Source organism: Cydia fagiglandana, chromosome 20, assembly GCF_963556715.1.
Source record: "Cydia fagiglandana chromosome 20, ilCydFagi1.1, whole genome shotgun sequence".
NCBI classification, from domain to species: Eukaryota; Metazoa; Arthropoda; class Insecta; order Lepidoptera; family Tortricidae; genus Cydia; species Cydia fagiglandana.
In genome coordinates this window covers 775,669-910,773 of record NC_085951.1, presented here as the reverse complement: position 1 = coordinate 910,773, position 135,105 = coordinate 775,669, and the positions used below count along the sequence as shown (strand labels likewise).

The window sequence follows — 135,105 nt, the reverse complement described above, 5'->3', positions numbered from 1 at the left end:
GACCGAAATAGCCAAAAACGTAACCCTACATTCATTTTACTGAAACTTAGTGTTGAAAAAGAGTCTTGTTTTAATAGTCGATGAGCTGTCGGCTACTTACCTATATTATAAACGCTTACAACTCTTACGCTACGTCTTACGTAGGCGAAGAACGCGCGAACGCGGCGCGGCGCGGCGCGGCGAAATAAATCCTTTGATGCCCATAGAAGTGTCCTACGTAAGCGATCTCGTTGCGAACGCGGTGCGGCGCGATTTGCACGCGAATGTCAGGCGGCGCGGCGCGGCGCGGCGCGGCGGCGGCCGCTTTCGCCGCGCCGCGCCGCGCCGCGTTCGCGCGTTGTTCGCCTACGTAAGACGTAGCGTTAGACATGACGTCTCCATATAACATGTTAACAAAATGTGGTTATAGTATACATATATGTTCCACACGTAATGTGTTATACTCCGACAATAGAATATCAATAACATTTATTGCTAAATTGCGTAATAAAACAACAGCTACCTACTGGTGTTACCAATATTTAAAATACTTCCTTATCTAAAACGATCATACTTTTTATGACAGCACCATAGATCGCAACAATGCATCGCTGATCAACGATAGAGCATTGAATAATAGCGGTAATGGCTGCATTTCACGGGTTAACCCTTTTGTCACGGTCGGTGCGCCGGCGCAAGTCGCGCAGTCTAAATATTACCCAGTGCAATGACTGGTCAAGAATTCATGGAATTTATGCTGAATGTTTAACGGTTTCTACCTACATTAATTTCAGCACTAAATGAACACAAAACGAGAAAACAAAAATCTCAAAAGTGCCATTTGTAAGTACATGGCATTGAAGAGGGTTTTTTTGTTTTTTTTTTTAATGTAAATATGACGTTTACTCATAGTGCCATACTATAGCTGCCAAGTTGCTGCTGAGTTAGCTTAAAGGATGACTTACGCTAGAACAGCCCGGACCCGTACCACGAACATCCACGCGAGCTTTCTACAAAAATGGAAACTGAAGTGTCGGATGCCTCTTCCTGGACTCCCGGGCATGGACCTTTCTAATATACTCGTAAATCATCCCTAAGACCGGGCTCATGCAGACGGAGTATGTCAATGAAGTTAAAATTTGATAAAATGACTTGAAATGATGTCTGTCTAAAGGTAAAATGACTGTCCACCGATGTAGTGTAAGTATGACCCCCTCTGCCGAAAACGTTGCACAATTGTGTAAACTTTTATATGGACTAACATGGCTATTTGTACGTTACGTAGAAATACTTTAGAAATAACATTTGACGTCCCCTCCCCCGCAAAAATCGGCAGACTCTTTTGTACAGAAAATAACAGCCATGACGTCTCCCGTAACTAAATGCTAGGTATCTATATTGTCATACACGTGACATTTCGTAGCATGTGTCATCCTGATAGACTTTTTCTTTTCGTTTGGCGTTTGTTTTTGTGCTAAGTGTCGTGTGTAGTCAAGCTACTGGCTATAAAGTGTTGACTGCGCCACCGGTGCGTATTGTTTCGGTTGATGTTTCTGTTACTTGATTTTCGTCGGTTACCAATCGCGTAAATTGGGCTGCGTATCAAAACGTTATATTTTGTAAAAAAATAACTATTTTTTATGCAATCAATTAATCGAGTTTTTCAGAGGTTTTTGTTTGAATAATGCACGTTTGGCTCTAAATTTTCGTATAAATAGGACGATTTAGATCTATTATTTTTCTCTATTAAGTAGGTACTTAGAAGATTTTATCTAAAGGTACGGTACGTTTTAAAATTCCTACTATCATTACCTATCCCTACTAATTTTAAAATGCGAAAGTTAATCTGTATGTTACCTCTTCACGCTTGAACCGCTGAACCGATTTAGATGAAATTTGGTACAGATATAGATTGAGACCTTGTACAATCGCCATCAGATATATCGGAGCACCCGAGGTGCTCTAAGGCCTTGACGACAATAGAGTGCGTGTTCAGATATTTGTGAGCACCTTGGCCGCTCCGATATATCTGATGGCGACTGTGCATTGTAGATCTGTGATCAGTGATCACATAGCCGCTATCACACGACAACAATGACGCTAAGCACTTGGCACCCGCAAGTGTTACGACACCTACAACACAACAGCACGCACCGTGCGCACACGCAGCGCGCAGATGCGTCGACACGGGAAATTCCTCGTTTATCTCATTCATGGAAAGTTTTGGTAGATGTGTCAAAATTTATTTTTTATGATTTTTTAGATACAATGGGTGTATTCGGGTAATTCTGAATGTCGAAAACTGTCGGATAATTCCAAAAAGAGACTTTTATTATGATGGAATTCTGGGTGAATTTCATCTGAATATCGGAATTATCCGACATTCGGAATTACCCGAATACAATACAATAGTCAAAGATTCAATGCAATACATTTATGAAAGACAAATTGTGGCTGGTTAAGAGTCACACGTCCCCCCGCCAAAAACCCGCACCCATATAATCGCCGTTACGCTCTCATTTTAGAATGACATGCTTAAATTACACAAAACTGGGCATGGACATTTACGTAATTAATATGCCATAGGTATGTATTTGTATATTTATAACTTTTGTACATAAAACTGCTGCTGGCTCTAATTTCTTTGTATGTTTACAAGCTAGGCCGTAGGCTAGGTAGTTTGGGGTTAGGCCGATCTGTGTAAGACTATCCCCAAATATTTATTTTACATATATAAATTATTTTACATGTAAGCTAGTTATTAATTTATTTTAGTAATACCACTGTAATATAATATATCTTGTTTGTATGTAAATGATTTTTCCCAATTATCTTTGTCATTATAAGTAAGACCATTATAAGACTAGTGGCTCTGTGAGCTGTAGACCTCGCGAGCTGAGCTTAAAACTGAGTAAATGTATGGCTTCGTTGTTTAGAAGAATTTAGAGAATCTAATTTGACAATTAAAACCTTAACTATCGAACCTGCTTACAAAATTCGGGAATTGGTTTAGAAATGCGACCAGTAGAGTAGAACAGATGGACATACGAAACAATTTTTGGCTAACAGGCCAATTCAAACGTACACTGATATCAGAATGACGTCTAACTGATGTCATTTAGTTATCGTGCATTTCGCTGGTTCTTGTCCGTACATGTATTGGCGCAAGCGAGACGCACGATGACTACTAAATAACATGATAAAAATATCATTCCGATGTCAGTGTACGGTCGGTGCCCCAACTTAAGTATCCACGTCGCCATACTAATTGTATAGAAAAGTGGATAGAGTTAGACCAAGAAAAGTCTGCAGAGATTTTGACAGCACACGCAGTGCCAATGTAATGAAACATATCAATGTACGAAATGACATTGATATGTTACAGATTTCAATTGTTTGGTTGAGTTAAATGTAATGCCCGTGTTACAACAACGCTATATGCTACATTTAATTACTTTTTAAACAAAAAAAAAAAACAAAAAAGAAAACAAAAAAAAATTTTTTTTTGAAAATTAACTATGCCATTTAGTTCTTATAAACGTACTTAACTATACCCCGAAGTTAACGGAATTCAATAAAAACACGGTGTATAGTAAATTAAAGAAAAACAATACGAAATTTATGTGTAAAAAAATACAAAAAGTTATAATATCCCAGCATACAATTACTGGGGATCGAACCCAGACCCTCTGTGCAAACAGAAAAAGCGAACGTTTACAAACTGAGCCAAATAGTTCTTAAATGGGTTGACGAAATTTAGCTACTCCTTCTCAAATTAAAATTAGTTAAAATTAAATATCTAAATACCGCCTAAACCAGCGATAATTATTTCTGCATTTTTTGCTATTAACTCTGTAAACATGTTTCAAAAAGAAAATAGGCTTATGATATCGATACGACTATTTGTTTAGGCGCCAGGTATCACGACTCCGCCATTTTTAAAAAATTCCAAAAACCGGATTGACAAAAAAATTTTATTTAGTCATAAAATTCGGTCACAAAATTTCACGAGAATCGGTTAAGAATTGCGACCTGTAGAGGAGAACATCCGGACATACGAAAGCAAAATGCCCGAGTCAAAACGTAGACCTTCGCTTCGCTTCGGTCAATTATAAGAAGACATTAGAGAAGAGACCTCCTCATCGACTTCATCGCTTTGACAAAAATGCATATTATTATGTCATTAAATAAACACTCGAGCGTAATATTTATTATACATTTTATTACGCCATAAATTTCACACGACATGCTCTAAAACCGGTTTAATTAGGCCTAAATATAACAATCCTTCATTTTATCAAGTTAATAACGTGAGAACGAATCTACAATATGCTTAATCTATGCCTTGGGTAACAAAAACATCGAAATGACAAGCGATTTACAGCACTAGTGCAACAATAGACTTATTACTAGGGACGCCACAAATGTTCGCCAGCTATTCGGTAAATTAGGCCTATTCGGCCACTTTGCTGAATATTCGGCGGAATACCGAAAAAACATATACACCTATTTATGAAGAAATATAATACTAAAAAAATTAAAGTGTACCTACCTCAAACCATTACATTAATATTTCTATTTCTATTAAAGATATGAATATATTTTAAATAGTAAAATGTAATGGTTTGGGATATTTTTTTGGAGTATTTATTACTTACAAATGATTTTATTGTTATCATAAGTAGGTATATACACCACTAATAAGCAACAAAACATAAATGTTAGCAAACATTATCCTTTGAAGCCGACCACTTTTTCACAATAAATGAGACTCAAAATGTACCTATGGTCGAATATTCGGTATTCGGCCAAAAGCGTGGCCGAATATTCGGTATTCGGCCAAAGCCACTATTCGTGGCATCTCTATAGTTATTACGAGTCGGTGTAAAGTTAACAGTGGCGTGCCTAGGGTTTAGGAGTAAGGCAAGCCGAAAGATATGTTTTCGTAATAAATGTCCAATCTCACTCTTTGGACTCAAATGAATTTGCTAGCGTATCGCGGCGAGCTATCATAGCGCACAGCACAGGGCATACAGGTACTACCATAACTACTAGATAGAATTTTACAAACATATCAGAGGGCCTATCGCGTACACTGAAATTTGCAAATTACTTACATGCTTCTTTCTGTCACTCTAATTACGCCTTAATTGGAGTAAACCAACAATCCTTGTGTTTTGTAAACGGCCGTACAAAATGTTATTTTAATGCGACTGACTTATCTGAGAATACACAAGTCGGATGTTAGTTTTGGCGCGGAAATGATATATATATCCCGTTTTTCTACAAAGTTTAACGATTTTACCTTGATTTCGTCGAGTAATACGTGGACGCATCTCATACCGTCACAAGGAACAACTTCATCCATTGTCAACACTTATAAACGTCACAACAAACGAACAAATCCACATTCACTACTTAATTCAAATTCACTTAAATAAATTGACCTTTCGTTACTTTCGACTCGACTAAATAATAATACACTTGAAGTAAACGCGTGCCCGTGTGAACTTATGCAGCTAACTTCACACCAAAAGCTCGGCTTAAATCGCCTTATAAAATTGCTATACATACCAACAAATAGTTACATCGTTCTATGGCATTTGTAGGCTTAGACCGCCTAGAGCGGGACGAAAAAGCAAGCTCGCACTCGTCGGCTTGCAACCGCAACAAACCGACGAGTGCGAGCAGGATAGCTGAATTCTCAGCAGATATTCATCCTACGCCTGATTTCTTTCGCGCGGAAGAGGCGCCACGGCAAAATTTTGCAACACGCTGGCGCCGCGGTCCGCGCGCTGTAGCTTGAATTTAATAATACGGGTTCATTTGGCGCGCGGTTTAAAAATAATCTATATTGATTATTGATCTTATTACTACGTAATTTCGGTAAGGCAACTAAGGCAAGCCCGGCTTTTGGGCTTGTATGGAAGTACCGCCACTGAAAGTTAATGTAATAGTCTGGAGGAAATAAGGCCCATTTTCGCGTGCATGGGTTAGTGATGTATTGGGTAATGATGATGCTATTTAGTTTGACATTAGTGGCATTGTGTATGTGTATCATGTAAAATTTTAGGTTTTTTAATTTCTAAAAAAACAACGTGTTTTCCTTTTTTGTAAGGTAGGTACCAAGATTTTCTATGAACTCTCGACAAGTTTTTTTTTCTTATATCTTAATTCTATCTTAATTATGAAAAAAAACGTTAAAACATTTGTATTATTTTTTTTTGTAAATTTCTGGTAACATAAAAAAAAAGAAAAATCGACTTCATAATAGATAAATTAATCTTACATTTAATTTACCGGCCGGCATTTAATAAACATAGGTACTTACCAATATTCATTACGGAACTAGATAAGGAAGTTTCAAAACGCTAATGCAACGAAAGGTTATCTGGTAGAAATCTCCTGATAGGATAAGCCCTATTGTCTGATGTTTATAGCTGTATTGTTTTATATAATCTGCGTATTGTTAGCTATGTTTTTGCTGTTAAGGCGATATAGTAAAGCTTCTTACTCTATTATGTATACCTAATAGAGATCTCAGAGATCAAAGTAATCCAATCCAATGGAGTACTTATACCATACTACTATACTAGTATATAGATTTGTGGTTATTTGTACTGTTTATTGTAAGATCCGGATTATAAGGATTGGAACATTCTAAGCTTATTAATAATTTTTTGAAGTGAACATTCAATAGTTATATCTCAACGCACCTAAATTTATCCGTTGGCGAATAAAACGTAATTATCCTTTGGATTTGATAGACAAACGCAAGCATTTGTTAAAAAGAATAACAATGTGCACAGTAAAAAAACTTTGTCAACGTTTTTGGCGATCTTTTTTTTTAATAATAATTAATAAATATACTGTACATAACTTTAGTTAGTTAGTTATCATTTATATGAACTATTTTATCGCCTTAGCGCCACTTGCACCATCCGGGGCTAACCGGTTAAACCTGGAGTTACCATGGTTACCAGTACAATTTGATACTGGGTTAACGGTTTAACCCGTCACGTTTAACTTAATACGTTTAATTAATTCTTTATTTATACATTTTCCAGAATTTAGTACATTATTATGATTTTCAACCGGTTCGACATTTTTGGGATCATACGTACAATGTACATATGAACGTTATAGTTGGTCAAGCAAATCTTGTCAGTAGAAAAAGGCGCGAAATTCAAATTTTCTATGAGAAGATATCTCTTCGCGCCTACATTTTTCAAATTTGCCACCATTTTCTACCCTAAAGAACCACTAAAAATATTTAGCTCCTAAAAACCCCTAGCTGGTTTATTTCCCCCTAAATTTAGTGGTAAACCAGTAAGTTGGCATCCCTGAGTTGCGATTAGTCAATTTTATTGATTTGACATATACCTCTACGAACAATATGTTACACTGTCGTGCACTCGTGTTTAGTATAGCTCAATTCAATCATAAGCCACGGTAGATGATAACGATAAATATAATTTTAACTACATAATAGAATCAAAAGCCACTTAGAATATTTAAAAATTAAAGTAAAATGACCATTACCTATTAAGATATAGAGCACATTTACAAGTAATAACATAGTATGAATAGAAAGGAAAGGTTTTAATGGCAGTTCGAGGTCGGACGATCTTCCCTGTACACGATATTTATGTACTGCTTATGCTTACCGGTGCAAGTTTGCATTTATTTAGACCTCTATTTTGTATATTTATTAGACCCAATTGCACCATCCCACTAACCCGGGGTTAAGCGGTTAAACCGTTAAACTAGTGTCAAATTGTACTGGTAACCATGATAGCTCCAGGTTTAACTGGTTAACCCCGGGTTTGTAGAATGGTGCAAGTGGACCTTATTCAATTTTAATTTAGAATATATTATTTGTGTTTCACTCGGTAGCAAAGTGTAACTTTACTCTCGTATCTTAAAAGTATGGCAACGCTCAAGATTCCACTTTAAGGAATACTCGAATCGCTCGTAATTTTAAAGTCTTTCGCTTGCTCGAGTATCAATTGCTTGAGTACCTAATTAAACAACAACTTTGCCCCTTGTATATAAAACAAATAATGTTTCAAAGTAGAGTCGAATATCTATGTTTAAATTAAATTTTTTTTTAACCAATTTATAATATTTAATAAATATTAGTCACTGGTCACCGATGTCTGCATTTGGGTTTTGCGTAAACTATTTTTGTAATTCATATTTTTAACGTGAACGTTTTTATTTAATAAAATGCAGACATACTTACCTATTTTTAAAGAAATGCATAATATTAGTTACCTATAATATTACCTATCAACTAGATATTATTAAATATATTTATGCCTTGAAAAGTGTAAAACAATTTTAAACAAACATTACATAAATAACCTCCATAATACATATTTATGACGTTAAAATTTTGGGACCCTGGCGAATTATTATAAGTCACAAAACAAATTTAAGTTTCACATAACCTTAAAAACCTCAACATATCGCCAAACTAACAAAACACCATTAAACACTAAATCACTTTTCATAAAAAAACTCACCGTTCAAATCTCGTAGTCACTAACGTAAAATCGCGACCGAAATAGCGCGCGTGCGTACAGCGCACTCCGTACTCTGCGACTGCGGGGTCACGCGAACTTTGTGCATCAAATCGAAGGTTTTTTCTAAAGGTCACACGTTTGGTGCAGCCTTAGGGATCGTGTATTTTTTGATTTTTTTTTGTGAACATCTTATTTTGTATAGTACCTATCGTATGTGGTTTGAAAAAACTAGCGCGTACGTCAATTCTTGGGATTAGTTATCAAGCGGACCACAGGCTCCCATGAGCCGTGGCAAAAATGCCGGGATAGCGCGAGGAAGAAGAAGAGAGAGAGAGATCGTATGTGGATTGAAATTTGGATAAAACTTATATAATATAATGTTCGCCTTTAAAAAATGGTAACAATATAGAAAATAGTACACCCAATTTTTTTTTTACATAAGCATATCGAAGTTTTTTAGGATTCCATAAGAAATATTGTCTGTATGGTAGTAAGTAGATAAACAAATTAAAAGAAGATGTAACCACAAAAACTAAAGACAAAACAATGATTTATGATCCACCATGAAAGGCCATTCAGGCAGAAAAGAAACAGATTTAGTTGAACCTTCACCTTCACGGATCTAGGCTTAAGGTTTTTAGCCGATGAAAAAAGACACTTATGCGTTAAGACCATCATGGCATGACTTTAAATGCAACATCTTTAAGATTTTTTAAGCGCTTTGAATGCCAAGTATTTAGGAACCTTCATAATTATATTTACAGGGATTGGAATGATACCTATATGAACAAATGGACACAAATGTAAAGATTTATTTAGTGCATAATTTGTTTTCCTTCGTATTTTCTCGGAAAGGTACGTTTCCGTGATACTATGAAGGAAAACAATTATGCGCAAGTTACCTACCTACATATATGTATTATTTTTTCCGATCTATGTACATCTCGAAAGAGCGAAGCTCTTCCTTTTTGACTGTGTCCTGTGTCTAAGTGAAGTATTAGGTACGTACCTAATTACTTACTTAATTGTAAGTAAGTATTTGAATACGTATTCAATGAGTTCTTGCCCTATGATATGACGGACGGTGTCCCCAACCAAAAGTGTTACCACATTGACCTTAATAATTATAAGCTATAGTCACAACCAGCCTATCTATGACGGATGACTTTATCCACATGATAAAACAACCGTCACTTTTTAACACAGGGCGATTGAAAGTGCCGGACACTTTATCTTTATCACGCTGTCACGTGGGACAACAGCGACCATCATATCCGTATGGATATATATCCGTATGGCTGTATAGCCGGTTTATTATGGATGGTTTTATTTAATTTAATTTTCATTTATTCACCATAAAGTAATATATGTGCATTACATGGTATGTCGTTACAGGCAATCGAATACTTAAATTAAGTACAATACGTTACAATAAATAGAAATTAATATAAAAGCAAAAGTTATCAAAACTGCACAACGGGACTTAATCGCGTATTTAAGTTTTAAGATTTACCTCCGACGTTTCGAGGACGGCGTTGTCCCCGTGGTCTGAGTCTTCTCCGAGACCACGGGGACAACGCCGTCCTCGAAACGTCGGAGGTAAATCTTAAAACTTAAATACGCGATTAAGTCCCGTTGTGCAGTTTTGATAATGTTTAATAATCGTGAAAGTTTAAATCAGTGTAAAGCAATCAAGTTGTCAATCAAAATAATTATAAAATTTATCTTCAATAGCCTATTTAACATTATGCAAATTTATTCATGTCAATATTACAGTTTAAATATTCGGTCATAACACTTATCCACGTGATAAAATATTTGTCACTTTAGAACACCGTTTTATCATGCTGTCACGTAGGCAAGATCGACCATCATATCCGTACGGGACTCAATTATCCTTCTATGAACATGTGTAGCAAGTTTTGCTTTTCTATATTCCCCGTTGAGTTCTCGGTAAGTATCGTTAAGGTCCCAGTGACCCGCATCCTTGGCTGATAAGGTACGGTCGGCAGATAAGCGGCAACTTTCCACCGTTGCACAACATGTCGAGTATGTGCCACGCGTGTGGGTAATGGTAGCAGAACAAGCTTGCATGACTGTATAGTTATTATTTTAGGGAGACATTTGGGGGGTAAATGTAAGCTGAATTTATTATATTATTATTAAAGGTAAGAAAAGCAGACATCTCAACTGTCGAGTGTGTGGGTGCAGAGGGTCTACCGCGTGTTGCCTCCCTGTCACACTTACGTACGAATTTACAAGTGCGTCAGAGAGGCAACACGTCGAACGTGGTTCGCGGTACGCACTCAGAAGTGTCACATGTGCGTTGTCCACCCGAACTCTTCAAGGGATACCCATTAAAATAAATCATTCAAATTCAGTAATTATTTAGGTCTGTCAGGAGATCTAATTGGATGCTTTGTCTAGATATGTGTAGATGGGTGATTTTTAGTCGACAAATTAAATTTTAGATGAATAATGTTTACCATCTTATGACAGTTATGACATTGTTCGTCAAATCTATCAAACTAAACTAATGATAATCGTTTGTTCCTTTTGACATTTTTGTTTGTTAGAAAGAGATAAAATTTAACTGAGGTTTGTGGGGGTGCTGTTTTATGACAAAATATCATGTTTCGTTTTCGTATCTTTTCGCATCGCGTTGATGTCTTTTACTCTCTTGTGATCGTTTCCATAATTTAATTTAACATTTCATTTTTGAAATCACGGTTTTGGAATATCATATTTTACAAATTCATCTATTTTGACATAATAAATATATACAGTATGTAGAAATAACAATATTGGGAAAATTAATTAAAACGTGTATTGATTTTTCCGACCGTACCAAAAACCTAATCCAGACCGCACCATACCTGTTAATGTCGCATTCGCGAACCTTTCTCTAAATCGATCCAACTCCGCCTTAAGTTGTACACTTTAAGGTTCAAATTTGCTAATAACAGCTGTAAAAGTAAATTGGTAATATGACTTGATCAGTACATTTGCGAACCTTTCTCTAAAATAAGTCATTTGTGCCTTAACTTTTGTGGCTTAAGATCAAAATTGCTGTATACAACTGTAAAAGTAACTTGGTAATATGACTTGATGAATACATTCACAACGTTTAACCAAGGACTGAGGACTGGTATATTCTGATCTTTGTTGACCGAGCGAGCGCGAAGCGCGAGCGAAGCGTCTATCCTGGTCTATCCAGTTCAGCTTGGACAAAATGCTTTCTCATTTTAGAACCGGTCCTCGAGCTTTTGCTATGAATGTAAAGGATATCCTTGGGATATCCTATGGCATATATCCTGCAGCGATATCATGGTCGCGTTTTTATCACCTGTCATGTCATGCGTCGCTTTGGCACTTACATACTTGTTAGAACGTGACAGGCATGGTGACAAATGATAAAGAGCCGACCATCTTAGCCCTTCTTAGCAGAGCTGCGTTACAGTTGCGACGTTACTGCTGCGACATATCTGTCAATTTCCTTGATAAAATGAGTGACGAATTGAACGTCATAATCGCGACAGTAATGCGGCAGCGAACGTCACTAGTTAGGTATATCATGACAGATACAGCGCCCGCGTCAAGGCCTCAGTAGTAATATTTTATTTTATTTTATTGAAGAGAAAACTTCTTTAGCGGCGCGGTGCACTTTTTGCGATGGGGAAAAATGTTAAACTCGCGACAGCATAAGACGTAAGACGCTTCGTAAGACGGACACGTGACCTGGTCGAAAAACTGTTACAATGTCATTAAGTTTTCACTTCTGCCGGCACTCCCGGAGTGCAACCCGTTGTTTTTTTTTCAAACAAGTTTAACAGCATAACAGTAAATACCAAACCACTGCTAACTCACACAGAAAAGAAAAGAAAAAAAAACAATTATACAAATCATCACAAATTACAATATTAACATCTAAAATGTCGCAAGTGTCGCAACAGTAATGCGGCTGCAGTTGACCTCCGAACGTCACCTCAAGGGTCAAGTTATACAGGGTGGTTAGTAAACTAGTGTGAACGGATAGACAGTTCCTAGAAGAGTGTGCCGACTGGTATTTGTCGCTAGTAGCCTGCGGCGGTATTTATAGTTCGGATTACACTTATTGGGTAATTATTATAAGAAATATACCTACTTTTATATAAGCGTGTACTGTCTAATGGACTCATTAAGAAGGTTAAAAAAAGATGAACGGCGATGATGAATTTTGACGTCGATTTTTTTCAAATGATAATTGAGAACTTACTTTGTAAACATACTTCTTATTCACTTTGGTCTTCATATCCCTATAGCTATATTATTATCTATTTTATACTAAAATTATTCTGCTATGCAATACAATACAATACAAATATTCTTTATTGCACACCACAATAAAAGAAAACAATACAAAAGAAAACAGAAATACAAGCAGGGGTAAACAACTGGCGGTCTTATCGCTTAAAAGGGATCTTTGATTTGCTATGGTATGGTATGATCATGCAACAAAAAAATATTTTTTGTGTTTATAAAATTAGAGTTTTCGCGGTATTTTCCTGTCAATCCAATGCACATTACAGCCAATGATTTATTTGATGTTATTTTATGTCCTTGATTAAAATGTATAAATGCAATGCGTATAAAAACCCATATTTTGCATTAGCCCCATATATGGATCGACTATAGCAATAGTGACTAAATAAAGTAAATAATTATGTACCTATGGAGCAACTTCAGGCTAGGTCCACCTAGCTCGTAGTGGGGAGCCTATATACGGAAGCCCTAGAAAGGGTCGGTAGTGAGCGTGCCAGTCTCCTAATTGCGAGGACACGGGAAAACTACATAAGTGCTAAAACTTATTTGTGAAGTGTTATCATTCTTATGTAGATATACAGGGTAGCCAAAAAATAAGTGCATTTCTGTTGCCCGGGAGGTTTTGGGATTATACTGAACAACTTTTACTATGGGACCAACCCCGAAATCGCGAAATAAAATTAGGGTGTTTCATACATTTTGGCTGGTCCATTTTCTATGGGAGGGTTATTTTTTATAATCCCTAAACCTCCCTGGCAACGGGAGGTTAAGGAATTGTGACATGTTGTGAAAAGGGATGGGGAGTGCCGCATACCTACTTTGTGATTGTGACATCAGTTAATTTTATTGACCTTAATTAACTTAAAACAATATCGCTTAATTGGCATTGTGTAATCATAATAATATTATTTGGCCGAGTAACAATAGTAACTTTAACTTCAATTCCAAAGAAACTGATCTCCAAAATATCGCACGTTCGCAACTAAATCTGATACCGGTACAATTTTTAATTGATAGAAAACAAAGTGTAGGTAGTCACAACGAGTTGCAATATAAAAATCTTAAGTCGTCTAGTCAAACGAAATTAAACTCTATGACTATGTATAAAGGTGTATAATAGACGCATCAATTATTTGTGTTCTAGTGTACTATCGATAAAAATACAAAATTATAAAAGCAGTTCTGTCAAATGAAATTAGACTCTATAGTAATGTAAGAAAGGCTATAGTAGATGAATGAATAAATTGTGGGTCTGGTAGTAGATGTTACATAACGCACGATGTTCTAGTTCTCACGATACATCACTAGATCTAGTGATGGGATGAATTCTAATGTATTACGGGTTAGGTGAAAATTACTTATGAGGAATAATCTTGCTTGGTCTGGTCTATGCGCTATACATGGGACTTATGGCATGGTTTATTTTTTATTTGTTTATATTGGATATATCTGTATAAAAAACACAATTTAAATAAATTAATTCATGAATAACTTACACTTTCTGTGTAAAATTGTCCTATAATATTTATTTACTTCACAGCATTGCGTTAGCTCTATTATATGGTATGTTATAAAATTAATCATAAAATTATTAAATATTCTCAAAAAATATATTAAAGACACAAAAACGCAAACCAATTTTATTTAAAACTTGTACAGAAAAAATCTATAACATTTAGTTACATTAAAAAGTAAAAAAAAATATAAAAAGTGTGACTGTTTCCGCCCGGGATCGAACCGGGGGCCTTGTGCGTGTGAAGCACACGTGATAACCGCTACACTACGGAAACTTGAGAGATGAAAGCGAAATTACAGTTCAATTGCCTTTGAGATTATTTTGTACATCGTTATCTTATCGTCTATCGATAATGGCAAAGAGAATAGATCGTATAGAGGGCTATTGCTAAAGTAAATTTTGTAGTCACGGTACATTTACTGCCGTCTATCGAAACACGATTAAAACATAAGATAAATTGAAAATGTATAAATTAATGAAAATATGTTTACGGATAAATGATTTTTAATTTTTATTCTTCCATACTGACCCATGTTCTTTTACTGATATGTGTTAAAATTGTTAAATATCAAACGGTGTCGTCAACGCCATCTAGCCGAGAATAGGCCAAAGGTGTGTGCGCCATCTATTCGAGAATGACTTTATCTTGATTTCCGAGGCACGTTTTTTTCTTAGACTTTATTTATCTTTTACGGAGTTATATATATCTCTGAAAATGGCAATGAGAATTTGATAACGTGAAGTGAATTAGTATAAAAATAGTACCTAAATAGGCCAATATTTTCGATATTGTTTTCTATAAAATGAACGTCATGTATCTAATCTTGTAAACCTTGATAACTTGATAAGTTTCCTTCGGCACATCAGTAAGTTTGCATTTACCATTAAATACAGTTTACACAAAAATCGTTAAAAAACGTTTGGCAAGAATATTTAGGATCCTAGGTAGGGTTATGGGATTATAGGTCTAATACCTACTATACACAATATTATGAATTTAGTAAGGGATCGGGTCTGGGGCACTAACTATTTGTGTTAGTTTCAATTTAGTTATTTTATAATGTTAAATTTAGATCTGTTGAAATTTTAGTTATTTGTTTGTGTAACTATTTTGTGACTTGACAATTTGATTGAGCAAAGAAATAGAGTTTGATACTTGTTCATTATGATTAAATCATAAAAACCATTTAAGAAGGGACTCATTTAGTATATATAAACATGTCAAAAACTGTGAAAGTGGAAGATCTACCGGAAGACACTAATGCTCGGCTATTGCAATTATTCAAAGGTAAAACTCCCTAAGATACAATACAACGAGAATCGGCACTGATTGCATCTGTTGCTAATATTATTTTTATAATGTCAGAAATCTATCTTATTGCTATGAATTAATTTCAAACGTAAAATTAGACTTGCCGCACAAAATAAAATTAGATTTATAGATTTTGTAGCTCTTTAGGTATATCTTTTTTTAGTGGACAGTGAAATTGGACAGATGGAATACCACCCTTAGAAGCATTGGGTAGGCACAGTTGCCATCAGATTTATCGGAGCGGCCAAGGTGCTCACCAACATCTGAACACGCCTCTACTGCCAAGTGTTCAAATATTTTCGATGGCGATTGTAGTAACTATACCTCGTTTTTTTTAGCATTAGAAAAAAGGTAAACAATCTTGATGTGTCTTTTAATTGAAAAACACATTTTAAAAATAATTTACGGCAAATATGTAATAATTATGGATCTAATACGATCATTTATATTCTTCTGCTTTCATAAGTAATAGTTATTGGTTTTTAAAAAGCGTTTTTCAATTAAAAGCCATGTCAAGATCGCTTACCTTCTTGCAAGTTCTTTCTAATGCTAAAAAAACGAACTATAGATAAAATGGTCCCTAGATTGCATAGTGTGTGTATTTAATTTCCAGGCAAACCTAACGGATTTCGTCGATTTGGAGAGGACGGAGTTGTGCTTCCGAAGAGTTATGAAGACCATGCTGATGCCGTCCGAGCCATGGAAGTCAGGCCTGATGACGTGTGGCTCGTCACATACCCGAGATCTGGTAAACATTTACCCCCTTATTCATAAGTTAAGGTTTTATTCCCGAACTTTTTTTACCCATAGGTACCTAAGTATTAAGTATATGTTTATTTTTACCCCCCTCACTAATTTTAGCAAGATGAATTCTGCCTGGGCACACCAAATTGTGAGCTTTTATTGCAAAGTTAAAAAAAAAAAGTTGAAAACAGACCTTATTGTGCCTTTCACTGACAAAATTGGCTTGCAATATTCCCATTCCCATAAAGTAATGCATGCCAATGATTCATTCCTATGTATAAATGCATAATCTATGCAATTCTAACATTCCTATTTCACTACAGCCATGAGAACGCTGCGTTCGGCGAATTAAGCGACAGCGTACCACGGGAAATAATTTATTAGATACAGATTTATGTGGTTGATAATATATATATTGCTTAATAACCTTAATTTGATTTTAAGCTTGTATCTTGGTTTTGATTAAAATAACTCAGCGCAGAGGTCAAAACCTAAATATGTACTACCAAACCCTACGTTAATAACTTGCCGTCCATTTTTTGTCAGGCGCATTTAGCATTTCAGTTAAGTTTTTGGCCTGTACTTAGTGAGCTATAGAGTCAAGCATTGGTTTAATCAATACACACTTTCGTTGTAAATATTATTATATTAATACATACTTTCCTGCAGGCACAACGATGACCTGCGAGATATTGTGGCTGATGATGAATAATCTGGATTACGAAAAGGCAGCAAAAACACACATGTTTCACCGACGTCATTTTCTGGAGTAAGTCCAATATAAGTCTATTGTTTATTGTTTATTGTCATTTATTGCATACATGTACATTGATGCATAGAAATACATGATGTTAAATACAATGTTAGGAAGCGTACATGTTACCCTGTGAGGGTGTTACAATATGATTGTAGCTGTCTTACATTTACTTAAACACTTAATTTTTACTTAATTCTCTAATATCTTAATTTAATTACATTTATAATAGTTTATTCGAATAAAATACATTTATGTCCTTACATCGAAAAAAGTAGGTTTAGTCGTATCCAATGTCGCTTATCAACTGTCTTATAGTCGCTTATTAAAGAATCCTAGCTAGACGTAAGGCTGCCTTTCCATTGAGGCAGAGATGAGAGGAGACGTGCGGTCAATCAACCAATCCTCCTCTTCAAATACTCAATTAGTAGGTACTCAATACTCAATATCTTTATTGCGAATAAGGAATAGTCCATGCAGTAGTGGATACACAGTATCAAACCAATTAAAACTTCTAAAAAAAGTGATTTTAAAACATGTCAAAAATATAGAAAATAAATAGCACATCATATTTACAATCGATGATGTCATTTCGATTAGAATAATAATTAAAATAATTATACAAAGATTAATCAATGATCCTCAGCGTAAAGCCAAGCTATATAACTAGGAGGCTTTAACCCTGCCGCACTCTTGTTTATATTGTTACAGATTTTTCACGTTTCTCCATGAGCAAACTCAAGACTTGGACACATATCCATCTCTCCACGACTTTCCCATAGGTTACCGTCTCGCTGCCTCTGCCCCCTCCCCCCGACTAGTCGTCACCCACCTCCCCCTATCTCTCCTTCCACCCAAGGTCCTGGATGTGGCGAGGGTAATGTTCGTGGCCCGGGACCCGAGGGATGTGGCTGTGTCATGGTATCATTTGCTGAGGATGTACAAGTGTTTCGATTTCGTGGGGGATTTTAAGGAGTTCTGGAAACTTTTTATGGAAGATTCGAGTAAGTTTATGCTTGGATTATTAATTTACCGAACTTTTTATTTTTCTACGATCGATAGATATAGGTAATCTGGCAAGCCAGCTTTATCAGTAGAAGAAGGCGGCAAGATAAGAATGCAATGCAGGCGCGAAGGATTAACCTACTTCTAGATACCGTAATCCTATCTTTTGAATGAATTTTTGAGTATTTTTATGGAGACCATAGAAATAGCGTAAGTTAAATGACAGGTCTGTGGATTTAACACAAGTTCTAGATTTTCTATTTTATTTCCAGTTTTGTTCACACCATTCTTCCCGAGATTAAAGGAGACTTGGGAGCTGCGCAACCATCCGAAAATGCTGTTTTTGTTTTACGAAGACATGATAAAGGTAATACGACGAACTATATTATTATAACCCTATGCATTAAAGTAAACCCTTTTGTCGATTTTTCATTTAGCCCAGAATATCAATTATAAAATCACAAGTTACCTGTTTTACTGATTGGCTGTTCTTTGATCAATGTGCTAGCTATAAATAATCGAACCGATGATAGCCGTTATGAGTGATGATCGAGTTCTAAAACTGTAACTTTATAAAATCTTTAAGTATGGAAAAACATCAAGCTAAGAGAAACAGATTATTAAGCACCTCTCTTTCTTCAGGACAAACCCGGCACCTTAAAGAAGATATCCTCTTTCTGCGGCAAGCAGTACTCTCAAGAGCAGCTCCTGGCACTTGCTGATCATCTGTCTATAGACGTGTTCAGGCAAAACCAGTCGGTTCAGTCTGTGCTGGAAACCATTCCAGGGATGAAGAATGAAGGCGGAGAGGGGTTCATTAGGAAAGGTAGGGTTTGGTGTTCATCAGGAAATACATTTACGTGGAGGGCGTAAATAAGGTGTGAATTGACAGAGATTTAGGGTACATCGCCAATTATTAGCCAGTTTTCAATTACTGGCCACCTATACTAAAATGAATTCTGTGTATAGGTGAATAGAACTCATTTTTGTAAAGCCCCCTCCAGACTATGCGCGTGAATCGCGGGCGAAGCCGCGAACGCAAGTGTGGCGTCGATTTCGCAGATTGTTCACGCCTTCGCGCCTTGTTCTCCGTTTTTTGTCGGTATTTCGGCCCGCGTCAAAGGAGACGCGAAGCGCGAACTTGCAAGACTCCACATTACACAATATTTTGGCTCCTCTGTGGCAAGATAAATATGAATTATATTATGATTATATTATATAAAGCAGCTATATTTTACGGTTTTACAATAAAACAAAATGGAAAAACAGCTAAATCACGTATGATGCCATAGATAACTAACAGTTAAACTCGATCAGCTGATGCTTTTCCGCCATATTGCCGCGAACCAAACTGCGAAATCGCCGTGAAGTGTGCGAGTGTGGAGTCTTACGTCAACTTCGCCATATGTTCGCTCCGCGACGTCGCGCCGCGATTCACGCACATAGTCTGGAGGGGGCTTAAGAGGCGGCCAGTTATTGAACGAGTGGGTTGTGGATAAATTTCAGTTACTGACCATTTTCCTTATACTGAAAATGAGTTTTATTTATCTGTAAATAGAATTCATTTTTGGAATAGGTGGCCAGTAATTGAAAACTGGCTAATAATTGGATTTTCGTACCTTATATACTAAAATGAACTTTGTTCACCTATAAATAGAAATCAAATTAAGTGGCCAGTAATTGGGGGGTGGCTAGTAATTGGCGATGTACCCTATATAGCATGGCATAGACTGTGCAAGGGTTACTTTTAAACATCCAAATTTTATGAAATTATGACGTTCAAATAACACTTTCACTGTCTGGGTTATCTTATCAAAATCGCTGTACGGCCACACAACATAGCAGATCCACCCAATGCACACGGTCCCTGGACTTGTATATAAATTACCTATATCAAACAAAACTTAATCTTAAATCCGTAACAGACTACCGCGCCACACGACCTTGGTGCGGTACGATAGTCTGTTACGGCTGTTTTCAAAGTTTTTTGTAAGATCCCCAATTTTTTAAAGGTAAATCAGGTGGTTGGCGAGATTACTTCGACGAAGAAATGCGGCTGCAGGCTGAAACGTGGATCCAGAGCAATCTAGCTGGAACGGACATAACTTTTGCGTTCTAATTTATTTTATTTTAAACCCATCTTATTATTATGAAATTAACGATGGTAGACTAATGAAAGTATTATAATCTATTTTCATTTAATTATGTTTCACTTGATTTAGTTGCTTCATGTTGCGTTGAATGGAACGCAAACATTCAAGAAGTGTATTTTTCTTCTCAAAATGTTATAAAATAAAAATAGCATTTAGCATTTTACCTAAGATTATAATATGAAAATAAAGAATGTTAACAAATTTATTATCAAGAATAAGTATTGTACAGAAATTGGGGCTTTTATTTTACCTATCCATTCCATACCTCCAAGAGCCAAAAGAAGACTAAAAAAAATTTATCACCTATTTTATTAATTCGCTGATAATAAACTTGAAAGAAGAGTAATTAAAATAAAATAAAAAGTGTTTTTTGACACAAAAAATAATCGCAAGCTAAAAACGCGGGCTAAAACAGAGACTGTGTTTTAGTCGGAAAAATACACCTTCTGTCAAACCGGCAAAACAAAACGCAGCTTGGCCGTCATCTTTCTTTCCTCTTGACATTTTGTTCAAGAAGAACGTATACCATTTCGGCTTAACACGTTTCGTGTCTTTACGACTTAAAAGTAAGTGTTTTTATCAAAATAATTGTGAATATAATAATTATAGTGAGTGTTCTAATGGTGGAAATTGTTATTTGTAGAAATATATTGAAATTGCGTTGGATGAATTAGGATTGTTCATGTGTGCGGCAAGTGAATCATGTACTTGGTGAACCAAATCCACGTTTTATTTGTTTAATATCAGTTCACATATATTTATTTAATTTAATTATGTTTATTTAAACGCAACTTTCACGGAATTACACATAGAAAATTCAATATTGACATAACCTCCAAATTTCTCATCTCATTTTTTATTCAGTACCTACATGGTCCGTTGAAGAAAATGTGGAAGTTACCTTACTTACAATTTCAAACAAGAAACCTAAGAAGGAAATACCTACCACTTCGTTAGACAGATATTCGTCTTTAAGTTTTGTCTTTACTAGTGCAGCAATTATTCAGGTTTCTAATTTAGTTTATAACATCTTGGTAGACAGTTTAATGAGTGTAGTAATACTAGTAATCCGTAATATAGTTTCCTTTATAATGGTAGCCCGTGTTTTACCCGTGAGAGAAACACCACATGGTATTGTTTGATATTGGCAGGATTCTTGCATGTGCTTATTTTCTCTATTAAAATTATGATAGTTATTTAGTTTTTGGCAACGTTTCATATACCATGACAAAGGAAATAATTTTACTTTGTACATTGTACATTACATTGCTAAAATATTTGTTCTCAAAGTATATTTACATAATGCACCACCCTAAACTCTTGATAGACTTTTTACAACCAATTTCTCTTTTTAGAACAACATTTATGGCAAGAAATAGATGCTTAACCTAATAAATCCCATGGTCCTATGTCCTAACCGTAGCGATAAATACTTCAATGTAATTTAAACCATTTTAAATTGCAACAAAATTGTATTTTTTGTTATATTTGATTTTATAACAAAAGATATTCAATCATATTTCCTTCACTATTAATTTCAAATTCAACTGGCATTTTTTTGTATGGTGTTTCTGGGCAGGATAAAATAACCTGTAAAGATTCTTTTTGCACCTAGAGCTACAGTTGTAAACCAATGCTTATTATCTTCATGTATAACTTCCAGAATGCGTTACGTGGCCGCGTATTTACTCGCCGAGCTGGGCGGCAAGGCCAACCCGGCAGCGTCGGACCTGGAGAAGATCCTGAGCTCCGTAGGCATTGAGGCTGACGCCGAGAAGCTGAAGAAGGTCATCGCCGAGCTCGCTGGCAAGAGCATCGAGGAGCTGATCGCTGCTGGTGAGTTTATATTTGCTAGTGATGTGTTGTGGTTGTTATAACTGGCAGTACTGGCTCTACTATCTACAATATTGTAACAAGTTGGCTTAGTTCAATAATTAACAGCTCTGTAATAAATGCCAAAAAACTTATATTTACCTAGCTCTCTTCACTAACATACAAGGAAACGGAGGCTCTGCTAGTAAAATTAGTTTAACAAGTATTTTAGTTATTATTAGAAGCTTGCACTACATACCCAAATTATTTTGTATTTCTCCTTTTATATATTATGTAGCTAAAGGCATGGCACAATATGGTAAACTGGTCTTCCGCGATACAGGCCTGGCCTAGTGCGGAGACCTCTGCAATTTCTGTATATGCACTGCTATGCGCATTACTATTAATACCTACTATACCTAGTAACTGTCATCATTATCATAACTTATGAGCTTTGCTCTTGTCGGTAGAGTAATCGCCAACCATTTCTTTCTTGTGCCACTCCTTTAAATTCCTCATACGAAAAGACAGAGAAGGGAGACCTAGAATTACTTATCTCGGCCAAATAAAAAATAATGTGTCATGAGGAAATTAAAAGACTAGCAACCAACATTAAAGACTCAGATTTTGTCATTATAAGCAGTTTCTACTGTATTTAATGGATTATAATGCGTATAAAGAACTTAAAATACATCCTGACATTTTGGACCCCTTGCAGTATTTTTAGTTTATGGGTGCTCTTCAAAAAAAGCAAAAGCAAGCCAGATTGGTGGATTGCTTGACCATTGTCAACTAGAATGCTGTCTCAATATGATGATCGAATCCTATACCATCTTTCGACTGAAGAATTTTGATGTTCACACCGTTACTGAAGTTGCTGTTTCCTCCCTGCATCTGGACCCCTTTTCTTCTCCAATACTTAAGCTTCTCTTATGTGTCAGGCCGCGAGAAGCTGTCGTCGATGCCGTCGGGCGCCGCCGCGCCGGCCGCCGCCGCCGCCGCCGCCGCGCCTGCGGCCGCCGCAGCCGAGAAGAAGGGTGAGTTTTACCATTTTGATTGTTATTAAACGTTAATTTGGTCATGTTTTTCTGGTAGTTTAAACTCTGGACTCTGGTTTATGAACTACACACAGCGTGCTCTCAATGCACTAACATTAAAAAATGTATGAGTCCATGTTTGGATTGAACTGTACCAAAAATTTAAGTATACATACATTCATTTGTCTGGTCTGTTATTATATTATGATTATCTAGCTATTAAAATAAACAAATTAAATAGTACCATGCAAGTCCTGGTTAATGAGATGGGACTTATTTTTTTAGAGGGCTATCTGAATCAATACAACAAAATTAATGTGTTGCTTAAACACTGTAAAACAAAATATATTTATCCTAAAATGTAAACCTACCAAATTAAATCTGAGTTCACTAATCTAGAATATGACTAGTTAAATTCATTCCAGCCAGATTCAAGATTATTTTTTAAAATTTCATAAAATGCCAAGATATGACTATAAAAATTAACTAAATGATGATTTCAACCTAACACCATCTTTCGACTGAAGAACATTGCTGTTATTCTCAAACTGATGCCACTACTCTACTACTATTTGTCTACAAGTCTTGTATCCCTCTCTAACCTATGTGTTTCACCTTGCAGAAGAGAAGGAGACCAAGAAGGAGGAATCCGAATCAGAAGATGAGGACATGGGCTTCGGTCTCTTTGACTAAATGCATTTTGCAGGTGAGCTGAAGTTTTTTTTTCGTTTTATTTTATTTTGACATATAGCCTAGAAAACCTAGACGAGTAACATCTAAAATTTGGATCTGAAATATCCAATAACCCTAAGAATTGGCACCAGCATTGGTTTTTACATCCGACCTTGCCACCCCAGGTTAAAATGTGCCCGTGTTGTGGTTAGGGGCATGGCACACTACGCCCGATTCGTACGTCGCTCTTCGGAGGTACGTGCGTATCGGACGCAGTGTGCCATGCCCCTTAGTTGTTTCTTCATGATGTTTGCATACAGATAGCACCGGAAAGCGACTAGCAAGCAAGTTCTGAGAAATTAATTTTTATCATCAAGCTCAACCCTGGTTCGGAACCCAGAACCTACATACTTAACCGTGTTATATCTTTGAAATAATTTATAAAAAATAGACATCTTAGGTCTTAAATTTCCTTTGTCAAACAGACATGTGAACTTAAAAACTCTTGATCTTTTAAAAATATTCTTAATTGCTCTATATTTATGGACCATAATTGTCAGACCACAATTATCGAGACTTGTATATTATAGAAAATGTAAAAAACGTTTTATTGATAAGAGGTTAAGGTTGTTTTTTGTTTGTTTGCAGATGCGGCACGCGCGGTCGTTATTCCAAGTATGGTGTAAGCGTAACTTGACTGCGAGTATGTTTCTATGAAATATATCTTGCAAAACACCTCTTTCTTTTATTTTGAACTTTTCCGTGTTACCTGTATTAGCGTTGAAAATGTCGGAAAAAATCAAATGATTAAGCCATAAGCCGCGCGTGGCGCTGTCGCCACCTAGCGGCCATATCTGTGCTGATCGTAACACACGCGTTTTGTTAGTGTGAGAGTCTTCTGTACCTAGTACTATTATTTATTCTGTGGCGGGGTAGTCTGTTACGGCTAAAACAAAGATTGATCAGTAAATAACTTCATTTATTTATAAAATATCACAGCACACATAATAATTGCAAAAAATAGTACAAAAAGGGGGCAAATGCTAACTTTCCAAACAACCTAAATTAATATGAAAGCTTTCGAAAGTTACTAGGATTTAGACCAAGAAAATTCTGCAGCGAATTTGATAGCCCACGTAGTGCAAGTTTTATTTTAAACGTCAGATTTCTATAAAATTATGACGTATAAAATAACACTTGCACTGCGTGCGTTCAAATTTCTATAAAATTATGACGTATAAATAACATTTGCACTGCGTGGCTATCAAAATCGCTGCAGTCTTTTTTTGGTCTAACTAGTATGTAGTCGACGTCATAGATGTTTACTATTTCACCTTATTAGTGCAAAAGTGTAAACATATCTTTGACGTCCACTACCATTGCCCAGAAAAGGCGTAATATGTAGAACAATTTTGTACCTACTTAAGACCACCATACTATGTAACCATATTACTGCGAATAAACCATTTGTATTTGTATTTGCATACTGTTAACTGTCCATTGTACTAGAGTTGGACCAAATCCAACTCTGCATGGACTCTGCAAGCGATTGTGTTGCTCACAATCAGTACCATTTCGACGTCAAAAATTATTTAATAGTTATTTGTTTCACTCGGGGGCAAAGTTGTTGTTTAACCGCTCGTGCTAATATTGATACCCGAGCAAGCGAAAGATTCCAAAATTGAACCACGAGCTTAGCGAGTGGTTCGAAAAATGGAATCTTGAGCGTAGCGAGGGTTTCAAAGCACGAGGGTTAAACAAAATTTGCCCCCGAGTGAAACACAAAATTTTTCACCACACCAACCTGAAGCAAATATTAAATGTACAATATTAAACAAAATCAAACCTAATCAAATCCAAATGAATGTTATTAAATATTTATCATCCAAAATCATCATTTAAAAGTCATTTCTACCAGCAAACATAAGAAACCAACTCAAAATTTGCATTTGATTACTTTGTCTCACATGTGAATAAAATGCAACTTTGCTATCAGTTTTTGAAGTGCAAAGTAAGCCTTTCCGAGCTGGTGTGGTGAAAATAAAATTGCGTTTCTTCAAATTCAGGCTATTGCCGGCTGGTGTCACATTTTTGCGGACCAATAAGCCCGCTCCACACTCGCAAGAGAAATTCAACTTATTTAAATTCGAAGAAGCCTTACGATTAGTCGATTCGATACGACGTCGAAGACTAGTCGATGTCGAGTTTCTTGAAGGACCCCTCGATGCCCCCGAAGATGTCGCTGATGGTTTTAGGGCGGCCGGGGCGGAGCGCCTCTACAACTCTCCTTTTGTTCCTCTGCTCGAAGAAGTCTTTGTTTAGTCTCAGGCGCTCTTGTAGGTTCGCTGAAAGAGATGTCAAATATGCATAAAATTTTGATTGATAGTAACTAAAAAGAAACATTTTTAGGGTAACTTTCGTACACGAAAAGTTGGGGTGATTTGTTTTCGCTTCAACCCTAAATTAAGGGTGTCGCTGATAGGGCTTTAAAAATAAATGGAAGTCTGGGAAAGCCATTTTTTTTGCCCTGGCCAACCTTTACAGTGACGAAAGGAGCAACCACGGAAACCTACAATAAGCATGGCCCGACAGTGCTCTTGGCCAAATAAACTTACCACTAGCCTTCATCACAGATATATAATCCCCGCCCGCTTCCTCAGGCAGCCCCTCTACCGGGATATACTTCTCCAGGGTCCCGGAACCAGTCTGATGTACGAACAGCACGTCCATGAGGGTCTTCTTCATGAAGGGCTTGATGAGCATCAGGACTCGGTCCATGAAGACCGGAGCGTTCATGAAGTGGATCCCGGTCACGCGGACTAACATGGCTTCCTGGGGACAGGCAACATGTTTGGTGAACAGAGGGCCAACCGCGAAAACAGAAATTCGCAAATTGCCGGGATCTTTCTCTTTAAACGGTTCACAATGTCGCTGGCACAAGTGTGAACGAGATGAAAGAACGATGAGACACGCCAAATCCCGAAAAGTATGAAGGAAAATCAAATATATTTCCATTTTTAGGGTTCCGTACCCAAAGGGTAAAACGGGAACCTACTAAGACTGCTGTCCGTCCGTCTGTCACCAGGCTGTATCTCACGAACCGTGATAGCTAGACAGTTGAAATTTCCATTTCTGTTGCCGCTATAACAACAAATACTAAAAACAGAATAAAATAAAGATTTAAATGGGGCTCCCATACAACAAACGTGATTTTTGACCAAAGTTAAGCAACATCGGGAGTGGTCAGTACTTGGATGGGTGACCGTTTTTTTTTTGCTTATTATTTTTTTTTTTTGCATTGTGGTACGGAACCCTTCGTGCGCGAGTCCGACTCGCACTTGTTTGTACCAAACGACTATTCATAGTTACCAAAGATTGAAAAAAAAAATCGAGTGTATGCGTTATATTCATTCCCGCCTCAACAACCGAACTGGACTAAAGGAACTAAAAGACCAAACTAGTTCGTTTGACCGATTGACCGTACCTATGTTTTTGCTGCTAATTTGAAAAGTTGTGGAGCTACTCGTACATACCCACATAAGACATGCATACATAGATATACTTACCCATTTATAGACCATAATATTTGCATACCTGATATCGTACCTTTTGCATCTCTTAGTTATGCTTATTAAGTTATTACTTATTAAACATTTAGATAAGCGATGACTTACATAGCAGGTTATATTGTACCTATTTACATTGTTATGGAATATGAAATCTTACGCTTGCTCGGGGCTCAAATCTGCGCTCGCAGTAAAAATAAACTTTACCCACTGGCCACATGCCCTGCAAGAGTGTTAGTGAGTGCTCACCTGAAGATAATACATGAACTGCTGCACACTATACAGGTCCGGCTTGGCCAGGTCCTGCAGTCTGAAGGTCCTCATGACGAAGATCTGAAGCAGGATACGTGCCCTGCAAGAGTGCTAGTAAGTGCCCACCTGAAGATAATACATGAACTGCTGCACAGTATGCAGGTCCATCTTGGCCAGGTGCTGCAGACTGAAGGTCCTCATGTCGAAGACGATCTGCAGCCCGGGCCACGTGCCCTGCTCCGCTTGTGTCAGCTCTAACAACATCAGCGCCACTCTGAAACCGTGGAATACCTTCATAAGGTATTTTTTTATGATACACATATGATGGTAAGCAATTACCGTTACCAATGGACACCTGCAACACCAGAGGGGTTGCAAGTGTGTTGCCAGCCTTTAGGATGGGAGTGAGCTAAGGAGTAAGTTTTGTTGAAGGTTAAAGGTCTTATCGATCCGCAGGCTGCAGTTTAGCCGTGTGAGGCAAGAAGTTTCAGGACGAACGCACAGTCGAGTAGGTACTGCCAATCATCTGAGCGGTGTACTCGTAGATGGAAATGTCGCATAGAGCAAGGGATGTACCCACAATGCCCACAGTGGCAAGAATAAACGTATTTAAGCATCCGCTTTAACCCCACATGCTGGACAAAAAAAACCGCCTCTTTCGGTTCATTGTTTTGCTGTCGTGCATGAGCAAAACAAAAGAGCTACTTGCCAAGGAGTCAAGCCGAGTAATGTAGATTGAAACAAAAGACGATCGTGATAATAATGAGATATTTATGGTATTCAAGTGGGAATCATACCTAAGTCCATCGATGAAGACGTACTTCCTGGCATCTGGATCAATAATGCTGCAGTAGGTGATCGCCGAGCCGTCGTGAGCACGAGCTTTCAACGGCAACACCACGCTGGAATACAGACAGACCCATGAGAGGAAACTATTTCCGTCGATTCCCAGATAACTCTTAGAGCCACTTGCACCATTCGACTAACCCGGGGTTAACCCGCTAAACATTGAGTTACTATGGTTACCAATACAATTTGACGCTGGGTTAACGGTTTAACCGCTTAACCCCGGGTTAGTGGGGTGGTGCAAGTGGCCCTTACCCTACTTGCACCATCCCAATAACCAGGGGTTAACCCTTTAAACCGTTAACCCAGTGTCAAATTGTACTGATAACCATGGTAACTCCCATGTTTAACCGGTTAACCCCGGGTTAGAGGGATAGTGCAAGTGGCGCTAGGAATTAAGGATGGCTCTCGCTAGAACCGAACGAAGGCAAGAGGCGTCCGAGACTTCGTTTTCTATGACAGGAGACTGGTGATCACGTGCTTTCTATAGAAAACGAAGTGTCGGATGCCTCGGCCCGGACCCGTACCGTTCTAACGGGATTCATCCTTTATTCAATCAATCTTCCTTGTCGTGTCCGGCAATGGTGACTCCATCGCAGTTCTTATCCAGAATGTGAAATGCTCTTATGTGGCTCGCAAACCCAAACGTTGTTTTGATGATGCGGACACATCAGGGTCACACGGTGCGCAGTGGACACTTTTAATATAGATAACCTTAGAATAAGCAATTTTAGCATGTATTTGTATGTATTTATACGTGAAAAGCAATAGTATTCGCTTGTATATCATTATGCAATCCGGCCCAGGTATTCCTGCTGAATACAGCACAATTATGAGACTGTAACAGTAACAGATATTTTTGGACGCGGACTCTCTATTTATCTCTAGCTGGAAATATATTCCAGGGCGGCAGACACTTGTGGCGCGTTATTTCATACCATCATGTCATGGAATGTATGGGGCCCAATACATTCCACGACTCTTCTCACCCCGAACTTACGCGCCCTCAAATAACTTACGCGGCAGAAAGAGAGGCGAAGATCTTTTCGTTTACCAACAGGTCCTTGAACAAGTTCTCAAAGAGGGCCTTGAGAGTGAAGTGCAGGTCTAAGACCTGCTTGGAGACCTCGGCGCTGCGATGGCAGCAGTGGTATACGAGCACCAGTTCTAGGTCTGCGAAAGGGAAATGGCTTCAGGAACTGTTCTGTAGAGCTCTAAAGAATTGGTCTCGAATTGGTGTGGTGTCACGTAACTTACGAAAACAAATGGGTAGGTTAACTGTAGATGGACTGTTTGAGGGATGATACCACTAAGAAGGAAGTAAATTAGGGTGATGTAATTATAAGGATCGATGCTGGAGAGGAATAGTCGAGTCACAAACATCTTAACACGCCAATGTTCCAAAAATGGCTGGCTGGCCAGCTAGGCCCGCAGTTTTTGGCTACATCCTCAGGAGTGACTCCGGTCTTGACGTACGTATTCTTACCACTAGCGAAGGGATGTTGGTCTGTTGAAGGATCTGGTTTGTACCTGTAATGAGATCTCCTGGCAGGTGAGGCTGAGTGCCCAGCCAAGCCCGCAGCTGCGCTACATCCTCAGGAGTGACTCCCGTCTTCTTAGCGTACTCTTCCTCTATAGGAAGCTGCTTCACTACCACCGGCGAAGACATGTTGCTGCTAAGATCTGCTGCTGCTATTATCTGCTATCTGTTGAAATACTCGTAGTCAGGTTAGTTATTTCACTGTCAGGTTAGGTTTTTACTGTCCTCCGATTCTTTGTTCAATTTTTTAAACGTTTATCTACAGAGGCTAACTAATCCAAACTTTACTACTACCGTAAAATCAGGTAACTTTAGTCCACAACTCGGAGTAATTAACAATGGAGCCGCCATTAACAGGCGTTCCCCTCTGTCGAAAATAGGCGGCCAATGGTCAACCACATGTCAACCATATGTATGGACTGACGTTTATCTGACATGACGTACCTATACATTTGATGTGCCCCTCCCCCGCAAAAAACGGCAGACTATTTTGTACCGAAAATTTTAGACATGGCGTCTCCATTGTTAATTACTCCGAGGTCCACAACTTACAACTATGGCCCTAATTCAAGGTGCAGTAAAAACTATTAAGTAAGCATTTTTCAAATTATGTTGAGTACCTATACCTACTTAAAGGGCCCATTGATTAACAGTCCGCCGGACGGTATCGGCCTGTCAGTTAGAACAAAATTTTGACAGTTTCAAAGAACTGACAGGCCGATACCGTCCGGTGGACTGTTAATCAGTGGGCCCCTTTAAGGACTATAGTTACCTGATTTTTTTTTGCCCGTGCCCGTGCACGAGGCGCGCGAATGATAATGATATTATTGAGATCATTTTCATGTCAAATGTACGTTCGAATGAATACTGAAGAAACTTTGTTTAAATCTATTTATGTTTAATTAAATGAATTTCTCGTATTTAACATTGCAATTTTAATATTTAATGTAGGTACTTACTATGTTCGATTTTAGGTAATAAAATACTCGTACGTCTCATCAGCATAATAATGATATGTGCCGGATACAGTATAAGTACTTACCTTAATATTATCGTGATTTTATCATTTAATTATGCGGAAACTCGATATTTTTCCGCTGTAATTATTTTGACCTTCTGACTAGTATCTGGTGATTTGCGGGCGAGTTAAAAGCCAGACGAACGCGCAGCGAGCGCGCGAGTGCGCATCGATTTCGCTGCCTACTAGAATAGAATACCATTTATTTCAGTATAAGTACAGCTTGGCAAAAAAGAGTAGACATTAAAAAGTGGCAACACTGTAGTGTCGTCCCTTTCAAATCAACATGTATAAGAGAACGGGACGACGCTACAGTGTTGCCACTTTTTAATTTCTACTCTTTTTTGCCAGGCTGTACACAGTTATACAATACATACACAGAAGGAAAGAGAAGAATGACTTATAACTAACTTGTGCACTGTAACTACACTGAAAAAGGTGAACACTCAGGATAATGCCGGGTCCTACTGGAGTAGTACCTGACGCTGGTCTTCCGTGAACACCTTCTTAGATAGGTACCTACTGGAATTGATTGAAAATTCGTTGCGTGCTCGCGGCGAGATAGTTACGCGCTCGCGGCAAACTCACTGCGCACTCGCTTCAACTCGCGCGCAGTTCGCCAGTGTGAAAACCTCCTTACGGTGCATTGGGGTTATTTCGTTATATTTATAGGCGAATTGAGTCATGAACACATTGTGTTCATGACTCGGTTTTTTTTTCATGATTAGGTATTATTTTTATAAAACATATTTATACATATAGTTAAGTAATTCCTATTTAATTATTTTGACCGCTAGATTTTGACCTTGCTTTTACATAAAATAACAACCTGAGTTGTTTAAATGTCCTTACCGATATATCACTATACTTATACCTAAAGCTTGTTAAACAAAAAAAAAAGATGAATTTTACCTGAAATTATATTAGATTTATGCATTTTAGACAAGGTCGGTCTTTGTTTTCTAGTGTCTAGTCAGAATTTTGATCCCTTGAGGACAAAATGCAAAGAAAGTATTAAGTACCTACCTATATAATGTAAAAAAAAATAGTTTTGACTAGCTATTTTTCTAGAATCTGTCAAGGTGACCTTATGTTATGTCCCATAATAATTAATTACCTTATTGTAGTACCTATCGACTTATAAATAATACGTATTGCAAATTGCAAGGGAAAATAGTTATTTGTACAACAAGAAATCAAAGTTTGATATTTCTTCGAGTGCTTATTTTGAGTCCCGTGCAAGCGAAAGATTCTATAATAATCTCTATCTAATCTAATTTAGAATCTTGAGCGTAGTAATTAAGGGATTCAAAAGCGCACGAGATGTAAATAACTTTGATCTCGTGTAGTACACAAAATTTTTCACCCTAAGCAGTGAGAACATACCTAGAGGGACAGAGATAATAGAACCCATCTATATCGAACTTGTATTAGACCCCGCCTGTTGAAATGACATTTGACTATAAAGGTCACTTGAATGCCATTTTGTCTCACTCAGTGAGCAAAATGCGATTTTGCTCACTCATTTTGTCCCACTCAGTGAGCAAAATGCGATTTTGCTCACTGAGTGAGACAAAATGACTCAGTGAGCAAAATCGCATTTTGCTCACTGTTTTTAAGAAGCAAAGTACCCTTGTTCGAGCTGCTGAGGTGAAAACTAATTTTTCACCACACCAGCTCGGAAAGGCTTACTTTGCACTTCGAAAACGAATAGCAAAGTTGCATTTTATCCACATGTGAGGCAAAGTAATCAAATGCAAATTTTGAGTTGTTTTCTTATATTTGCTGGTAGAATTGACTTTTAAATGATGATTTTGGATGATAAATATTTAATAACATTCATTTTGATTTGATTTGGGTTTGATTTTGTTTGATATTTTACATTTAATATTTCCTTCGGGTTGGTGTGGTGAAAAATTTTGTGTTTCACTCGGGGGCAAATTTTATTTAACCTTCGTGCTTTGAAACCCTCGCTACGCTCAAGATTCCATTTTTCGAACCACTCGCTACGCTCGTGGTTCAATTTTGGAATCTTTCGCTTGCTCGGGTATCAATATTAGCACGAGCGGTTAAACAACAACTTTGCCCCCTTGTAAAACAAATAACTATTGTCTATCGAATACATAGTATCAACATTATTTCGTTTGATTCTTTTTCTTTGTTAAAGTTGTCAAGCAACTTATGATGACTTCTGGCGTTATTTATATATTATTATACCTACTCTTTGATATTTATTTATATAAGCGCTTGTCAAGTGTGACAAGCATTTGACAATCGTTTGTCCTTATCTATCATTTTGACAAATTAATGTCAAATGTCACATTTGACATAAGTCAACTTTGCTAGAAAGGAACAAAATTTAATAGAGGTTTGGTAAGTTTCATGAATACGTGGGTTAGTCCGCATCACAGACAAAACATCCTCCACACTGAGCATAGTCGCGCTAGGTACCCTCTCTGCCACGCATAGAGTAATTTTACTCCATGTTCGAGTCGAAAGTGTCTTTGTGTGACGTCCGTGTCTTTGAACGGACCAATCACGGCACGAGACTTCGCTCACCCCGTCCCGCGCACCCCCGCATTTTTGGCATCATCGGTTGCATGAAATAATTGCTCTAAACTCGGTCTAGGACTCTAGAGGATTCCTAGTCTATGGTCCGCATAGAAATTGTTGAATAATTTGAGCCCCATTTTCACCCCACTCACCCCAGGGGTCGAATTTGAATAAATCCTGTTTTGGTGGAGCCTTACACGCGTATTCGCGAAACGAGATAATCACAAGATCTAGAAACGATATAGAGATCAACTAGATTTACATTAGATATCGACTAGATGTGACTTGGATATATATCTAAGTCATAACTTGTCGAAATCGTTCAAGAGGACCTCCAGAATCGCGGAAACGTCAAATTTGACATATCTATCTTGTCGAAATCGTCCAAGAGGACCTCCAGAATCGCGCAAACGTCAAATTTGACATATCTATCTTACAAATATCTTTAAATTATCCATATCGTAACTTGTTGAGGTCTAATAGAGATCTATGTAATACATTTTCAGAATCGAGCCGTTACAATCTCTACATTGTTGGAAAAATATGTTTTTCAAATTCCCGTAGGTAATCCGTTTGTTTCCAATAAAGTTTTAAGTGATAATGTATTGTTTGTCATATTATCGTTAGTCATAAAACTGAAACCGTTAACTTTTCAGGATTTTCGTAAGGTTATTCTATAGATAGGTTAGGTTAGGTTTGTTTTATGGCAATCCTAAAAAGTTATGCGTTTCTGAGAAAAAAACAATTATGTCTAACGAAAATTCGAACAAACTGCCGTATTCGAACTTCAAGATATTCACAAGAGACGACACGTACTAGATCCATTCTAGATACGTTATAGTTTAGATAGTTATCACTAGTTCTCTTTTGCAGCGCAATTCGGGCAACCAATTTCACTTTTACTTTAGATAGAGTAAGATATCTGTTAGATGTGAATTGGATCTCTAATAGTCATATCCTGTGGAAATCGTTCAAGAGTATCTCCAGAATCGCGCAAATGTCAAATTTGACAGGTTAGATCTTAAACATATCGTTATCGTATCTTGGTGATGTTTAAAAGATGTCTAATGTCTATTTTAAAATCCGAATCGGGCCCAAACAATACATTAAGTATGACTTAAAACTACGAGTATATGGGAAACAATAGAGACCCTCCGTAGGTACTGGATTTATCCCGTATAGTTAGACTGCCGTGTGTTGTGTTTCAGTATTTAAGTAAGCAACATAACTACGTATTTATATATAGGTATAATTAATAGCTAACCTAACCTATTTAAATGATCAATAAAACTAAGTACCTACTTACCTAAATACTTAATAAACCTGGACTATTTATACTTTTTATGTGATAAGATTTTAATACGACAGTATATAAGTCTAAGTAGTAGATTATTTAGTTTGTTCTGTGAAGTAGCTTTTTTTATAATGATTTTTATAAAATGTAGGTATATTTATATTAATTAGGTATTTTATGTTACTTTTTTTTTGCAACACACTAGGTTGTGTGTTACTCCGAACTAGCTTCGGGTAAATAGTACAGTCATTATAGATTTTGACCCGTGAATAATTAGTTCTTGGATTTTTTTTTCGTAGGTCCCTCGGGGGGGTCACTGGGAGTGTTAATTCAAAAAGTAGGCTGAATCAGGCTCCTGCGTATATTCGAAAAATGGTGTTTTTCCAAAAAAACGGTTTTTCTTCAATAACTCGGCCATTTTTGATTTTACAGTAAAACCGTAAGGACAAAAACTGTAGGAAATTTGATTCTCTACAAGTTAGTCCAGTCATTATATCCAAAAAACCGACCCTTCCCGTGAATAATCAGTTCTTGGATTTTTTTTCGTACGTCCCTCGGGGGAATGACTGGGAGTGTAAATTCAAAAAGTAGACTGAATCAGGGTCCTGTGTATATTCGAAAAACGGTTTTTCTTGAGTAACTCGGTCATTTTTGATTTTACAGTAAAACCGTGAGGACAAAAATTTTAGAAAATTTGATTCTCTACAAGTTTGTTTCCCTTCGTTTATGCCGTAAAGCGTGGAACATAGGAGATAATGATAATATTTTGAATTTGTCGCGTTTTTCAGGTTTAATTTCTAAAATATCGATTTTGGGGGAAAAAAGGTGGGAACCAAAATTGTTCAGAATTTGATTCTCTACAAGTTTAGTCCTCTTCATTTATGTCGTAAAGTTGAAAATAAACGAGATGTTGAAAATATTTTGAATTTGTCGCTTTTTTCAAATTTTATTTCCAAACTATCGATCCTAGAAGAAAAATTGTGAGGACCAAACTTGTAGAGAATCAAATTTGCTAAAATTTTTGTCCTCACGGTTTTACTGTAAAATCAAAAATGACCGAGTTATTCAAGAAAAACCGTTTTTCAAATATACACAGGACCCTGATTCAGTCTACTTTTTGAATTTACACTCCCAGTGATTCCCCCGAGGGACGTACGAAAAAAAAATCCAAGAACTGATTATTCACGGGAAGGGACGGTTTTTTGGATATAATGACTGGACTAACTTGTAGAGAATCAAATTTCCTACAATTTTTGTCCTTACGGTTTTACTGTAAAATCAAAAATGGCCGAGTTAATAAAGAAAAACCGTTTTTTTTGGAAAAAAACCATTTTTCGAATATACGCAGGAGCCTGATTCAGCCTACTTTTTGAATTTACACTCCCAGTGACTCCCCTGAGGGACCTACGAAAAAAAAATCCAAGAACTAATTATTCACGGGTAGGGTCGATTTTTTGGATATAATGACTGTACTAAAACGCAAGGCCGGTGGACAATATCTGCGGTACAAGGACGTCTTGAAACGCCACCTGTCGGCCACCGGCATATCGTGTGAGTCGTGGGAGGAGCTTGCAACTCGGAGATCGGACTGGCGAACTGCGGTCAACACTGGTCTCTACGACTTCGAAAGTGCACGCCTCGAAGATCTTGACGCTAAACGCCAGCTTCGAAAATCTCGGCCCAAGCCCTCCTACACATACACTTACGACTCAAATGGCGAGCTTTACTGCATGTCTTGCGGCCGGAAGTTTAAGACAAAACTCGGTTTCGCAAGTCACGTTCGAGCCCATGCACGTCAGGCTTTACTGAATACCTGATACTGATTTGTCCGGGTGTCGCCGTCGACGGATACGTCTGGGAGGACATCATCATCATCAGGTTACACTATTTATTGTTAGAGTTCTATATTTAGCTCCGAAGTATCTATTTACGAGTATGTAAATATGAATACGAGAATAAACGTGTCTTATCGTTTTTTATTGGCTTTGTTGTTGACCTTAGTTTTTCCACTATGAGAAGTACCCATTCAGTTTTTATGTTTATATATATAGAAGGCAAACCAGCAGACGAATTGCTTGATGGTACTTAAGCCAGGTAATAGTGGACACCTGCTATACCAGAGGGGTCACAAGTGCGTAAATTAAAATAATACTTAATATCGCTTTGCCAATCCACGATACAAATCGCATTATTTTTCTTTCGGAACGATTATTTCGTAAAATATTTACATAATCAAAAATTTTTAAAGCACCCTTTTTTGAAAAACCTATCCAATGACACCCCATAGGATTAAATTGAAAAAATAATCATCCCCACTTTACCCTTTTTTAAACGGTTTTTATAGTTATATATTATCTGCGGACGGGCAGACAAACACGGCGAACCTATAAGGGTTTTTAGGCACCTAGTTCACTATGTACCTACTTCTAAATATTTAGAGTCCCTCTATTTGAATTTTATTTTATTAAGATTTCTGATTTTTATTTTTCTTACTCAGGGGCTATTAATTAGATTTATTTGCGATATACTAGTATGTACTCAAAACAAATCTATAGGAAAACAAAGCCTCGGACGGACAGACAGACAGACGGATATGGTGAAGTTTTAAAAATTTACTTAGTGTGTACCTACCTTTAATGCTCCTCACGAAAACTTCGCACACTTGAATATTTATGTATTAAACCGTCCACTCTGCGTGAAGGCTAGTTTGTACTGAGGAACAATTGTAAGCATAATAAAATTATGGTATATTTGTATTATGGACGTGCGGCATTTAGATATAAAGAAGTTGTTATTGATTTGATATTATAATAATATTATTCTCATTGCATCCAGGGCCGTCTTTAACTATGCTTGGGCCCTTGGGCATATACGAAAACGGTCCTTTTGGAAAGTAAAGAAGCGAATTAAACTAACATTTTTCTACTATAATCTTCTATTTACGTATTATGGGTAATCATTAATCAATCCTTCTGGCTTCGGGGCCCCTGAGGATTGGGGCCCTGGGCACGGGCCCCGTGTGTGCCCTTATGGTAAAGACGGTACTGACAAATAGCAACTCGCTTTGCCACGAGCGCGATGCTAAGCAGCTGCACTTTTTACCCGAGCCTCGTAACTCTAGTAAAGCCCCACATTCACACTCCTACCGTGTAGGCCGCCTCGTAGTCCGCCTCGTTGGGTAAGATTGTGTATGGGGGTTGCGGACTACGAGCCGTCCTACCGTTTAGCCGTTTGTAGGACGGCTCGTAGTGCGCAACCCCCATACACAATCCTACCCAACGAGGCGGACTACAAGGTAGGAGTGTGAATGCGGGGCTTTAGGCTCAGGCGGTTATCACATTGCTCCGCACTTCGGAGCGGCGCCCCGTGCTACGGTTTTTAACTTTGTACTGAATTTTCATTTATATGCCGAAAACACATGGTATTAACACATTGGCTCCACCTCTCCGTGCGAAGATGCGAATCACACGACGGCTCGCGCTGTCGGACGGAAATGCGGTGCGGGCCACAAGGTCGCGACCTTTGTGACCCTATAGTTAGGACCAGACTGGCCGGTCGTTCCGGTCCTACATATAATCAATTTTAAATAGCAAAGAGAATAGATAGTATAGAGGGCTATTGCCAAAGTAAATTTTGTAGTCACGGTACATTACTGCCATCTATCGCCATACGATTAAAGCTTAAAATAAAATTGAAAATGTATAAATTAATCAAAATATGTTTACGGATAAATGATTTTTAATTTTTATTGTTCCATACTGACCCATGTTCTTTCACTGATATGTGTTAAAATTGTTAAATATCAAACGGTGTCGTCAACGCCATCTAGCCGAGAATAGGCCACACTTTTAAGGTGTGTGCGCCATCTATTCGAGAATGACTTTTACTTGATTTCCGAGGCACGTTTTTTTCTTAGACTTTATTTATCTCTTTATATATCTCTGCAAATAGTATTTCATTTGTTTTGTTTCGTTCAATTTTCAAACAAAGCAAAATCATCTCTTTCCTACATCAAAGATTTAAACACTGGGAAAATTTGGATTTTTAACCGACTTCCAAATCTCAAAGAAGGAGGTTATCAATTCGGTTGTATGTTTTTTCTTATTACTTCTTGTATGGCTGGGGGCCCTATGTTGCTAGAAGCGTGTTTAGAAATTTAAAACATGATGCCAATTTGATTTAATCCAGTCGCTTTTACAGGTTTAAAAAAAATGCAAAAATCATATATTTTTAATCCATTTCTAATAAGATACCTACACCCTTTTTGCTTGTTATGTACAGTATAGTATGATACATACTGATAGCTCCCCTTTCAAGGCAGCCTATTGACGGACGGGCAACTACGGAACCCTACAGTGAGTATGGCCCGACATGCTCTTCGCTGTTTTTTTACTGACCGAGCAAAGCAAAAGTCTCTCTTCCAGCGTGGACAAAAATGCGGTATCGTCTGGGGTCTTCCCATTCGTTTTTCGTCAAGTCCTGAAATTAGTCCTATTCTGCTTTCGTCACTCATTCTACATTGAAAGCCACCGACGATTGTGATGAATGTAGAATGGGTGACGAAAGCAGAATAGGACTAATTTAAGAAAATGACGAAAAACGAATGGGACGACTTAAGACGATACCAAAAATGCGTTTCGTATATCGGGATGTTTTCCTCTATAGCAGCGGTCGGCAACCTTTTAGCAGCCAAGGGCTAAATAGTAGTTAACGGAGGTGACGCGGGCCGTACTTTGTCAATATTTATGACTTTATGAGACATTGTCGTTTGTCACTGTTACACACAAAATAGCCAAGGCGGCTCTCAGGCCGCAAGTGACAGATTCACGAGCCGCATGCGGCCCGCGGGCCGCAGGTTGCCGAGCGCTGCTCTATAGGATCATAATGCTAGTATTTACATTAATACGTAGGAAATAAAACAAGTAGTCTTGATACTTTCACATATTTTTATTTTTATTTTTTTATAAATTATCACAAAGTGCATGTATACATACAGCCTCTACGATAACAACACACAATTGACATTATTTCCAGACACAATTGAGATTTTCATGACAGCTACTCCATATAATAAGTTTTTGGCGAAAATTTAATTTTTGGTACAAGCTTTTATCTCTGACTGTACTTTTTTTTCACAGGCAACTAATTCTCATCAAGACAATACTAAAAACCCCAAACAAAAATAAGTTGCGTTGTTTTATCACTGGTACTCGTTTCAGAGCGGCTACCGCGAAAACCGAAATTCGCAAATTGCGGGGATCTTTCCCTTTTACTCCAATGAAGGCGTAATTAGAGTGACAGAGAAAAATCTCCGCAATTTGCGAAATTCTGTTTTCGCGGTAGCCACTCAGAGCTTGGTAGGAAGAGAAAAATAAAGGGTTGCCATACGGAAATGGCGAACTAATTAAAAGGCCAGTTTTGCACTGCGCTACCTGATATTATGCGTGTTTCACATACTGTGTCTATCAACAGATCATCAGTTCGATGGTACTATAATATCTAAATATATTGTCACCCAACTGCATGCTAATTTTCAGCTTTTATAGGAAACTTGTGGGTCAAATTTAACTTGCAAGATATGAATACAGACACACAGGCAGACAACGGGACAGGCGAAACTAAATAAAAGCTTGTATAAATGAACTAAACTTTTACTATTTTAACACATTATCCTACACACACATACACACTATGCTCTCTGGATATTAACATCAGTGAAAATATATTGATACAATTTGTTGTATATATATATATATATATATATATATATATATATATATATATATATATATATATATATATATATATATATATATGAACTGCAGCCATGCCTCTACCATTTTTACACATTATCCCGTACCTAATATAATAATTAGAACTATTAATTATTAATTAATTATATTAAATATTAGAACTACTAGTCAATGTCAAGCTTCTTGAATGAGCCCTCGATCCCTCCGAAGATGTCGGAGATGGTCTTCGGTCGGCCAGGCCTCCGGGACTCCACTACGCGTCTTTTGTTTTCTCGCTCGAAGAAGTCTTTGTTCAGTCGCATACGTTCTTTTAGGTCCTCTGGAAATAACAATGTTGGGATTAATGTTTGCTTGACAGATGGGCTTTAGTTACGATTACAATATGGCTGCGTTACCACTATAAATGTGTGAGCATGTGTTTGTTAAGAGACAATAGATAACTGGGTCAAACAGAAAACTGTGTTACGTCTTTCCTGTAGACATACACAAGAGTTAAGGGCTATAAAGGTTAATTTTCTTATTTAACCCTTATCCTTCCCTTTAGTAATGATTTTATCAGAGTTCTCTAAATAAAAGGAGGACCTTTTCACGTGGATAAGGGTTAAATAAGAAAATTAACCTTTATAGCCCTTAACTCTTGTGTATGTCTACAGGAAAGACGCAGCACAGTTTTCTGTTTGACCCAACTACATTTATATTGTAGTAGCTAATATTGATACCCGTGCAAGTGAACCCCAAAATTTTACCACGAGCATAGCAAGTGGTTTAAAAAGTGGAATCTTGAACGTTGTGACGGTTTCAAATGCACGAACAAACTTTGCTCCCGAGTGAAGCAAAACATTTTCACTTCACCAGCGCGAAGGCAATACTAACTGTATAACATTACAAATGAAACAAAAATGGACGTTATTGGGTAAATATTTATCATTAAAAACATTATTAAAAAGCCAACGTGAGGAAGCAATTCAACATTTGTATCCTATTACTTTACCACTCTGGTGGATAAATAAGTATGCAACATTCTCATCAGTTTTTGAAATATAAAGAGAGCCTTTAAGAGCTGAATAAGATTAAGATTATACATACCTATATTCTATTTATTACCTTATGGTAACATGATGTTTACAGTATCAGCCTGGATCATAATCCTCAAACTTACCGGTGGCCTTGATCACAGAAACACCCTTCCCACCAGCTTCTTCTGGCAAGCTGTCCATGGGTAGATGCTTCTCCAACGTGGTGGCGCCGATCTGATCACAAATAGAATGCAAGATACCATTATTTGTCAATGTTTAAATACTCGTATGTACATATTTTCGAGAGGAATTTTCTGTCTGAAGATTTGTCTATGCTCAGCAAAAGCTAGCAGACATAAAGGGCCAGTTACTCAGCGCGATGTCAGACCCAACGTCGGGCGAGAGCTAAAGTCGTTTTCCGTTTCACGATTCCGTAACCTATCAGCAAGGCCTGATAGTGAGTGTGGATGTAATTTGGCCCTTAAGACTAAAACGATGATCATAAAGATTGAGTCTGACCTGATGAATGAACAGGCACTCCATCAGCTCCTTCTTGAGGAAAGGCCTGATCAGCATCATCACTTTGTCAATGAAGGAGGGCGCGTTGATGAACTGTAGACCCGTCACTTTTACCAACATGGCTTCCTGTAAGAAAATGTTTAAATAAGATAGCTGACCATAACAACTTCTTACCAACCGTCTCAGTTAAACGGTAGACCTAACGCAGGGCACGGCAAACTTTTTAGAAGAAGAGCCAGCCGCAGTAAAAATCACCAGTTTTAGGAATCACAAAGAGCCACAAGTGTTCTTTTCTGTGGTCTAGGATTTTCAAGAGTTAATCTTTTCAGTGACTGGAAGAGCTACAATTGCACAATAAAGAGCTGCATGCGGCTCGCGAGCTGCGGTTTTGCTAACCCGACATAGCCATTGCTATAAAGAAAATCTTCAGAATTTGAAAAGTTTCCATAAAATATTTTCAAAAATTCAGACCTGTTTTATTTAGTTTCGATTTAAAAGACACTTGAAGTAGACGCCAATGAATGATGTAAATGTTAAATGAAACAGTCGTCGTTAGTTATGGACCCCTATTCGACAAGCGACGTTTGACGTATCGTGTGGATCTCCCGTTGATGTGGGAAAAATCATAAGTTCTCGAATACGTACAATGTCAAAATTTGACATTAACAATCCACAGTTAGGTTGACAAGCAAACCAAACCGAACCACCCTTAGTTTAGAGTGGACTTTTGGTTGTACCAAATGAGTATGCAATAAAATCAACTGTTGATTTGACGTGAATGCGAAATCTGACAGTTGTACATGTTGAATTTGGCCCATGAACATTGAGTAATAATCCTTAATCTGAACGGGAACTTTCTAAGTGAAACTTGCATGGAAAAAAGTTCATGAAAGTTTCCAGAGATTGCGGAAATTTAGAGAATGTTCTGCACATTGCTAGGTAGACCTCTATATATATAGTCCTCCTCATCGTTTTCGATGACGGCGACCCTAAATAAATATCATGGTCGTTGTCTGGCGTGAGCCCTTACTTATGTGGCTGCCCAGGCCGAACTTGGTCTTAAATATTCTATTGCACGTGTGACAATAAAGTTGGCCAACTTCATTGAGCGTGTACACGTAGGAGGGCTTAGGTCAACCTATAATGCCTACCTGAAGATAATACAAGAACTGCTGCATGGTCTGAAGATCCAGCTTGGCGAGGTGCTGCAGGCTGAACATCCTCATGTCGAAGACGATCTGCAGCCCGGGCCAGGTTCCCTCCTCCTCCTGCCAGAGATCTAGTGTCATCAGAGCCACTCTGGAATTAAACAATATTTAGTCAGTAAAAGTGGTCAAAGAGTTAGAGTTGATCAAAGGGCGCTTGGCTTTCAAAGATAGCATACACCACAGAATTTGGGAAGGGTCGGTACCGTGGCCGAGTGGTCTAGTGGTCAAGACGTTAACCGCTGCCGCTAAGCTGAAGACGCAGGTTTGATTCCGGCTGGGCCGACCCTTGGTTACCCCTGGTAGACTTGGTTACTTTTTCTTCAGTGTATGACGTTGACGTCTATTTCAGTTTATAAAAGTGGTACCTACTCCGGGCACGCCTCTCAAATGTCCGGAACCAATGATGTGATGGGTAAAGATATACAAATTGTAATAATAACATAATGATGATGATGATGAAGAAAATGTACCTGATGCACTCGTGGAAGACGAACTTCTTGGCGTCAGCGTCGGTGAGGCAGCAGTAGAAGACGGCCGAGTCGTTGTGCGCGCGCGCCTTTATCGGCACTGTGCCACTGCGTAGGAAATAGCATCATCATTAGTTCTAATACCTACTCCTAATAAGCAACCGATGCGATATCGGATCCAAAATCAAGAAAGTGTCGGGTACCTACATAACGCGGATGATTGTTGCAACGCTGTGTCAAGAGCGGTTGAGACGGCCAATGCATTTGTGCTTATGGCTATACACAGCACTTCTGGTCGCATGAGTCACATGTATGGGTATGTTGAGCATATACAAGGTAACTTACCACATGGATAAGGTAGTGAAGGTCTTCTCCGTGACCAGCCGGTCTTTGAAGAAGTTAGTGAAGAGGGTCTTTAGAGTGAAGTGGAGGTCTAACACCTGCTTGGAGACCTCGGCGCTGCGCTGGCAGCAGTGGTACGCCAGCACTAGGTCCAGGTCTGGAACAGGTAGTATCAGGGACTATAATTTTATATATCATTAAAAAGGATAGGGAGGTCTCATCAACGCGCACGTAACCCTCCCTTGAGTTATAACATTGAAATAGATGTAATTATAGCGCAAGTCAAATATAAAAAAAAATTGTCTAGTGTACATACAATTTTGAGTTTTAATCGTGTGTCGAAGGCAGTAAATTTACTGTGACTACAAAATTTACTATAATAGGACCCCTCTATACTACCTATTCTTTTTCCTACTATAAGTACTATACGAAAACTAGTACCAGACGTATGCATATGTGTTACTTTTATGTCAATGCTAAGTTTATTCAGCATATCGTTTTAAAATTAGAGTGTATCTACGATTGTACTCCAGCAGGGTGGTAACCATTAAATACTGCTAACCATTCTATTTATGGCGTGCATTGTTATGTCCTTTAATATATTTTTAGCCACGGTAGGAACGCCCCTAAAATGAACAATTATGAGTGTCCATAGTCCCTCACAAATGAAACTAAACAATGACATTGATCATGAGATTAAAACCGGCTATATCAACAACCAAGTCATTACAATGACAATACAATCCTTCATGCATGACATTCCACTGTAGTACTTAGCAATTGTTAGTACCTAATAGCCTACAATACTTAATTGTAGCTTTTGTAATGGTAAGATACGATTGTTGGGATAAACCATGCATAATAAAAAAAAAAAAAACCTGTTTTTTTTGAAAAAATATACAGCTAATTGAAAATCACTACAGATTTAATGAAATTCCTATAGACGTTAACTTTTCAATGTGTATGATGGCTCACCAGTGAACGTCAAGGAAAATAGATTGCTCTCATCCTGCGCTATCAGAATATAGGCCATGTTTTCGAGTTACCTATTTATGTTCAGTGAATTTTCAAGGTTCAACAACAACTTTGCGCTCTTGTGAGACGAATAACTATTACCTACCTAAATAGTTCAATTAGCTAGGGTTCTAAGTGACAAAAACAGGTCGAACCTTTTTTTTCTTGATTAAAGCATGAAACTTGGCACAGTTGTTCCTTATATCAAACCAAGCCGATTTCGATCGGTAGCCCGAAGGAGCCCCCCCTCTGGGGCCGGAGAGGGGGGGGGTCAAAGTACCGCTCGCCCGGCTTCATTCTTAAAATTCTAACAGGCCCCGTTTAGCTAATAGGTCATATTTGGTATCAATTTCGGATAAATCAATAACGTAGAATTCATTTCTGGTATAAAAAATTAGCAATTTGTAGAAAAAAATAAAAAAAACTCAAAATATCTAATTTTTCAAGTTTAATTTTTGTTTCTTATTTATTGTCAGAATTAAACTGCCTGGTTTTTCTACATTGAAAAAATATGATGATAAAGCCTATTTAATGCAGATTTTAAAAACATAACTTTTACATATCTTCATTAAGAGGAAATTGCATAAAAAAAAACTTATATCGTCTCGCGCCGGTGAATATCTTTTTACCGACATCGGAATCGATATAGACAACATCCGAAGTACACACTCTGGAGACCGATTAAAAGTATTGTTTATTGTTGTAGATAGATAAAGATAGAAAAGCGTACAAATATTTTCTTATGTGTCGTTCAGTGAAAAAAGGGACCTTGGAAAAAATTATCACAGAGCCTCGCGTTTGTATAGAAGCATACTCGTAGGTATTTAGTTAGTGCCAACCACTCCATGGACTCCATGGTCGCTGTTCTCAATAGGGGATATTACTGCAATGTTCTGCCGCCAAAGTGCAGCACTACCGACTCTAGTAAATTCATAAACTAACTTATACATACTGTACCTTAAACTGTTTTTTGACAAGTTTTCACAGACAATAAAATATGTCATTGATGCATCAAGGCGGTTTGTTAACCAGGGCCTATCGGTAAAAGCGAAAATCGAAATTAAGTTATCTGCCTCTTTATCGAATATGCAAGACTGCAAGAGTGATAGAGGGATTAGACAACGAAACTTCGATTTTCTTGTTTCGCGGCAGACCCCCAGATTGTTAGTGATTGACAGATAGTGGTAGTGGCGCTACCTACGCAGAGTTTTGCGTAATATTCCCTATTAATAAGAAGTAAACTATAAGTATTATTTAATCTGCTTACTTATTACATTATACCACACTTTAATGTTGCGTCTTGTGTATTAATGCAATTCCTTCCCCCGACACATGAATGGATACATTTCATAATTCACGTATATATGTCAGTTTCAACCATATTCTGGCCACAGCAGGGTTGTCAGAACAGTTTGGAAACAGTCATCTGCTCCTTGCTTCCATTCCCAAGAAGACGGACTGAGCAAGTTTGACGACGAACTAATGTCTGATCCCAAACATCAACCACACGGTACACTGCGCGTAATGAGGCATTTATACGGCTCCCTTTTGAACAGGTATAACATTATACAACTCTTCATTTCAATATCCCGGTGTAACTTGTCTTCTTCAATATTGCACTTATTACCGAACATATAATATCTCATTTTAGTATTTTAGGGGAATGCTTTTAGCCACCGCTATTGCTCCATCTTGTAAGAGCTTGGATCCTTGTAGTAGCATGGCTGAACTCTGAACAGGTTCCATGTTTCGAACTCACTTTTTCTACCCTTTCAGCTGAATGCTCGAAACAGGGGTAAGACTTCAACTCTTTTAGGGTAAATAAAAGAGTTTATTTAAGTAGCTTACAGAATAGATAATTTTATTGGCTTAAAAATAGAATTCCCTGGCCTATTGTGGATGCAATGGAGTGACATGTGATATAATTGAGTTTTCCACTGTGTCAACGTGAGCCCACAAATCCTGTAGTTGGGGAAATATTCGTACGCATGAATCTAGTCTAGCTGCTATAACTACATCGTCTATGTCTACTGTGCTTATCAATACCTTGCAATGACTGTTTTACAGCATCTGCAACTAGGGCCATCATATGAAATGAATCGGACTCTTCATGATTCTTGGAGTATTCGGAATCTCACGAGGAACATTACTTATAACATGTTTCTCTACACAATTTCGCGATGGCATAAATAAGGACTTATAACTCTTCGAAGTTTTGTCAACACAGTGTCTAAAAATGATTTACCTAGTGCTAAAGAAATGAGTTTCACTAAAATATCAGTGGTTATAAGTGAAGCTTATCATCATGGTAAATTTAACTCTTATATCTATCGGGCTCTGAAACACCAGGAGTCTTACTCGTATTCCAAGCATTCTGTCGATCGACCTTGTAATACTGTAAGCTCAATAAGACTTGTGATAATAAGACTAGATGATATATATATATGATAATATGTATTTGATAAATACACTCAAAACATCCATAGGTAATTCAGGAACAAGCTTTCACGATAAACACAAATATATGCCTTCTAGGATTTGAACCGGGTTCCCCATTTAATATATGGTGTATAAAAGTGAGATCTAAGCATATACCCTTTTTAGCTTGGCCGATACAAGGATTCAAGCTCCTACAGGATAGAGCAATATCAGTAAATCTAATAAATAACATTCGCCAAAAGTTTATTATAACTTCATATGATGATATGTGAAATAGCCTTGTAAAGTGAATACCTTACTGATAAAGCCGCCTAAATAATAATAAAAATGCCTGAAATAATTCTTTACTTGAATAGACTATTGAAACAGAAGCAGCCTTATCAGGATAGAATTATATGTTTGGGGCTTGGGGGCAGACGTTAGTTCCTCTTTAAACTTGCTCAGTCTGTCTTCTTGGGAATGGAAGCAAGGAGCAGATGACTGTTTCCAAACTGTTCTGACAACCCTGCTGTGGCCAGAATATGGTTGAAACTGACATATATTATATACGTGAATGATGAAATGTACGCATTCATGTGCCGGGGGAAGGAATTGTTTTTTTAATACACAAGTCGCAAAATTAAAGTGTGGTATAATGTAATAAAAATATTTAATAATACTTACAGTTTACTTCTTATTCATTGAGAATAGCGACCATGGAGTCCATGGAGTGGTTTACACTAATTAAATACGAGTATGCTTCTATACAAACGCGAGGCTCTATGATAATTTATTCCTAGGTCCCTTTTTTTACTGAACGACACATAAAAAATAGTATTTGTACACTTTTCTATCTTTATAATAGGATCTATAAAGGATCTACAACAACAAACAATACATTTAATCGGTCTCCAGAGTGTGTACTTCGGATGTTGTCCATAACGATGCCGATGTCGGTAAAAAGATATTCACCGCGCGAGACGATATAAGATTTTTTTTATGCAATTTTCTTTTAATAAAGGTAAGGACAAGTTACGTTTTTAAAATCTGCATTAAATAGGCTTTATTGTCATATTTTTTATATGTAGAAAAACCAGGCAGTTTAATTTTGATACTAAATAAAAAATAAATATTACACTTGAAAAATTAGATTTTTTAATTTTTTTTAAATTTTTTTCTACAAATTGCAATTTTTTTATATCAGAAATGAATTCTACGTTATTGATTTATCCGAAATTGATACCAAATATGACCTATTAGCTTAACGGGGCCTGTTAGAATTTTAAGAATGAAGCCGGGCGGAGCGGTACTTTGACCCCCCCTCTCGGGCCCCAGAGGGGGGGCTCCTTCGGGCTACCGATCGAAATCGGCTTTATTTGATATAAGGAACAACTGTGCCAAGTTTCATGCTTTAATCAAGAAAAAAAAGGTGTTTGCACTTAACATCCTCACTAAATGTAGCAGAATTAGTGATTAACCCCCATTCTCAGCTGATGGGTTTTATTATCAACTATACTTAATACTACTCTACTTTATACTAATGACAAATGTTAATTTTTACCACACCAGCTCGGAAAGGCTTACTTTGCACTTCAAAAACTGATAGCAAAGTTGCATTTTATTCACATGTGAGGCAAAGTAATCAAATGCAAATTTTGAGTTGTTTTCTTATGTTTGCTGTTAGAATTGAATTTTAAATGATGATTTTGGATGATAAATTTGGATTTGATTTGATTTTGTTTAATATTTTCATTTCATATTTGCTTCGGGTTGGTGTGGTGAAAAATTTTGTGTTTCACTCGGGGACAAATTTTGTTTAACCCTCGTGCTTTAAAACCCGCGCAACGCTTAAGATTCCATTTTTCGATTCAATTTTGGAATCGCTTACTCGGGTATCAATATTAATTAGCACGAGCGTTTAAACAACAACTTTGCCCCCTTTTAAAACATATAACTATTTTTCCTGTTTAGATAGTTTTGATTTTAGTACAATAAAGTGTTTTACTACTACCTAGGTACTTAATTAATATTTTAATTACAGACAGTGAAACCTTACAGGTTATACACTGTATGGACTGACGTTTATCTGACATGGCTATTTTTACGTTACGTATACATTTGACGTGCCCCTCCTCCGCAAAAATTGGCAGACTATTTTGTATCGAAAATAACAGACAAGGCTTCTCCGTTTGTTTATATCCTCTAAGAAGCAAAGTATATACAATTGTAGTAAATAATGACGCCAGTGTAACATGCGCGTCATCTAATAACAGACTTGTTGAGAATATCTAATAGGAACTCGTTAAGCAGGATTAAATATAGTACCTATTGAGATAAGGGCCCTATCACACTAGCGATTCGGGAGCGAGTTGAAAGCGACGCGAGCGCGCAACGTTTTCACTGCGTACTAAGCAAGTACTAAGATAATGGGATTCTTTGAACATACGTTTTGCGCTCGCGGCGAGCTCGTTAGGCGCTCGCTCCGCTTTCAACTAGCTCGCAAATCTCCAATATTATAGGGCCCTAAGATTTTACCTAAGAACAATTTCACAGTTTGCCCGAAAAAAATGCGAAATAATGGAATTTTCAGAAAATTAACATATATTTTCCTGCCAATAAGAGGATATGCGGTGGAAAGTGGAGGAGAAACATTTGGAAAGGAAACCCTGGGGGTCTGCAGTTGCTGAGGATACAATCAAGCTGAGAGAGATATAATAGAGCTGATAGAAAAACAAGAAGACAGGGAGATAGTGAGAGTTAACATACCTGTAAGCAGCTCTCCAGGAAGGTGAGGCTGCGTGGTCAACCAGGCCCGCAGCTTGGCCACATCCTCAGGAGTGACTCCGGTCTTCTTGGCGTACTCCTTCTCTAGAGGGAACTGCTTCACCACCACTGGTGCTGACATGGCTCTGAAATCAAAAGGTGGATAAGGTCAATAAAAACCACAATATCACTTTGCTAATGCGCGAAAAGATAACGTGCTAGTCAATCAGTGCTAACCCGTTATACTTACTTGCGTATTTTTTACATGCAATTAATGTTAACCCTCCCACCGCTAAAATAAATACGCAAATAAATATAACAAACCACCACCAAAAGAACAATACTCACCATGTGTTTCGCCTCTCTACGAGGCATATTCAGGAGATATTGACGGTCTGACGCGGGTTAGCAAAAAGTAATATTGTGGTTTTTATTAATATGCATTTCCGCAAAGTAATGCCTGATTCTATTCACTATGTGGACCCGGGTATGTCCTTAAACTACGTCCAAGACCACCGGTGGACGGGCAGCAGCGTCCCTTAAATTTGGTGTTACTCGACTGCGATCGCCAACCCGCCTGCCAAGCGTGGCGATTATGGCATTCACCCCCCATAAGGGGGAGGCCTATGTTCAGCAGTGGACGTCTTATGGCTGAGATGATGATGATGATGTGGATAAGGTCAGTTATTTATGAACGGTGTACAAAATAATTTTCATTGTTCTGTTTATTTAATTAAATTGTTCGTAACAATGTGAAGGAGTTGTTTTTGCATGAGATGAAGATTTGTTTTTTTGTAAAATAAATTATTTATAGTAAGAAAGATATACAATGGCGCCGAATATTTATTATTTCGTTGGTGGAAAGCATAAATTAAACGGTGACAATGGTCATAAATAAAATTAGTCGTTTTGTAGTAGGTACCTATTGTTTTTACCGGGTGGACACTAAGGAAGACCTGCCAGGGATCTACACAGGCGCCTATTATTAGGAAGGCGGAAAATAGTGCAGAATGGAGAGCCTTAGTGCACAAAATAACGACCTCATGTGGTCATGAGGAATCGAGGAGGAAGAAGAAGAAGAGAGCTCGTCTGAAGGCAGGCGCTTTCCGGAGGCTATGGAGTCGTCCATAGCCTTTGCACGCGTCAATCTCTATCGTCACATATCGCGTTGCCGAACCTTTATAATATTCCTTTATAGAAGACTTCTTACAATCGACTTTGTGGTATACCTATCTAAGAACGAGTTTCTGCTAGGTATCTTTAGGTACTTAGGTAGGTATCTATCTATCTATCTATAGTTTCAAACATATCCTCATTCTTCAAATTGGAATCAACAACGCATATGTTGAAAAATATTAAGTACCTACCTACTTACCTACATGCACCTACATCCAAAAATATTCATTAGCCTTGATCTTTAAAAATAGCCAGATCTTATCTTATAATAAGTATAACTATAAAAGGCATTGTATACATATATATTTATGTATGTGTGCACTTTTTTTATTTGCATCGTATTTCGTTTGTTTTCTGAGTATTGTGCGGTAGATTTCTTTTCATTACATTTGCAACACCTATTGACATGTTTAGGTAAAGGACCCCGCAGCAAACATAGGGAAAAAGTGGTTTCAGTTAAATCTCACGAAATTTTAGTATGATGTTAATTTGGCTCTCCTGATTATTTTTTTTGTATGGGCACAACTCTCTCAGAAGTATACTTTCAGAAGTAATCAAGAATATAATTTTCTATTTACACGACATGCGTATTCTAAAATCGATATATTGTTATGACACGCACTGACAGTTCTGTTATTGACGTTATAAGGTGCAGCCAACAACTGTCAGGAGGAGGAAATACGTAAAAATGGTTAACAAACACATATTTTGTATCAAACAATTACATTGATTATTTCTGAAAGTATACTTGAGTTGTGCCCATACAAAAAAATAATCAGGAGAGCCAAATTAACATCATACTAAAATTTCGTGAGATTTAACTGAAACCACTTTTTCCCTATATTTGCTGCTGGGTCCTTTATTAATTTCTGCTACCTAAACTAAAGGTCGTCTGGAAGAGATCTATTTTTAGCGATAGTGTAGTTTACCTCTGGCTTGTATTGCTATTTTCATTTGTATCGTTTTCTTGTATTGAGCCGTGTTGAATAGAGTCAGACCAAGAAAAGTCTGCAGCGGATTTGATAGCCCACGCAGTGCAAGTGTTATTGTAAACGTCAAATTTCTATGAAATTATGGCGTATAAATAACACTTGCACTTGAACTTCGTGGGCTATCAAATACGCTGCCCTCTTTTTTTGATCAGACTCTATAAACCCTTGGTTGTGTTTAAACCTTGTCGGTTTATTTTTATAACTGAAATAACCAAAAGTCAAAAACCCCTAAAGGACGAAAAGCAAGGTGAATTTAAAGTGAAGGTTACCAGTATAACCTGTCTATAGGTACCTATATTGGTACAAACATTGTTGTTTTTATACATCACCTTATTAAAAAAACTTAGTTTTACCGTATTCTTATATTTTTATTGCTAAAATTATCAAGCGGCAAATAGGTATCATTACGCGATATTTATAAGTTGTTTATACTTAAGTAAAAAATAGGAAATTATAATAAAAGTTTTTATTACAAAAAGTAACTGATTTTAAATAATTTAGTTAATCTTATTTTTATGATCAGCATTTATTTTCAATTAACCCTTAAACAGGTTGTTACTGGAATCAGTTATGTAACGCTGCCATACATGACCCAAAAATTTTTTATTAAGCTATGAGCTTCATCACATCTGATATTTGAGTAATTCTAAGCATTTCTAGCCTGGGGTGGGGGGGAGGGTGGGGTACAAAGACGGCCGCCACCCGTCATCTTTAAAAAAAATCTATTCTGATCCTGGTGGGTACTTGGGCAAGTTTGGTATCATTTTCGTATAAACCAAAGACGTAGAATTCATTGCTGATATTTGTTTTTTTCAGTTTCATAGTAATTTTACAAGAAAAACGTAAAAAGGTGAAAAATTTGGTTGGAGATTTTTGCTACGCGGAGCCGAAACTACAAAAGATAGAAAGTTGAAATTTGCACACTAGATTACATTTATAAAGTGTACAAGAGATAAGAAGCGATTTTGGGAAATTCAACCCCTAAGGGGGTTAAAAAGGGGATGAAAGTTTGTATGGGGTTCAAGTTTTATTTTAAGCTAGGAATTTGAAACTTCGTAAAACGATATATTATAAACATACAAGAAAACTAATTTCAGCGTTTTTGAAAATTCATCCCCTAAGGTGGTGAAAAAGGGGTTGAAAGTTTGTATGGATATCAAAAAATTTTTCGAACGCGGGACTTGAATCTTTGTATTTGGGGATATTATTAAAAGACAGGAAAAGTAATTTCAGCGTTTTGTAAAATTCATCCCCTAACAGGGTTAAAAAGAGGTTGAAAGTTTGAATCCATTACAAATCCGAGTAGACACACATTTCTTATTGCCTCCCAGGCTTGAAATGCTTAGAATTACTCAAGGAACATATATGATTAAGCTCATAGCTTAATAAAAAAATTTTGGGTCAACTTTACAACTGCCTCCGCTATGTGTATCTATAAGTACCACATAGCAAATGATTTTTTTTTGGCGAGCTGGGGCCAAATTCGACACGTACAACTGTCAGATTTCGCATCCACGTCAAATCAACAGTTGATTTTATTGCATACTGAGTGTTGATTCCATCAACGGTGGATAATATCATTTAGTACAACCAAAACTCAACTCTAAACTAAGGTGGTTCGGTTTGGTTTGCTTGTCACCCCAACTGTGGATTGTAAATGTCAAATTTTGACATTGTACGTATTCGAGAACTTATGATTTTTCCCACATCAACGGGAGGTCAACACGATACGTCAAACGTCGCTTGTCGAATAGGGGTCCTGAGTAAATACAACGACCGCAAAATGTCATTGTCGTAAAGTCTATAATTTCCGGTGATTTCCGAACGTAAAAAAATGGGAGGTGTCAATACAAATTTCTTTGACATTTTAGTTGTCAATTTCAAATCGACCACAAATGGCAGTTCCCCTGCCCAGCTATAAACGTTTATTACACAGAAAAGAAATACTGTACGTATGTTCTGTTGTATTTTTTTGGTAGCTTATTAGATAATGTATGTGTAGTAAGTCATAATTTACCTTAGTTATTGTTTTCTGATAAAATATGCACTTTAAAAGTTTGTGGTTCGTATGAACTCTCTGCCCGTCTGGGGCACGTTCAAGTGGTTTCTATGTGACCACTGCCCTGGAGGGAGTTTACATGAAATTTAAGGGTAAGATTTATTAGTATGAATGAGCCCTCATAGTGCAAAAGTAATATATTTTCTTTTGAATTTTAAATTAAATATTTATTCAACGGTCAATCTTATGAGCCACGACATCCACGCGAGCCATGGAAGTGCTGGGAGTTAGTGCATTTTGTAACACAAGTGTAAATATGATGTGCTCGTGACTTACCCTTAAATTTTAACACCATTGGTAACGGGCAGTGGGCATATAAAAACCACCGGGTTTTTTTAATGAATTAGTGATAATAAAAAAAAATCAAGAAATTATTTTTCTTATAAAGCTATTACCTACCCGAATCTGTAATCAAAAGTAAAAAATGCGTCAGGCCTGTTTAAGGGTTAAATTCAATCGAACGACAAAAATAATTATTTAATCTCTTTCGCAGGGACTCAATTGACATTGTGTAGGTTTAAATAATAAACCGTTTTTATTTCCGGCAGCAGCTTTGTACATTGAATTGTATAATGTTTGTTTACGTTTTTGACAATGATTGAACAAACTTCAAACTTCAACATTTATTCAGCAATAGGCCACAAGGGCACTTTTACACGTCAACATTGAATTTACATACAAGCAAAAAATAATAATAATCCATTAACAATTATAAAATGAAATGTATTTGTTTTTGTATTTTGCGGTTTTATATTTTAAATAAATAAAAATACTTATTATATTATAAAATACAAACTGCAACTACAAATTCAAACATTATTTTGTATAAGTAGGAGTACATTCAGGAAATCTCTTCTTGTTCTTCTTTATCTTATTTTGGTACGACCTTAAAGATCGCTCACGCTGATTCATCATCATCATCATCATCATCTCAGCCATAAAACGCCCACTGCTGAACATAGGCCTCCCCCTTGGACCTCCATACGTGCCGGTTGGAAGCGACCCGCATCCAGCGTCTTCCGGCGACCTTAACAAGGTCGTCTGTCCACCTTGTGGGTGGACGTCCTACGCTGCGCTTGCTAATCCGTGGTCTCCACTCGAGCACTTTTCGACCCCATCGGCCATCTTCTCTGCGTGCAATGTGGCCTGCCGATTGCCACTTCAGCTTGCTAATCCGGTGGGCTATGTTGGTGACTTTAGTTCGTCTACGGATCTCCTCATCACGCTGATTGGCGTATGCGAAATGCAGTGAAAGTCGTGCGTGAGATGCACGCCAATCACCAACCACCAATCCACACACACGTCACAACCAACCAATCGTCACGGTCTTATCAAAACCAGTTCAAAACTATAACGATTTTTAAATCTGAATCAGGCTCAGGATTATTAAAAAAATCCTCTTGCACACCTCTCGTTTGTAGAATGATCTCCTTATCCATGTTTTCACGGGGACTACAGTATAGGGTAAAAAAAAACGGTCACCCAAGTACTGACCCCGCCCGACGTTGCTTAACTTCGGTCAAAAATCACGTTGTATGGGAGCCCCACTTAAATCTTTATTTTATTCTGTTTTTAGTATTTGTTGTTATAGCGGAAACAGAAATACATCATCTGTGAAAATTTCAACTGTCTAGCTATCACGGTCCGTGAGATACAGCCTGGTGACTGACGGACGGATGGACGGACGGACGGACAGCAAAGTCTTAGTAATAGGGTCCCGTTTTACCCTTTGGGTACAGAACCCTAAAAAGGAATACTTCTGGAGTTGCAGCCGTCTATAGGCTATGGTAAACGCTTACGATCAGGCTCGCATTTTTGTTACCAATTTGGAATAAAATTATTTTAGAATTGGTTCATACGCATTTTATTGTACGCTTGAGCGTTCTATCATTCGCATCTTTCATGTATGAGACTCCTTATTTATAAGGGCGGCGTCTGTCGGCGTCTGGTCAACGCTATGGAAAATGACGTCGCTGCGCAGTTGCGTCGATGCTGCGTCGACGTTGCGTCGATGCTGCGTCGACGTTGCGTCGAGCAGCGGACATAGAATTGTAGACGCCGATGCTCGAAAGACGCCTGATGTGGGGGGGCCCTAATACTTTACGGGTCTGATATAGTTAAATTATGTTTTTTCCCTTTCTTACAAAGTCATAATATAAAATGACAGATAAAGACAAACGATTCATAGCTAATTCAGCCCAGTAACGCGTTTATGAATAACGCCATAAGACATTACTATCTTAAGACTGCCGTATTCGAACTTCAAGATATTCACAAGAGACGACACGTACTAGACCCATTCTAGATACTTTATAGTTTAGATATAAACTAGTTCTCTTTTGCAGCGCAATTAGGGGCAACCAATGTCACTTTTACGTTAGATATAGTAAGATATCTATTAGATGTGAATTAGATCTCTAAGTCATATCCTGTGGAAATCGTTCAAGACTATCTCCAGAATCGCGCAAATGTCAAATTTGACAGGTTAGATCTTAAGCATATCGTTATCTTATCTTGGTGATGTCTAATAGATATCTATTTCAAAATCCGAATCGGGCCCAGAGATTCTTAAGCAAATTTTTACTCTGCACGCTCACCCGCGGAATACTTTATTTCAGTACTTGAGATTCAAATGTGAAAACCGTGATATATACGAAGCCTGGTCGGTAACTTTTACTGTATTATTGTCCACAGAAGAGATCTTTTTCTGAAATGTGTTTGACCTAGTACCTATAGGTAGCCTAGGTAGGTAGGTATTTACCTGCGCTTAAACACATGGACAAAAATCAAGATCTTTAGTTTGAGTTTTATTCCAACTAAACAGGTATGCTCAGCCTCGATTAGATCAAACAAGTGTCGTCAGTCACAAGTCAACTATGTTACATTTTAAGTGTCAATATAATGGAATCATTATACACCGTGTGGTCGAATAACCGGACAGACTTTAGAGACATGTCAAATGTCAAAACGTGAATTGAAAAACGTAAAAAATAATGGATTTAATATCGCGTTAGATCCGTTTCAATCATTAATTTTATTTAATATGTGACGTAATGTCTAAGGGAAAAAAATCTCAGGTAGGTATAAGTCTGGTGTTCTTATTGGCAGAATGAATGAGACGGTTGTATGCAGTCATCCGGCTTAGCCATACATGGTACTAAAATGTTGCAATTAACTTACGGCCCGATTAGAACTTTAAGATACTTACGTCAAATATTACGTCTAGATACGATATGGATTAGATATGTCAGTGTCAAAAGTGACATTTATTCAAACAAAAGCGTCGCGTTTGACACGCTGTCATATATTATCTAGTTCATATCGTATCTAGACGTTATATTTGACGTAACTTAAAGTTCGGATCGATCGGGCTGTTATAGATAATCTTGCAGCTTGTCGTCTAAGAAGTATTTATTGCACTTTTTCCTTATGAATGAGACGACCATGAAGAAAATTATATTTTTCATTGCAAGTACGATCATTTAGTCATTTATTATTTATTGCAACTGTGTAGTACAGAGCTTAATAACTAGGTACATTCAGAGTCATATGGGCCATCCAGAGTAATAACAAGATTATAACGACAAAATACTATGCTAGGTATGATATTAGATATGTATGTATGTATGTCACTTTATTGCACAAAAACTGGTTTACATACAACGGACAAAACAGTACAAAAATAAAAATTTTATGTACAAAGGCTTACTTATCCCTAAAAGGGATCTCTTCCAGCTAAGATTTGAGAAAATGCGAAAGATTGAAAATTAATTAACTTTTTTTGTGATAAAGGAGTCAAACGAGCAGACGAATGATAGTAACCAATACCCGTCGTAGCCCATGGACACCTGCTAAACCAGAAGGGTTGCAATGCGTTGCCGGCATTTAAAATGGGAATACACTCTTTTAATTCATTCCACAGTTTAGGGCCGATACAGATTGTATGGGAACTGCTCGCAGACTGCACGCCAACTGCAACGTTGCAGTTCCCATACAAGTTGCCATCGTGTTGCAGTCCGTCTGTACAGTCGCCATCAGATGTATCGGAGCGGCGGAGGTGCCCAAAAATATCTGAACACGCACTCTAACGTCTCGACAATAGAGACATGTTCAGATATTTGTAAGCATCATGGCCGCTCCGATATATCTGATGGCGACTGTACTTCGCTGTTGTTAGATCTCAATTAGTCACGTAATGTCTTGAAATGACACGGCAATCAATTAATTGATTTATGTCCTTAGCTAGGTATTTACACTCATTATTAACTATGGTTAGCAAGATATTATACCGGGTGTGGCCTGTAATATGAGCAAAAAATTAAACTGTAGGCTGTACTCCTCATACTGACCAACATTTGTTCAGCGACTTTTAAAAATAACTTGTGGTTTGATTTTTAATACACTTTAAAGTTTATTCTAAGACGCAATGTATTGCGAATTCTGTTATGTTTAAGGCGTGACAAGCAACGTCAGTCACAATGATATGGCGTGGCGATGGTGTCCATTGAAGATAATATTTATTTTGTATGAAAAATAGGGAGTCTAAATACTTCATAATTTTTAAAAGTTGTTGAACAAAAGTGTCACCGTTTGAGGAGTACAATCTATGTTTTAATTATTTGCTCATGTTACAGGCCACACCCGGTATAATTATTATAATTGCAATAGGGATCACTGATAGTCAGGCAAAGATAAAAGTGTTGACGGCACTCGTAAAAACATGGCGGTGCAGACTGCAGGTGGAATTATTTTTTATACAATAACTAATGCACGGTTTTTTACTGCTCAATATTGTTGATATTTTTCACAGATGTGTTTATTTGCGTCTAATTAAAATCCGTTTGATAAAAATAAATTATTCATCATCTTCACAAGGAGTTAACTGAAATATTGGTGTTTTTGAGAAAGTACCTAACTAAAAACTTTAAGCTCAGGAATGCACCCTTAAAATTAACGGAGTTTATAATTTAAAAAAAACCACGGTGTAGAGTTTCATTAAAAACTTAATACTCGTATGTATTTACATACATAATTTAATATTCCCCTGTCTTGTTTTGTTAGCAGAAAATTTATTATCTAGAACTTAACTGAGTAAATAATCCGAGTATAATACACAATAAACAACAAAAAAATTTAACAATATAATATTATACTTACAGTGTAAGTAAGTACATAATAAACGTCTTTGGCGTGGAAAGATCTTTTAATATATGGGGGCGACATTTTGATGCATTATTATTTTTATTACTTAGATTTATTTAAATTGTTTAAACCAATCTCAAACAACGTTGTGTTGTTTTTAGGGTTCCGTACCTCAAAAGGTAAAAACGGAACACTAATATTAGAATCACTTTGTTGTCAGTCCGTCCGTCCGTCTGTCTTGCAAGATTATATCTCGGGAACGCGTGGTGGTATTAAGTTGAAATTAAAACCAGATACTCAGGTCTACAGTCCCTTGAAGCTGTGGAAAAATGAAGCTTCTAATCTAAGTTAGCGAAAAATAAAGAAACGGCCGTTTATGTCGCAAAAACGTATATTTCGTTACTCTCAAAGTCTCAAGGGAATCAAAATTTAATAGCGTACTTTCCGTTGACCTAGATTACCTAGAACTACGAAATTTGACAAGTAATATCGTCTTACACTGTACAGGGAAAAATCTGAAATATCTAATTTAAAAAATAAACCGTCGGTAGACGAGTCCGACTCGCACTTGTCCGGTTTTTCCTGCCTTTATATTGTCACTCGAGTTAATCGGTCCTACACGCAATGTTAGCCACGACATGTTTTTATAATATATCGTCAACTCTGTACAGACGCCATCAGATATATCGGAGCGGCCAGAGTGCTCACAAATATCTAAATACGCCTCTATATTGTCAAGGCGTTAGACTGATAGGCTGTTAAGATATTTTTGAGCACCTTGGCCGCTTCGATATAACTGATGGCGACAGCTCAGGGGTCGATAAGTGAGGGCCTAATTTTGATTTATTATGATTTTTTTTTAATACGGAAAATTTGTTTTTCTGGTCTCCGTGCGGAAACCGTTTACTTTCGGCCCGCTGTGCTGAATGAAGTCACCGCTAAATGAACTTTCCGGCTTTATCTAGCAGAAAAATAGTACTACATATAATACACACCTCGACCTATAGGTAAATAATAAAGCGTCAGATTACATGTGATCTGACACATTTCTTACTGCCCTAGGTTCGTAATACCGTTTTTGTAGTTGTCTGAAGCAATAAGTAAAAAAGATGTTTGAGAAAAAAAATTGTGTTCTTGAAATCACTCAACTTAATCAACATTAAACTCACCGTAATTTATGTCAATTCCATACAAGTCACAAAATTTAGTAAAAAAAATATTTTTTTCAACACGACCACTTGCAGCAAAGATTTGTTCAGTACTAGCAACAGTTTCGCTCAAAGAAAAACGCAACACAGAGGTTAACAATAATGAACTTGTCTCAAGGTTGAGGTGAACCATATGACAATAGGCTTAACGATCAAACTCCTTTGACACGAAGGAAGGTCACGGCAAAGTTTCCTGTTTCGGAATAGTACTTTACGATAAAAGTCCGAAAAAAATTAAAATTCACAGTGTTGATAAATTAAAACACGCCCGAAAGAAGTGTTTTAAAACGATATAAGTTATTTTGATTAAGTAATTTAATATATCAAATTAGGCCAAGCAATAAGAAGTTATAGAGGGAAATGCTAGGAACACAATTTTTGACTACGTAACTTTGTTTGGACTAGTTAGGAGGTGAACATATCAAAAGTCCCCGGCCGTAGCCCCGGTGCTGGGGGGTAGAGGGGGGAAAGAAGGTCTCATTTTTCGGTTTTTCACCTATATCTTGGAAATTTTGCGTCTTAGCGACATGACTACTAAGACAAACCAAAAGCTGATAAAATTTGTTACAAGTTTTATTCAGTCAAGTTTTTCGATATCTTGAATCGTTTTTGAGATATCCGCTCTTGAAAGTTTATTTAGGGCTTTCAATTTTATCTTGATATCTACATTAGTGACGCTGCTAGACCGTGTTTGGTATCATTTTCGTATAAATCGGGGGTGCTGAATTCAGTTTTGGTATTACATTGACACCATTCCTAAGAAAAAACATATAAACTTTAAACAAATACCTTTTTTTTTTAATTCCTCTTCACGCTTAAACCGCTCAACCGATTTAATTGAAATTTGGTATACAGATATTTCGAGTCCCAAGACAGGACATAAGATACTTTTTATCTCAATAATCATTCTTTAAAGTTGTGAAATGGAGTATGGGGGGAATTCAACTTCGTCGACGAAACTGAATTCCTGAGGTTAATACTGCTCAAGGTAAGGTTTGAAGTCATGTTTGGTATCACTTTCATCTAAATCACAGATGTATTCCGTCCTAAATTTCATCTGAACCGGTTCAGCGGTTATTGACTCCCCATACAAACTTCCACCCCACTTTTCACACCCTCAAAAGATGCTTTTGGTTATAAAAACTATCCTATGTCGTGTGTCGAGATTTAAACTATTTCTATACCAAATTTCAACGAAATTGGTTCAGCGGTTTAAGCGTGAAGAGGGATTTAAGATAAGATAAGATATCGTTTATTTGCGTGAATTATGGTAGCTAACAGATGTTACATAGTTTTTATAGGTCACGACATAATTCAGCCGAAAATGACGGCATGCAAATATTACAGCCTTAAACACTAATTATCAAGCTTGCAAATTATACCATTAAGCTAACTATCAATAATTGCACACATTTTGAGTTGGATTTGCATTTGGAATGTCCACATAAAAGAATAACAATGATAAATAATAATAGAGCAATGTCAAGGTAAAAAAAAAAAAACATTAAAAATTAATAACAATTGTCAGCATGCACAAAACAAAATGAAAATAAATTTATTCAACATGCATTTAGATAAATACATTATTTACATTTATGTACAACACATAATTCTTATCTAATATTTGTTAAATCTGCAGTTACTAGCTTCGAGGAAGTCTTTAACGGAATAGAAACAATGTTCCGTCAACCAGCGCCGCAGAGTTTTACAAAACCTATTATAACATAAGTCGGTAATTTCTCGCGGTATGCTATTATAGATCAAGGTCGCCATGTAGTCACAGTTTTTACGATATAGTTGTAGTTTAGGAGCAGGCATTGTCAGTGCTACATGTGTTTCCGATCGTTTATTGGTGTTGTCATTTAAATTAAATAGTGATAAGTTTCCTTTAACTAGTTTGGCAATTTCAAAAATATACATAGCAGGCAACGTTAGAAACTTATTTTTAGTAAATATCTCTTTACACGAATCTGTATTATTCAAGCCCCAAATCGCTCTCAGACATTTTTTCTGTGCTATGAAGACTCTATTTACATTAGACGAATTCCCCCATAATACAATTCCATACCGAATCTGAGAACAGACGTATGCATGATACACAATAATTGCAGTTTCCACTGACGTGGTTCTCCTTATTGTTCTTAAAGCATATATAAATTTATACATTTTTTTGCAAAGCATATCTACATGTGTATTCCAAGTTATATATTTATCTAAAAGTATTCCCAAGAAGTTCGTACTGTCCACCTCCTCAATTTGCTCATTAGCATGCGCTATCTTTAAAGTTATTTCTTTGGCCTGTTTTGTTGAAAATTGTAAAAATTTGGTTTTCTCTATATTTATTTGTAACTTATTTGTAACTAGCCATTCTGTAATGTGTTTAAGCGTAATATTTATTTCAGCTTCGTAATTTGTTGCATTATCACATTTGAATATAATCGTGGTGTCATCTGCAAATAATATGCTTTTATGTTGTGTTACGCGTGGCAAATCGTTTACATACACTAGAAACAGTAAGGGACCCAGGATACTTCCCTGCGGTACCCCTCGATGTGTGCGTTTTTTGTTTGAGTCATAATTTTTTAACATATTGTTTGATTTGTCCAATTTGGTAATTCTAGTAATCTGCTCTCTATTATGTAAATATGCGTGTAGCCAGTTGTATGCCGGGCCTCTAATGCCATACATGTATAATTTGTTTAACAAAATATTGTGATCCACAAAATCAAATGCCTTGCTGAGATCAAGGAACAAGCATGATGTTGGCTTCTTTTCGTTTAGGTTACTCAGTATAGATTTGAATAGTACAAAACTGGCAAGACTCGTGGATTTATTTCGTCTGAAACCAAACTGTTCAGGAGTTAAAACTTTATGCATGTCGAAAAATTCTGATATCCTATTGTACATTAATCTTTCAAAAATTTTAGACACAACTGGTATTAATGCAACTGGTCTGTAATTATTTTTATCTGATTTTGGGCCTTTTTTGTACAGAGGTTTTATTACTGATAATTTAAGTATCTCGGGGAAGTCTCCTTTTTCGAATGAAATATTTATAATGTATGACAGAGGCTTTGCGATGATTGATGCGACAGACTTCAAACAGTCTACTGTGATATTGTCAAATCCTGTAGATTTTTTATTTTTAAGGTTCATTATTATTCTATGCACTTCATTTTCACAAGTAGGCTTAAGAAAAATGGTTTTAGTAACTCCCGATATGTTTTTTATGCTTTGAGAAGTACAAGCAGAATCACTCTGACCTTTGCTATAAATAATAGGTTCACCAATAAAAAAATCGTTGAAAATATTTGCTATGTTTTCGCCATCGTGCACATAATCACCGTTTGTATCTCGAATTCCGTTTATATCATGGTTGTTTGCGTTAGAACCAATTTTCTGATTAATAACGTTCCATAGAGCTTTTGCTTTATTTTCAGAATTTGTAATATATTTTTGGTTACAATGTCTCTGCAGGCTGCATATGCATCGCCGCAATATCTTAGAATATAAGCTGACACTGTTCTTGTTTTCAACCGTTTTATTTAAATAATATTGCTGTCGTAAATACCTTTTTCTTTTACAGCTTTTTTTTATTCCTCTAGTAACCCATTTGGGATTTTTTATTACTCGATAGGGAACTTTTATTTGTATTAAAGGAAAACAAAGACCAAAAAACAACTTTATAATGTCATGAAACTTGTTAAATGCAATTTGAACGTCACTAGTCTCGTACACTTCAGAAAAGGTCAGACTATTAAGACATTCAACGAACTTCCTTTTGTTTTCTGGCCAAAAGGCAAATTTATGTATAACGACATGATTGGTATGAGTACTCAAATTAAATTCGTGTTTATTATATTCTATATCCAAAGATTGCGCGGTGTTGTGATCAGAAAGATGTAGATGGTGTATTCTACCTATAACTTTTTTATTTTTAACATTGCTAAAGATATTGTCTATGCAAGACCCTTGCCGTGTTGGTTCTGTGATATGATACCTAAATCCATAACTAGACATTATATTACACAGCTGAGTTTTTCGTGTGTTTGTTTTTAAAAAAATATTTATTTTTAAATTTTGGTTTTACTTCGGAATGGTGTCAATGTGATACAATAAATGAATTCAGCACCCCCGATTTATACGAAAATGATACCAAACATGGCCTAACAGCTTCACTGACGTAGATATCAAGATAAAATGAAAATCCCTAAATAAACTTTCAAGAGCGGGTATCTCAAAAACTATTCATGATATCGAAAAACTTGACAGGATAAAACTTGTAACTAATTTTATCAGCTTTCGGTTTGTCTTAGTAGTCATGTCGCTAAGACGCAAAGTTTCCAAGATATCAATGAAAAACCGAAAAATTCGACCTTCTTACCCCCCTCTACCCCCCAGCAGCGGGCCTACATCCGGGGACTTTTGATATGTTCACCTCCTTAGTCCAAACAAAGTTACGGAGTCAAAAATTGTGTTCCTAGCATTTCCCTCTACAACGTTTTTTGAGCATTCATTTCTTGACCTAAATGCAGAATATCTATGTTAAAAAGTGTCTTCCTTCGAGACCGCACGCCAGAAACATTAAAAAAAAGGCACTTAGCATAATATGTCGCCCTTTTTGCATTCAGTATTTCAAATGACTTATTTATTTATTGAAATAGGTACTTACATTTACATATGTCATTTTACAGTAATCGATAAAAACAAAATCTTACAAAATACTCCAGTTATCTATATTGTAAGAAATCCGCAACGCAAGCATCGTCCGGTGGCTAGCTAATCAGCAACATGCTTCATCCCAAACATACCAAATGATTGATGATATTCGCAACAGACTTCGTAATATTTTTTTAATTAATCAGATAACTAGTGTCGATTTAAAATTTATCGCCACTCTGCTAATATCTACCTCACGCAATAGTTTTCGCACGATATCTATAAGATTATAACCGATTTCCGTGACCATAGACATTCACGTACGCGTAACCCATAGATAGTAGGATATATTACAGCATCTGTGGTTGAAAGTGAATGAGATCGAGATCGAGAGTGAACGTAGAATCGTTCGTTCACCTTCACTCCGCAGTTCACTCAGTCAGTGAGTTGTGCGCGCCTGTGACCCTCGTGCGCGGATACAAATACAAAAGTGAGTGTTTTCGTAACTTTATGACCTTTAGCGTTTAGGCTCCATGTTCTAATATGTATGTAATAAATGTAAATTTGTAAATATATAGTTGCCAATTTTAGAAAAGGATTACCTAAGCCTAAATTCGAAAGTTGTGGGAGCTTTTGTATACAATTAGAAAACTGTTTGGAATTGTTTTGGATGATAAATATTTTGTTTCTTTATTTTAGTTTTAATTCATCTTATATCTTTTACAGATACATTAAAACCTATCTTTGATAATTGGTAGACAAATGAAGATTAGTAATTTATTTACTTATATTATATATTTATTTGTCAAAATTTGAGATGATGTATTATAATGTTGATATTTAGTGATATATAAATAATTTCTCATAATATGAATACCAATTCAAAATTCTAATTGGTATATCGATTGGAGTATCTATCTATATAAAGGCAGTTTCAAAATAACACCTGGGGCCAAGATTATAATCGTTCGCAGAGTAACAAAACGCTATATGCCTCTAACGCACTAATATGGAAGAGTGATAGAGACTAATGGTAACATTCCATTTCTAACCGCAGCTGCACTACCGGTACTGAACGCGTCGCTGTCATTGTCAATTTCCATAGTAAAATTGACAGTAATGCAGCTGCGGTTAGAAATGGAATGTTACCCTATTACAGAAGAGAGACAATTGCGTTTCGTTTCGTTTTCAGCAAACGAATGTCATCTTGGCTAACGGCCCGATTCGAACTTTAAGATACGTCAAATATTACGTCCAGATACGATATGCATTAGACGTTTTTGTTTGAAGAAACGTCACTGACGTCTCTAATCCATATTGTTCGAATCAGGCAGTAACTCTCCTGAGCGCATACTTATTAGTGTGATAATTTGATAAATGTGTTGAAATTGTTGTTTCTTTATACCATTAAAGCTTAATTTGATTATTCCAAAGATGAAATACGTAATAAACAGTGTCTTGATTATTTGTATCGATTACCGGTTCTTATTTGTTTAAAACGCATTTACACGGTGTAACATGAGTAAACCGAATAATTTTAACAGCGTATTCCTGATCATATTTAGAGACAAAAATGTCCTATAAACTTTTTTAAAATTCGCCTAGTTTCAGAGATATTATTAATTAAAAAAAAAACAAGAGTTTATTGTTACATAGTGTAAAGGGCCTTTTTGATGGTGATGTTGCTGCTTTGGGTCGTAGTCTAAATATCCTTATTGATAGGTAGATGTCAAAAAGTGACAAGATACACTTTGCAAAAAGTTAGGGTCTACGAATAAAAAAATAAAAATCAATTTTAAGTGACAAGTTTACCAATAACATTTATTTTTTATGTACAAATACATTCAAAAAATTGAAAAAAGAAAACAAAAAAAAATTTTTTTTTGGCGAAATTGACCTAAACTCATATTAAATTTTTTACTTCTTTTGACCTCAGAAATGCGTGGTTAAAATTATTCGGTTTCCTCATGCTACACCATGTATTTCTGTGACTAGCAGCACAAATATTTTGTGTTATTTTGATTATTTTTATCGATTACCGGTTCTTATTTGTTTAAACCGCATTTATTTCTGTGACTAGCACAAATGTTTTCAAAGAAATACGAAATAGTTTTAAATATTAATGACCATCGAATCGAACAAATAACATTCAATCTTATTATGCATTAGTTATTATACTTATTATAAAATACAAATTACAAGCAAATAACAAACACGTATACAATTTGAAAATCTTAAAAAATACTTACAAAAATTGCAAAAATCTTACCTTACTTAAACTAAAAACTAAGAAACACAAAAACTTCGCAAAACCCCGCGTCCCTCTAGATGCAAAGGGGCCCATCACGTTGAACTGCGATGGACAACCTTTTCAAAGTATATCGTCGTAAATTTAAGAGTTAGACTCTTGTCGGTGTAGCTCTCTCCATCAAAGTATATAAGCATAAGTACTATTTATAAGTATGTACATACATTAATCCACGATTAAGAATAAGAACCTTTAGGACCTTTTCAGCCGGCGTATTATGGATAGCTTTATCCATCTTTATCCACGTGATAAAACAACTGTCACTTTTTAACACCATGGGATAGAAATTGTCGGACACCGTTTTATCACGTTGTCACGTAGACAAGATCGACCATCATATCCGCACAGGATAAGTTATCAGTGTCCATATTTAGTTGTTTAATAAATCTGATTATAATACAGGAAGCAAAATGGTATTCTCAAGTGCTAATCGTAGGCAGATTAGGAGATTTGGACATGACCTTTACTTATATTAAAGGTCGCGACCTAGCGGATGTCGAGATGCACGATAGTAGGTGGTTGCCAAATATTCTATTTTCATCGACTAGATCGCTTTAGCTTAGCTTACGAAGCCGCAGATCCTAGGTTTGAATCCTGGCGCAAACACATTTCAGAAAATGATATCTTCTGTGAACAATACAATAAAATTCAGTTATCCAGGTACATTTATACATAATATATTTTATTACAGTGTTCAATATTGAAATATTGTGCTCTGGGAATGTGGCATAAAAAGAGAAAAAAATCCCCTTAACTTTTGTGATGTTTTAAGGAAAGACGCAGAGTTAAGCAATGGCCTAATAAAATTGATATGACCTATTTGTTTGATGAGCACAGTTGTATATTTATTACAAGCTTTTTTAATTCCTCAGTTACTTGTATACATTTCGCAGCTAAAAACAAAATGTGATGATGACGTACTGTAAAATTCGAAATAGGTTAAAATCTAGTCAAGAAAATCGTCGTTTTCTGTCAGTCAAGGAATCGAGCTCAACATGATGCATCTTTCTACACTTACCACTAGTTATATTTCACTTGTGGAGCTAGAAGCATCCACAGGCTACTGTGAATTACTTGGTAGGCCGTACCCTTATTGGTCACAGATATATGAGCAAATGGATCCCGGAATGTTCTAGAGATGGCAGTCGAAGCGTGACGTTGCCCAAGAGCGATAACATCAGTATTGCAACGTTCGAACGTATCCGCATCTTTGTGATGTTTATCGCATTAATCTATAATTTCGTTTTTTGAGGCGTCAGTCAAGTTGTGATATATCGGTTAAGAGGGGGTAAAGCCATCGCGAAACTTACGACGGATTTGGCGATCGCGCGGGTTATAACGTTTTATTTACCTTAATTATTTTTAAAATATAATCTTATTTAAAATGTTCCTTGTCAAATCCTAGCTTGAGCCAAACCTTTTAAGGTTTTGGTAGGAGTCTGTCCTTTCAAATATATTATAGTTACCGTGTGAATTTTTTCATATAGATATTAAATTTACTCTTGATTAAAACGTGAAAAAATTAAATTAGTGCTTATAAAAAGTACAATTTTGCGTTGGCCCCCTCTTAAGGCGCCAGTCAAGTTAAATGATATATCGCTTAAACGTTACACTTGAATGGCGACTCCACTGCAACGGAGTTGCTGATGCAGAGCAACGGTGGAGTTCGGATTGCAAGCCGCAGCAGTATAAAGGTGACATTCGAATGTCAACTGCGGCTGCTTTACTGTTGCAGCGTCGGTGTTCCCGCCGTTATATCAGTCAATATTCTTGATAAAATGAGTGACGAAATGAACGTCATGATCGCGGCAGTAATGCGGCGGCAAACGTCACTCCTGTGTCAAGGAAATTGACAGATACGGCGCTGACATCCGACACCTATAAGAGCGCAAATATGCGGGCGTTTAGAGAAATATAAAGAAATATTTCTGTTACAATTGCAAGTGCATTTATTCGTGTTCGTATGCTACAGTTTTCTTTTCTATGTAACTAATATTCAGCGGTTATTCATCCGTGAAAATATTTCGATTACGCATATAACGCCGGTAATGAAATAAGTGATGTTACACCTACGAGTACTTACAATGTTATTAGCAATTCCTTTATTTACATTAGACTAAAGTTGCTGTTAGAGAATTTATTGTGATGAATGATGATAAATCCTATACGCGGATGCGTAAGCGAGGTCGTCAAATAAAACGAGACAGGCATTCTCTTATTTAATGACGTTACTGTCGAAATTACTAGTACAGTCAGCAGCAGAAGTTGCTAAGCGGGCGAGGTGTTCAAATGATCTTGACGCGACTTTATTCATAAAAAATATGAGCGTGTCAAAGTAATTTTGAACACCTCGCCCGCTTAGCAAGTTCTGTTGCTGAGTGGACATAGTTTAACCTACTTATTTAAATAGGAATGTGTAATTTTGAAGCCATAGAATATAACTATAAGTTAAAAATAGGCCTGTGATACTTATGTTTGATCGGATAGTAGATATAACACTTTAAGCTCTCCCGTTTTGTACACATATTTAATTACACAAACGGGTCTACCGCGATATAATTTCATTGTTAAAGGTAAAAACAATGAAATTATATCGCGGTAGACCCGTTTGCGGATAGTAGATAATATCCTCGTTATAGCGTGAATCTGCCCAGCCTGATTGGATAGTCGTGCTTCGCAAAAGGTCGGGGTCACAGAGTGCGCCCGAAGGCCGAGACACCGCAAATGCCAAATTTACACCATTTGCTCTCAGATTGCTACCCATTTTGAAGTGGAAATAGCCTGAGTGTGGCCTCCGACTAATGGTAACATTCCATTTCTAACCGTAGCTGCACTACCGGTACTGAACGCATCGCTGTCATTGTCAATTTCCATAGTAAAATGAACAGTAGTGCAGCTGTCGTTGGAAATGGACTGTCACCTTTAAGAGGTTCGGATGGCAACAGCAGCTGCATTACTGTTGTGACATCACTGCCGCGGGCGCATTTTCTGTCAATTTGCTTGATAAAATGAAAAAGCACCACTTGCACCATCACACTAACCCGGGGTTAACCGGTTAAACCGTTAACCGTGTCAAATTGTATTGGTAACCATGGTAACTCCAGGTTTAACCGGCTTACCCCGGGTTAGTGAATGGTGCAAGTTAACGCAGTAGTACTTAATACGGCAGCGAACGTCATTTGTTTATTTCATCGTATGGCGTGAATACATTAATGTTACGCTCATTCTATTGTGTTCGTGTCACTTCTTTCCGCCTTCGCTCTATGCGACAACTTTTCCATCTTCACCACTTACTTCAGATAGCAGGCCTCAACAGTGCGTGTCTCTAAAAACTTCCTGCCTCGCGCAGCTAAACTGTGGAATGAACTGTCGCCCGCGGTATCTTCGGACCGAGACGTCCTTCTAACCTTCGGGAAAGAAACGTACTCCTATCTAAAGGCCGGCAGCACACTTGCAACCCGTCTGGTGTTGCAGGTGTCCATGGGTGACGGTAATTGCTTATCAGGCGATTTGTCTACTCGTTTGCCTCCTATATCATGAAGTTTCATCATCATCATCATCATCTCAGCCATAAGACGTCCACTGCTGAACATAGGCCTCCCCCTTATGGGGGGTGAATGCCATAATCGCCACGCTTGGCAGGCGGGTTGGCGATCGCAGTCGAGTACACCGAATTTAAGGGACGCTGCTGCCCGTCCACCGGTGGTCTTGGACGTAGTTTAAGGACATACCCGGGTCCATGAAGTTTATGTTACCCCTTTACCCTACCCCTTACCCGTTTACCCCTTTACCCTTGTTTACCCCTGTGTCTGGAATATAAAACCGGACAAGTGCCAGTCGGACTCGCCCAACGAGGATTCCGTACATTTTATTAGTATTGTTGTTAAAGCGGCAACAGAAATACATCATCTGTGAAAATTTCAACTGACTAGCTATGACGGTTACTGAGATACACACGCGTATTCGGGGAACGAGATAATCACAAGATCTAGAGACGATATAGAGATCAACTAGATTTACATTAGATATCGACTAGATGTGACTTGGATATCTAAGTAAGTCATAACTTGTCGAAATCGTTCAAGAGGACCTCCAGAATCGCGGAAACGTCAAATTTTACATATCTATCTTACAAATATCTTTAAATTATCCATATCGTAACTTGTTGAAGTCTAGTAGAAATCTAGTTCATTTTCCGAATCGAGCCGACAGCCTGGTGATAACAGACAGACGGACAGTGGAGTCTTAGTAATAGGGTCCCGTTTTTGCCATTTGGCTACGGAACCCTAACAAGGTTTGTTGTATCTATTATCCCGAGGATGACAGCCTACATGCTAGTGTTTGGAGGGCATGTCGTGTGTCATGTTTTGGTGATAGTGGGCTCGCCCACTTTGCCGTGATTGTGATTAATAGATTATGCTGGAGCCCTATTCGACAAGCGACGTTTGACGTATCGTGTTGATCTCCCGTTGATGTGGGAAAAATCATAAGTTCTCGAATACGTACAATGTCAAAATTTGACATTAACAATCCACAGTTAGGGTGACAAGCAAACGAAACCGAACCACCCTTAGTTTAGAGTTGAGTTTTGGTTGTACCAAATGATATTATCCAGCGTTGATGGAATCAACACTCAGTATGCGATAAAATCAACTGTTGATTTGACGTGGATGCGAAATCTGACAGTTGTACGTGTCGAATTTGGCCCCTGGTTCACGCCCCCTAGCCGAGTTGAATGGTATTCTGTTACAAGCATATCAGGCTGAGTTGAATGATAATGTATTCACTTTTGTTTTTAAGACAGAAAATTGATGCATGCATAAAAACTTTTTTTTTTCAACGAAAATAGAGTTACAAAGAAAATAGCATATAAATGAGTAGGTAAAAAAGTAGAATTTAATAAAAGTAGGTATATGTAGTCGCACCAATACAAATCTGCAGCGAATTTGATAGCCCACGCAGTGTAAGTGTTATTTATACGTCATAATTTCATAGAAGTTTGACGTTTAAAATGACACTTGCACTGCGTGGGCTATCAAAATCGCTGCAGACTTAACGGTCTAACTTTAGGTGCAAACTGTGTGCGTTGCAGCAGAGCAGGACAAAAGGGTGACGGCTCGGTGATACGCTTTACTCTTTCGAGCAAAGCACTGATTTTCTGCCGGAACCCAGGTCAACAACTTGTTTGCAGGGAGGCCAATTATCGCTACAGCTAACTGTAGGTACATAGGTACTTACAAAACAAGTATTCCTTGCTACACGTATCTCTTCCTAGTCAGTCAAAAAGTAGCCAGAAACACCTCGCGTGATTTGTGCACAACCATACAAGTGCGATACAAGTGCGAGAAGTAGGTTTTTAGGAACGAGTGGCGATAAATTGAAACACGACCGAAGGGGGCGTTTTAAATCGATACGAGTATTGTACAACGTTTTACAGTACATATGACCTTTTAAATTTTCAACATAGGCACGTATTGTGCTAATTACCGCACTAGGGCGATAAAGTAGCACCATATGTACTGTAAAAATAATTCCACCGTTAGGTTAGTTACGTAATTAAACTTAAACAATGGAGGGAAATAAAACTAAATAGAAACTTGACATGATTATTATAAATGTAGCAATACTAGAGGTATAGTCAGCCAAGAAAGTGGTCTACCTATCATCTGATTGATAGAGTCGAAAAGTGGTAAACCACTTTCTTGGCTGACCGTACCTACAGTAGGTAACTATCGATTAAAAAAAATTGTGCAACCGATTCGAAACTAGAAAATATTGACCTGTTAATTTTTAGGCATAGGCAACCTTCGGCACGTAAGCTGTCACGAAAAGTGTAACCACTTGTTACATTTTAATGTTTTTACAATGAATTAACAGTAGCACTTATTGCTAATAAGCACTACCGTCGAGTTTATTGTTTCATGTAATATGTGCAACCTATTCGAAACTAGAAAATACAACGTTTCATTCGGCATCGGCAACCTTCGGCACGTAAGCTGTCACGAAAGGTGTTACAACTTGTTACATTTTCATGTTTTTACATGAACTTATTGCTATAAGCACTACCTACTGTCGAGTTTATTGTTTCATGTAATATGTGCAACCTATTCGAAACTAGAAAATTCACTTGTTAATTCGGCAACCTTCGGGCCGCATTACCGACGCATTGTCGCGAAAAGTGAGTGTTACACTTCGCGGGTCAAGGATGCGTGTGCGCAGGTGAACGAACGGTTTCGTGTTTAACATGAGAGGAAAGTGGGATTCCGTTGTGGTTCCGTTCTGGATTGTTTCCTCTCTCAAAAAAATCCTTAATGTTTAAGATATTATAGAATGGTAAAGAGAATTTTTTTTTGCTAAAAATCGACCCCTTGTATATTTTGACATTAAAATGATGTCATTTTGTTATTACCCGTGTCGCTCGCGCCAATTAACGTACGGTACCAACTTATAGGTAAGTACGAGTGAAATGCACGCGCGAATTGTCATTTAGATATCGATATGTACGAGTATGTACAGTGGCGTTCAAAAGTGCATAGATAGATGTCGACCGTAATGCCTTAATATTACGGTTGAAATATCTCCATGCACTTTTGAACGCTAATGTACATACCTACGCCCAAGGACAAAAGTATGGAAACAACGTTGTTTTCTTTAATGTCTCATGTATCTATCTTTGTTGTATATTTGTATCCTAAAATTTGCATTGGGCAACCCCAAAATATTAAAAATTCCCGCTACATATCAAAATATCCTAAAATATTATCGAAAAGATAAAAAAAGTTAGGACAAAGATGATAGTTGAGGACAGTCTTTTCAAAAGGGCTTATTTTTCTAATATACACCATACAAAAATCCTCCTCTCTATCATTGCCAGCATTTGAGTACTTAATTAACTATTCAAATGTTCTATTATTAATTTTACCATATTGTTTTCAAATTGTCAATGAATAATATAAAATCAAACTTTTCTATCAAAGTATAAGCTAGTTCCCATACTTTTGGCCTCGGGGGTACCTACGTTCGAATTAACCTCCAGGGCCCGTCACCTTATTAGGGTTTTTTCTTCTCCATTTCGCACGGTCTTCAGCATTCTCTTTAGTAAGACTATTGATGCGGCTGGGGGCCAATTACAAGGTCCAATCGGTGGGGCATAATCGAAGGTTACACTGGAAATATAAATTTTGTTATCTGTCATTCTATCATCTTTATACCGAGTGTGGCCTGTAATATGAGCAAAATAATTAACTGTAGCTGTACTCCTCATACTGACCAACATATGTTCAGCTACTTTTAAAAATAACTTGTGGTTTGATTTTTAATACACTTTAAAGTTTATTCTAAGGCGCAATGTATTGCGAATTTTGTTATTTTTAAGGCGTGACAAGCAAAGTCAATCACAATGATACGGCGTGGGGATGGCGCCCGTTGAAGTTAATATTTATTTTGTATGAAAAATATATTTATTTTGTATGAAAAATAGGGAGTCTAAATTTTTCATAATTTTTAAAAGTTGTTGAACAAAAGTGTCACCGTTTGAGGAGTACAATCTATGTTTTAATTATTTGCTCATGTTACAGGCCACACCCGGTATAAGCGGATAATAATTGGCTCTCAAGCATTTGTTATATACGTTCCGTGCTAGTTTTGATAAAGATACAAGTATCATTCAGACATTAATTGGCCTTGATAATTCAAGCTCATGTCACTGTCTTGTGTAGAAATGAACTGGATCTACAAAATAACCAAAACGACATTGTACAAGGTCGATCGGCCTGGCGCCATTGCGAGAGGTTTGTGCGGGTTTTATTATTTAAATAAATATTAATACCCAATTTAGTGATCCGTGTCTATAGTTCGTTTTTTTTAGCATTAGAAAGAACTCCACAGAAGCACGCGTGCAGTTTATATCAGGCTCTTTAATTGTTGATAATTATTGAATTATCTAATGTAGCATGGTCAATACATATAATTTACTTCAAATTGTTACCGCTAAAAGTGCCGGATTTGGAACCACAAGCTTACTTCTGCCAAGTTCTTTCTAATGCTAAAAAACACGGACTATAGCTTTGGTTAAGGAAAGATTTTGGGAACTAAGCTTCGAAGGCACGTAATGCAACAGGCACAATAAATAATGGCTATGAATTTCGACCCTAACTCAAAAGGTACCTCTTCTTAAATTTCGGAAATTTATAATCATCATTAACTAGCAGGGCATGACCATGGAATTATTTATTTCACAAAAACACATTAGGTACATTGATCAAACTAATACATTTAAAATTTAAATACATTTAAAGTCATGCTAAAACAAAATAAACAAAATATAAAATACTGCCCCCACAACACCCCCTCCGGCGTGGTCGCCATAATGATGAAGGTTTAAATTATAAACCAAATGGTTTACTTTTTTCTCAGAATCTGTTGGATAAAATTACTTGTCTGCTTAAAATAAGTAGTCCAAAGCTGATGAGATTGAATTATATTTAGGCATATGGCAGAGCGTGCCACTAATATCGGATTATTAGGGTAAAATTGTTTTGGTGTCACCGCACCAGGAAGTTTATGGGATCCATGCTTAACCCATAAGCGTCCATTGTTCCCACTTGGATACCTGGGTTACAGCGTTTGATTCGGTTTTCTACTGCAACTCTACTTAACAGGAGTAGAAAATTGGTGGGTTCCCAAAACGCACGTGGGTTGCGAACGTCCCTTAATTTTTCTTATTTTTTTTCTAATTGTACCTAAATTAGAATTCACTGTAACAAAAGCCGTAATTTACAAGGTAAATAATAAGATTCTTGTTCACTAAACCGGTAGAGATCACGCATCATTTAAACGCGCAGAAGATGAGGTCATTTTGCATCTCGAATAACATCGACATTCTCATTATGCGAGGATTTACTGGCTGATAATACGCTAAGCATAAACTTAATGGTTATATTCAATAAAATTTTATTAGCCTAGTGTTTTATATTCATTATCATTATATCTGCCTTTTATTGTCCACTGCTGAGTATAATTATGTTGTAGGGTATCTAGGTCTCTCTTCGAGCACGCCACTTGTCTCGGTCCTGAGCTAATCTCATCCTTTGTTTTACATTACAAGCAATATTCAGTCTTCGAACCTGTCTTTTGATCCGTGATGGTTAAAGACAACGTAATAGTCCAATTATTATTATTATTATTCACTAAGTACTAAAATACCCGACCCGGACCCGGGTATGTCCTTAAACTACGTCCAAGACCACCGGTGGACGGGCAGCAGTGTCCCTTAAATTCAGTGTACTCGACTGCGATCGCCAACCCGCCTGCCAAGCGTGGCGATTATGGCATTCACCCCCCATAAGGGGGAGGCCTATGTTCAGCAGCACGTGGACGTCTTATGGCTGAGATGATGATGATGATGATTAAAATAAATCCTCCTCCTCAGTCGTTCACTCTTGACAGAGTGGTCGTGGTTGTATGATGAGACTTATCTATCGCGGATAAAATAAATACAAAAGTGTAATTTTGAGTGAGATGATTTTTGAAAGAATTATAATATGTAGAGATAATAAATATAAGTTAATAGAAGCAACGAAGTGCACGCATATCAATAATAGAAGATAAGATTTTTGAAGTTTTAATAGACCTTATTAAATCATTTATTTACATACATTAAATATACAGTGGTACAACTAAACGAAATTAATAACTAGCTTAAATCTAAAATAGGCCCCTGAGGCATTGTACCAAGGATGCTGGCGGCATTTCCCCGCTGTATCGCAATACTGATACGTTGTGCGAGGTAGCCGCCAGCTCTATAGACCTTAAGTGAGTACAAAATGCAATTAGCACATTTAAAAAAATGCACATGGTTATAATAATATTAAATAACATAAATTTAAATACTAAAAGACATAAACAGGAATATAAAACTAAGACTAACTACAATTAAAATAACTAAAACTAAAAATGATGATGAATTCTAATGATTATAAATGTACAGAGATGTATAGTTGTATAAAAGCGGTGATGTCGTGCAGTGAATCTGCATGGTCGGTGTTTAGATGACGCAACTCGCGCAACCACGCAAAAGGGCGTTAGCCTTTTAGGTTCAACTTGATAAACAACGACGCATCCTTTTCAAAATTGGATAATGGCCAAATGCTTAATAAAAGACGAAGTGCTGCTCCGTAAATTATAAACTGAAATAGATGACTGGGCACTGAAGGCTTTTTATTTAATATATGATAACCTCTTGAAGTAACTCTGTCTGTCTGTCTGCAACCACAGAACCAATTGAAATGAAATTTGGCAAGGAGATAGTTGACCGAGCGTTAGCAAAGGTCACCGTTTCAGCTTGGGCAAAAATATTTGGTATGTCCGGATGTTCTCTACAGGACGCAATTCTCGACAAATTCTCGTGATGATCCAGTTTTTAGAAATTTTTCAAAATGGCGGAGTTTCACCATGCTTAACCCTCTAGTTCATACAAAGCCATATACGAGTATGGCAGGTATAACATTGAACTCTATTGACAACTGTTAAAGTTCAAAATTAAAGAAATAATTTTCATGGCATGCCATTGAGCGCTGAGGATAAAATATTAATCTTCTTTTTATACAAAATGACCTTTAAAATTCTCGAAATATCCAAACGCAGGTATTTGGTGGCAATGACTCTGAACCTGTTCTAAACCGATCCAATTGGCATTTCCATTTAATATTCTTCGAAACAACCAAATGGATACGTTAAATACCTAAGGCTATTTAGGCAGAAGAGACTTTTAGACATGTTTTACTGGATTGAAACCAGTTTTTTAGTCTGATTAACTCTTAATATAATCAAATTCGATCATGATATTCATAACTTGATTAAGTTTCAAAATTCTCTGTCTTTAGATTATATTCTCTGGGCTAGGAGTTAGCTCTATGTATAGTAGACAAACTCATCCACCTACTAGCTACCCATATAGCCTCCATCAATAATCTATCTGGTCAATGTCCTATAGCTCGTTCTCGATCATCTATTACAGGGGTCTCTAAACTCTTTTACCTGAGGACCATATTGCCCCTCAGAATCTTTCGTGCGGGCCACCTTCGTTTATTGCGCCAGGGTTGGGTCTCTGGTTGCTGCTGTTAGGAACAGTTCCACTCTCAATGAATGCTGAACCCCTGGAGCCTGGCTCCCGCGGGCCGGACAGTGGGCTCTCGCTTTGGGTGTCGGCGGGCCGGTGATTGGAGACCTCTGATCTATTATAATCAGGCTCATCTGAAGGGTCTAACTTAAGTAAACGCGGTATATCCGTACCGATGTGACTTTCAAACTATCAAGAAAAGAGCGTTCTCCATCTTAAAAGCCGGCAACTCACTTGCTTCCGCTCTAGCGTTGCAGGTGTCCATGGCCGACGGTAATTGCTTACCATCAGCAGATTCGTCTACTCGTTTGCCTCATATATCATAAAAGTAGTCGCATAAGGAACTGTCCCAGACTGAGGGATTCAAGTAAGGTGCAAATGGTACAATATAAAGGACTATAATTCTTCGTCTAGGGTCTCTAAGGTCTTACTACACGTAGGTTGTAGGTTTAAGGATGACTCACGCTAGACCGGGTCGGGCCCGGGCCGAAGCGTCCTACATGACCTTTTCTATCACGGCTGATCGGTAATCACGTGGTGCTTTCCATAGAATCGAGGCGCCGGAAGCTCCGGTCCGGCTCGGCCCCGTATTTCGCGTGGTAGGTATTCTACTCACTAGGGGAGAGCGGGGTTAAACGTGCCGATTTTCATAAAATACAAATTTGATCTATGAAAACAGTGTGAATAAGGTATGTGGGTTGCGCTATATTAAATAATGATTATTTGCGTTTCTGAGTAGCGATATTATTTTGTGCATCGTTAAACAGTTTTTTTACCAGAATTTTTTTATGAGATAGGTCGGAACGGAACAACTAACCCCGCTATGGGGCGGGTTGTTCCGTTGCTAAAATTTATAACTTATCCGTCAAATATTTAAATCACAGTTCACACACGCTAAAAGAGTATTTTGCAGTCCGTCGAAATATATGATAATTTGTTGTGTACTATCAACAGATAGTAAAAAAAATTCAAAGCAAAAATGTTATTATCCGTGGGGTTCGTTGTGACCTCGTTTTTGATTTATTTTCCATAACTACTATTCTACTATAATGAAAGCAACGAAATGGCTCCTGCAACCGCATAGTGGTCTGACTTTTCGCGACAAACATCATACGAATCGCTCCATGGTTTACTTGCGTTTCTATTCCCATCGGATCAACTTACCTCCGGCACGTTTAACCCCGCTCTCCCCTACTGGAATAAGTAGTAAACGGTCTTTTAAGCTAGAGATTTTCCTTTACGATTTTACATTTATTCAAGTAGTACAATCAACTGTGTGATCTAACCACGTAATAGATCACGCGATAATTCATTATGAGTAGCCATGGTTTGTTAGCTCGTATGTAATAACAGCGACTCTCTTAATCGACCATCGGTGGACCTTATTCTCTTTACAATAAGGTTTAAGAATTGTCAGTAATAGCGTGTAGATAGGATCAGGTAACGTTTGACATACTTGGCAATACTTGGCAGGCTTTACTTGTGAGGCAATGGATAAGCAAATTGTGTTCCCACTTGAGGATAATATCTAATTGATGTTTAAATGAACCATAAGTAGCGTACGTAGGTAAATGTTTGCGGATTATACTTACGAGCTTACAAACATACTTGAGTAGTTGGTATTTTTTTACATAATGATATATTAAATATTAACTTGATATTAATTAACATAACGAAACAATGTAACCTGTTCTCCACCCCGGTTGTTATTATTGACAGTATGATAGTACCTAAATGTCCCTTTTTGAAAGCAGTTGATAGAAAAATATGCTAAGTATATCCTAATAAGATCATTTACTATCGTACGCTCATCTAGCTCGTGGATTTCCGTAGTCTTCAATACTAATTTGATAACTCCATCGGTCATCCTTGCACCTACCCTTACGAGGATGTGAAAGATTCCCTCTTCTTTGTTGTATCCTCATGAATAAGCGGTGTGAAGACTGTGGGCACTGATCTTCACCAATGCTCTCCAAGCCGCTCTATCTTGGGCGCGGTGTATACTACGAGTAGGTAGCTTGTCTTGTAGTGCGGTTTAGGTTTTTAACGTTATTCTGTCTGGCCAACGCGTGGAAACTAAGCAGCTTAGCTGTGGAATGAACTGTCGTCCATGGTATTTCCGGAATGATACAACCTTTAATAAATTAATAAATATTATAGGACTTTTTTTACACAAATTGACTAAGCCCCACGGTAAGCTCAAGAAAGCTTGTGTTGTGGGTACTCAGACAATGATATATATAAGATATAAATACTTAAATACATAGAAAACAACCATGACTCAGGAACAAATTTAATATCTGTATCATCATACAAATAAATGCCCTTACCAGGATTCGAACCCGGGACCATCGGCTTCATAGGCAGTGTCACTACCCTCTAGGCCAGACCGGTCGTCAAAACGTCGTCAAAACCTTTAAACCTTCAAAAGAGCGTACTCTCTCCTTACATACAGGCAACGCACTTTAACCACCCTAGTTTTGTAGGTCTATGGAGAATAGTATATAATTGCTTATATCAGGCGATTTCTCTACTCAATTACCTCCTAAATATATCATATTAAAAAACTGATTATCGATCATGTCAATTTCAGATGCTGTACCCTCTGCTCTTCCTCGCAACCCTAGCGCTGTGCAGCGCCGATGTGTCACACTTGCAGCATGAGCATGAACATGAGCCGAGCACCGAACCCCCGCCACCCAGGCCGTATGCCTTCGCGTACACTGCTGGCAGGTTCCCAGGACATACAGACAGGCATCATGCTGAAGTTAGTGATGGCAGTGGAGTTGTTAGAGGTGAGAATAAGCTGTCTGTTATGAGGATTATATCTTTTGCTCCTGGAGTTTAGCGGTGAAGTCTCACACCAGCAGCAGGGGACAAGAAAAAGTTGATTTACCTTGTAACCTTTGTTGTAGCTTTCTACCTTTCCCACCTTTGCCATTTTCATCGGTATATCTGTGGTATTTGAAGCTACATAAACTTTACTAATAACAGTTACTAGATATACCTTAACTATCCTATTGTAAGTACAAAGTTTCAGAGCAATCTAGCTGGTCGTTTTAACACATTCGGTGCGGCAGCGCAAAACCTAAACTTACTGCCAGTGCGTTACGAGTCATATACTTCCCGTATTGAGAAAGCCAAATTTGCGGCTCGACCTACATTTTCCCGTACCATGTCCTGACTTTAAAGGTCCCTACAGACCTGGAATGTTATCGATTTGAACTAAAAGTCATTCTGATCAATAGACTTATCCTATATCCTTGTGTAACTATATACAGCTGCCGTCGCCCGCGGATCTGCATAAAATTTGAGATTTGGAACCGATCTTGCTGGGGGCTCTTAAAATACCCAAGTTTTTGTGTTTTCTATACCTCTAAATACTAATGCCCAATAGTAATCATATTTCCTCCACATTCCAGGAACCTTCTCCTACGTAGACCCCCGTAACAAAATCCGCAAGGTAGATTACGTGGCCGACAAGGAAGGTTTCCATCCCATCCTGAACGACGCTCCACCAGATCTGCCTGCGGACTCAGCCTCCGTGGCCCAAGCCAAGGACCGCCACTACCAGCTGTATGCGAAGATCGCTGAGGAGCATGCCACATACCCTCACCCTGCTGGTAAGTGTCGAGTTGCCAGCCGATCCGTAAGTGACGCACGTTCGGAGCTGGCTACAGAGTCAGCCTCCGTGACCAAGGTCAAGAAGGACTGCCACTACCAGTTGTATGCGAAGATCGCTGAGGAGCATGCCACATACCCTCATCCTGCTGGTAAGTGTCGAGTTGCCACCCGATCCGTAAGTGACGCGCGTTCGGTGCTGCCTACAGAGTCAGCCTCCGTGACCAAGGTCAAGAAGGACTGCCACTACCAGTTGTATGCGAAGATCGCTGAGGAGCATGCCACATACCCTCATCCTGCTGGTAAGTGTCGAGTTGCCACCCGATCCGTAAGTGACGCGCGTTCGGAGCTGCCTACAGAGTCAGCCTCCGTGACCAAGGTCAAGAAGGACTGCCACTACCAGTTGTATGCGAAGATCGCTGAGGAGCATGCCACATACCCTCATCCTGCTGGTAAGTGTCGAGTTGCCACCCGATCCGTAAGTGACGCGCGTTCGGAGCTGCCTACAGAGTCAGCCTCCGTGACCAAGGTCAAGAAGGACTGCCACTACCAGTTGTATGCGAAGATCGCTGAGGAGCATGCCACATACCCTCATCCTGCTGGTAAGTGTCGAGTTGCCACCCGATCCGTAAGTGACGCGCGTTCGGAGCTGGCTACAGAGTCAGCCTCCGTGACCAAGGTCAAGAAGGACCGCCACTACCAGTTGTATGCGAAGATCGTTGAGAAGCATGCCACATACCCTCACCCCGCTGGTAAGTGTTGAGGTATCTCCCAATCCTTATTGACGCGTCACTGGCGCTGCCTGCGGACTCCGCCTCCATGGTCCAGGTCAAGGACCGTCACTACCAGCTGTATGCGAAGATCGCTGAGAAGCATGCCACATACCCTCATCCTGCTTGTAAGTGTGGAAGCTCATTCACTATTCAGACCTGGCTAATGCTTTGCTTCTGACTATAAACGTTACTCACGCAAGGCCTATTATTATTTTGAGTTTCGAATCAGAATCTGGTTCAATTCAACCCTATCATCATATATTTAAAATTTAGACTCTAGCACTATTCGCTTAGCACCTTTGCATACAAACCTCTATGCAGAGGGGTCGCTTTTCTCTGCAGCTGACTACCCTACGTTGTTCTTGTTCTCCCCGTCCCAGTTATCAGGGGATATCTGGGGGTAATAGGGATTACACTAGTGGCTCTGTGAGCTGTAGACCTCGCGAGCTGAGCTTAAAACTGAGTAAATGTATGGCTTCGTTGTTTAGAAGAATTTAGAGAATCTAATTTGACAATTAAAACCTTAACTATCGAACCTGCTTACAAAATTCGGGAATTGGTTTAAAAATGCGACCAGTAGAGTAGAACAGATGGACATACGAAACAATTTTTGGCTAACAGGCCAATTCAAACGTACACTGATATCAGAATGACGTCTAACTGATGTCATTTAGTTATCGTGCATTTCGCTGGTTCTTGTCCGTACATGTATTGGCGCAAGCGAGACGCACGATGACTACTAAATAACATGATAAAAATATCATTCCGATGTCAGTGTACGGTCGGTGCCCCAACTTAAGTATCCACGTCGCCATACTAATTGTATAGAAAAGTGGATAGAGTTAGACCAAGAAAAGTCTGCAGAGATTTTGACAGCACACGCAGTGCCAATGTAATGAAACATATCAATGTACGAAATGACATTGATATGTTACAGATTTCAATTGTTTGGTTGAGTTAAATGTAATGCCCGTGTTACAACAACGCTATATGCTACATTTAATTACTTTTTAAACAAAAAAAAAAAACAAAAAAGAAAACAAAAAAAAATTTTTTTTTGAAAATTAACTATGCCATTTAGTTCTTATAAACGTACTTAACTATACCCCGAAGTTAACGGAATTCAATAAAAACACGGTGTATAGTAAATTAAAGAAAAACAATACGAAATTTATGTGTAAAAAAATACAAAAAGTTATAATATCCCAGCATACAATTACTGGGGATCGAACCCAGACCCTCTGTGCAAACAGAAAAAGCGAACGTTTACAAACTGAGCCAAATAGTTCTTAAATGGGTTGACGAAATTTAGCTACTCCTTCTCAAATTAAAATTAGTTAAAATTAAATATCTAAATACCGCCTAAACCAGCGATAATTTTTTTCTGCATTTTTTGCTATTAACTCTGTAAACATGTTTCAAAAAGAAAATAGGCTTATGATATCGATACGACTATTTGTTTAGGCGCCAGGTATCACGACTCCGCCATTTTTAAAAAATTCCAAAAACCGGATTGACAAAAAAATTTTATTTAGTCATAAAATTCGGTCACAAAATTTCACGAGAATCGGTTAAGAATTGCGACCTGTAGAGGAGAACATCCGGACATACGAAAGCAAAATGCCCGAGTCAAAACGTAGACCTTCGCTTCGCTTCGGTCAATAATACAGTATGTGTCTGACCATGGGGCTTTAATTCCAGGGCTTTATTTTACTCGCTAAACTGAGCTACTTTTACTATGGGACCAACCCGAAAATCAGGGAAAAAATTTTGGCTTTTCCATAGAAAACGTCGACTTCTGATCAGCCAAAATGTATGGAAAAGTAAAAAAATTTTTCGGGATTTCGGGGTTGGTGCCATAATAAAAGTAGCTCAGTTTAGCGAGTACAATCGAGCCCTGGATTTAAAGCCCGATGGTCACTAATGGTCAGTAAACCCTGTATATTATGTAGTTTGAACTATTCACCAAATTGTACTTCCGACTCCCAACCACTTAACTTTTTATGTCTATCTTCCAGTAGCCGAAGCAGCGTCCCCCCGCCAATCAGCAGCCGTGGTCGCCGCCACGCTGAAGCACGCCGAACTGTTCCGTGTGATAGCCGAGCAGCACGCGAGGATCGCCGCCGAACGGGAAGCGCTTCAGAAAGAGGAGGAGCTACAAGAGCTAGGACATTAGAGAAGGATAGCTATATTAAGAGTTTTAAGTAACTAATCTCAGCCGATCGATCACAGGACCTCTTCCAAGGAACAACATACGCTACACTTATCCAACGGTTCCTCAATATTGTTCCCAAACCGCCTGACTTTTCTGGCTAAGACCTACGGCCCAATTTGAACTTTAAGATACGTCAATTATTCTATAAATTGTCAGTACAGATGTCAATCACAATGAAATAAATTACGATGATCAACTCTGGCCAACGTGGGACTCGATTCGGCACATCCTTGGCTTGCCGGTCCAATGCGTTACCAGCTATATATGACCATCCGTCAATCAACGCGAATTTAGTCATTGCAACTGTGTCAACGTCACTAGCGACATCTGCATTCTAAGGTTCACAACCTTGACCACCTCTCACATCACTATGGAAATTGACAATGACAGCGACGCGTTCAGTACCAGTAGTGCAGCTGCGGTTAGAAATGGAATGTTACTATTACACGATATAGATTAGATATGTCAGTGTCAAAAGTGAAGTTTTTGTTTGAATTTGACATATCTAATCCATTTCGTATCTAGCCGTAATATTTGTCGTATGTTATTGTTCGAATTGGGCCGCTACAGTTCGCGGTCGATCCTAAAGATTCTCAGAAACCTTTGACCCGAGGATATAATATAATCAGCCGATAACTATGGTCGTTAGGATATCTTTACAAAAGCATCTGGAGCCGTAGCAAAGATGACAATCATTTATCGACAAACGCCAAACGAAAAGTCAGAATGATAACGAATGGAAACGAAACGTGAAGTGATCATTTTCCATACATTTCAGTTTCGTTTAGCGTTTTCTATTAATGATTGTTCGACATGACAGGTGCGAAAAGTGACGTTATCTATCGCCGTTATCTACTTTTCGACTGGCGTTATCGATTGTCACTTCTGCTACTCTTATTGACTCTCCTAAGATATAGACATACGTGTAATTACAATTACAATCTTGTGGTAGGGGTGCCCAAGGGGGGATTTTTAAATCGTACATTAAGAACATGCGTACAGTCAGCCAAGAAAGTGGTAGACACTTGCTGGGTTGACCGTACATATAATTGTCAGATTAAGTATTAGCACAAGTATAACATCCACGTGGACTAAACTAACCAAATCCGCAATTTACCGATTTCTTTAGTGCCCACCAACCATCGGACCAACTTATACGGCTAAAAACAACAAAAAAGGCCGTACAACAACCTCATGACCACGACTGCTCTGAGAAGAGTATCCGACTAAGAAGAAGACTCCACGGGTAGGGAAATATCAGGACCCCTATTCGACAAGCGACGTTTGACGTATCGTGTTGATCTCCCGTTGATGTGGGAAAAATCATAAGTTCTCGAATACGTACAATGTCAAAATTTGACATTAAAAATCCACAGTTAGGGTGACAAGCAAACCAAACCGAACCACCCTTAGTTTAGAGTGGAGTTTTGGTTGTACCAAATGATATTATCCACCGTTGATGGAATCATAAGATAACTCAGTATGCGATAAAATCAACTGTTGATTTGACGTGGATGCGAAATCTGACAGCTGTACGTGTCAAATTTGGCCCCAGATTTCAATCTAACTCACTCGTGTAACTCCAAAAATCCCCTCTTGGTCTCTCCTAACATTGGTTCTTTATTAAAGTGGCCTCCCCCAATTTATGGTTAAAATACTTTTACAGTGAAATACTCTTAAAATTGCCAAATCAATATATTTAGATTATTGTTAGAAGACTAGTTTATTTTTGTAACTTTTGCAAGTTCTTATCTCGATAAGCTTTGTTTTACTTGCGTTATAAGAAAAATCTGTATTATTGAAAGAAGTCAAAACTTCTTCGCTTTGATATAAGACAATTAACTACACCTACCTATTTAAATACTCGAGGAGATACGAACTTGCCAGAAAATTATTATTATGAGATTAAGTATCGGATATTTTTCTATTTTTATACGACATTGCCATATGAAATGTGAATATGTAAAGGTATGTAAATAAAAGCGATAGTGATGATGCTACTCATTTTATTTGAAGCATAGTCGAGGAGATGCTGCGCCAGATGGTTAACCCGAACTGTCTAAAAAAAGGAGAAAAAAATGTGAGTTGAAAAATAAGCATGTACAAAAAGATTTTTTAAAGTATACTATGCAGGTGAAATTTTTTCACCAGCTATACTTACTCTGCGTAGTGAATTGATAGGTTATACATACATAGGGATACATACTGAACAATTTTTATAATAGGACGAGTGCAGAAATCGAGAAAATATTTCATCCTGTATATAAACTATAAACTGAAATTTGTTCCTAAGATGTACAAAAAGCTACCTGCAATCAGAGGCTAATAAATAAAGAAGAGTACTCGTAAAGTCAACGGTAAAAATATGGGTGTACAAATCATTTCAAAAGTATGTCCCATAACTCTTATGTCAGTGAATTAAGAACTATGGGACATATTTTTGAGTAAGTTGTCTACACCCATATTTTTACCGTTGACTGTACCAGCCCCCATACATCGCGAATCATCAAAGTTGTAGGTGACATCCATCCGCCAGCGCCATCTATTGCCTTTGAGGGCTCCTCAACACGATGGGCCAACGCTGGCCACTCTAAGGGACGCATTTATGCGCATTTACATTGCTATCTCATTCTACCGCATGGCTGCGTCCCTTGGAGCGGCCGGCGTTGGCCCATCGTGTTCAGGATCCATGACGGTTGCCCAATGGCCCAATTTTTGGCCATCGGCCTACCTGAGCTTACTTGCGCCTTTATCCTCATATACTAGTGGACGATGGGGGTTCTAGGATACTTAGAATACTTACTAGAGGGAGGTGGTGGTGGGGGGCCGCCATGTCCACCGCCGCCGCCGCAACCAGCCTTCTCCTTGTTGTGCGACAACGCCGCATTGCCGGCGATGCCCATGCCGCTCTGTAAAACAAATATTATTATAAAGGGGCCCACTGATTAACAGTTAGAGCAAAATTTTGACAGTTCCGAACAACTGACAGGCCGATACCGTCCGGCGAACTGTTAATCAGTGGGCCCCTTAACACTTCTTAGTACAGTCAACGTCATGCGGACCCCAGGCTCTGTGAGCCGTGACAAAATGCCGGGATAACGCGAGGCAAGGCTCGGAACCGGTTTTTTCTTCATACAAAAAATACCGGTATTATTTTGTTCTTTTTCGTTCTTTAGTTTATTATTTCATGTTTGATGGGACAATCTAATAATACTAAATTGTTACCTAAATACATGATTCAGTCCTACGTAAAAAGCATAAAATAATTAAAAATATTGGCCTATTTCGGGTTTTTCAAAAAAACCGGTTCCGAGCCTTGACGCGAGGAAGAAGGAGGAGTACAATATCGACGTTAGAAATATAATATATTCACACTTTTTTGTCTTTTGTTATGGCGAAAATTTTAAAGATATATTTGTCGTCCACTGTACATAGATATTTACTTAAAGTTATAGTGTGACATGACATGAAGATGTCACTTGAATTTACCTAACACCTATGTAATTTTTCAATTTCCATTCAAATTAAAATGTTTAAAATGTTCTGCCTTAAAATTTTAGCCGGATTTCGTTCGTCATGTTCAATTAATATTATTCATATCATCGCTTACCGTAATTGAATAAAACATGTAGTAGAGCGAAATAGCTCAAAATTATGTTAGAGGCACTATTTTTTTTATCTCACAGAAGCTACATAAAAAGACTATTTTATGTTTTTTCTTTAACGAACAGAATCCACTGAACAACAAGCGAAACCAACAACAAGAATGTTGATTTTATGGTTCGATTTTAACCGTTGACAGCTTTTCAGCTGTTTCAATTAAAAATTGAATTCAGTAATACACTGCTAATCAGAAAACTTAACGCTACGTCTTACGTAGGCGAACAACGCGCGAACGCGGCGCGGCGCGGCGCGGCGAAATCAATCCTTTGATGCCCATAGAAGTGTCTTACGTAAGCGATCTCGTTGCGAACGCGGTGCGGCGCGATTTGCACGCGAATGTCAGGCGGCGCGGCGCGGCGCGGCGCGGCGGCGGCCGCTTTCGCCGCGCCGCGCCGCGCCGCGTTCGCGCGTTGTTCGCCTACGTAAGACGTAGCGTAACGCAACGAAACTTGTAATTTCCTACCTTAAAATCAGGTAAGGTATAGTCCTTAAGTACAACTGACCGTAGTTATGCAGAAAACGACCAACTCAAATTATTTATCAATGCAGAAAGCGACCAAAGCTACTGAGTTAGGGTGTAAGTCACTTTGACAAAAATAAAAGTTGGTCGCTTTCTACAGAACTACGGTCAAAATGGTCCAGTTTTTAACGTTGATTTTTAATGAACCTGTATGATTTATACTCGTTACATTTATTTTGGACCACTAATGCTCTTTCTATAGTAAGTATATGCTCAACATAATTTGAAAAATACTTATACATGTTTTACTGGAACTTATATTTGGTCCATAGTTGTAAGTCGTAGACTAAAGTTACCTGATTTTACGGTACCAAATTTTAACGTTGATTGTATGTATTTTATAAGTTAATCAAAATCCAACTCACCACAACGGCAAACACGATCGCCAGCACAGCAATAAACATGGCTACGAACTTCATCTCGAAATGTCATCTATCCACCTGTGTAATCTACATCAACACCTGCCTTATATACTGGAAATACAGGAAAAATCTGAATAATACACTTCCGGTTCCATTTAGCGTTTATATAAATGATTATAATAATTATTTGAGAAATGGCGTGAGCATTAGTGGGCGCCGGAGCGTGCTAATGTGTAAATTTGCGTGATACAATTTGCTAACGGCTCCTCTACACGATGGGCCAGCGCCGGCCACTCCAAGGGACGCAGTCATGCAGTAGAATGAGATAGCAATATCACTTGCTCCCTCTAACGCATAAATGCGTCCCTTGGAGTGGCCGGCGCTGGCCCATCGTGTAGAGGAGCCGTAAAGTGCTGTTCGGATTTTGAAGATATGATGTTGACAGTGGGGAGACACTCCTGACTTCGGGCGAACTCGGCTCCGTTCGGCTCAGCATTGCTCCGATCAATAATTAGGGTAGACACAACTTGAAGTCGCTTTGCGTGCACGACCACAGATAAGACTTGAATTTTGACAACCCGAAAGGGATAGTGCCATAAGTTAGAAAGGTATATCATGATTCGACCCTGAATCGCTGTCAAACTTCGGTTTTGTAGGAAGTGTTCTGTACGGTAGTACTGTTACTTATTCTGTGATGTTGATTTGATTAATTGGTTTGGTACCTGTCTGTCAGATAGAAAAGAACTGCAATCGATTTTTTTTAAATCTGACATTCATTTTGTATTGCTTGCAGTGCTCTTATTTAGCACAAATAAAATGCGAACGAGATGAAATATCAAATCAAAAACAGATGTTTAAATTTCTAATGTTCCTAATATGCCGTACATGGCGTACATCACCGTTAGCATTTTTGACATTGACTTGATTTTTACGGAAATGTTATTAAAATGTTGCTATTACAATGTTAAAATTGAATTCCTGACCTTGATAATTTGATATTTATTTTGTAAAAACAGTTCTTTCTGGGCCTAACGGCCCGATTTGAGAAATTAATAGAGATGCACTAGATATGAAATAGTAAAGATATGTGACGTTCCATGGAAAAAGGTACCTTATGGCGGCTGCAATAATATTGGAGCGGCGTTAATAATAGCGTAAGCGCCAACCGCCATAAGGTACCTTTTGCCGTGGAACGTCACATATCTTTACTATTTCATATCTAGTGCATCTCTAATTCATTTCCCGAATCGCGCCGTAAGTCTTTCTGAGAGATGAATCCTACAGTTAAGGATGCCTCACGCTAGACCGCGCCGTGCCAGCGCCAAGGCATCCGACATGTCAATTCATGTTCTATGGGCCCGATTCGGATTTTGAAATAGACATCTATTAGTTCTATTACATATCTTTTAGACATCACCAAGATACGATAGCGATATGTTTAAGATCTAACCTGTCAAATTTGACATTTGCGCGATTCTGGAGATACTCTTGAACGATTTCCACAGGATATGACTTAGAGATCCAATTCACATGTAATAGATATCTTACTCTATCTAACGTAAAAGTGACATTGGTTGCCCGAATTGCGCTGCAAAAGAGAACTAGTTGATATCTAAACCATAACGTATCTATAATGGATCTAGTACGTGTCGTGTATTGTGAATATCTTGAAGTTCGAATACGGCAGTATGACGGCTGATCGGTGATCGTGGTGCTTTCCATAGAAAACTAAGCGCCGGAAGCTCCGCTCCGGTCTACCATGAGTCATCCTTTATGGACTTGTAAAATCCAATGAAAATTTGGTATTTGCTGGCCTTGAATTATAAGTAAATTCCACGGAATACTAGTTCTGTGCTAAAGTCACTGAGACCTTCAAAGGACACCCCAGGTCACTGCTCTTATCACAGAATACTTATAACAAGCGGCTACATGCAATCATGATTATTATAATGTTATGACTTTACGCTAAATACCTAACTTTTTAGGATTACATAGATTTTCACTTACCTATATAGTGCTAGAAAACTGAACTTTGGGACGGGCATATATACATATTATATGTATATAAGTAAATACCTATAAATTAACTGACAAATGTAAAGAGGTATAGGTATTCAAAGTGGTAAAATTAGATCAATTATTTTTGCATGTGGACTGGGGTAAGGGGTAGAGCTATCTCTACTATAAGTGCCCGGTACCCCACCCGGAAAATCTCTATGGATTTTATTAATTATTTTTTAAGTCATGAGTATGGTGTTAAATATTATTGTGAATAACCTGATGTCTCCCTACTTCAGCTGCCACAAATGCGGTCGCAAATGCCGCTCCCGCATTGGCTTATAAAGCCACGTGAGACGTTGTTCCTCACATAATACAGACGCTGCATAAATCATCTGTCAAGATGTTAAAGGCCTCACGATGTGTACTTAATCCTCATATGATAAAAAATCCAAATAGCAATAAGGGGTTGCCACAGAACATGACGTAAGAATGTAAATATATCTCATTGTAGCACATTATGGTATTGTAAACTCGAGTCGTAGTATCCATTATTCATCGCAATAATGAATATTTACATCATGTTCCGACTCTTTACATTTATATGACTCGTTCAACTTTATCTGATCTTCGTGTATCGCGGTTTCTTATTTGTGCATCTCAAGGAAGGGCCCGATTCGGATTATGAAATAGACATCTATTAGACATCACCAAGATACGATAACGATATGTTTAAGATCTAACCTGTCAAATTTTACATTTGCGCGATTCTGGAGATACTCTTGAACGATTTCCACAGGATATGACTTAGAGATCCAATTCACATCTAATAGATATCTTACTCTATCTACCGTAGAAGTGACCTTGGTTGCCCGAATTGCGCTGCAAAAGAGAACTAGTTGATATCTAAACTATAACGTATCTAGAATGGATCTAGTACGTGTCGTCTCTTGTGAATATCTTGAAGTTCGAATACGGCAGGAAGTCTCTTTGTATGTTCTTGACATTATTTACAAAATAACAAGTTATGAAATAGGTGCTAACAATTATATGAGTATCTATATTAGCAAACACGAGCTAGAAAAATAAAAACATCCAAGCTAGTGTAAATACCTAGTTATTGGTTACTTATTTACTATAGTAGGTACGAGTATGTTAATATTTTAAAAATATAAATATTTAGGTATATTCGTAAACTCAAACGAGAAAATTTACATACAATAAAACATAGAAAGAATAGTGCCACGATATGGCCTGCTGAGAGATCATCAAGGGCATCAAGTGAGAATATTCACAGCAGGCCCCTGTTTCACCAACGTGACAGGTGCGACGAATTGTAATCACTGTTGCTGACGTTACAGGCATCCATGGGCTACGGTTACCGCTTACCATCAGGCGGGCCGTATTCCTGTTTGCCACCATCATTTTATTATTAAAAAAAACTTAATGATATCGAAAAAAAACAGATATTTGTCTTGCTAAGTTTATGACAATTGTCACAAGAAACACTACAATTGTCACGAAATTCCGACATAATTATTATAACTCATTACCTGTCAAGAATTACCTACAATTCTTCTAAATCTTTGACAATTGTCAGAAACTTCGCAGGAGAAATATCTGTTTTATTCCGATATAATAAAGTTTTTTTTAAATAATACAATGATGGTGGCAAACAGGAATACGGCCCGCCCGATGGTAAGTGGTAATCGTAGCCCATGGATGCCTGTGACGTCAGCAACAGTGATTTTACAATTCGTCGCACCTGTCACCGATGTGAAATTGGGGCCTGGTCCCTATGGGCCGGTACAGACGGACTGCAATCCGATTGCAACTTGTAAAGGAACTGCACGCCGACATTGCTGCTGGCGTGCAGTCGGCGTGCAGTTCCCATACAAATTGCGGTCGGCTTGCGTTCAATCACTTTTTAACTTACGAAGGCTAGTAAGAGTAGTAAGTTAGTAAAAATCATAATTTTGACCGCTATGTATCTGGTTATGTACATATATGTGTACCTACGCATGTTCATCTGTTCCATCATAACTCCTTAAGTTCTTATTATAATTTGACTAATGGTTTGGTTCAACCGATCCTAAGGAAAGAAGGAGTAATAAAACACCATGTAACCTAAAAGCCTATATTCCCACACTTAATCTATATCTAGCTTCTTGAAGCTGCCCTGGATACCGAACAGGTCTTCGACGGTGGTCTTCTTGCCCTTCCGGAGTGCCTCGTTCACTCGTCGCCGGTTCTCATCGCGGAAAAAGTCTCGGTTGCTCTGGAGTCGCTCAAAGGTCTCCTCTGGAACCAAACATGTTTATGTTCAAACTTTTTGCGTGTAGATCTCGAGAGGCCTTTGACACGTTAAAAATGTACAGTACGATGAATATAATGGTTAAACTTTTATCATCATTCTTGCACTTAATGTTCTGTCCGGATTCAGACAACACCAGGATTTACTAGGTAGGTACTGCACATTGCTGTCGCAAGTGTCAAAATCAATGTTGTTGTCCGGACTTTTGCAGTTAAGTAATGCTCACCAGCATTAGTTTGAATCCCAACACTAACTTTATAGTGATGTTATTCATAAAAGTCTGTGAAATCTAAATTTGACATTTATGTGTGTCAGAAGAGCCAAAATTAAGATTTGTCAACTTTTATGACGGGACTAGTCTTTATCTTGCTGCCCCGTTATTAATCTTTTGAACACGGCCTATCGTGGGTGTCGCGTTATCGTGAACCTTGTCAGAATGCACGAAGGTTGATATTGGGTTGTGGCTGCTTGCTTGACATTTATGGCCGTCAAAGGGTCATAACTCACCTTTAATAGTTTCAAAGTCCTTGTAATCTCCCCCTGCTCCCTTCGGCAGCGCTGCCCTCGGGATGTACTTGTAGACGCTGTCGGACCCTCGCTGGTGGATGCAGATCAGCTCTAGCAACTCCTTCTTGAGGAAGGGCCTCAGCATCATCATCAGCTTGTCCATCCAGCCGGGCGCGTTCAGGAAGTGCACCGCTTTTAGCTTTACCAACATGCATTCCTGAAAATTATAGAGCAAGATACTATTTATACAATCATATTTCGGAGGGGTTACACAGATGTATGGGGCTCTTAAAGAGGACGAAAACGAATAGATACTTATGTAAAGATATACACGAATAGATGTATTAGTTCATAAACTGTAGAATATTTTGGACTGAGCACTGTATGAATTAAATGTAGTATATTTTATTTGCTTTCATTTGATACTTCACACTAAATGTTGGTAGTGGTTATTCGGCTCTGAACTATAAACTAACCCTAGGGAAAACACAACAAGATTAGGTATAGATTATACTTCTAGGAAAAGCACTACAAGATTAGGAATAGATTAAATATAAGTTGAACACTAACCTGCAGAAAGTATAATACTTGACGAATTGCCATAATTTCCACTCTAGCGAGATGACCAGCTACTGCCGTGTCCAAATCTACAATCAGCTCGAATCTGAAAACAGCAAAACATATTTATAAAGGTAATTGTTTTATTGAACAAAAGTATAAAATGGATAGACGAAAAAAAAATACTACCTATCTTTGCATTAGTGTTACCGCTATCACGACTCAAATCACATCCCACGTGATAATAAAAATGGCCTATCAGCTCACCTATAAGCCGTCATAGAAAAACGAAGTCTCAGAAGCTTATGGAAATGATGACGTGACTTTTCGTGGCATCTGCCATCCAAAGACACTTATTATTCGATCATCCTTTGTCTATAAGCAATTCTGATCCTGGCTACAGAGGAACCACGTTCGAAGTGTTGCCTCTCTGTCGTACTTGTAAATTAGTACGTATGTGTGACAGGGAGGCAACATGTCGAACGTGATTCGCGGTAGGCCCCCTGCCCTTAAAATATATAATGACCTACCCTGGCCAGGTCCCCTCCTCGTACTGCCACAGATCGAAGAGCATCATGAACGTGCGCACGACATCCACGAAATTAAAGTGACGGGGATCTGGGTCGATCAGGCGTACGTAGAAGCCACGGTAGCTGCGCACCAGCGGCATGGAGAGGGGGGCGAATACCCTGAAAACAAAAAAATTACTCATTTAAGACAAGTAAATAGGTATCAAGAGAAAAATGGGAGACCTGGAAGTTTCTAAATCGATCAAGATCGGGAGTTGGCCGAACCAAAGACAACCTTCTGAGAAATATTATTTAGTTATAAATGTTATAATCCCTTCACATGACAAGAAGAAGACGTAAATATGAAAACCGTCTATAAGGAAAGACCGTCTATGAGCTCTTTCGTCGCTCTTGACTTTTCCACTTACAGCAGGTCGATAGAGCAGAAGGAGCGCAGCTCTTCCTTTCTGACAGTGTCTGAGCGACGTACATATACAAATACGGCAGTTCTTGCCCTATGACCTATAACGGTATTTCTAGCAATAAATTGTATACGAGATGCCGTTCTTCCCCGCATTGACCGAGACCATAATCCTTAAAAAATTCTTGTCTTATCACAGCCAATCAATCAATCAATCAATCAACCAATCAAATTTTATCTGAAATGTTTGTCTGTAAGTGACTGCCCTTTAACAATGTTGTCTTTGTTAATATTTTGTGTCTATATTTAAGCCTCGTGAGGTGTGCATTGACGAGTGTTGTACCTAAAGGTGTCATTCTATGGAACTTGCTAACTATGTAAACAAAAGCCACTAGTAAATTCATCATCCAGGGACAATTTCAATATGACGGTTTGTTTACATAGTTAGTAAGTTCCATAGAATGACAGTTTACCTGCATTGAATTAATATTAATTACCATATTGGTAAGGCGTGTGACTTTTAAGCCGAAGGTCACTGGTAAACCCGGTTTCAATGACTGTTTGACTGAATTGACTGTGACTTCATCACACTTAATACCCCTACTCGTATAGTCTGAATGTCCTCTTAAAAGGACAAAGTATATACTTGTGTATAAACATTAAACATCTAACATTTACCCTAAGATGTTATCTTCAAGTTTACCTGTTATCATGACATTTTGTCCTTCTTTAATTTCCTACCAAAATACAACTCTAAGCCCAAAACATGAAGGTATATTTTAGATTGTTCTTTCACAGCTCAATCGCTCTTTTGACAAGAAGAATTTGCTAAAGCAACCGACGTTATTGCCATTATGAAAAGGGCTATATTTGTCTGTCTTTAAAGTCGATAGATCGTTTTACCTTAAATAGGTTTAGTACCTACCTATAGGTACGGTCACGGTACGACCAGGGGTCAAACTAATTTGGTTCTTAATACTATCGCTAAGAAATGGCCAATGTAAAATGAACCTAAAGTGGGTCAACAATTAATGTCCGTCCACAAAGTGAGCCTAGTCACCGTAAGCATTATGTCACTGTGAAGACTGTATAATCATGATTGTTGGAATGGTTGCGATTTTCCTCAACTGTGTTGGGAATTCATTGTCATTTAAATGATTAAGTACGTCATTTTAAGCCACAAAACGGCGGATTGTCGCCTGCTGTGCTGTAATAAAAAACTATAAAAAACACCATCGCCTATTGACATAGTATGACTTGATCAATTGAGTTCACCAAAAGTTAAAGCGTGTTTTAAGAAAACCTAAATAAGTGGAATACTTACACAGCCTCCAAGGTGTATTCGGCCTTGTCAAAGCAGCTGTCCTTGCAGTATGGCGTGAAGAGAGTGCCCAGAGTGCAAGTCCAGGTCCTTGGCTACTTCTCGCAGCTGTATGTTGTTAGATCCAGGTCTAAGGAAACTTACAGTCTCCAAGGTATATTCAACCTTCTTGTTAAAGCAGCGTTCCTTGAAGTATGGAGTGAAGAGAGTGCCCAGAGTGCAAGTCCACTAAGTCCAGGTGCTTGGCTATTTTTCGCATCAGTACGTCGTTAAATCCAGGTCTAAAAAAACTTACACAGTCTCCAAGGTATATTCGGCCTTCTTGTCGAAACAGCGGTCTTTGAAGTAGGGAGTGAAGAGCGTACGCAGTGTGAAGTGCAGGTCCAGCACCTGCTTGGCTACTTCTGCGCTGTTCTCGCAGCAGTGGTACGTCACCAGGAGGTCCAGGTCTGCGAGAAAATTTGACAATTCATTTAATAAATATTTTGGATACAAAAAGGCTTTCGTCAATAGTCCAATCACGGCCCGATTCGATTCGAACTTTAAGACACGTCAGTTAATAGATCTAGAAAAGATATGGATTAGATATGTCAGTGTCAAACAAATGTCAAAAGCGACGTTCCTTCTAACAAAAACGTCACTTTTGACACTTGTTTGACACTGACATATCTAATCTATATCGTTTCCATATGTATAATTTGAAGTAGGTATCTTAAAGTTCGAATATAGCTGTCAGTCGAGATGACGGTTTAATTGACTGTGTGATCAAATGCTGCAATGGCGGTCGTAATAACATGCACCTAGGTCTGGCTCAGTGACCTTGCTTGTGAAGCCTATGGTCCTGGGTACGAATCCTGGTAAGGGCATTCATTTGTATGATGAACACAAATATTTGTCCCCGAGTCGTGGGTGTTTTCTATGTATATAGATAGCCATAGTACCTACAAGCTTTGCTTACTTTGGGGCTAGGTAGAGATCAACCCTGTGTGTGTAAGATGTCCCCTGTCATTTATTTATAATATGTGTGTAGATAAAGCAGTCAAGTGTATATAACTCTACATAATTAGGCATTTAAACACGTGTACTCGCTTTCAGCTCGCTTCATTATCCCACACACGTATTTTTTAAATGCCATTCATTACGTAGCCGTCACATAAACTACTATCATAGTTTATCATAAAAAAGACTTGTTTGCTCTATTCGAACTGACAATAATAATAATTCTATGACTACAGGCTAATTTATGAAATCGTAGCGACTATCTTTGAGAAAAACGCAATTGAAAACGTGGTTTCCTCCGTTTTGCACGTTTTATGCGATAATTGACGTTTCACGGCACTGTCGAGAGCTATTCTCACAGCTTGCTAAGGTAATTAAAATCATGTCAGTGTCATGGGGCCTTTTTGGCTGGCTACGGTCCGGGGTGGCACCATGTAGCCTAGTTTAATTTAGTGGTGAAGACTGACAAAGCCTGCTGCAAATTACATCATTTGTAAGTTGATGACGAAGCCCGTAGCTGATTTGCTTTGTGTCCACTTGACGAAACCTGCATTGCTGATCACGAACTATGCATGGACTTTCTATTTACTATATTTCTGAATAATTTTTGATTGATTCAGATTTCATATTTTTTATGGTTTTGACAGTTAAATTTTGATATGACCTTGAAAGTCACTATTGGAGTTTGCAAAATGAAGAAAAAGTCGTGTGAGAGATGCGCGCCAATAAATAAACAAAAGGTCTTATCAAAACCGAATCAGAAATATAACAAAATGTTAAATTAGAATTTGCCTCCAGTTTTTATGGTTCCAAGGGTCAATATAAACCAGTTCTTCTGAGACAACCACTAGGGTTACCATCAGAATATCGTCTATCCTCGTAATTATTAGTTATTATATTAAGAGTTGTCGCGCTGCGGCCGCAGTGACGGATATCGCCAACTAAATTATCTGTCATTACATTAATTGCTGTCAAGTGTCATAGAAAAGGCAGATTACATGAAGTATAAGTTAGGTAGTTGTAACAATAACCACTTATAATGCTAAGTGCTTTGGATTTGAATAAAGATTAACTCACGTTAGAACGGACCGAGTTCGGGTTGAGGCATCTGACTTTTATGATGGGCGATAGGTGATCAACTGATCACGTGATGCTTTATATAGAAAACTGAGTGTTGTACCTACCCTCTACCTTAAATTATTATTCAAATAGGTATGGGCGGAGGCAAGAGGGCCTAGGCATTATGCAGTAATGGATATTTGGGATTTTCCCTCGACATTGGTGGAACCCCTGTCTGAAACTGCGCAATTCGTGTAGGTACTGTTTTTTGGTATTTAGTAACACTTATTGAAACTGTCTAAGGTAGAGGCTCAACGGAGCCGACATGTCTCATTTTTCTTTTAACTATGAAGATGAAAAAAAACCTTAAATTAATTGTGTCCTTGGACTTGAAAAATACACCGCGCTCATTCATTTTTCCGTGTTGAAAAACAACTATTATGCGGTCTAAATACAAAGAAAATGATTCAAATGAACATTATGTACAATTTTGGGTATTTAGAAAGTAATATCCTACAATTTCGGGACAACATTTCATCATTCTATTTGCTGAAATTGTTCAACTGACATAAAATTCAATTTCCTGTTATTTAGAATCGATTTCAATTTCATTTCAACAGGATAAAAATGTTATTCTCACTTTCCACACATAAAAGATGTAACAGCCATTTGTAAATTTTGAATTTGGAATCTGTTGCTCGAGGATACGACAAACAATTGAATGAGTCTTTAAATGGTAGTTGTTTGTTATCGTGGTGGGGCATACCTTTTAATTATCTTGCCATATATAGACCACGATAATGCACGGTACATTTTTATCTTCGAAAAACGGCCCATAAGATCTGACACATAATATCACTTTTTAAGGTTGCGATATCGACATATAGTCTGGTTTTAATTTTCATAAAATCGATTTCGACTGGCAAATCATATTACTTTTTGGCAACCGGGTTTATTAACCTAATTAGACCCCGCTGAATCCGAATTTGCCGGTTGCTTGATCGAAATCTTGACCGGAAGTGAGATATTTGACATTAAAGGTCCCTTTTTTTAGTTTTTCGTAAATAACTCTTAAACGGTGGCGCATAGCAAAAAATATTCTATAACATAAGTAATCTGCATAAAATTGCCTACAAGAAAGATTCAGTACAATTTTCGCCAGGATCAATATTCAAAGAGATATTAACGCGGGAAATTTAATTATAATCACTTCTAAGGTCCCTTTTTTTAGTTTTTCGTAAATAAATCATAAACAGTGGCCAATATCAAAAAATGTTGTTAAACGATAATAATCTACACAAAATTTTGAACAAAACATATTCAGTACACTTTTCGCAGGGATCAATATTTAAAAAGATAATAAAGAGGGAAAGTTCTAGTATAAGGAATTCTAAGTTTCCTTGTTTTATTTATTCGTTAATAATTTGAAAAGTATGACTCATAGCAAAAAAAATCTGATACATAAATAATAAACATAAAATTTCCTACAAGAAACATGTAGAACACTTTTCGCTAGGATCAATATTTAAAAAGACAAAGCAGCGGGTAAATTATAAATAATCAATTTTAAAGTCCCTGTTTAGTTTTTTGTAAGTAACTCCTAAACGGTGTCCCGTAGCAAAATAGGTTTTTAAGAATAAATTATCTCCATAAAATTTCCTCCAAAAAATATCTGGAACACTTTTCTCTAGGATCAATATTTAAAGCGATATTAAAGGAAGAAAGTTAATTACAATCAGTTCACAGGTCACTTTTTTTTAGTTTTTCGTAAATAACTCGTAAACGGTGGCCCGTTGCAAAAGAATATTATACATAAAAATTAAACATTAAATTGTCCACAAAAAAGGTTCTGTACACTTTTTCGCTACGATCAATATTTAAAGAGGTATTAAAGGGGGTAAGTTAATTGTAATCAATTTCCAGGTCCCTATTCTAAAATCCTGTTGGGGTCGGTTCAAAAACTAAGTAATGTCCGATTCGCGCTTGAATGCATATTTCTAATAGGTTTTCCTGTTACCTATAGGTAAAGAACTATTTTGTATGTTTTTTTTCAAAATTTTAGACCCAGTAGTTTCGGAGAGCCCCCCCCCCCCCTTTATCTCCGAAACTCCGAAAACTTACCACATAGTTTTTTTTAATTAAAAAAACTATTTTGTAAGTTTTGTTAGAAATATGCAGTCAAGCGTGAGTCGGACCAATTAGTTTATGATTCGACCCCTACGGGTTTCTTAAAGGCAATTCACTCGCGTTTCACATATAAAAAATACATTGTTGAAATTTGGGTAATATACGGAACCCTTGCAACGCGAGTCCGACTCGCGCTTGGCCGGTTTTTTCCTTTTGAGGTACGGAACCCTAAAAACTAAAAAGAAGTGATATGTGAATTGATTGTAATGAATTTTCTTTCTTTAATATCGTGTCAAATATTGATCCCAGAGAAAAGTGTTCAATATGTTTTTCGTAGAAAATTTTATGCCGATTATTTATTTACAAGAACATTATGAACTTATTTTGCTATGAGCCTTATTTTACGAGTCATTTACGAAAACCTAAAAATAGGGACCTGGAAATTGATTACAATTAACTTACCCCCTTTAATACCTCTTTAAATATTGATCGTAGTGAAAAAGTGTACAGAACCTTTTTTGTGGACAATTTAATGTTTAATGTTTATGTATAATATTGTTTTGCAACGGGCCACCGTTTGCGAGTTATTTACGAAAAACTAAAAAAAAGTGACCTGTGAACTGATTGTAATTAACTTTCTTCCTTTAATATCGCTTTAAATATTGATCCTAGAGAAAAGTGTTCCAGATATTTTTTGTAGGAAATTTTATGTAGATAATTTATTCTTGAAAACCTATTTTGCTATGGGACACCGTTTACGAGTTACTTACAAAAAACTAAACAAGGACTTTAAAATTGATTATTTGTAACTTACCCGCTGCTTTGTCTTTTTAAATATTGATCTTAGCGAAAAGTGTCCTACATATTTCTTGTAGGAAATTTTATGTTTATTATTTATGTATACGATTTTTAATACTATGAGTCATACTTTTCAAATTATTAACGAATAAATAAAAACAAGGAAACTTAGAATTCCTTATACTAGAACTTTCCCTCTTTATTATCTTTTTAAATATTGATCCCTGCGAAAAGTGTACTGAATATGTTATGTTCAAAATTTTGTGTAGATTATTATCGTTTAACAACATTTTTTGATATTGGCCACCGTTTATGATTTATTTACGAAAAACTAAAAAAAGGGACCTTAGAAGTGATTATAATTAAATTTCCCGCGTTAATATCTCTTTGAATATTGATCCTAGCGAAAAATTGTACTGAATCTTTCTTGTAGGCAATTTTATGCAGATTACTTATGTTATAGAACATTGTTTGCTATGCGCCACCGTTTAAGAGTTATTTACGAAAAACTAAAAAAAGGGACCTTTAATGTCAAATATCTCACTTCCGGTCAAGATTTCGATCAAGCAACCGGCAAATTCGGATTCAGCGGGGTCTAATTAGGTTAAAAAACCCGGTTGCCAAAAAGTAATATGATTTGCCAGTCGAATCAAGAAGGAGAGCGATTTTGAATTTTTATGTCTAGTCTAATATCTTTCTTCTTTTACTGTAACGTCTACATACAGGGTGGAAAGATAAGTCGGGCCCTGGAGGGAAACTACTTTAAATCCTTAAGCTGGCTCATTTTACTTAAAGGAGACATTCCTTTATTTTTAAAAAGAAACAAAACTGCATTCAACACTTTATCTACAGTATAACTTACCACCGAGGTAATTTTCTGGCAGATGTGGCTTCAGCCATTCCCGTAACCGCTGAACGTCTTCCGGCGATATATCGGGGTTCTTGACGTACTATAAACACTTTATATACAGTATAACTTACCATCGAGGTACTTTTCTGGCAGATGTGGTTGCGTCTTCAGCCATTCTCGCAACTTCTGAACGTCCTCCGGTGATATGTCGGGGTTCTTGAGGTATTCCTTCTCCACGGGGAACTGCTTCGCCGCTTTGGACATTTTTAACTGTAATCAAATAAGGAGGAATTTAGACACCGTTAGGCCCAGACACACTTTGGGTCGATGCTCCAGAGGAGTAAATAAGTAAGTAAGTATATACCGTCGTAGCTTGAGCGATGACGATTAAAGTTATGAAACATTTTTTTATAAAACCGGACAAGTGCGAGTCTATCTCGCCCACCGAGGGTTCCGTACTTTTTAGTATTTGTTCTTAATATCGGCAACAGAAATATACCGTCTGTGAATATGGGCCCGATTCATATTTATGAAATAGGCATCTAATAGACATCTTTTAGACGGATTATGCGATCGACAACACAAACGCAATTCTTCCTATTCGCGATTCTACACAATATTTTTTCGACGCAACCGCAGTGTACTACATTCGTGATTCCATACAGGCGTTATTTTAACGCAATCGGGATTCTTCCTATTCGTGATTCTACACAATATTTTTTCGACGCAACCGCAGTTTACTACATTCGTAATTGCACTCAGTTGTTATTTTTCACAATAATACCTATGGCGTTTCATCTTAATAAATTCATATTTTTAACTCGGCCGTAATCAAGAGGCGCTGGTAGGTGGGTAGGTAGTATAGCGGTGGAAGCGAGTAACTTTCAACCAGGGACTGAAAAGATACCTTTAAAAACGGTTTTGACCGGTCTTTTAAAGGTGGGTCGACCGTTAAGGTAGCGTTTCGGTACCGATATCAAAAATGAAATAATAAACCAAAGAACTAAAAAGAACATAATGATATCGGTATTTTCGTATGGAGCAAATACCGGTTTCCAACCCCTTCTCATCTCGAGAATTGAACACTTTATGTCAAAGTGCACGGAAGACATCTTGGATTCCAAAACAGTCATCATTTTCGAATTCCGCACTCCCTAAAACTAGGGAGTGCTCCCGGTACCGGTATTCTATACAAACACAGTACCGGAACCGGGAATTTCCGGTTCTCGCCATACAAACTCAGTACCGGGAGCATTCCCTACCTAAAACCTATAAAACGACACCCATGACGACTTTTAATGACAAAGTGCACGGCAGACATCTTGGATTCCTAAACAGTCATCGTTTTCGAATTCTGCACTCCCTGAAACCTATGAAGCGACACCCATGATGACTTTTATGTCAATGATGATGACGATGATGATGATGACGATGATGATGACAATATAATTCACAAACAATCATATCGGGATCCGTGTAGCTAGTGAAAAGTGGGAGGGAGACACGCGTTCCCTCCCGCTCTCGCGAGTGACCGGTTTGAACTGGGGTGTCAGATCAAACACGAAAAGGTTTTTTTTGAAGGGTACCGTTTGGACTTAAGCCTGTATTTAATGGTACCGTTTGGACTTAAGCCTATATTTAACGGTACCGTTTGGACTTAAGCCTATATTTAACGGTACCGTTTGGACTAAAGCTTATATGTATACTTATTTAAAGTATTGAGATCAATAGAATGCTACTTTAACGGTTAGATACCTATAAAAAAACACGTAAAGGTACTTTTATTTAACGGTACCGTTTGAACAGAAGCTCGTTTGGATACGGGTACCGATTGATATCGGTACCGAAATGCTGCTTTAACGGTCGGGTACCTTTAAAAGACCGGTCAAAACCATTTTTAAAGGTACCTTTTCAGTCCCTGGTTGAAAGTCGCCCGCTCCCACCGCTAGACTACCTACCCACCTACCAGCGCCTCTTGATTGCGGCCGAGTTAAAAATATAAATTTATTAAGATGAAACGCTATCGGTATTATTGTGTAAAAATAACAACTGAGTGTAATTACGAATGTAGTAAACTGCAGTTGCGTCGAAAAAATATTGTGTAGAATCACGAATAGGAAGAATCCCGATTGCGTTAAAATAACGCCTGTATGGAATCACGAATGTAGTAAACTGCGGTTGCGTCGAAAAAATATTGTGTAGAATCGCGAATAGGAAGAATTGCGTTTGTGTTGTCGAACGCATAATTCTTTTAGACATCACCAAGATACGATAACCATGTGTTTAAGATCTAACCTGTCAAATTTGACATCGATTTTGGAGATACCTTTGAAAGATTTCCACAGGATATGACTTAGAGATCTAATTCACATCTAATAGACTCTATCTAACGTAAAAGTGACATTGCTGGTTGCCCGGATTGCGCTGCACAAGAGAACTAGTTGATATCTAAACTATAACGTATCTTGAATGGATCTAGTACGTGTCGTCTCTTGTGAATATCTTGAAGTTTGAATACGGCAGTATGTCTATTCGGTTCATGAGATACAGCCTGGTGACAGACAGACGGACATCGGAGTCTTAGTAATATGGTCCCACTTTTACTCTGCCGCCGCCGGTGATTTCAATTGACATCCTTAGAATAATCAATTCATTAAAAAATACTAGAAGCACTGGCTACGATGACATTGATACTAAGATTCTGAAAAGCGTTGGTCATATAGTGGCACCAGTTATCAGTCATTTAATGAATCTATGCATAGTAAATGGAGTTTTTCCTGATAAATTAAAAATAACTAAAGTAGTTCCGCTATACAAAAAAGGAGATAAAAATGATTTGGGCAATTATAGACCAATAGCCTTGCTATCAATTATATCTAAAATTTTTGAGAAGGTGATTTATTCAAATATTTACAACTATTTTGAAACAAAAGGATTACTTGCTTCAGAACAAAAAGGCTTTCGTAAAAATCGGTCCATTGACGAAGCGATATATGAATTGGTGTCAAAAGTTGTAGTTAGCATGGACAAACGAATACCCGTAACAGCAATGTATATGGACTTGACGAAAGCGTTTGACTGCCTGCATCCCAAGATCTTAATAAACAAGCTACGAACATATGGTATTAGAGGCAACGTACTAAACCTAATTGAGTCATATATTAGTGATAGGAAGCAGTATACAGTAATAACGAAGCTATGTTATGAAACAATAACAGAAATCACATATTCGTCGGATTTAAGAGAATCTTTTTATGGGGTGCCTCAAGGAAGCATTTTAGGGCCCCTGCTTTTTATTATCTATATAAATGACCTTCCCAAAATTACTAAATATCCAATGGTTCTCTTTGCGGATGATAGCACCGCTATTTTCACTGGTACAAGTTTGAATAATTATGACATTGGTATTAATTTCGAAATGAGTAATGCTTTGGAATGTATTGTAAAGTGGCTTCATGAAAACAATCTAAAAATAAATATTGAAAAAACAAAAATAATGAATTTTAGACAAAGGAAGAACGAACTGGAAGATTTAGATGTCAAATATAAGGGGCAACAACTTGTAGAAGTCTACAACACAACATTTTTAGGATTGGTTTTAGACAGCAATATGAACTGGAAAGGTCGGATTGATAATTTATGTAAAAAGTTAAGTCGTTACTCCTATGCACTGTATATGCTAAATAAAGTAGCTAGCCAACCTGTTGTGTTAACCGCTTATCATGCATATGTATCTTCTAGTCTCCGATATGGCATAATTTTCTGGGGGAATTCGACTGACTGGTACTTGGCTTTCAAAGCTCAGAAAAGATGCCTTAGAGCGACTCATCATCTACTGCCCACAGTATCATGTAAGCCATATTTCATAAATTTAAAAATATTAACCTTTCCTTGTATGTACATCTACGAACTAGTAATTTTTGTGAAGAAACATCCAGATATATTTCGAAGTCTTAATAGTCAACGTCTGCAGCACATGGTCTGTGCACATCCATCGAGAACTGCTCTCTTGTCAAAAAGCGTTCTCGGTATGGCTCCTAGAGTTTATAACAAATTACCAGAACTTATAAGGAAAGTGTGTGACATAAATATATTTAAAAAATCTGTAAAAGAATTTTTGGTCAGAAAGGCTTTCTACTCATGTAATGAATTTCTCACTGACAACCTTTACTGAATAATTATTATTAAATTAAAAATGATATATTTTTTATGATATAAATATGTATAATGATATATTTTTTTAATGATTTTTAACTGATATTATTTGGATATTTTACTTAATTTATTGTTTGACATACATACTGCCTGTAAATCTTAAATTAGTGCATGGTGCATGCTAATTGCTATTAGCAATCAAACTTAATTTCGTATGCCCTTGGGTACGACATAGTGGAACAATTTTCCTTTTTTAACATCATATGCAATATCATGTTGTGTACACCTATGATCGACGAATAAAGCATTTGTATTTGTATTTGTATTTACCCTTTGGGTACGGAACCCTAAAATAAACAAAGACGTTGAGGAAAAGGTTTAGGTATCCAAAAGCAGCTCATAAGAACATTGAATCTAGGCTAAATCTAAAATCTAGGGCACTAATCTGGATTTTCTTTCAAGGATAACTATTAATTTAATTAATGATTGTATCCATTTGCTTTAATTGCAGACCTCCTAACACTTAAATTAGGCCAAATTGATGTTTAATCCAATTAGATAATTATTGTATTGCTTTAAAAAATCGATTTAGAGTCAGTCCGAGATAAGTCTGCAACTATTTTGATAGAACACTCAGTTTATACGTCATAATTTCATAGAATTATGAAGTTTAAAATCGTTGCAGACTTATCTTGGTCTAACAATATTTGCTTGATCCTTGTCAAGTATTCTATGATTTATTAGTGCATACGTACTTAATATACATACTTAAAAAAAACATAATTAAATAACTAACCTACAAAACTTAAACTAGTATTCTATTACATGTAGCACCAAATAAAAAAACCTTAATCTTGCCGCGTGACATGATAATTCGGTACTTATAATAAGTATAATTTTTTAACTCAGTTTTATGTTTAAGTAGGAATTTTGTTAATTAATTTTATTAAAAAAATACTCATTATGCAGTATAATGGTCTTATTTGTCTTTCCTGTTCCGGATAGTTTGTAATTCTAATTGTAATTTTTACTTTTAGCTAGATATGAAATAGTAAAGATATGTGACGTTCCACGGAAAAAGGTACCTTATGGCGGCTTGCGCTTACGCTTATTATTAACGCCGCTCCAATATTCAGTCGGGGCAATGGTACCTTTTGCCGTGGAACGTCACATATCTTTACTATATCTTATCTAGTGCATCTCTATTTCATTTCCCGAATCGCGCCGTAAGGCTCATTTAGGATCGTACCTGTACATATTATTTCGATTGCAGTCGGGGACCTTTTAAAAGGGAAATTTTTAATGAATGAATGAATGAATGAATGAATGAATGAATGAAAATCTTTATTTCAGGCAACTAGTGGCCCATACATAAATACCTTAAAACTAGCATACATATTATAAAAATATATTTTAAAACTAAACACTACAAATCACATTATGGCTGCGATGCATTACGCAACCCCGCAGTGTAGTGTAGTGTAGTTAATGTATCAAAATAAGTTCCAGAAGGCTGATAACAAACTGATCCCATATGCAAGTACTTATTCCATGAATCAAGTTAAAGTGGACCTGCTCTTTGTGTAGTTAAGGAGTAGACTACGGTTGAACCAAAAAGCTTTGGAAACTTAGCAAAAGCAGGCGTGGCTCACTCCGCGATTTCGTCGCTTTGCTACAGGTAGCTAAAAGTACATCCGTTCCACCCCAATTTTGTTTTGTTGTTTTGGGGAAAGCCATAAGCCGCGCGTGGGGCTGTCGCCACCTAGCGGCCATATCTGTGCTGATCGTAAGAGACGCGTTTTGTTAGAGAGGGAGTCTTAATCTGTACCTAGTACTATTATTTATTCTGTGGCAAAAGACAACTCCAAATCACAACAGGGGTGTTTACTGGCTAATGGGCGCCAGACAAAGAATGAAGGACTTTGGAGCAATTATCTTGAACCAAAGGAATTTAAAACTCTACCCAATGAGCTCTATCATCCGGCACATGGACATGGTGGGAAAAACTTTCGAGTACTGTAGTTGACGGGTCGTTAATAGGGGGTAATAAAATTGCACTAAAGATCCCTATGTTATGTGCCATCGTAAGGAGAAGGACCCCCTAAAACCATCAGAAAATGAATGAAAATGAAAATGAAAACGAACACTCTCATTTTAAATGTACTTATGCAAGGTTTTACTATGCAATAATTCAACTCGCTCTGTATATTCTTTGTATAACAATTATTACCAACGAAAACTGGTTCCAGACATAGATAGTATAATAATATGTTACGTAAATGTTTATACCATGTTTCACGTAATTTAAGCAGGTCGTTTTAAAATGGGAACGTGACTACGATTGTATGAGAGCGGTTTTTGGCGGCGGGCTCGTGTGATTTTTAACTTGGTACAATTTATTACGTTTATGAAATAACACTAACCATCCCATGCCGACATATATATAGTACCTACGTGTTTAGTGACCGCTGATCGTGACAATACACAACAAACAATAACAAGATTAAATATCAAAATAAAATAATTTACTTACAATTTTTAAACATGTAGATATAAATAAACCTAAATAATAAGTAACTAATTATGTACCCCAAACAATAAGAGCCTAATTCGGATTTAACAACTTGTTACGGTTTTGATTTTATATTGATATGACCTTGAAGATCACTCACGCTGATTGGTGCACGCTAAATGGAGTAAAAGCAGTGCGTGAGAACGCGCCAGTTAAAACAAATTATTAAAGAATCGACCTCTAGGTTCGTTCGTGTTGAGTTGAGATATAGAGGATGATTTTGCTATCACTGATCAGATTCAGATTCAGATATTTATTAATAAAATTTAGTATTTTACTCATATGAGTACTGATACTGAATTCCTAACTTTTGAAATTGAAATTGAAAGTCTTTATTTCAGGTCTGTCGGCCCATATTCTGTTAATATACACTGTGCTTAAAATATGTTACTATGGGGCCAACCTAGCAATTTACAAATTGCAGAAATTGCAGAAATGTTCTCGGAAATTTCAGAGAAATTCCATGAAAGAAACTTATAAAGTTCTCTGTGTGAATGTTCCCATGAGAACTTTAACGTTTTGTGTAATGTATAACATTACACGCCACATAACAGTAAAGCGGGCAGGCGAAATATTTAAATTGGCATGTGTCTACGTCGGTCTTGACACGATTAGATTGTTTATTAAATTTAAGTTCCAGAGAATATTCTTCATAGAAGTTTCGCAACTTAAGAAACTTCTCCTCGGTGCATTGCTAGGCCAACCCCGAAATCGCAAAAATTACTCGTAGTGTCATAAATTTCGGTGAATCAAAGTCAAAGTTCGAAATTAACCGTATTGCGATTATAAAAGCGCTACGACTTTTCAAAATGTCTTCTGAACCTACTGAACCTTAATAATTATATAGGTACACATGCTATCGTATCACCTTGGAAACCTGTTATCTCTCTTTTTAAAGTTTGCTGAACTATGGACGAGTGAAAAATCCTGTTACGAATTTTTGCGAAGCTTTACACAATTCTCTCCTGACTGTCATGTGGAAAAAAATCCACTGAGGCGGAGATGAGTGGAGATGGAGACGAGCGGGAATCACCCAATGACGTTGGTTCTCTTCTCCGCTCCGCTTATTTAGCACACAGGAAGATGTTTGTATTTAAACTTCCGTGTGACATGTCGCACGAAGTAACAAAGTAATGGGGAGTAAATCCATGACATTTGTACAAGATTCTAGTAAAGATGACATAAGGTAAAAAAACTAGCTACATATTATTGTGAAGATATAACAGCTAAACAATTACAAAGTTAATTTATTGTTCATCTGAATGACAACGTCAGTCAAAGGCGTTTATGTACTCGGCTCATTTCAAGTGACGATATCATGAAAGAGGTTGATAAATGATAAGTGGTAATTGTTTGTGAAAATGCTATTTGAAATCATCCTATGGGTGGTTTGACGTCATCCGCATGAATTGTTCGAGCCCTGAATTTATTTATTAATAAATAAATAATATCTGAATAAAGCTCCCATCATCAACACAACACATTCATATACATATTACATATAATTATTAACTGTAACTTATACAATATTTATTACACAGGGTAGAGTGGCTGCGAGAAAAAATTATTAGTAGGCAAACCGGACCTAATTTTGTTATTTATAACCGATGGGTATCGTTCTTTTTAGTCCTTCACTGTATATAGGTATACCTAAAGTAGTTTTATTTATATCTTACTGGTTTCTGCCCGCAACTTTATCTGCATGAAATAATGATGATAACTGCTAAAATCCCTATGTCCTTCGCCGGGCTTCGAACTATGTTCATACCCTATGTTCATCCATCGGCTTAAGAGCGCTTTCGGATTTAGGACCTCTATTCTAAGTTAGATTTTTTTTTGCTCTGGCCTACAAAATGAAAATTTCAATTTCAATTCCTTTATTATTCAATTTAGGCATTAACATTGCACCGCAAGAAAGTTGTAGATACATAATTCAAAATAAACATAATTGACCCGTTATCAATATTAGTTAAATTAAACATTGCAAATAATCACAAGATACATTAAATACACATCCATTAAAAACACAAGACATACCTAATTGGTATAAATTGTATAAAACAAAGAATTATAAATAAAATTATAAAAATATATATAAAATAATTATTAAAAAAACTCGCTTACCAGATTATTTTATCACTAAATATCACAACACCTTAAAAATAAGGTTACTTAATTAAAAAAACTAAAATTGTGTTTAATTCACAAACTATGCACCATTATATTTTGAAGCCTGGCGCTTAAACCGAAGCGCGCAGGTCAACTGCGCGGGAGTTCGCCGTGAAGAAGGATTTCGACTTTAAGGCTCAATCACACTGACTTCAGTAGTAAGCGTGAACGTAGCGTTGCACTTGATCTTAAGGGGCCCACAGATTACCAGTTCGCCGGACGATATCAGCCTGCCAGTTAGTATTACAGCTATATTTCGGTGTAACAGGAAACCTTAACACTACAGATAATCTCTTATAAGTACGATATAAGAATATGAGTTTTAAATGAGTTTTTAAAAATGATTACAAGAGAATAATAATCATTTAGGAAACCAAAATGTCTTAATCTTGTTCACTCGTAATATAGTAATGGCGACAATAAAGTGTTATAGTGGATGGTAAAAGTAAATATTATAGAGGACTTAAGTGGAATATTAGACTATTTGTAAGTGCCGATTATTATTTATTGTGAACCTATGTATCTTTTCTGGCAAAATATTCACGCGCCTGCAAAATAACAAAGAGAAACCATAAGGAAAATATCAAAAATCGGTAAAGTTTGTGTTTGTTTTTAACAAAAAGTTTTATAAATATTAATTCTAAGGCTAAAGTTAATTTATTTTAGCTGGTAATCATAACACGATGTTAGTCTGCTTAATATTTGTAAGTATTTCCTTAATTATATTTACAAATACTTTTTTTTTCATTGGAAAATGGCGACAATTTTTAAACAGCTTACAGGATAGTTGGAAAGCATTATAATCTTAGTAGCTGTGCTGTGTAATAAATGGAGTGTCATTTACAGCTTTTGTAATTAAAACAGCTTTAGAATAGAAGATTTGTATTCGTTTGGCTTTATTTCGGTTCTCCGTACATAAGGTATGGCGTAGTTATCTGGGGAAACTGCACAGACAAACATAATGTCTTTATTGTTCAAAAACGCTGTATTAGAGCCATTTTTTCGATTAGTCCGACTGACAATGAATCATGCCGTCCATATTTTATACAAAATAATATTCTTACTTTCCCCTGTGTCTATATCTATGAAGTTTCAGTTTTTGTTCACAAATATAAATATTTGTTCACAGAAAATATATCATTGGGTACTCGTGTAGTAAGACCTAAATACAGACACAGGTTACCTAGGCCATATGTTAACCTGTCGCTCACGGCTAAAAATGCGTATATTATGTGTATCACAATTTACAACAAATTACCTAATCGTTTTAAAGACATGGAACTTGAGCATTTCAAAACAAACATAAAAATGTGGCTAATAGAAAAATGTTTTTACTGTATAAATGATTATTTAAGTTTATCATTAGTGTTCCTAATATGTAACTAAATATGTATAATGTAAATGTATGTACACCTGAAAAGGTAAAGTTTAGGTGTAACTAAATATGTAATTGTATATTCCACCTGCAATGTAACCTGATTCTTACATACAATAAAGAACTTGAACTTGAACTAAGTTATAAGTCTCTTTAGAGATCCGTTCCGTATAACAAATAAAAAAACCCTTAGGTCCAAATGTATTTGGTCTATTCTTCGTTCCATTTCATAATTTTCTAAATTATTAATTTTGTTCATTACAATTTTTTATTTTCGTGGTCGAAATATATACTTATACGAGTGTAAAATTACGCAGAAATAAGCGGCTCTGTCAGTAATACAGAAAAAAGCTGTACTATAGCTGCCATTTATTCGTTTAGTTTTATAATACCCTTACAGACAGAAGTTATATAACTACTATTGTTCTTCTTCTTCTTCTACCTAGCGTTATCCCGGCCTTTGCCAGGGTCCGCTTTCCTACTTGCTTTCCTCCACTTTGCGCGATCCTGGGCGTCGTCTCGTGTGAGCCCATTTACGCTCATATCTGCTTTCACGACATCGAGCCATCGCTTTTTTGGTCTGCCGCGGGGTCGGGGGCCGTCAAGGGCTAGGTTAAGGCATGTGTTTCCTACGTAGTCAGCTACGTAGACAACTACTATTGTTATAGGAGAGTAAAATTACGCCATAAAAAATAGCTTTAAAACGGGGTTGACAGATACATTTGTACAGCTACAAGTGCCAAATGATACTACAATACAGCCTGTATACAGCTCTTACGATAAAATTAGCTTGTAGTGTTTCACAACACTTTTAGTTTTATAGTAGATTTTCTATATTCTGATAAAGCATCCCATGATTCCGCAGAATCCTTTATAATGATTTTATACAGCTTGAGCTGTATAATGTCTGTAAAATACCTTTTATACAGCTTAAATCTTTTCTGACACTCTTATACGTCTCTTAAATCACTCTAAGTTCTAAATTGGCTGGTATATTGATGTTGCCGACACTTCCATGCTACTTGGGCTATCATTCGATAAGAACTTCACTTCGTTTCGCTCGCTCGTTCGATAATTTAATTGAATCCTGCTTACGTCTCCTGGGTCAACCTGTATTCTTTATGCCTAATGAACTTAATAGCTTCCATTTTCTCATCTTACAATATCTTTTTAGTATGAGAGGTAAGTACCTATATTTATTTAAAGTTTCGCAAAACCGCTAAAATCTCTACTCAAATATGTTTTTCTTATTAAGAAGCCCAGTGAGCTCAGACGCTTAATAAGATTGACGGCTTATTTTCTTTATGCATAATCGAAAAAGGAATAAATCTGACATGACCTTATTAAGGTTAGGTTAATACCTACCTAAAGGTGACCCTTTACGTCTTTTACCCTTTATGTTTTTTATGTCTTCTTTAAAAGGATCTTTTTAATGAGTATGTACCAGGTAGGTACCTACTGGTATTAATTTACAACCAAATTATGTATTTTTTTACGGTACAAAATTCGATTGCCTTATGCCTTATAAGTAGGTATGTACTCGTAAGTAAGCAAATAGTTAATAATATTACAGTCGAAAAGTAAGAAAGTGAGTACATCGAGCTGATCTGATGATGGAGACAGGAGGTGGCCATAGGGACTCTGTGATGAAACAACGCAACCTAATTGTGTTAGGGGTTTTTATATAATTATCTCGATGAGTATTAGTTGCCTGTGTTAAGAAAACTGCAGTCAGCGAGAAAAGCTTGTACTAAAAATGAAATTTTAGCCAAAAACTCATTATTTGATGGATTGTACAATTTGCCCTCTGCGGCTTTTAGACTCTAGAGGTTTATTCACCCTACAAAGTTTAAATTATGTACAAAAAGCTTAATATTATTAGTAGTAGTAAACTTTTTATTGCACAAAACAAGTAATAACACAGAGCGAATAGAGGATATGTGTACACAGGCGGACTTATCCCGTTAAGGCATCTCTTCCAGGTAACCTTTGTAACTGAGAGAGATACATACGAAATGGTAGTCAATACTATGGTATATGGTGAATGTAGCCTAGCAACAGAAAAACACGTAAAAGTAAATCTCTTCCCGAAACAAAATTATTTTCAACCATATCTGCAAATTTTTCGACCAATTTGAAGTGAGAATCAATAGACGATCCCCAAATTGTGTTATCTCTCCACGGAGACCGCAGGCCTCCCGCAGGCTGCCCGAGGAAACTTTAAATAACGCCGCCGATGGCCCGGCCGGGTGACATGACAGCCGTCATCAAAATAAACAAACAGTGAAAGTACAAATTTTATAATGTTTACCCAATGTTTGCTCAGGATTTTGGGCTTGCTGCTTACAATTGCCCACTGCCTATGAAAAACTAAATACCTACTTACCTATACTTAGTGTCCCGACCTCGCGCCGTACAGCTCCTCGCTCCTGAGTGTATAACCTTCTCTTTCCATTTAGTGTGCATTTAGTAATCGGTGCAAAAATCAAGACTATTTTTTTTTATTTTATCGTGTGTTGTACATAATTACTTTATATTTAATAGTAGGTATTTATTCCTTTTTTACGATTTTATTTGTAGGTACTCAATGCTGTTCATATTTTATAATAATAGCTGTTTAGTTTATATTTTATATTTATAGTGTTTATGCCTTCGCAACCGTGCCTGAACCCGCCGGAGTTGCTGCATTGCCCTGTTTGCTCGGACGGAAAGCAATACAAAGGTCGGCGAGGTCTCGCTATCCATACGGCTTACCGGCATGGCACCCGTGTGGCTATCGACCCCCCGATTCCTAGCGCTTCTCAACCTGCAGGGTCTTCCTCCGCCGGGGGCCCTACAGCGACACCGTCGCCAGCTGAAATATCGCTTGCGGACAGGCTAGGGCTGTTGAAGGCCAACATTCCAATTGTGAAAAGAATACCCCGTGGTGCGCGTTTCACCGTCGCACGCTGCCTCACCGAGTGTGTGGCCAAAGTTGTCGCGGAAAATTCTGTTAAAGCATGGGAGCGTCTACTCACGTTTCCATTCACAGTTTTACACGCTGAAAAATCAAAAAAGGTATCACTCACCTCCCAAATTAAAACCAACACGTCTTTTTTATCCGATCTACCAGAGATCCCTAAAAATTCTCATAAATGCTCGCTCAACTCATAATTCACTTCATACGAAAATAAAATCTATAGAAAATAAACTCTCAGATGGGAATGTGAGTGGTGCTGCCCGGCTTTTATTTTCTAGCGACGACTTGGCTGCGCACTCGGCTGCTACCTACGCCGCCTTAAAAGAAAAACACCCAGAGCCTCCCATTTCTTCAAAACTGCCAGATCCTCCCTCCGTCGATGATCCCTCTGTCACTGTCACTGAAGATGCCGTGAGTCAGGCCATAGCTTCGTTCCCCAACGGGTCCGCCGGTGGGATGGATGGCTTGTCTCCTCAGCATTTAAAAGACCTGACTGCGATGACGCTAGGCGATGCGAGATCGGCCCTACTCAGAGAAATAACAGCGTTAATCAACCTGATGCTTTCAGGCCGCGTAAACACAGACATTGTGCCTCTGTTATACGGCGCGAACCTGGTGGCGTTGGCCAAGAAGGACGGCGGTACCCGCCCGATTGCGGTCGGGTGCACCCTCAGACGCTTAGCCTCCAAACTATGCTGCAGACAATTCAACCAAAGGCTAACAAGGATCTTTAAACCTCGACAACTAGGTTTCGGCGTAAAGGGTGGTTGTGAGGCAGCAGTGCACGCTGCGCGTACATTCCTTAATCGTCCGGATTACGAAGTGTTTGTTAAAATTGATGTCAAAAATGCATTTAATTCGGTCGACCGCGGTGCTCTGTTAGCAGAAGTCAAAAAAGAACTACCCGAACTTTACAAATACCTTTGGCAATGCAACGGAGCACCATCTAAATTACTTTTTGGAAATGACATTATTTTATCAAGTATGGGCTGCCAACAGGGAGACCCGCTTGGGCCCGCAATTTTCAGTTTGGTCATTCACCCCATTATCTCTAAATTCTAAATTCAATTTATGGTACTTAGATGACGGCTCCCTTGGTGGAGACGCACTAACCGTCTTACAAGACTTACAATGTATTATAGATACATTTTCGAAAATTGGGCTTACATTAAACTTCACTAAATGCGAAATTTTCATTCCGGATCACGTTCCATTGAACACAAAAATAGATATTTTAACAAATTTTAACGCAGTTTTACCTAATATTTCCGTTCATTCCAAAACATCCCTCACCCTTTTAGGCTCACCAATTTTTGAAGAATCAATTGCTCCTGTTATTAACTGTAAATTAAATTTATTCAATAATACATCAGACCTTCTATTTAAAATAAATCCCCATATGGCTCTTTTCATCATCCGTTTTTGCTTATTTACACCCAAATTCATGTATTTACTCCGCAGTTGCCCAATTTGGAAATTTCCGTCCATCCTGTCTTCTATCGACTCCTCCCTCCAGGCAACTCTTTCCAAAACTCTCAACATTCATCTCGACACTTGTTCATGGACCCAAGCGGCTCTCCCCATAAGACTTGGTGGACTGGGCGTTCGCACTACGGCCAGTTCGGCTCTACCCGCTTTTCTGGCCTCTGTATACGGCTCGCTATCTCTCGTTGGTATTATTTTAAACCAGTCTTCGATACCTGACGATGAGATAGCGAACCTGAAGGAGGCCAGGGAGGCCTGGTGTGAGTCATGCCCGAGTGCGGACATCCCAGTTGCCCGTCACTGTCAACGGGACTGGGACTCCCCACGTCTAAAGTTAGCCCACGCCTCACTCATCGAACAAAGCCCGGACGATTCTGAGCGTGCGCGCATCCTGGCCGTTTCGGTCCCCGAGTCAGGCCACTGGTTAAAAGCTCTACCATCTCGACAGGTCGGCACTGTTCTGGATCCAAGTAGCTTAAGGATAGCAATATGCTTGAGGCTTGGATCCAGAATATGTGTTCCCCATACGTGCGTCTGCGGCAAGGATGTGGACCAGTTGGGCCGCCATGGCCTCTCATGTTCAAGAAGCGCCGGCCGAATATTCCGCCACAGCACGATTAACGATCTGGTCCGTCGCGCGCTTGCCACCGTGTCTGTGCCTGCGGTTTTAGAACCCGTGGGCATGGCGAGGGACGACGGCAAGCGTCCCGACGGAGCCACGTTGGTGCCGTGGAAGTTAGGAAGGGCCCTGGTGTGGGACGCAACATGTGTCGACACCTTTGCGCAATCCCACATTCAGGGGACCCGCATTCGGGCCGGCGCTGCGGCTGACCAGGCCCAAGTTCTCAAGCGCCGCAAATACTCGACGTTGCTCAACGACTATGAGTTTGCGGCGCTCGCGGTTGAGACTTTGGGTCCCTGGTCAGCCGACATGAAAACATTTATAGGAGCACTATCGGCGCGGCTGGTTGACACCACAGGGGACCCCAGGGCTGGTGCGTACCTCTCTCAACGTATTTCCCTTGCGATACAGAGAGGTAATGCCGCCAGTGTCATGGGGTCCATGCCGCAGTCCGACCTGTTGGACGGGGTGTTCTTTTTATAGTTTGGTTTTTTGTAGGTAAGTATATTTTATAGTTTGTATTTTTATTTTATTTCTAGTTTAACTTTAGTTTTAATATTGTATCCAATGTAAGTATTATGTTTATGGTTTTAAATAAAGACTCATTAATGATTGGTATATGGTTAGGTGTATGGTATATGGTGGTAATATTCTTCTTATTACTAATAAAACATTTACCTACGTTGTTTTTTCCTTGAATTTTGATGTATCTTCACGTTTTTCCTGTGCGTGTAAATATTAAATATATGTATTTGTTTCCAAAATTTATGCGCTTCACTTTGCATTTGCGTAACCGGTTTTAGCGACGTAGGTATTTAAAAAATCGGGCAAGTGCGAGTCGGACTCGCGCACGAAGGGTTCCGTACCATAATGCAAAAAAAAAACATAAAAAAGCAAACAAAACGGTCACCCATCCAACTACTGACCCCTCCCGACGTTGCTTAACTTTGGTCAAAAATCACGTTTGTTGTATGGGAGCCCCATTTAAATCTTTATATTATTCTGTTTTTAGTATTTGTTGTTATAGCGGCAACAGAAATACATCATCTGTGAAAATTTCAACTGTCTAGCTATCACGGTTCGTGAGATACAGCCTGGTGACAGACGGACGGACAGCGAAGTCTTAGTAATAGGGTCCCGTTTTACCCTTTGGGTACGGAACCCTAAAAAATCAACATATTGGTAAATCTGACAGAATGTTTTTATATTCTAGAAAAACAGGATAAGTTAATGTAATAGTGCGGTACACAATATTAAATTATATCTCATAATTAAGTAGGTACATACCTATTACTTTAAGACCCACTTGCACCATTCCGCTAACCCGGGATTAATCAGTTAAACCGTTAACCTAATGTCAAATTGTACTGGTAACCATGGTAGCGCCAGGTTTAACTGGTTAATCCCGGGTTAGTGGAATGGTGCAAGTGGGCCTTAGAATTCTAATATGTACTTTATTCAAAAAATCTGAGGTAACTAAACGAGTCAAGTAAAAAACAAACTTCATTAAAACATACTTACCTACTTACTACTGAGGGCCCATTGTCATAAAAAAGTGCCAGAGGAAAAATGGGCCGTGTACTTTCAGGATGATCGTATCGAAAAGAAAATGTGTACCTACATAGGTACGCATTAGGGAATGCAAATCGGTTATTTTTTGTATGGAAATAACCGCGGTTTCGGTTAATAACCGATTATTTCCATACAAAAAATAACCGATTTGCATTCCCTACTACGCATTGTCAGAAAGAGTAATTATATTTAAATCCTACAAATAATTTTTAACCCCGATGCAAAAGGGTTGTTATATATTTGACGCCAATGTCCGTCGGTCTGTCTGTGTATGTGTATGTCTGTGGTAATCGTAGCTCTCAAATGGATGAACCGATACCGATGCGGTTTTTTTTTAAACTTAGTTTCCTTGCCAGTGGTTCGTAGGTATTTTTGATAAAAATCGATCCAGCAGTTTGTATCAGACTCAACTATCAGCCTTCTTCCAAATAACTTCAATGGATTTTTTTGGTATAATTTTGGTTTTCTTAATTTTATTTAGTGCCTATATATGTAAGACTAATATGTAAATGTTTTTTTTATTAAAAAAATCTTGATCTTGATCGCACTCGTTTGACGTCATCTTCATTATTATTCCATAAAATTAAATAACTATAACTATCAATATTCCAATGAACCTGATTATCAAGGTCATTCCTACGTCAAGTTTTTGTTTTTGCCAAACGGTTGCAATTGCGGTTGTCATTTCCAAGCAAAGTGCCCTTTGTTGCTTGCCATAAGGACGCTTTGACAAGTTATTCGTATAAAGATTAGAGATGCAACGGATAGATGTTTGGCCGGATACCGGATATTCGGCCTGACCATCGGCCGAATCGCCGGTATCCGGCCGCCGAATATTCGGCCAGCGGAACTATACCTACATTTCGGTATTTCAGGTGCGCATTCTGTAGGTTTGACCTGTTTCTTAGTAAACGTTCGCGGGGACTCATTCCTAGGTTCGAAATGAGTGCGCATGCAAGTCAGTGGAATGATTAAATTGTTTTAAAATAATAAACAAGTACGATCATGACCGTGTTTGTTTCTTAAATCCAATTTGTTTACTCCGAAATCAAGCAATGTTACTATCCGTTATCCGGCCGGATAGTAGTTCACTATCCGGTATCCGGCCGGATAGTAAAATACTGACCGGATAGGCCGGATACCGGATAGTAACCGGATATACGGTGCATCTCTAATAAAGATACAAGCAAAGCTTGTCATTAATGGTAAGAGACAAAGTGGAACCGTTGACTCGTCTTCGACACATAATATACAATATACATACCTACTTCTAGTCTATAACCTAGTGCCTGAAGGTGAGCGGACTTTGTAACCTATGGATGCTATCAACCTCAGTACTATTATGCGAATATTACCACCTTTTTATAGCTAGCTATACATACAAGTATTCCCTACTTATGTTATGGCTCCTTTATACACGATGGGCCAACGCCGGCCACTCCTAGGGACGCAGCCATGCGGTAGAATGAGTTAGCAATATCACTTGCTCCCTCTAACGCATAAATGCGTCCCTTGGAGTGGCCGGCGTTGGCCCATCGTGTATAGGAGCCATTAAAAGGTTAAACAATCGAAGTTAAGCTTTCATTTCAAAACGACATGCTTAAATTCTGTCTTACTTGACATGAAAATTTACGTCACATATGTAAATCTATGTCTGGTACAGTCGACGTCAAAGATATGTTTACACTTTTGGACCTTACGCCTTTGTAATAAGGCGAAAAATGTAAACATATCTTTGAGGTCGACTGTAACTACTAGTTTTTGTTGCTAAAATAGAGCGACTACAAGTTTAGATTAATTTCAGATGGCTACTAAAGTATAAAAACTAGTGCCTACGCCAATTCCAATTCAAGCGGACCCCAGGCTCCCATGAGTCGTGGCAAAAGCCGGGACTAAGCGAGGATGATGATGATAATCAACATGATTGTCATGTTAGAAAATGGCGGCCATGATGGCAAACGAGTTAAACGCAACAATCATTACATTAGACCCTTGATTATAGGCATTATTGATATTTTAATTGATTGTATGGGGAATTTGGCATACTATCCACGTGCTTTCTTATACCAGCACTAAATTAAAGGCAGGCAAAGCTGCGTCTGGAGCGCGTATACTTACTCTGACGTACCAAGTAACCGAAGACCTTCTGGACGCCCTACATTACCGAAGACCTAGACTGCTGGAGACTTGGAGAGAAGAAGTGCAAATTTTAGCAAGCTCGGCGCCGTCAATTGGACAGAAACGGCTGAGAAGGAAGGCGGTCTGTGGCGTCGGAGGCCAAGACCCACTTCGGGTCGTCGCGACTCAGCAGTAAAGTGAGTATCACCAAATTCACGAAAAACCACTTAAAAATCTCGCCTCGTGCGACCTGTGACCCATAACAGGTGTGTGACGTAAACCTACGTAACCAGTCCGGCAAGGTGTCCAAGTTACGTGTGCAATGTCGTAACTACGTATGTTAGCCTTGGACACTTACGGCGTTTTTGATTTAGAGAGGGCTTAGCCTAGTTTTGGAGGTAGCGTTTTGTGAAGTTTGATGTTGCAGATTTATTTAAATGGCTCTTCTTAAGGGGCCCACAGATTACCGGACGATTATAGTTTACCGGACGATATCAGTCAGTTAATCGCATAAGGGTCTCCCCTAATATATCGACGCGCATTCGGCAAAAGCCGATAGGAAAAAGCTTTATGTCCGCGCAATAAGAGCGCAAAAGTCGTCGTTTGGCTCGGCTCGCGACGGCCGACGACGCCGGACGCGTCGACCGGTTTTTCGCTCTTATTGCGCGGACATAAAGCTTTTTCCTATCGGCTTTTGCCGAATGCGCGTCGATATATTAGGGGAGACCCTAAGTTGACAGTTCCGAACAACTGACAGGCTGATATCGTCCGGCGAACTGGTAATCTGTGGGCCCCTTTAGTCTTCATCGAAACTCTGCATTGCTATTGAAAAGAAACTAGCATTATGCTAGAGAGAATTTTCAAAAATTGCAAAGTTCACATGAAATGTGCGTTTATTAGCACACCTTCTTACATTTCAGTCCTTAAAATAGGACATTGGGCCTTACAAGGATAGGGTAGTGTGTCCATAGGCAGGCTGTTAGTTTGCTGAGTACGAACTACGAAGCGATACAAAAATATCGAGCTAAGACGTAGAGTAAGATTGTTTTTCTCGATTAACCGGTTGTTTACGAAACTTTCTTAGTTTAAATGTATTCCATGACCGTCAAAAGGGATAGGGTTAAGCAATAGACCCAAGGTCATGGGAAGGCCATGGGCACGCCGCACTTTGCTCTTAAATTTATTCCGTTTAAACAACGTGACGAGCCCAGGTCTATTCAACATTGACTACGTACCTACCTACAACAATCGCAATTTTTATTTTTAGTTCAAAATCGAGGGCCTAAAAATGGCGATAGACCAATTTTATTGTAACAACCCGCCTGCTAATGATTTTTATGAACTATTGAGGACATAAACGTGGATACAAAATAAGTCGTTTATCCCTACAACTTAAAAGGAACTCAGTTTCACAATATCAGCCAAAACTGCTCCCGCTGTAATTTTTTGCCCGTAAAAATTGTTAGCATAATAAATAATTGTTGTTCTTAACTTTTGAGTATTGTAAATACAAATCTCTACTAAAATTATCAACGCGAAAGTCTATCTGTCTCTTTATTCTTCACGTTTAAACCGCTAAATCGATTAAGACGAAATTTGGTATGGAGATATGTAGTCAGAAGCCCGAGGAAGAACAGAGGGTAGTTTTTATCATTATTATCATGATAATAAAGTAGATGGCGCATCCGTGCTTGAGAGAATGGGACTGCAAGTGCCGCGGGCGAACGTCGCAACAGGCGTGCCGGACGGGTGCGGCGGCGCGGGCGGCGCGGTGCCGGCGCGGCGGCGGCGGCGCCTGTTCGCGGGCCCCGGCGCGCGCACGCAGCGCGGCGCCCACGCTCCCACCGCTCGGGCCCGAACTGCTCTTAACCGCATCATACTGGAGTCAGATGATGTAGATCCCACCAAAAACATAAATGTAAAAAAGGAGAGCCAAGTTCAATACAAAAATTATGCTTGGCTGTGGGGCTCGCCGCAAAAAGAATGGAGCTCTAAATGAGTGCCACTGCCAAGTTCTATGCAAAATCCAAATATGTATTTATAGGAACAAAATAACATTATAAACAAGTATTAAACTCTATTTCTTTGCTTTATTGGATACCTATAACAATTGCTGTTATTTAAAAAAATGTGAGATCTCAAAGTAGGTTAGATTTGACTTGGCCAGTTTTCATTACATCAATCATTTTATATATGTTGTAATTCTGATAAAATCTGGCCAAGCCAAATCTAACCTACTTTAAGATCTCACATTTTTTTAAATAACAGCAATTGTTATAGGTATCCAATAAAGCAAAGAAATAGAGTTTAATACTTGTTTATAATGTTATTTTGTTCCTATAAATACATATTTGGATTTTGCATAGAACTTGGCAGTGGCACTCATTTAGATCTCCATTCTTTTTGCGGCGAGCCCCACAGCCAAGCATAATTTTTGTATTGAACTTGGCTCTCCTTTTTTACATTTATGTTTTTGGTGGGATATCAATACTTTTTGTAGAGAAAACTAGGCAGGTATTGAGATTTAATGTTTTTTCTTGTGTTTCCGCTGTATGGTTTTTACTTCTGTTCTTTGTATAATTATGTGGTGCCGCGCGCCGCCGACGACACACCGTTGGCCGGTTGTTTAGAGCGTATTACAAGTTTTTTGTATGGGGACACCACTTATTTTTTCACTAAACTTTATTTTAATATAGCAAATATAATAATACATATATTGGGGTAGTTTCAAATATCTGCTTGTAACGGTTCCAACGCTACAATAAAAAAATATTATTTTTGTATGGGGACCCCCCTATTTTTTAACTTTTTTTTATTTTTAGATTTTTCCCTACGCTTACACACAATAACCGAGCTGGATTCCAAATTTTATCCTTCTAGGTCATCTGGAAGTAGGTTAGGTTTAGGTACTTATATGTCAGTCCCAATAAAAAATGATTTTTTTGTATGGGGACCCCCCCTATTTTTAAACTTTATTTTATTTTTAGATTTTTTCCTACGGTTACACACAATAACCGATCTGGATTCCAAATTTCATCCTTCTAGGTCATCTGGAAGTAGGTTAGGTTTAGGTACTTATATGTCAGTCCCAATAAAAAATGGTTTTTTTGTATGGGGACCCCCCCTATTTTTTAACTTTATTTTATTTTTAGATTTTTTCCTACGGTTACACACAATAACCAAGCTGGATTCCAAATTTCATCCTTCTAGGTCATCTCGAAGTAGGTTAGGTTTAGGTACTATAAGTCATAAGTCAGTCTTAAAATTTACGACTTTTTGACCTTCATATCTTTATAACCGTTTGAGCTAGCTTCATGAAATTTGGGCTTCTAGATATCCTTATGGATATAATTAAACACACGTAGTTTTATGTGTTTACGTCAAAGATGTTTTGAGTTATAGAAGGGTCAAAAGTGGCACCAAGTGGTTCGTGTAATATTACACTCGGCGCTGGCTAGCCAGTTCCTTTGCTTGAACTTGGCTTGACACGCTGCCGCGTGTCTAGATATATTTGCTGATAGTGCTGGTGTATTTTACAGGAATCTGATAAGGTGCATAGAAAATAATATAATGTAAAAATGCGTCCCGGATCTCATTGTTATAAGTTTATTTGTTGTTGTATAAATATTTTTAGAATTTTAATACTATAATGTAATATACCACATAAGTGCTTTGGTGTCATACTGTTAATTTATGTGTAAAGTTTAATAAATAAAATAAAATAAAAATAAAATAAAATCATCATACCATACAGACGAAGTCGCGGGCAGAAGTTGGGCTGTTGTGTCAACTAAATAATTTTTGATGTATGGATAATCTGCTCGAATCTAATCATTTACTTGATAATGAAGTCAATAATATAACTTTATGTATTCCCGCTTCCGAGCGGCTTAAGAACTAAGTTCAACATCTGGAGTTTACCAGGTAATAAAACGGTTTATATTCAAATAAAGTTTACCACCAGATCCGAAAGTCCTTTACACCATATTCTAAGCTATAAACCGCAGTTTAAGCGTACTTTGGACGCAAATAAAACGAAAGATTAGCTTCAAATGTTTGAACTTTCGTGCATAATGTAAGCGCCTGCCATAAAACGAGCAGCAAAGTTAAATTGATGATAGATTGCTCGCTTTATTGCCAAGCCGCGTTTTTACGTTGCAGAGATTTGATGGAGATTAGCATTAAGAAAAATAACTTTAGGGTAAAATAATACTGTAATTATGAAACGTGTATTGTTTAAAAATATTTATAAATACATACAAGCTCGATACATAAGCTGTAAGTTTGTAGTTAGTCCCGATAACATCCTAATTCCGAGCTAAACGTACCAACTACGAGTATAACTCAAGAAATATTTACAAGAAGTTTATTTATCAAGGCTATTTGATTCAGAAAGAGGCCAAGCCGCCATGTATTTATTAGTGGGGGGTACCCCCTCAAAGCTAACGCCATGCCTCCGAGCTATGTCCGCGTAGTCCAGCTCACAGAGAGTCAGCCAGCCGTCTTTTTCTGCGGCGATCTGGGTCGCGAACGTGGACATCCATGCGGCTGTCATGGGTATGCCGTGGGCTCCACACATTAGGCGTCTGTTAAACAAATTTATTAAATTCTAGGTATTTGTTGAAGAAGGCACCTGTTAACCGCTTAGACTTTTGCGTCGTGTGGACGTCGGTACGAAGTTACACAAAGTTTAGTCTTATTTATAAGTTTACAGTGGTTAAAAGGAAAAAAAAAATTATGTATTAGAGGATGTAGAGGTTGCTTTTGAGAAAAAGAAGTCAGGGAACTGCTGTTTGACGTTTCATGTTCAAATAGATTGTGGAATACCTATATAAAAAAAAAAATACGTAGGGTTTTAGGGGGATACTTGTCCCCAATCTCGTAGCACCTGTATTCCTGTAGTAAAGATTTCCTGGAGCAGTAGGGAGAGAGGTTGTACTCCTTCACAAGGTAGAACGAGTGGGACACGTCGTAGTAAAATAATCGTAGGTACCTGACTGTCGGAAACTTCTCCGCGATCCCATAACCCCTGTAATCCGGCGCGACCACCAACGATTTCCCAAAGTAGTAAGATGAAAGGTTGTACTCCTTCAAGAGGTAGTGAGCCACGTCTTGGAATACCTTAAATAATCGTACCTCACTGTCAGAACCTTCTCTGTGATCGCATAATCCCTGTACTCCGGCGCGAATACCAACGATTTCCCAAAGTAGTAAGATGAGGTACTCCTTCAAGAAGTAATGGGACACGTCGTAGAATAACTTAAATGATCGTACCTTACTGTCAGAAACTTCCACCTACCACCAAAGATTTCCCGGAGTAGTAGGGCGAGAGGTTGAACTCCTTCAAGAGGTCGAACGAGTGGAATATCTAAAATAATCGTACCTACCTCACTGTCAGGAACTTCTGCGCGATCCCGTAACCCCTGTACTCCGGCACGACTACCAGAGATTTTCCGGAATAATATGAAGTAATATTGAACTCCTTCAACAGGTCGAACGAGTGGGACACGTCGTAGAATATCGCGCTAATCTTCTTAGCTTCTTCTGTTCCTTTGCCGGCGGTCTGTGAGGAACGATACTTAATTATTTATTTATTCTACCTATTTATTTCTGTCTACCTATAGAGTGTCCCACTGCTAGGCAACATCCCCCTCTACTTATTTGTAGCCAGATCTTAACTGGTCCCCAAAGATGACAATTTTATTGTACATTGAAAAGGCCAAAATAAAAGTAAAACATGCTACGAAAAGTTGCGTGATTATATCCATACATTATTTTTGTTTCAATTGGTGTTTTCTATCAACGATCTCCCTCACTCCCTTCCTCCCCCTCTCTCCCTCTGATATATCTGATGGCGACTATACCATAAGGAATATTACTATACCCCAAACCCCAATACGACTTGGTAGCTACAGCTACCGATGAGATCCCGATAGTGTCCTGGTTATATCCTCGTCAGTAGGTATCAGCGTAGCACATCACATTGCGACTGGCAGGGTCACGGAATATTTCTGGACACATTGGTCGCCCTGATATACGATATACTGTACTAGGAATATTACCATGTCCCAATAAGATTCGGTAGCTACAGCCACCGAGGATATCCCGATCATATATGGTTCACCCGCGTCAGTATCAGCGCAGCACATCACATTGCGACTCGCAGGGTCACGGAGTATTTTGTTTATATAATCTCTATATTCTTCTAATGCCTCCGGGTTATTTGGAAAACCTGAAATAATAAACAAAATAAATTATAGCACACATAGCAGGAACTCACAGGAGCTCATAATCACATAAGTTAGGTTCATCATGAAGACAAGGTTTGTTTTAGGCATAAAATAAATTTATATATATATATATATAGTTTATTTTTCAAGTAGGCATATTATTACAATGCGCTTATGATTTATGAACGTCAAATAATGTTACGCCGGCACTAACCCTACACCTCTACCCGAGAAGTTTTAAGTACCTCCTCATTTGGAGGACGGTATCCCAAAATGGGACCGGCAAGAAACTCGGCGGGCACATCTTTTCAAAACATTTCATCTTACAATGAACATTAATTAATTTATTATATTAATTTAAAATAAATCATTAAAAATATCAGAGAGTCGTCAGACTCGTCAACTAGTATTCAAATGTGTGTAATATGTATTTGCAAAACGATTTTATACCAGCTTTTATTTAGTTTCACCATTGTAATATGTCTACTTGATAAATAAACTATCTTCATCTTATCTTTACCTGTTGCTTTTCGATAAGGCTCATCCCTGGCGAAGTACCTGACCATGAGCTCCGTGGCTTCCTCGATCCTCTCCGGCGGCAGGTCCTGTATCCTCAGCCTCATCAATGTCCCGTCTCTCTTCTGCTTCTCAAACCTTATCCATACTTTTGATGACATATTGTTTAATTTCACTTTTTCTAGTAGTTTTGTTTACACTTCGTTTAATATTTTTAACATTTGTTAAGAATAATTTGTTTTATTTTCATTAATTCTTGCTGCTTTTAAAATATTGAACACATTAATGTTCTTTTACAGATTACGGTGTTTTTTATATGACTGTTTCAATGACACTGATAAAACTTAGTCAACGTGAACGTTAATTTACTCGTTCCATTTATTAATAAATTTAATGGCGCCTTAATGACAACGACTAAGTAATAACTATAATGTTGTAACAATCAATTGTAGAGTTACTATCACTAAATATACATCTTGCGTAACGGATGTATAAATAAAAGTAGTATATTTGTAATAATTACAATTATTGCAGTGTATTCAGACTGCAGTATCAAGTATCTGTATGCACCAAGAGAAGAACGAGGGTTCGAACTAAACACAAAATAAAACGTTTGAGCTACACTGCGCTTTGGTTTAAAATAGAATCTAATGAGACCAAAACGTTAAGACGTCGCGTTTGCATGGAATAAATTTAAAGATTATAAAGAAAGAATAAACATTACACAACTATTATGTATTAACAAATTATAATAGCAGATAGCAAAACTGTGCATAAAGCTAATATAAAGGAAGTTAAAAAAACAATAAACATCAGTGATTTCATATTTTATATGTAAAATAAAAACAATACCAACTCGTTATAAACTATCACACAAATAAGATCTTTTTTAATATCTTGACATTGGTAACTTGTTAAATTAAGTTTAAGAGTCTTATAAAATAATGTCTACTTTAAGTTCCTACTTAACAACTTTTGGTTGGCTGGCAGTGCATTAAATAATAAATTACTCGTAGGTATACAGTAAATCCAACTTATGCTTATGGTATTTTATGAATCATAATTATTTACTAACAGGGTTTCTACACTTTCTACATTAGGTAATCACTTAATCGTCTCCACCGTCCCCATCCCCTGCATGCCCTCCGTCATTAGTATGCCCACAATCATCAAATCCTTGATCATTACTGTGATGACCCCAACCGCTCTGATGACTGCAGAACCCGTCATTAAAATGACCAATCCCAAGCCCATCACCACTGTGACTTTGGTAATGATTTCTTTTTTCATCTGAGTATTTATTTTTCTTGTTTAAAAATAAAATAACATTTGCGCTTGGCTTTTCGTCAGTGACTGGTTTGTTATGTGCGATTTGGTTCATTCGATGTATTTTGTCTGATGCGTTTACTGATGCTTTGCACATTTCGGGATCGTCTTTGCCACTGCTGACTTTGTAGAAACAGCATGTGATTAAGATTAGTATAGCGATGGCCTGAAACAATAAAACAAGAGTTAGTTATTGATTGATTGACTTAAAATCAATGACGCAGATCGCAGGGAACCGAGGAATGAGAGCAGCGCTTGACCATTTTCGACGGAATGGCCACTCATTGTAAACTTCTTTGGGCAGAGGCTTATGTGAGTGAATTGCAAAAAAAATTTACGTAATTAAGCGCAGTTAAGATTAGAAGCTGTGATTAGTCTTAATTGATTCATTTGTGTCACGAAAATTAACTATGTAAATTGTATTGTATTGTATTGTATTGATTGTACTTAATTCATACACATAAGTCTATAGCATACGCTAATACACGTTCATGCATCTAACTTAAATAGAAATGGCTTAACTGTCGTAACACAATGGAATCAATTAACTTTAGACTAGTTACAGGTGCTTAACTATGTACAATTTTTTTGAAATTCATTCATGTCAGAGAATAGATGTCTTACGGCTCGTTTTTATACTCAGTTAAAATTATCGTTATCATTAAAAAAAATACAAAATAATAAGGTTTACGAGTAGGTGGGTATTTCCTGCTTTCAAAAACTGACTACGATATCAATGTTAGTTATATTTGGTAAGATATTGTCTATAATTTATGTAATTCTAAAACACAAATGCTTTGAGCTTTACATGAAAATTTTATGTTTATTTTAATTTTATTTGATGTATTAGATTTTTATTTATACTCTCTGCATAACATAATTATCAAAAGGTTTAGTGAATTTTTAAGTTGGTATCTTATACACGTATAATAAATAATAATAATAAATATTGGGGACATCTTACACAGATCAACCTAGCCCCGAACTAAGCAAAGCTTCCTACCTCCCTTTCTTATCTACCTTTAAAGTACATATTATTATTTCACATAAAGAAATGCTTACACTTCTCGTTATAACATAACAATCCAGTCTTTCACTTTATAACCGGCTATTCACAAGCAAAGAGAAAATGTATACTTACGAAGGCCAAGCATGCGAAAAATATTATCCCGATAACTTGCATTTCACCACGATCTTCTTAAACACTGTCTATCTACAATTAATAATAATGTTTTCACAATCACAAACAAATCAAATAACTTAACTCTACAGGTTATAATTTCTTCACCAACAACAACTAAAAGAACTCGAACTTGAGTATTTTCAATATGATCAATCATCGATCAAATATAAATTTTACCGCTAAAGTGGTAAAGTTTGTTTCAGTTTGATAAGCACAATGAAATTTAATAAAAGACGATCGTAATCGCCTCTACTCAAACGGACTGGGACGGATTGGCAAGAGGATGTTTTCCAACTGTAGTCTGTGATGCCGGTGAGCATTGAGCACTCTTAAAACCACAAACACGATTTCATGCTATTCTCCTAACCATTTCGATAGCTTTCGCCTCTCCTGGACTAGTTTAAGTATAACTACTACACACTTGAACAACGTTTAATGGGATCTTACTTTAAATTGGTTTACTTAGAGTCAAGCAAAGCGAATTTCAAAGGTGATACTCGATTCGCTTGGTCCGTTCATTGATGTGTCATAACATTGGATCGACTTGCGTGTACTCATGCAAATATCGCAACACAGTAAGGTAGTATCTCCTAGTAAAATTCAAAGAATAATAAACCATATGCCAAGGCATTAGAAAACATTGTGGCTCTTTAAGTGGACTCTCGTCTCAAGTAACCAGGAAATTCTGGAAACAAAGTCAACTAAACTTAGGTACTATAATGCATGGTGGAATTTTATTAATCATGGGTTTTTAAGGGGCGTCCATTTCAACGTGTTTATAGTCACGTTCATTGCATACAACTGCCTAGGTATATGTAAGATGAAGATATATGGGAGCTGAATGGTGCGTAACTATGCCAAAATGGGAGCGGCAGGAAACTCGGCGGGACACATCTTTTCAAAACATTACATACAGTCATACATATTATAATTAACATACATTAATTAACTTAAAAACCTGAACTGTGTCATCTACTATAGTCTCCTAGACATAATAACTAATGTAGATAAGTACCTATTGACTAAACTAATTGAAACATATAGGTAAAGATAAAGATAAAAAATAGTTTATTCAAGTAGGCATATTACAATGCGCTTATGAACGTCAAATAAACCTTTACCGGCTCCAACCGTACACCTCTGCCCCGAGAAGATTTAAATCCCCCCTCAATTGGAGGAGGGTATCCCAATATGGGACCGGCAATAAACTCGGCGGGGCACATCTTTTCAAAACATTATTACATCTTATAATTAACATGCATTACGAGTAATTAAGAAAAATACAATTTAAATTACTATAGAATTCATGCAATTATACTCAGTGAGTACATAACTTTATACTCTTAGGTAGGTAGTTATTTATTTATTTAAGTGTATAATCTTTAATGCACAATAATTATAAGATAGTGGAAACGGCGGAGTTAAAGTCTTAAAGTTTGCTACTGTTTGCACATTTTATCACTTCTTTGAGTTTACGTCGATCTTTTGATCGAAATATGCAGTGTCATAAATATACTTAATTATCTGATAATAATGATTTTATCAGATATGTCATTTATAATCAAAGTAGGATTAAGATTATACAAATTCGTTAAGTCTGAAGATATGGCACATTCTTATGTGGCTTGCCAAGAAAATGGCGATGGCGGTCTTTCGAGAATTATTCATTTTGAGTGCTATTATTGTTTCCTTTGCTAATGCTGGGAAACATGACATCTACTCTGGGTACGTAATCATTTAAAAATCCACTGCTTATTGTAAATTATATGACGATTACATAGATAAATTAGTTAATTAATATTAATTTGCATGTAAATACTAAAACACAGTGAAAACTAGTCATACGATAAATCTATCTATATTCTATATCTATACATATAATAAAGCTGTACAGGGTAGAAAGTCTGTACATGGAAGATATTTGAAAAAAAGTTGGCTGGGGATACTTAGAATCGATAACAGAACATATTCCAACAGTTTTTAGAATTTTTGTCTGTTTGTCTGTTTATCTGTTTGTCTGTTTATTTGAACGCGCATCACGTGAAAACGGCTGAACGGATTTTGATGAAAACTTTACTAATCTGTCGATAAAATCTCCGGCCAGGTTAAAGGCTATAAAAATTCAACCCTTAAAAGGGGGGGTAGCCACAACACTCGCTTGATTCAAGTTTGCCCCTGAATCTTATGGCGCTACTTAGGAAGGAGGGGCAAACTTTTTTCAAATATGTGCTACCACTATTGAGTACCCTGGTAAACTAACAGATGGCGCTGAATTTAATACGTAGTGACATGAATAGCCACCGAGGAAGGTTATTGCCAAATTAACTCTAAGTTTAGATGAGTGGGTACGGACATCAACAAATTTAATTGAATAATTATGTCGATTTAATAATATACAACAAAATTAAACGACAGTAAATTAATTACCCCTCATTGCACAGAGACATCTTTTTCACGACTACCCAAAAAAAGTGAGAGAGAGTGTATTGTGTTTTCAGCGTTCGTGTTTGTATGTAGGTATATATTTATTTATCTGGGTTTCACTCTCTCTCACTCTTTTGCGGTTCGGCGTTAGGTCTTATGCGAGGCCTTCTGCCTTACGGCAAAGTTGATCTTCTGCCTTAATTACACTTGGGCGTGGATCCAAGCTTTCCTCTTTCGCAGCCGGGCCTACTGCCTTGCTCACACTTCGCCAATTCAATTCTCTCGGTCAATTCCAAGCTCTGCTTTCTTGCATCTTTTATGCATGAAAACAACCTCGCTGAAATCCTTAAATATCGAGCACTATGCGAAGCTAGGCTGATAGAAAACTGTTCCATCCCTTTTTTGTATAAAATCCTGGATTCGCGCCTGGTTGGGACTACAAGTAAAATTGCGTTTTTTATATCGAAAAAATTTCGCGCTCGCTTCGCTCGCGTTTTTAATATCTTTGTGAGATATGACAAAGGTGACATTCGAGTGGCGACTGCAGCAGCATTACTCTGTTGCAACGTTACTGTCAATTTTCGTCATAAAATGATGTGACCGATTTCCATACTAAAAGTAAAAATGTACAACTGTCTATCATATTGCGTTTTTATATCGAAAAATTGTCTTGGGGACTAAAAGTAAAATTGCGTTTTTTATATCGAAAAATTTTCGCGCTCGCTTCGCTCGCGTTTT

The 135,105-nt window shown here is 37.6% G+C and overlaps 8 protein-coding genes and 1 non-coding gene across 11 annotated transcripts in view; 4 read left to right on the top strand and 5 right to left on the bottom strand.

Annotated features, from left to right (window-relative positions):
* Positions 1-14,526: 14,526 nt before the first annotated feature.
* Positions 14,527-14,599, bottom strand: Trnav-cac (transfer RNA valine (anticodon CAC)). The gene has a single exon. It is a non-coding gene; the product is annotated as a tRNA-Val (tRNA).
* A 1,645-nt stretch (positions 14,600-16,244) lies between these two features.
* Positions 16,245-20,259, top strand: LOC134674841 (sulfotransferase 1C3-like). Its single transcript, XM_063532995.1, has 6 exons — positions 16,245-16,385; positions 17,051-17,150; positions 17,847-18,139; positions 18,413-18,507; positions 18,783-18,966; positions 20,153-20,259. Exons 1-6 carry the CDS (start codon positions 16,337-16,339, stop codon positions 20,257-20,259), a joined length of 828 nt encoding a protein of 275 aa, XP_063389065.1. The 5' UTR covers positions 16,245-16,336.
* A 472-nt stretch (positions 20,260-20,731) lies between these two features.
* LOC134674384 (large ribosomal subunit protein P2) lies at positions 20,732-24,549 on the top strand. 2 transcript variants are annotated; one of them, XM_063532453.1, is made up of 5 exons: positions 20,732-20,859; positions 21,957-22,129; positions 23,047-23,142; positions 23,768-23,848; positions 24,463-24,549. In XM_063532453.1, exons 2-4 carry the CDS (start codon positions 21,958-21,960, stop codon positions 23,833-23,835), a joined length of 336 nt encoding a protein of 111 aa, XP_063388523.1. In that variant the 5' UTR covers positions 20,732-20,859; position 21,957; the 3' UTR covers positions 23,836-23,848; positions 24,463-24,549. The 2 variants fall into 2 exon arrangements, with proteins under 2 accessions (XP_063388523.1, XP_063388522.1); XM_063532452.1 differs by having other exon boundaries at positions 23,765-23,848.
* Positions 24,550-24,778: 229 nt separating this feature from the next.
* On the bottom strand, positions 24,779-37,580 carry LOC134674365 (clavesin-1-like). 2 transcript variants are annotated; one of them, XM_063532421.1, is made up of 7 exons: positions 37,515-37,580; positions 30,009-30,184; positions 29,498-29,651; positions 28,430-28,534; positions 27,759-27,906; positions 26,430-26,646; positions 24,779-26,159 (listed from the first exon to the last, which is right to left on the bottom strand). In XM_063532421.1, the coding sequence occupies exons 2-7, from the start codon at positions 30,145-30,147 to the stop codon at positions 26,005-26,007; spliced, it is 918 nt and encodes a 305-aa protein (XP_063388491.1). In that variant the 5' UTR covers positions 30,148-30,184; positions 37,515-37,580; the 3' UTR covers positions 24,779-26,004. The 2 variants fall into 2 exon arrangements, with proteins under 2 accessions (XP_063388491.1, XP_063388493.1); XM_063532423.1 differs by having other exon boundaries at positions 30,009-30,151; positions 37,511-37,528.
* A 3,090-nt stretch (positions 37,581-40,670) lies between these two features.
* LOC134674364 (clavesin-1-like) lies at positions 40,671-61,015 on the bottom strand. The gene is made up of 8 exons (XM_063532420.1): positions 60,922-61,015; positions 50,387-50,529; positions 44,192-44,345; positions 43,850-43,954; positions 43,323-43,470; positions 42,172-42,297; positions 41,796-41,886; positions 40,671-40,955 (listed from the first exon to the last, which is right to left on the bottom strand). The coding sequence occupies exons 2-8, from the start codon at positions 50,523-50,525 to the stop codon at positions 40,801-40,803; spliced, it is 918 nt and encodes a 305-aa protein (XP_063388490.1). The 5' UTR covers positions 50,526-50,529; positions 60,922-61,015; the 3' UTR covers positions 40,671-40,800.
* Positions 61,016-65,960: 4,945 nt separating this feature from the next.
* On the top strand, positions 65,961-87,650 carry LOC134674378 (cuticle protein 16.8-like). Its single transcript, XM_063532443.1, has 4 exons — positions 65,961-66,109; positions 81,640-81,841; positions 82,469-82,669; positions 85,459-87,650. Exons 2-4 carry the CDS (start codon positions 81,640-81,642, stop codon positions 85,614-85,616), a joined length of 561 nt encoding a protein of 186 aa, XP_063388513.1. The 5' UTR covers positions 65,961-66,109; the 3' UTR covers positions 85,617-87,650.
* Positions 87,651-94,321: 6,671 nt separating this feature from the next.
* On the bottom strand, positions 94,322-112,648 carry LOC134674291 (clavesin-1-like). Its single transcript, XM_063532320.1, has 7 exons — positions 112,513-112,648; positions 103,793-103,931; positions 98,124-98,277; positions 96,108-96,266; positions 95,590-95,683; positions 95,020-95,236; positions 94,322-94,499 (listed from the first exon to the last, which is right to left on the bottom strand). Exons 2-7 carry the CDS (start codon positions 103,923-103,925, stop codon positions 94,348-94,350), a joined length of 909 nt encoding a protein of 302 aa, XP_063388390.1. The 5' UTR covers positions 103,926-103,931; positions 112,513-112,648; the 3' UTR covers positions 94,322-94,347.
* Positions 112,649-127,040: 14,392 nt separating this feature from the next.
* LOC134674592 (uncharacterized) lies at positions 127,041-129,596 on the bottom strand. The gene is made up of 4 exons (XM_063532704.1): positions 129,439-129,596; positions 128,751-128,920; positions 128,076-128,251; positions 127,041-127,274 (listed from the first exon to the last, which is right to left on the bottom strand). The coding sequence occupies exons 1-4, from the start codon at positions 129,593-129,595 to the stop codon at positions 127,055-127,057; spliced, it is 723 nt and encodes a 240-aa protein (XP_063388774.1). The 5' UTR covers position 129,596; the 3' UTR covers positions 127,041-127,054.
* A 3,925-nt stretch (positions 129,597-133,521) lies between these two features.
* LOC134674354 (carboxypeptidase B-like) overlaps positions 133,522-135,105 on the top strand; it is a 6,847-nt gene continuing 5,263 nt past the window's right edge. Inside the window, exon 1 of the mRNA XM_063532406.1 lies at positions 133,522-133,668. Coding sequence (XP_063388476.1) covers positions 133,562-133,668 — 107 coding nt within the window. The 5' untranslated portion in view covers positions 133,522-133,561. The remainder of the gene's footprint in view (positions 133,669-135,105) is intronic.

Coding starts and splice junctions, on each gene's coding strand:
- LOC134674364 (XM_063532420.1), bottom strand. CDS start 50,525: ATGTCAGCACCAGTGGTGGTGAAGCAGTTCCCTCTAGAGAAGGAGTAC. Junction 44,346..50,386: donor TCCTGGAGAGCTGCTTACAG/GTATGTTAACTC, acceptor TACCTGTTCCAG/ACCTGGACCTAGTGCTGGCG. Junction 41,887..42,171: donor AGTGCCTGTTCATTCATCAG/GTCAGACTCAAT, acceptor ATTTGTGATCAG/ATCGGCGCCACCACGTTGGA.
- LOC134674592 (XM_063532704.1), bottom strand. CDS start 129,595: ATGTCATCAAAAGTATGGATAAGGTTTGAGAAGCAGAAGAGAGACGGG. Junction 128,921..129,438: donor GCCTTATCGAAAAGCAACAG/GTAAAGATAAGA, acceptor TTATTATTTCAG/GTTTTCCAAATAACCCGGAG. Junction 127,275..128,075: donor CAGAAGTTCCTGACAGTGAG/GTAGGTACGATT, acceptor TTTGTTTAACAG/ACGCCTAATGTGTGGAGCCC.
- LOC134674384 (XM_063532452.1), top strand. CDS start 21,958: ATGCGTTACGTGGCCGCGTATTTACTCGCCGAGCTGGGCGGCAAGGCC. Junction 22,130..23,046: donor CGAGGAGCTGATCGCTGCTG/GTGAGTTTATAT, acceptor CTTATGTGTCAG/GCCGCGAGAAGCTGTCGTCG. Junction 23,143..23,764: donor CGCCGCAGCCGAGAAGAAGG/GTGAGTTTTACC, acceptor TTCACCTTGCAG/AAGAGAAGGAGACCAAGAAG.
- LOC134674365 (XM_063532421.1), bottom strand. CDS start 30,147: ATGTCTTCGCCGGTGGTAGTGAAGCAGCTTCCTATAGAGGAAGAGTAC. Junction 29,652..30,008: donor GCCAGGAGATCTCATTACAG/GTACAAACCAGA, acceptor TCCCTTTCGCAG/ACCTAGAACTGGTGCTCGTA. Junction 28,535..29,497: donor TTCGCCTCTCTTTCTGCCGC/GTAAGTTATTTG, acceptor TCTGTATTCCAG/CGTGGTGTTGCCGTTGAAAG.
- LOC134674378 (XM_063532443.1), top strand. CDS start 81,640: ATGCTGTACCCTCTGCTCTTCCTCGCAACCCTAGCGCTGTGCAGCGCC. Junction 81,842..82,468: donor TGGCAGTGGAGTTGTTAGAG/GTGAGAATAAGC, acceptor TCCACATTCCAG/GAACCTTCTCCTACGTAGAC. Junction 82,670..85,458: donor CACATACCCTCACCCTGCTG/GTAAGTGTCGAG, acceptor TCTATCTTCCAG/TAGCCGAAGCAGCGTCCCCC.
- LOC134674841 (XM_063532995.1), top strand. CDS start 16,337: ATGGAAGTCAGGCCTGATGACGTGTGGCTCGTCACATACCCGAGATCT. Junction 17,151..17,846: donor CACCGACGTCATTTTCTGGA/GTAAGTCCAATA, acceptor ATATTGTTACAG/ATTTTTCACGTTTCTCCATG. Junction 18,140..18,412: donor ACTTTTTATGGAAGATTCGA/GTAAGTTTATGC, acceptor TTTTATTTCCAG/TTTTGTTCACACCATTCTTC.
- LOC134674291 (XM_063532320.1), bottom strand. CDS start 103,925: ATGTCCAAAGCGGCGAAGCAGTTCCCCGTGGAGAAGGAATACCTCAAG. Junction 96,267..98,123: donor GAATATACCTTGGAGACTGT/GTAAGTTTTTTT, acceptor TTTTGTTTTCAG/GGTATTCGCCCCCCTCTCCA. Junction 94,500..95,019: donor GGACTTTGAAACTATTAAAG/GTGAGTTATGAC, acceptor GTTTGGTTCCAG/AGGAGACCTTTGAGCGACTC.